Source organism: Scyliorhinus canicula, chromosome 14 (assembly GCF_902713615.1).
Source record: "Scyliorhinus canicula chromosome 14, sScyCan1.1, whole genome shotgun sequence".
NCBI lineage: Eukaryota > Metazoa > Chordata > Chondrichthyes > Carcharhiniformes > Scyliorhinidae > Scyliorhinus > Scyliorhinus canicula.
In genome coordinates this window covers 51749852-51894030 of record NC_052159.1, presented here as the reverse complement: position 1 = coordinate 51894030, position 144179 = coordinate 51749852, and the positions used below count along the sequence as shown (strand labels likewise).

At 47.6% G+C, this 144179-nt stretch overlaps 1 protein-coding gene across 2 annotated transcripts; it reads left to right on the top strand.

Moving 5' to 3' along the window:
- Positions 1–31145: 31145 nt before the first annotated feature.
- tnfrsf19 (tumor necrosis factor receptor superfamily, member 19) lies at positions 31146–138480 on the top strand. 2 transcript variants are annotated; one of them, XM_038818150.1, is made up of 10 exons: positions 31146–31405; positions 33053–33181; positions 40406–40516; positions 69561–69739; positions 79177–79262; positions 124611–124775; positions 127008–127133; positions 131651–131750; positions 135485–135908; positions 137337–138480. In XM_038818150.1, exons 2-10 carry the CDS (start codon positions 33113–33115, stop codon positions 137346–137348), a joined length of 1272 nt encoding a protein of 423 aa, XP_038674078.1. In that variant the 5' UTR covers positions 31146–31405; positions 33053–33112; the 3' UTR covers positions 137349–138480. The 2 variants fall into 2 exon arrangements, with proteins under 2 accessions (XP_038674078.1, XP_038674079.1); XM_038818151.1 differs by lacking the exon at positions 31146–31405 and adding an exon at positions 31578–31676.
- Positions 138481–144179: the final 5699 nt, after the last annotated feature.

The window sequence follows — 144179 nt, the reverse complement described above, 5'->3', positions numbered from 1 at the left end:
GTAGGCCTTGAAACATCTGAGCCAGTGCAGAAAGATTTATTTAGCCTCTGCAGCCTGGGGGTTGAGTTCTAGTCGATCTGGTTTGAGGGCTGATTCCATAGTAGTTTTCTTCAAGTTTCCTAAGATTATTATATTGATGTGAACATCAATTCACAAGACACGAGATTGGAAGTGAACAGTGGTTTTAATAATCTTACAACAGAGCCTGCCTGCGACGAGATGAACTGGCAGGCAGGCTCACGACTGCAAAGCTTTATACTTCCGGTTAGTGGGAGGAGCCATGAGCGGAGCCAAGGGTGGAGCCCAGTACAAATTCCTCATCTCCCCCTATGGGCAGAGCCGCGCAACGGCTCGTATACCGAGCCCACAAGGACACAATACATATACTGGAACACTGTGAATTAGGAGGTCTATAATTCACCACACACAGGAATTAAGGGGCTGATTTAGCTCACTGGGCTAAATCGCTGGCTTTTAAAGCAGACCAAGCAGGCCAGCAGCACGGTTCGATTCCCGTATCAGCCTCCCCGGACAGGCGCCGGAATGTGGCGACTAGGGGCTTTTCACAGTAACTTCATTGAAGCCTACAATAAGCGATTTTCATTTCATTTTAAAAGGCGAGTTGGGTTCATAGAGCTAGGTCACAGATCAGTCTTAATCTCATTGAATGGTGGAACAGGCATTTGGGAATGAATGGCCTTATCTGTTCCATGGTTCTAGATATTGGTTAACCTGATGAATATTTGCTGCTTTTTCTTTTTATCCAAAACTTATGCTAATTTAGGTATGTTGACTTGTACATGATGTGGTGTAAATTCTGTCATAATTGTAACGCAGAAGCAGAGTAGCCTCTGCAAGGACCGTAGACATCATCAGAGCACTTGGGGAATACAAGATTCTGAAAGAACTTAACAGGGTAAGTGCTGAGAGGTTGTTTTGGCTGGATAGGGATCAGTTTCACGATAAGGGTCTGATTATTTAGGACTAAGATCAGGAGAAATTTCTTCTCTCAAAGGGTTGTGAATCTTTGGAATTCTCTACCGCAGAGGGTTGTAGATACTCCATCATTGAGTATGCTTAAGGCAGGCAGCACGATGGCGCAGTGAGTAGCACTTCTGTCTCACGGCACCGAGGTCTCAGATTCGATCCTGGCTCTGGGTCACTATCCGTGTGGAGTTTGCACATTCTCTGTGTGGGTCCCCCCCCCCCCCCCCCATACCCCAACCCAAAGATGTGCAGGCTAGGTGGATTGACCACACAGAATTGCCCCATAATTGGAAAAATGAATTGGGTACTCAAAATTTATTTTTAAAAGAATATGTTTAAGGCCACGATAGACAGTTTTGTGTTCTTTCAGGAGATCAAAGGATATGAGGAGTGGATGGGAAGATTGAGTTGAAGCAGAAAATGACAATGAATGGAGGCAGGCTTCTCCACACACAACACCACGACAGGGCAATACCTCAATGAAGGCCTTTGAGTTTTTCATGGGAGTGATGCGACCATCAATTCACTCGGAGACTTGAGTCAAAGTAAACAGTGGTTTTAATCAGCTTACAACTTTGCCTGCCTGCGACCGGTACAATACTGAAGGTGGTCCCGCAGGACTGCTGCTCTTATACTTCCTATAAGGGGCGGGGCCATGGGCGGAGCCATGGGCGGAGCCATGGGCGGAGCCCGTACATGCCCCCTGTACATCTCCCCCTGTGGGTGAAGCCACACAGTGGCCCATAGATGGAGCCCACAGGGTTAATAGCATGGTATAATGCAACACAGTATACTGGTGAATTAACAGTATTTATACATTCACCACATTCACCCCCTGTAAAAAAAATTAAGTCCGGCAGGGGTGACGGGTTCACAAATTCAGTCGGTCCTTGGCCCCGGATCGTACGTTGTGACCGACGAAGCACTCGTGTCGCAGCCGTTTCAGGCGGCTGTGGGCGCTGGTCCGGTGCGAGCCCGGGGTTGGACTCTGGGGGCGGTTCTTCCGGAGCTTCGTTCCTGCGGACTGGTGTGCCGGGTGGAAGGGAGCGCGGAAACCAAATAGGTGCGGGGGCGCAGGACACGGGGGGTTGGGCGGGGTATAGTGTGGGGGGTACATTAGTGGTAGTGGTGGAGGAGCCTGTGGGTGCCAGGTCTCGGAGGGAGACGGTATCCTGCCGGCCATCAGGGTGTTCGACGTATGCATAGTTGTGGGTTCGAGTGCAGGAGCTGGACTCTCTCTACCAGGGGGTCAGTCTTATGGGTCCAAACGTGTTTCCGGAGGAGGACAGGACCCGGTGTCATCAGCCAGGATGGAAGCGAGGCCCCTGTGGTAGTTCCCCTGGAGAAGATAAACAAGCGGTCATGAGGAGTCTGGTTTGTGGCCGTGCAAAGGAGGGACCTAATAGCGTGGAGCGCATCGGGGAGGACCTCCTGCCAGTGGGAAACCAGGAGATTCCTGGACCGTAGTGTCAGTAGGACGGTCTTCCAGACCGTCGTGTTCTCCCTCTCCACCTGCCCGTTTCCTCTGGGGTTGTAACTGGTAGTCCTGCTCGAGGCGAGCAGGTACTGACGCAGTTCGTCGCTCATGAAGGACGAGCCCCTGTCACTGTGGACATAATTGGGGAAACCAAGGGCAGCACGGTGGCCTAGTGGTTAGCACAACCGCCTCACGGCGCTGAGGTCCCAGGTTCGATCCCGGCTCTGGGTCACTGTCCGTGTGGAGTTTGCACATTCTCCCCATGTCTGCGTGGGTTTCGCCCCCACAACCCAAAAATGTGCAGAGTAGGTGGACTGGACACGCTAAATTGCCCCTTAATTGGAAAAAATAATTGGGTAATCTAAATTTAATTTAAAAAATAATAATAATTGGGGAAACCAAATAGAGGGAAGACGCTGTGCAGGGCTCTGATACTGGTGGGGGTGGTCATGTTGGGGCATGGGATAGCCACCGGAAACGGGAGAACTCATCTACAATGTTAGGAAATAGGTATTGCGATTATTTGAGGGGAGGGGCACTTTGAAATCAATACTGAGGTGTTCAAAGGGCCGGGAAGCCTTTACCAGGTGGGCCTTATCTGGTCGATAGAAGTGCGGTTTACACTCCGCACAGATTTGGCAATTCTTGGTTACAGCTTTGACCTCCTCGGTGGAGAAGGGCAGGTTGTGGGCCTTGATGTAATGGGCAAGCCAGGTGACCCCCGGGTGGCAGAGGTCATCGTGGATAGCCTGTAGTTGGTCGTCTTGCGACCCGGCGCATGTGCTGCGGGACAGGGCATCTGGGGGCTCGTTGAGCTTCCCAGGACGATATACTATATCGTAATTATAGCCGGAGTGTTTGATCCTCCACCTCAAGATCTTATAATTTTTGATCTTGCCCCGCTGCGAATTATCAAACATGAAGGCAACCGATCTTTGGTCGGTGATGAGGGTAAACCTCCTACCAGCGAGGTAGTGCCTCCAGTGCCGCATGGCTTACACGATGGCTTGAGCTTCTTTTTCGACCGAGGAATGTCGAAGTTCAGAGGTGGAGAGGGTGCGTGAAAAAAAACGCTACCGGCCTGCCTGCTTGGTTAAGGGTGGCGGCGAGAGCGACCTCTGATGAGTCGCTCTCCACCTGGAAGGGGACAGACTCATCCACCGCACTCATGGTGGCTTTGGCGATGTCCGCCTTGATGCAGTTGAAGGCCTGGCGAGCCTTAGCTGACAGTGGGAAAAGGGTGGCCTTAAAAAGTGGACGGGCTTTGTCCGCATACTGGGGGACCCACTGGGCGTAATAGGAAAAAATCCAAAGCACCTCTTGAGGGCCTTGGGACAGTGAGGGAGGGGGATTGTAGGAGGGGGCGCATACGGTCAGGGTCGGGCCCTAGGACCCCGTTTTTCACGACGTAGCCGAGGATGACGTGCCTGGTAGTGCAGAAAATGCATTTCACCTTGTTGTAAGTGAGGTTAAGTTTTTATGTGGTTTGGAGGAATCGATGGAGGTTGGCGTCGAGGTCCTGCTGATCATGGCCGCAGATGGTGACGTTCTCCAAGAACGGAAACGTGGCCCGCAGCCCGTACTGGTCCACCATTCGGTCCATCGCTCGTTGGAACACCGAAACGCTGTTCGTGACGCCAAAGGGGACCCAGAGGAAATGAAAAAGTCGGCCGGACTTCCGGTTGCGGCTATGACCAGCTAAGTCGCACATTTGGCAGCTCCTGCAACAAAGGTGTTTAAGGGCCGATTGGAGGGCCCCGACGGTACTGTAAAGACGAATCCCGGTGGGGGAAGGCTCCCTGAGGAGAGTGAGACCAACTTTATGGTCGGTACTCGGAGTGGGGCGACAAAAAAAGCGGCAGCAGCTCCCCGAAAAAAGCGGGGGAAGAGGACCAAAATGGCGGCCGGTGGCGCACTAGAAGATTGGAGAAAATGGGCGGAGGAGCAGCAGGCCGCTCTCCTCCGGTGTTTTACGGAGCTGAAAGTGGAACTCTTAGAGTCTATGAACGCGACGACCACAAGGCTGATGGGGGCCCAGGCGACCCAAGAGGCGTCGATAAGAGAGCTGCAGCAGGAGATGACTGCAAGGGAGGAGGAGGCCACGGTCCTCGTGGGAAAGGTGGAGGTGCACGAGGCACTCCACCTGAAATGGCAGAACCGCTTTGAGGAGCTGGACACTCGAATGAGGCGGAAGAACTTGAGGATCCTGGGCCTAGCAGAAGGCCTGGAGGGGCCTGATCTCCCGAAATATGTAGCGGAGATGCTGAGCTCCCTGATGGGAGAGGGGGCCGGTCCATCGCCTCTGGAGCTGGAAGAAGCATATCGGGTCATGGCTAGGCGGCCTAGGGCGAACGAGCCCCCGAGGGCGGTGCTGGTGCGATTCCAGCGTTTCTGTGATCGGGAGAAAGTGCTGAGGTGGGCCAAGAGGGAGAAAAGCAGCAAATGGGAGAATTCGACGGTGCGGATATATCAGGACTGGAGTGCGGAGGTGGCAAAGCGGCGGGCCCGGTTTAACCGGACGAAGGCGGTGCTGCACGCAAAGAGGATCAAGTTTGGAATGCTGCAGCCAGCGCGCTTGTGGGTCACCTACAAGGACCAGCACCATTACTTTGAGACCCCAGAGGAGGCATGGACTTTTGTTCGGGAGGAAAAGCTGGACCTGAACTAGAACTTGGGAACGCCGGCGGTCGAGGCCGCCCGAGTACCCTTGACTGATCAAGTGGCCCATGTCTTTCTTAGGCCAGGTCGGAACTTGGTTAAAGTTGATGGATCGTTTGGTTTCTTTGAAACTTGTGTTATGGGGGGTTTCTTTGTTCCTTTTTGTGTGTCTCTTCCCGTTGCCAACTTCCCTTAATTATTGTTATTGTAGGGGGGGCTTTTTTACTGTTTTTTGATCTGTTCTTTAAGGGTTATGGTTACTGTTCTGTTCGATGGAGGGTGATGGTTAAATACGTTATTATTGGGTAGTTATTTAGTTATGCAGGCATAGTTATGTATTTATGTATTTATTTGAGATTTGTTATTTATATTGTTATATTGTTAAGTTGGGGAGGCGGGACGGGGGGGGTGCAAGTTGGTTATGCGTGTTTTCTTTTTCTCTTTTTCTTCCTCTCGTTTTAAGGGGGCTTTTTTATGGGCTTGGATGGGGACGGGGGTGGAATTGAAGATGGCGGGGTAGGGTGTGGCCGGGCGAAAGCGCGGGCTTTCCCCTGTTTCCCGCGCGCGGGACGGAGGAAGGGGGAGGAGAGAAGAGTGGGGTGTGGCCAGCAATGGCGGCTTTTCCCGCGCTGAAGCGGGGTCAGAGAGGGATGGCAAGGGGGGGGGGGAGGCCCCTCCCCCCCCACATCGGGAGGAGTCGGAGTGTGGCAGGGGCAGCCGGGTCAGCGAAAATCAGCTGACTCTCGGGAGTACGATGGTGGATACACCGCGGCTAGGAGGGGTCCTAGCCAGGGGGGGGGGGGAAGGGGGGTTAGGGGGGGATACCGGGTTGCTGCTGGAAAGGCCGAGGACGGGAAGGGAAGAACGGGAGGAGAGAGGGGGGGGGGGCCATCGCCATGGGGAACGGGTCAGAAGGGGAGGGTCGACCCGGGGCGAACAGGGGACAGGACATGGCTAATAGACAGGGGAAAGGGACAGGTCGCTCCGCGACCCGGTTGATTACTTGGAACGTGAGGGGGCTGAATGGGCCGGTCAAGAGAGCAAGGGTTTTTTCACACCTAAAGGGACTGCAGGCGGATGTGGCAATGTTGCAGGAGACTCACTTGAGAGTAGTAGACCAGGTACGCCTGAGAAGGGGGTGGGTGGGACAGGTGTTCCACTCAGGCTTGGACGCAAAGAACCGGGGGGTGGCGATTTTGGTGGGAAAGAGGGTGTCGTTCGTGGCGGCGCAGGTGGTAGCAGATAAGGAGGGTAGGTACGTGATGGTGAAGGGTAGGCTGCAGGGAGAGAATGTGGTGCTGGTGAATGTGTATGCCCCGAATTGGGATGACGCGGGTTTTATGAGGCGCCTGTTGGGCCTCATTCCGGGTCTGGAGGCAGGGGGCCTGATCATGGGGGGGGACTTCAATACAGTGCTCGACCCTGGGCTGGACAGATCGAGTTCCAGGACGAATAGGAGGCCGGCAGCGGCAGAGGTGCTAAGGGGGTTCAGGGAGCAGATGGGGGGGGGTAGACCCTTGGAGATTTGGCAGGCCAAGGGCGAGGGAGTATTCTTTTTTCTCCCACGTCCACAGGGTGTACTCCAGAATAGACTTTTTTGTACTGAGCAGGGGGCTGATTTCGAGAGTGCAGGACACGGAGTACTCGGCCATTGCGATTTCGGACCATGCACCACACTGGGTAGAGGTAGAACTGGGGGAAGCACGGGACCAGCGCCCGTTGTGGCGCCTGGATGTGGGGCTGCTGGCGGACGATGAGGTGTGCGGAAGGGTCCGGAAGGGCATTGAGAGATATCTGGGCACGAACGACACGGGCGAGGTGAAGGTGGGGGTAGTCTGGGAGGCCCTGAAAGCAGTGATCAGAGGAGAGCTGATCTCCATAAGGGCACACAGAGAAAGGAAGGAGAGGCAGGAGAGGGAGAGACTGGTGGGGGAACTTATAGAAGTGGACAGGAGATATGCGGAGACACCAGAGGAGGGGCTGTTGAGGGAGCGGCGCAGTTTACAGGCCCAGTTTGACCTACTGACCACTAGGAAGGCGGAGACGCAATGGAGAAGGGCACAGGGCGCGGTCTATGAGTACGGGGAAAAGGCGAGCAGGATGCTAGCACACCAGCTGCGCAAGCGAGATGCAGCCAGAGAGATTGGGGGAGTGAGAGAGAAGGGAGGGAACGTAGTGCAGAAGGGGCAAGAGGTGAACGGGGTCTTCAGGGATTTCTACAGGGAATTGTACCGGTCTGAGCCGCCCAGGAGGAGGGGGGGAATGGAGAACTTCCTCGATAGATTGAGGTTCCCAAAGGTCCAGGAGGAACGGGTGGAGGGGCTGGGGGCGCCGATAGAGCTGCAGGAGCTAGTTAAAGGGATAGGCCAGATGCAGGCGGGGAAGGCGCCGGGGCCGGATGGGTTCCCGGTGGAATTTTATAAGAAGTATGTGGACTTGGTGGGTCCAGTGCTGGTGCGAGCCTTCAATGAGGCGCGAGAGGGGGGGGTTCTGCCCCCGACAATGTCACAGGCCCTGATCTCCTTGATCCTGAAGCGGGACAAAGACCCTGTACAGTGCGGGTCCTACAGGCCTATCTCCCTCTTGAATGTAGATGCCAAACTGTTGGCAAAGGTCCTGGCAACCAGAATAGAGGATTGTGTGCCAGGGGTAATCCATGAGGACCAGACGGGGTTCGTAAAGGGACGACAACTGAACACAAATGTCCGGAGACTGTTGAATGTGATTATGATGCCAGCAGTGGAGGGGGAGGCTGAGATAGTGGTAGCACTGGATGCGGAGAAGGCATTCGATAGGGTGGAGTGGGAATACCTGTGGGAGACGCTGGAACGGTTTGGGTTTGGGGAGGGATTTATCAAGTGGGTGAAGCTGCTGTATTCGGCCCCGATGGCGAGTGTGGTTACAAACGGGAGGAGGTCAGAGTATTTTGGGCTCCATCGAGGTACCAGGCAGGGATGCCCCCTATCCCCCTTACTATTTGCATTAGCGATCGAACCGTTGGCGATGGCACTGAGGGGTTCAGGGGGGTGGAGAGGACTGACAAGGGGAGGGGAGGAACATCGGGTATCACTCTATGCGGATGATTTGTTGTTATATGTGGCGGACCCGGAAGGGGGAATGCCGGAGGTAATGGAAATATTAGCGGAGTTTGGGGACTTTTCGGGATATAAATTAAATGTGGGTAAAAGTGAGGTCTTTGTGATACACCCGGGAGATCAGGGGGAGGGAATTGGGCGGCTCCCCTTTAAGAGAGCAGTAAAGAGCTTCAGGTACTTGGGGGTGCAGGTGGCAAGGAACTGGGGGACCCTCCACAAGCTGAACTTTTCAAGGCTGGTGGAGCAGATGGAGGAGGAGTTCAAGAGGTGGGACATGGTACCGCTGTCGCTAGCAGGGAGGGTGCAGTCAGTCAAAATGACGGTCCTCCCGAGGTTCTTGTTTCTGTTTCAGTGCTTGCCCATCTTTCTCCCCAGGGCCTTCTTCAAGAAGGTAACTAGCAGCATTATGGGCTATGTGTGGGCACATGGCACCCCTAGAGTGAGAAGGATTTTCTTGGAACGGAGTAGGGACAGGGGAGGATTAGCCCTACCCAATCTTTCCGGATACTACTGGGCGGCGAACGCATCGATGGTGCGCAAGTGGGTGATGGAGGGGGAGGGGGCAGCTTGGAAACGTATGGAGAGGGCGTCCTGCGGCAATACAAGCCTGGGGGCGCTAGTAACGGCACCATGGCCGCTCCCCCCCACAAGGTATACCACGAGTCCGGTAGTGGCGGCCACCCTAAAATTCTGGGGGCAGTGGAGGCGACACAGGGGGGAAGTGGGGGGTCTGATGGCGGCGCCACTGAGAGGGAACCACAGATTTGTCCCGGGGAACACTGGCGGGGGATTCCAGAGCTGGCACAGGGCGGGCATCAGGCAACTGAGGGACATGTTCATAGAGGGGAGGTTTGCGAGCCTGGGAGAGCTGGAGGAGAAATTTGAGCTCCCCCCGGGGAACACGTTTAGATACCTGCAGGTGAAGGCATTTGCCAGACGACAGGTGGAAGGATTTCCCTTGCTTCCCGATAGAGGGGTGAGTGATAGGGTGCTGTCAGGGGTCTGGGTCGGAGAAGGGAAGGTCTCGGACATCTACAAAATAATGCAGGAGGTGGAGGAGGTATCGATAGAGGAGCTGAAAGACAAGTGGGAAGCGGAGCTGGGAGAGCAGATAGAAGATGGGACATGGGCGGATGCCTTAGAGAGGGTCAATTCGTCGTCGTCGTGCGCAAGGTTGGGCCTCATCCAATTTAAGGTGCTGCACAGAGCCCATATGACGGGGACTAGGATGAGTCGGTTCTTCGGGGGTGAGGACAGGTGTGTTAGGTGTTCGGGAAGCCCTGCGAACCATGTACATATGTTCTGGATGTGCCCGGCACTGGAAGAGTTCTGGGAGGGGGTGGCGGGGACGGTATCGAGAGTGGTGGGAACCAGGGTCAAACCAGGGTGGGGGCTAGCGATTTTTGGGGTTGGGGTGGAGCCAGGAGTACAGGAGGCAGGGGAGGCCGGAATATTGGCCTTTGCGTCCTTGGTAGCTCGGAGAAGGATCTTGATTCAGTGGAGGGACACAAGGCCACCAAGTGTTAACACCTGGTTAAACGACATGGCAAGCTTCATCCAATTGGAAAGAATCAAATTCGCCCTGAGAGGGTCGGTACAGGGGTTCTTCCGGCGGTGGCAGCCCTTCCTTGACTTTCTGGATCAGAGATAGGAACTGGAGGCCGAAACAGCAGCAACCCGGGGAGAAGGGGGGGGGGGGGGGGGAAGGGGGGGGGGGGGGGGGATAGCAACGAAGGGAGCACGTCAGCGGGGGGTCGCGGGCAATGACTGCCCGAGGCCATCGGCAGAAAGGGAAAAACGGTTTGGTTGCTAGACTGGTAGCGCGGGGGGGGGGGGGGGGGGGGGGGGGGAGGGTGGGGGGGTGCGCGCGGGGGAGGGCGTGGGGAGGATTTTCCAGGGGGATTTGTTGTGTTATAATTTAAAATGTAGTAGGGGTAAATGTTTGTATCGAAAATTTCAATAAAAATTGTTTTAAAAAAAAAAAAAAAGTCGGCCGTCTGCCTTTAATGCCGTGTCGTGGCGGTCCTCCGGGCAGATTGGAAGCTGGTGGTATGCAGACTTCAGATCCACCGTGGAAAACACGCGGTAGTGCGCGATCTGATTCACCATGTCTGCAATCCGGGGCAGGGGCTACGCATCAAGGTGCGTAAACCGGTTAATGGTCTGGCTGTAATCAACCACCATCCGGAACTTCTCCCCGGTCTTGACGACCACCACCTGAGCTCTCCAGGGCTATTGCTGGCCTCGATGACTCCTTCCCGCAAGAGACGCTGGACCTCGGACCTAATAAACGTCCTGTCCTGCATACTATACCTCCTGCTTCAAGTGGCTACTGGCTTGCAATCAGCGGTGAGGTTAGCGAAGAGGGGAGGGGAGTCAATTTTTAGGGTTGCGGGGCTGCATATAGTGAGCGGGGGCAGGGGTCCACCAAAACTAAGTTAGGCTCCTGAGATTGCACTGAAAATCGAGTCCTAAGAGGAGAGAGGTGCAGAGGTCTGGGAGCATGTACAATTGAGAATTACTATACTCGGCACCCTGTATCGTTAAGGTTGCAGTAGTGCGCCCTTGGATTTGTACTGAGTGCGACTCAGAGGCGAGGGAGATTGTTTGTTGCATCGGGAATATCGGGAGCGAACAACGTCTTGCCAGATCCGGGTGGACAAAGCTCTCGATGCTCCCGGAGTCGAACAGGCAAGGTGTCTCGTATCCGTTAACCCGGACGTCCATCATGGAGCTCTTGAGGTGCTTGGGCCTTGACTGGTCCAAGGTGACTGCACTGAGTTGAAGGTAGTCGGCGGCGGCGGTGCTGGGGCGGCCCCGCGATGACTCTCCGTGCAGGTCGTATGCGTTGAGTGGCGTGGCGGTTGATGGCCAAGATGGCGGCCCCCGTTGATCACATGTGGCGGGCGATGAGGGAGATGGCACCCAAGATGGCAGTCCCCATGGGTCGCACGTGGCGGGCGGCGTGGGGGAGGATGGCTAAAATGGCGGCCCCCATGAGTCGTACGTGTTGTGCGGAGTCGGGATCGGCAGACACGCTGCCACATTACGGGGTCTGCGGGCCTGAGAGTCGGTGGATTGAGTTTGTGTGTTCGAGTTCGAGTGTTTAGGCTTGGCCAGGCAGACCTTTGCGAAGTGTCCTTTTCGCCCGCAGCTGCTGCAGTTCTCATTGCGGGCCGGGCATTATTGCCGAGGGTGTTGAGGCTGGCCGCAAAAATGGCAAGATATCCCCCCGTGGTGGGCGGGCGGCTGCGCGGCGCAGGCCTGGGGTAGTCTCTGGTCGGGGGCCCACGAGGGAGTTGCGTGGTCGGCCGCGAACGCAGTGAGACTCTGAAAAGCAACCTCCAGCGAGGTCGCCAGTTTTACCGTGTCCTCCAGGTCCTGGGCCCCTTTTTCGAGCAGGCGCTGCCTCACCTAGTTCGATCTGACCCCCGCAACGTAAACGTCTCGGACGGCGATCTCCATGTGCTGAGTGGCCGTAACGGCCTGATAGTTACAGTCACGCGCGAGGGCTTTGAGGTCGCGCAGATAGTCATCTAGCAACTCCCGGGGCGTTGGCGGCGAGTGGTGAAGATATGTCACGCGTAGACCTCGTTCACAGGCCGCACGTAGATGCGTTCGAGTATTGCGAGGGCCTCAGTATAGGAGGTAGCTTCGTCAAGTTGGTCAGAAATGCGATGGCTCACCCGTGCGTGGAGAAGACTCAATTTCTGTTCGTCCGTGATGGATGATGTCAATAACGCGGCCAGGTAGGCCTTGAAACACCAAAGCCAATGTGATTTTTAAAAAATTGCCTCTGCGACCTGTGAATCGAGTTTCAGTCTGTCAGGTTTGAGGGCTGACTCCATAGTAGTTCTCTCAGCTGATTAAATTGATGCGACCATCAATTCACTCGGAGACTCGAGTTGAAGTCAACAGTGGTTTTAATCAGCTTACAACTTTGCCTGCCTGCGACAGGTACAATACTGAAGGCAGTCCCGCAGATCTGCTGCTCTGATACTTCCTATAAGGGGCGGAGCCATGGACGGAGCCCGTAAGTGCTCCACATCTCTCCCTGTGGGTGAAGCCACACAATGGCCCATAGATGGAGCCCACAAGGTTAATAGCATGGTATAATACAACACAGTATACTGGTGAATTAACAGTATTTATACATTCACCACAGGGAGTCATGCTGAAAGAGGTGAAAAAACAAAAGGGACAGACTCCTTTGTTGGAGTGGTCAATGGCACATGTGAGTCACCACTCCAAGGAATCAAACAATGTGGGAAAACTGTACAGCCCCCTCCCTCTCTAACTGCATATGACACTAAACTCTGCTGACCTGTTGAAGAACATACCCATGGCCTGTTAAGTGGCTGCCTCGGTTGATTCCCCACAGCACCTTGAAAATATATCAGGGCCTGAATAATACTCCCACAGATCAGGAACATTCCCAGCATCACCAAACATAATATCGGGCATGATGATGTTTGCTGAAGGGCGGCATGTTGGTGCAGTGTTTAGCACTGCTGCCTCACAGCGCTGAGAACCCGGGTTTCATCCCGGCCCAGGGTAAATGTCCGTGTGGAGTTTGCACATTCTCCCCATGTCTGCGTGGGTCTCGCCCCCACAACACAATGATGTGCTAAATTGTTCCTTAATTGGAAAAAAACAGAACAGGGTACTCTAAATTTATTTTTTAAAAACAAGAACGTTTGGCAATGTTTCCGGTGTCATCATGTTGGTTTGCAATAATATGCTATGAGGGAAGGGCTAACATCAGAAACCCACCTGTGCTATTTAAATTTCAATTCAAAAGATCATTGAGGACCCAACTAAGACCAATAATATTTTCTGAAGGAAATAATATGTTTTCAGGGTGAGAATCATGCATGTGGGCAATCTGTTTTTTAATGGCCAAGCTTTTTTGGGTGGGTTTAGATGCTTCAGCAGAGACCAGAGTCTCAACTTTGAGGTTGACACATGTGTGACTGCATTCGAATGAGTGGACTATCCATTTCCAGATTATTTGAGTTGGAGACCTTTCCGCTGATGTGGACAACTCTTGAGAATCACAGAATCCCTACAGAGCAGAAGGAGGCCATTCAGCCCATTGAATCTGCACCAACCCTCTGAAAGAGATTTTCACCCAAGCTCACTTCCCCACCCTATCCCATTAACCACTTAATATAACCTACTGTTCTTTTAGGACACTAAGGGCAATTTAGCATGGCCAATCCACCTAACCTGCACATCTTTGGACTGTGGGAGGAAACTGGAGCACCTGGAGGAAATCTACTTCTTCTGAGTGCTTGATTTTTTTCCCATCTCCTAGGGCTCTAAAGTCTCAGAAAAATGGGCATTGTGTCTCCAAGACACAACCTCTAGTGAGGAGAAAAGAGAGGATAAGGAGGAGGAGAGGAAGAATGGTACAGTGAGAGGCTCAGGAAGTGTGGTGTTGCATGACAGAGACAGAGCAGTGCCAGAACCCCAAACGTCAAGAAGAATTCGGACTCTCAGCAACAGTGCAGATGGTCTTATGGAGCCCCTAGATTCTACAAGCAGAGGTTCCGCGATCTGCAATTTATCGAGACACAATGCATGAGAAGGCTCAGGCTTTCAGAAGCCAAAGGAACATCACTCTGTGACATCGTCACAGGGGACATCTCATCCAATGGGGGCCACCCAATGCCTGCCACATTGAAAATCACTATGGCGCCTAACTGTTTCACAACAGGCTCCTTCCAGGAGCCTATGGATAATTTAGTGGCATCACACAGTCTGTTGCACACCACTGGATAAAGGTCTTTACAGATCCAATGTTCCAAAGGGCAGGGAATTACATCTCCGTCACACAGGATGTCCAGAGTCAACTGGGTAGAACTTAAGGATTTGCAGTGATTGCAGGTATTCCAGCGGTTCAGGAACACATTGACTTCACGCACATCACCAGAAAGGCTCCTGCTTGACAGACCTGCACCTTCACCAACAGAAAGGGTTTCCACTCCCTGAGCATTCAGCTGGTGTGCGGATATCATTGATGGATCATGTAGGTGTGCACCCGATACTCGGGCAGAAGTCCCAACTCTTTTGGGCGCCACGCTGGTAAAGTGGTTAGCACTACTGCCTCACGGCACCGAGGACCAGGCTTCGATCCCAGCCCCGGGTCACTGTCCATGTGGAGTTTCCACATTCTCCCCGTGTCTGCGTGGGTCTCACCCCCACAACCCAAAGATGTGCTGGGTAGGCGGATTGGCCACACTAAATTGCCCCTTAAATGGGAAAAAAAGAATTGGGTACTTTAAATTTAAAAAAAAGAAGTCATAACTATCCTATCCTTCAGAATTCACAGGTTCCAGATCTTTTCACCCTGATTCCTCAGAGCCGATAGCTACTAGGTGAAAAGGTGGCTTAAGATGCATGTGAGGCTGCCCAGAAGTGAGGGTGAAGGAGGTCCAATGAATGCCATGGCAGGCCCTGAGCCATAGTGAAGGACACCACAGCTGTCTTAAAGACAAGATTCCGATGTCTGGACAAATCTGGAGTGGCATTGCAGTATTTCCCCCTCACATGTGTCCCTGTTGGTTGTGGTTTGTTGTGCACTCCATCATCTCGCAATCCAAAGAGGAGATGCAGTGGAGGATAAGGACGAGGGCGATAAACAATTGAAGGATCATGGTGATTCTCCTGTTGATTGAATTGGCCGTCATCTCATGGGTCACCTTGATATCAGGGCTGCCTTAATGCACCAGAGGTTTCAATAATCTGTGTATCCACTGTGACAGAAGAGGTTGGGGGCCAAATCAAAGGTTTGAGTGTTGCTTTGCCAAATCAAATCAAAATGTGTTATGAGAGAGATGTGTCACCCTCATATCCACACACTGTCCATCTCTCCACACAAGCACACGATTCCTCCTGGCCCACCTCAGCCTCTTCCAGCTTCCCTCAACCGCTAGACACAGCACTTGATCACAACATCAACATGAGGGCATGAGAGATGTGTATTGATCAACAAATGGCAGAGGATATTTAGTTACACATTTCCGACTCTGACTGAGTGCTCCTCCCACACTTGCAGCTGCACTGGAGAGAGACAGCTGATCTGCCATCAATGACCACAGCGGATGTCCTCTGTGCAGCTATGATCACTCCAAGCGAGTCTTGCTGACATGCATCTGAGCATTCAGTCACCTCAGCAATGTACAACGTCTGTGTCAATGGCGGAGGAACGGACGAGATGTTGCCCTGTTCAGAAGTGCCCAGAGTGGTGATTCCAGGTGGTGACAGCTGCTGCTCATCCTCCATCATTAGGTCCATTTGGTCCTCTCTGCCATCCAGTGAGGTCCCAGAAGCTGGTTCAGTGTCCATGCTCCCAGTTTCGCTGGTGCCTGGCTCTGGGCCCCTGAGCTCAGAACCAGGGCAATGGTGTGCATCCCACAATTGCATCTGTAATGCGCATAGTTTGTCTCTCTATAACAGTCCCCAGTCTGTCCATGGTAGGCGCTTGATGCTCTGAAGAGTGAGTCATCATAGAGCACGCAGCCTGGGGTGAACTTCTCCACAGTCCGAGTCAAAGCACACAACCTCTCTGGCATACCCGCCAAATCTCCACGGACCTCGTGCTGAACATTCACCACCTGTCATCTCAGGGGTGGCTCCAGAGGCTCGTCATCCAACTTGGATCAGTCTCCGGATCACCATGGACACTCCTCTGACATCCCGGGTCCTGCTCCACCATACGTTCCTGCAGCAGCATGTGCGAATGTGACCTGCCCTCGCCAGTTGTACATTACCCCTGTTTGATGTGATATTCCCTGCCAAGGTGCCAGGAATGGTGCTGGGTGCTGAGGGAGGGTTTGACACTGCATCCGCCAAGGGTTCTTCCTCTTTTCCGGAGGGAGGTGACAGCACGGCTTCTGGCAAGGGATCAGTGGAAAACATTTTTCCTGCAAGATGTCCATCAGTAATGGGATTATTGGTGATCAAAGACCCAGTCTCGTGGGGGGGTCACCCCAGCCTGTTCCCCATCACCCCTGGCCCTGGCAGGACCCCCCCAGCCCAGCCAGCCTGGTCAGTGTCTGGCCCGGCGGTCCACTCTGTTTCCCAACTCCTCTCTCTTCCTCATCAGCGACGACGCCAATTTCACAATTTTTAAAAGCACAAGTGAGTCTCGCCGTCAGGAACTCGACCCATCGGAGGTGGAGAATCGCGGAGACCCCGGAGAATACTGGGTAGGCCTGCTAATGATATTCAAATGGTGTTTACTGTACGTATGTTCCGAAATGCATTGACGCCGCTGTCGAGGTGATGGATAATTGTGATTTGGCATCAAATCGGCGCCACTGCGATTTTGGCTTTGGATCCTATTCTCTGCCCAATCGCGTTTTGCGATTCCGGCGTTGGCAAACGGATAATCCCGCTCAAGATATTTCTTCTGTTGAAGTGAGGGAAGAAACCAACCCTGAAGACATTGGCTTATGCAAAAATCTGTTCCACTGGGTATGAGTGAATATTTCATACAAAATAAACCAGAAAACATAGGCCCTGTGGAAGATTTGAGAACGGCGTTTGAGGTCGGAGGTTGAAAGCAGGTTAGAAGTCTTCATCAGTCCATTTTCTGAGGATGAAGATAAATGGGATGGTGGAAATTAGAAATTAGTTGATTTTTTCAGAAATCTCTAAGGCAGTCTACTGTTATGTTTGCAAATTATTCCCTGACCCTAGTAAAGGGAAACAATTATTTGGCAACGAGTACTGTAACTGGATAAATGTTGGAAGACCGGCTCTGGGTCACTGTCTGTGTGGAGTTTGCACTATCTCCCCGTGTTTGCATGGGTTTTGCCCCCACAACCCAAAGATGTGCAGGGTAGGTGGATTGGCCATGCAAAATTGCCCCTTAATTGGAAAAAATGAATTGTTTTAAAAAGGGAAAAAAAAGAAATGTTGGAAGAGATATTGCCGATCATGAACCTTCCAAAATTTATATTAGGGCTATGAGTGCGTTCGTTCAAATATGTAAATAGATTATCTGGAAGAATTGATTATGTGTTATCGGCTCAGTTTCAAAAAGGAGTGTTCTTACTGGAGGAAAGTGCTGAGACATGTTGTTGCCACAGTCAAACCGCTGTCTTCTTTGGGACAACCTCTGGCCTTGACGTCTTGGCTCTCCTTGACCTGGTCCAGGTTGATATACATGTGGGCTCTGGCAATAAAGGGCATCTGCCACCTCCCTAATGCATCTGTGTGCAGCTGACAGAGATCCCACTGGTGCTGCTCTGAAACAAGCTGCTCGCACAGAAGTTCAGAGAGGCAATGATTTTTAAAAAAAATGTTTTTGATTTTTTTCTTTTTATAAATTTAGAGTACCCAATTCATTTTTTTTCCAATTATGGGGCAATTTAGCGTGGCCAATCCACCTACCCTGAACATCGTTTTGGGTTGTGGGGGCGAAACCCATGCAAACACGGGGGGAATGTGCAAACTCCACACGGACAGTGACCCAGAGCCGGGATCGAACCTGGGACCTCGGCGCCGTGTGGCAGCAGTGCTACTCACTGTGCCACCGTGCTGCCCCGAGAGGCAATGATTTTAAGGGCCACGGGAGTGGGTGTCCTCCCATCCCATATGATGCAGTTCTTTCTGGTCAGGGCAAATGTGGTCTACTGTCCCCCAGGACAGGCGCCGTCTTCTCTGGCACTGAGGCTACAACACCGGTAGATATGAAGTCCTACATTGGAATTTCCATTGCTGGTACTGTTTCAAATGGGGCTTTCCCCTCTGTGATGCTGCTCCCTGTACAGCTATGGGCCCAGATTCCCTCTCCTCAGCAGGGCACTGGTCCTGGCCACGTGCAGCGGCACATCTCTGTTGCTGCTCTATCGCAAGTAGTAGAAACACCAATTCGACAGGCTCCATGATTGTCCAGGATCATGCACTGAAAAGAGAAGGAAACCAAAGTGAGCTGTGAGGGTTCCTGAGAAAGCCCTGTCCCTCAGCCCTCTACTCCTCTGATACCTCCACCTATGTGCTTACGCTTAGTGAGTGCCGCTCCATTAAGCCTCACCCTCGCCTCTCACACTGGCATATCCTCACTCCTGTTCCTCTCAACTGCATCAGGTTTACACGCTCTGACACTCGACAGTCTCACTGGCACATTTCTCATGGCCATTCTGCAACAACACCCCTTGCGTTAGGTGACAAGGCTATTGAGTGTATGTGCGGGACCCATCTGCATCCTCAGGGGCACCTCACAGGAGCCCCCCATTATGACCCATAACAGGGTGAGTGATGATAGATTTCATCATGAAATCTGCATTGGGGTTCAATGCTTGGAACTTCAACCATTTTGATTGAACCAAATAAACAAAACTAAACAAACTTAGGAACAAAGTAAAAAGAGCAACTCCTTAAAGGGATACTTCCTTAAACAAAAACAAAGAGCAAAAGAAACTTGGAACATTAAACCAGAATGTGATTAAAAGATAAAGCACCCCAGATCCTGTTGTGCCCACCATGCACGGAAGGCCTCGATGGTGCCTATGGACACCGTATGCTCCTGCTCCAGGGACACCAGGCCACAAAAGTAGCCATGGTAGAGGGGCAGACAGTCAGGTCAGATTATCCCCTCGGTTGCACATTGCCTGGACCTGTTTAAGGCAATTTGGCCAGGCTCAGATGCAGGTTCATGAGGAGATCTCCCTCCCATCCTTCTCCGCACTGGGTGAGCTTAGGATTTCAATCAATGGCAGGTAACTTTAGCTCTGCATATTTCATTGGCACCTTTGACTTGTCAATGAAGGGTGAAATCACACATCAAGCAATTGAATGCCCCTTGTGACAGACAAGGCACAGCTGATTAGAATGACGCCTGCAATTAGCATGACAAGCACACATCTAGAGGGCACCCTCATTCTCCCATTTCACAGCCCTACACACTGATTGCTGAGAGACAAACTTCCCAGACAAGTGTACTTGATTTTCAATATAGCTTCACCCTTTGACCCTCAGGCTGCTGCTTGAGTGTGGGGTTCTACTCACAGTTCAGTTGTGCTTGCCCAGGTGAGAGGGTCTTCATTGCTCATATGACAGGGATGCAACCATTCGGAAGAGCCCCACTCTGCCCTTGCAGTCTGGCCTTTCTTGGGACCCCCTCCTAGGAAACTCACAGTCATCCCCAGTGCTGGCCCTCAGCATTCACCTCCACCCACTCACTTGCCAGCTCCCACCAACGGCGGGCACACCCTCAGCGGTGAACTTGCCTCAAACCCAGAAAGGAGGACATAGGAAGCGATGTCTGCATGCCAAGCTCCAGACAACCTTAAAGGGGCGCTCCGAAGTGAATGGAAGTAAGGCCTGCCAGCGACCAACCCTCCTGAGATTGAGTGACTGAACCTCAGCCCACATCCCAAGTTGAACTTATCTGTGTTACCCACATCCTCCCCGGTTCAGCTTGGGCAGTGAAGAGCCTGGAGAACTATGGCTGCCTGTGCACTCACCCTTGATATCCCCCTTGGAGGTGAGGCTGCCAGGTTCACGCTTTTGTAGATCTGTTGCAAATGACGTCACTGCAGCGCCTGCTGAATATCCGTGAAGGGGGAAGGTCTGGAGATAGTGCTCGCTAATGACATGCTAATGTATTAAAATGGGGTTCCGGGCTCCCGTGACACGATTCACACTACTCCACCAGGGAGGGGTGAAACCCAATCACGCAAGTGAAAATCGTGTTTTACATTCTCTCTGGATTTTGAGCCTACTGCGAGTTTCTCATGGGTGGAGAGAGTGCAGGTTCAAAATCACTCGGTGTGGCTCAGGGAAGACCGTTTTAAAGCATAAAACTATGATGATTTCATCACTATAATGACATAGCGGCTCAGAAACCAACTCACCAATGAAGTAAAAGATGCCAAATACTATTCCACAGTTGGTGATTCAACACCAGATATGAGTCATGTGAATCAATTAACATTCATTTTAAGGTATGTGACCAGCGATGGTGAAGTTGTAGAGCGATTTCTCTGTTTTGTCCAGCCAGAATCCCACACTTCTGAATGCCTCGGGACAACTGTTTTGAAAATAATTTCAAATTTAGGTTTGGACATCAGAAATTGTCATGGACAGAGCTTTGATAATGCCGCAAATATGGCAAGAAAATATTCAGGTCTACAAGCAAGACTGAACAATGCAATCCCCTGTACATTAATCATCCCATGTTCCTGTCATTCCTTGAATTTAATCTGCAACACTGCAGCTGAATCCTGTGAGGAAGCTGTACATTTTAAAAACTAGACCATTGCTTCAAATGCACAATGGCATGGCCCAGGGCAGCTGTGTCCACTGTAGAGTTAAGCTGCCTTTCAGCAACACTCAAGTTACCTGCTGCATTCGCCAGCGAGACCTGCAGCATACTTTTTAAAAATAAATTTAGAGTACCCAATTATTTTTTCCAATTAAGGGGCAATTTAGCATGGCCAATCCATCTATCCTGCACATCTTTTGGGTTGTGGGGGTGAAACCCACGCAGACACGGGAGAATGTACAAACTCCATACGGACAGTGACCCAGAGCCGGGATTCGAACCCGTTTCCTCAGCACCGTAGGCAGCAATGCTAACCACTGTGCCACGACCTACAGCATACTTGACCATGACAGCTCATACTAAGACCATACTCACTCTGCCCAACCTCATTTGGTCATTGAGCCTGTTCTGGCAGTGGGTACAAGTCCTTCTGACAATGGCCGCACTGCTGACGACCTATCAACCTCTGCCCACTGAGCATGTGCCTGGCTGGGATTCCTCCCGTTGCTAGGGGTTGGCGTAAGCTGCTCATGTTTCTCTGATACTGCAGTCAGGATGACTCTAAGTAAGTCCTCAATGAATCTGGAGGCCCTTCTACTCCGCCTCTCACCTCACTTCAGGCATCTATGTATGGAAACATGTAACAATTGTACAACTTCTCCATGCCAAGAAATGGGAGACTTGCTAATGTTTAAAACAATTGTCACCAAAGAAGAGTGACAAGGTTTGCAGACAATGACTAAAAATGAAATGTTCTTACCTTGCAAGACTGGAAACTGCACAAGTCTTCAATTTCTACAACGATTCCACAAGATTAATCCTCTGCTGGGTCTCCTGACATTGTCCCGTGCTAGTGTGTCCATTAAAGTGCTGGCTGTGACTTTGTTCGGAGTCAGAGTCTATGAATTCCAAGATCAGACATCCCGCCCTCCAGAACTCATTGGATAGGATGATGGCTTATAACCCATCCTTGCTGATAGCTGTCAGCAATTTGTGTATTATTGGGCGCGTTCTGATGGCAGACCCTGAAGTTGGAGTGCTGCTGACTTCTGGATGCAGAACCCACCCTCGGCATGCTTTTCAGCCCCATGGAATTGGTTGCAATCATAGAGACAGACAGAGTTGGCAATAGATCATAGAATTTACAGTGCAGAAGGAGGCCATTCGGCCCATTGAGTCTACACCGGCTCTTGGAAAGAGCAGCCTACCCAAGTTCAACACCTCCACCCTATCCCAATAACCCAGTAACCCCACCCAACACTAAGGGCAATTTTGGACACTAAGGGCAATTTATCATGGCCAATCCACCTAACCTGCACATCTTTGGACTGTGGGAGGAAACCGGAGCACCCGGAGGAAACCCACGCACACACGGGGAGGATGTGCAGACTCCGCACAGACAGTGACCCAAGCCGGAATCGAACCTGGGACCCTGGAGCTGTGAAGCCATTGTGCTATCCACAATGCTACCGTGCTGACCCAATGAAAGGAGTTTGTAGATCTTTGCAAAGAAGGTTGTAGAGAAAGCCAGAGAATCCATATAATACATACAGTGTTGAAGGGGTCCATTGAGTCTGCACTGACACTTTGAAAGAGCACTCCCCCACCCTATCCCCGTAACCCCTTGCATCGATCATGGCCAACCTACCTTAGCTGCACATCTTTGGACTGGAGCACCTGGAGGAAACCCATACACAGACACAAGGAGAGGACGTGGAAACCCCACACAGACTCAAGGTCAGAATCGAACCCGGTTATCTGGCACTGAGACGCAGCAGTGCTAACTACTGCGTCACCGTGTAAAGGCAGGCTTGGATAATTGAATCTTTAAACACAGAGCTCCTCAGACTTATGTTGCTTCTGGATATGCTGTGAAGAATAATATCTAGTGGGCCAGTTCTTCTGCCAAGTTGTCTTATTCTTCTTCTTGCCTTAATACAAGTCTGTTCCTCCTCTTGAATTAGGGTGGTATAGAGAGGTGTAAAGTAAATACAGGTTTATCAGTCATTTATAGAGTTATAACAGTTTCAGTGCTGCAAATAATAAAGAAATCTTTATGAGATCTGAGGCATAATGCACTGATGCACTACCTGCAGTGTAACTGAGATTTTAACCATTTTGGGCGGCAACTCAAAGCTCTACCTGGGGCAGAGGCCTGGGACCATGTTACCTGCCTGTTCTCTAACCTGCGCATGGTGGATGGTGTGAGAGAACTATAAGTGCAGTAAAGTCGCCATAGTCCCAAATGACTATAGGCTGCTTTCGCCTTTGAGGGGGAGAACTAACCTTATTTTTTCTTTTTTTTACATAATTTAGAGTACCCAATTCATTTTTCCAATTAAGGGGCAATTTAGTGGGGCCAATCCACCTACCCTGCACATCGTTGTGTTGTGGGGGCGAAACTCACGCAAACACGGGGAGAATGTGCAGACTCCACACGGACAGTGACCCAGAGCTGGGATCAAACCTGGGACCTCAGTGCCGTGAGGTAGCAGTGCTAACCACTGCGCCACCGTGCTGCCCTTGGGGAGAACTAACCTGAGGATCATCGCACCCAGGCAAGGGCAAGGTTGAGAAGGTGGGGCCTTCATGAATAACCTCAGACGGCACGGGAATTGAACCCCAGCTGTTGGCCTCACTCTGCATCACAAACCAGCTGTCCAGCCAACTGAGCTGGAATAAATGGAGTAAAAGGAACATAAATGATTTGTAAAGTAAGTGCACTTAAGAGAACCAACGTTTTTCACACTTCTGTTATCTGAACAAAAATAAATCGAAAAGCAATTAATTCACTGAGTGGATCAATCATCAATGCTTGCACGTGTCACAGATGTTTGTGTTATAATTGCGCCAACTCATTTACCATTCAGCCAGCAACATCAAGCTGTTAATCAGGCTTTTGCAGTTCACCCTGAGCAATTGAACAAACATCACAGAAAACAACAGGTTCCACTTCAGATGTTTTTGTTTATTTGTTGCTGTATGGATTTGAAAGACTATATGGTTAATTATTCATCTCTTTGAAAGGGAGCATGGGCAAATACATGTCTGAAATTGAGGAAAAAGCACATCTCAGGCATTTGTCACAATTCTTATACAAGAGCTTTTTGCTTCCTAATATGCAAAGCACACGGCAAATGTAATGGACACTACACTTTTACAAGCATTTAGATATACCGTTGAAGGATATGCAGGGCTGTGTGAGAAAGAGCTTGTGGAGGATGTCTAATTGGGTAACACATTCAAAGAGCCAAAACAATCATGACATGCTGAAAAACCTTCTGCGCTCTGTGATTCTTTGATATTTTCTAGTTTATATGAACACAAGTCACAAGATTTGTTCCAGTAAACACCAGGCCTTTTAGCGAATAAATTGTTTGTGTCAAAACAAACAAGTGAAGAATACTCGCCAAGCTACGGCAGTTAAGTCAAAACTGTGCTAAGTATTCTATAGAGTGGCAAAAATCCATCGGCAAATGTTTCTCAAATAATCATATCTGTAAAAGTAAAATGCTGCAGATGCTGGAAGTCGGAAATAAAAGCAGAAAAATGCCGAACTTATTCAGCTAGTCAGGAGTTTATGTGGAGTTTTTGTGATCAACTTGAAAGTTAACTGTTTCTCTGTCTTTGGGTGCTGCCTGACCTAGGACATACCAGGGACGAAATTCTCCACCTTGTGATGCCGCAAACATGATCCGCAACTGAGGCAGAGAATCGGGTGTCTGACCAAAATCGAGGTCTGCACCCAGCGCCGATTCGAACACCGTGTTCCGGTCCCTCGCTGGTGGCAATAACGAGCTTTGCACCTCGCGCTGGCGGGGGCATGCAAAACCGGTATTTGCACTCATTTAAATGTATTTAGCACCTCGCGTGGCACAGTAGCACAGTGGTTAGTACTGTTGCTTCACAGCTCCAGGGTTCCAGGTTCAATTCCCGGCTTGCGTCAAAGTCTGCGCGGAGTCTGCACGTTCTCCCTGTATCTGCGTGGGTTTCCTCCGGGTGCCCGGTTTTGTCCCACAGTCCAAAGATGTGCAGATTAGTTGGATTGGCCATGCTAAATTGCCCTTAGTGTAAAAGGCAGCACGGTGGCACAGTGGTTAGCACTGCTGCCTCACGGTGCTGAGGTCCCAGGTTCGATCCCGGCCCTGGGTCACTGACCGTGTGGAGTTTGAACATTCTCCCTGTGATTGTGTGGGTTTCGCTCCCACAAATCACAGATGTGCAGGTTTGTGGATTGGCCATGTGAAATTGCCCCTTAATGGGAAAAAATTAATTGGGTACTGTAAATTTTTATAAAGAAAAAAAAAAATCAATAAATGTATTTAGCGTGTTTTTTTTGTTCCTTTTAAATTTTAGAGTATCCAATTCATTTTTTCCAATTAAGGCGCAATTTAGTGTGGCCAATCCACTTACTCTGCACATCGTTTTGGGTTGTGGGGGTGAAACCCATGCAGACATGGGAGAATGTTCAAACTCCACACGGACAGTGACCGAGAGCTGGGATTGAACCTGGGACCGTGGCTCCGTGAGGCAACTGTGCTACCCACTTGCGCCACCGTGCTGCCCGTATTTAGCGTGTTTGGCCCACTATGCTCCAGCCTCTGTGATGCTCTATCCCTCGGCGGGCGCGATTTACTACAGGTATTTACAAACGTGGACTGGGCGCTGTGGCTACTGAGGGGGAGAGAGAAGATAAGCCAAGTTTGAAAAACCTTTAAAAATTGTACCACTTGCTGGGAGGTGGCTGCCAGGGCGGGGGTGGGTGGGGAGTAGTGGGGAATGACTTGGTGACTGCTGTGTGGATTCGGGGTTTCCCCTCGGGACCTGGTGGCCTGGCTCAGGCTGCTATTGCTGTAGTCTGTGTTTTAAACACCCCCATTTGGTGCGAGTTACAGCCCCCTGCCCGCTCACTCAGCTGACTGCTCACTGTGTCCTGTAAATGTTCACAGAGCCACTGGTCATTTGGGCGCCCATTCAGGCCACCCCTCTGGAAACCCTCAGACCCCAGCAGTATCATCAATGGGATGGGCATGGCCAATCTCCATCAGTGGCCCACGTGGTGCTGCCACTCCTCAGCACACTCTTCAGAAGCGCAACCCCACTGCAGGGGAATAGCAGAGTTCGCCCCAACCAAAGGACCCGCACCGAGGCCATTGGCACATTCCTCTCTCAGGGCAGAGGCCTTACCAATGGCACTATCAGCTAGCCCATTCCACACGACCACCAGTTGTCTCCAGGCCCTGTCTGCCCACTGTGCCCCTGCTCCCATCCTGCCCCTGGACAGATTGTTACACCCAGGACCCACGTCACACAGCAGCTAAGCTCCCAGCAGTTGCACATTTCCCTGCCTCATCCCCATCTGTAGGACTTGCCCACACACAAGCCTCTAAGCTTGGAGGCGCTCCTTCCCCCCACCCAAGAATGAATTTCAGAGTAGTCATGAATGCTTGCTCTCTACCTAGCTGCAGATGCCGTTGCGGATGCTTGGAGGCTGGAGACACAGGGCCTGCTCGGGGAGGACCCTGCACAAGAGGTGAGGCTCAAGTGCCGGCTGCCCAACTGGTCGAGGACGATGTGTGAAGGAGGCTCCGCATAAGGCCACGTGTGTACCGTCAGCGCCTGTCCTTCAAGGCCAGACTGTGTGTGTTGCTAAAGACTTTGGCTCACCACAGAGACCATGCCCCACCTATGCCAGGTGATGGCACACCTGGCACCGTGGGGGTATTGGGGCAGATGCCCGTTCCTGGTGGAGATCTAGGTGTTGGTCACCCTGAACATTTATGCCTCAGGGTCTTTCCAGGCGCTGAGCAGGGACCAGTCTGGGATCTCTCAGACATCCGCACACAGGTGCATTCACACTGTGATGGATGCTCTTTGCACCAGGGCAGCAGTCTATATAAATTTCAATATGGACCAGGCACACCAGGATGTCCAGGCTGCAGGATTTGCCGCCATCTCAGGCATGCCCCAAGTCCGGTGTGATTGATGGCACACATGTCCCCCTATGAGAACCAGGTTCATCAGAGGGTGCCCTTCAACAAGTGGATGGGCTTCCACTCCCTGAATGTGCAGTTAGTGTGTGACCACAGCTGCATATCATGCACGACTGCGCCCGATACCCAGGCAGCGTGCACGACGCATAAGTCCTGGCGCACTCTTCGGTTCCCTGCACCCTCAGGGCGCTCCCTCAGATGAGGAGTTGGCTCTTGGGCGACAAGGACACTGATGTTTTGGCAAATGATGCCTGTCTGGAGGCCCAGACCAAAGCGGAGAACTGCTATAATGAAGCCCATGCAGCAGCCAGTAGTGTCACTGAGCGGTGCATCAACATCCTCAAGATGCGCTTCTGATTCCTGGACCAGTGGGGCGCTCCAATATATCCTCAAAAGGGTCTCGAACATCGTGCTGGCCTGTTGCGTCCTGCACAACATTGCGCAGCAGAGAGGGGGGACATGCTGAAGGGGAAAGAAGAACACCAGGCCTCATCTGGGGGGACAGTTATGGAGATGGTGAACTGTGATGGGTAACGCACTAGGTAAGGTGTCCCACAAAGCACCCTCTCATTTCTGGACCCGTTCCCTGCCACCTCTGAGGGTGACCACAGGTGGAACTTTCAATTGTCCTGGGGGTCATGCCCCGTACCATTCTCCAAAACCCACACCACCAACCTCCCCCACATCCCTACATGGTGCACCCTCTACATCCAGCCATACCCAACCCTCAATCCTTCAGAGAATTATGGCACAAAGGTATTTAATTGTGCATTATTGTGCCCTAACCCCTACCTCTAACCTATTTACTGTGCCTGTGCCAACTTAACTGGTGTCTAACTTCCTTATTCTATGTGGCCTGCTGCTCCTTCCAGGTGTGATCCCAGACAGCAATCAGACATGGAGGTGGCCTGCTGCGTATCTTGCCCTCTGACCTGAGATTCCTCTGACGGCCATGGCCAACTTTTGGGTGTCACAGGTGACGATGTGCCACCCTGTTCTACCTGCTGCCCATGAGATGTGCCAATGCCAGGTGGGAGGGATTCATAAGTGCTGAGGTGCTCCAGCACCTCCCTTGTGGGAGGCCCTGGCATGGGCTCCAGCACATCCATCTCCCTCGGGTGCTCAATGGCCCCTGGGATACTCCATGGGGCAGAGGTGAGTCCAAAGTGATGTCTGGAGGCTCGACCATCACCTGGCGCTGCCAGTCCTGGAGGGTTGCTCTCTTCTTAACCAGGGTCTCGATGCCCTCAACCACGAAGCACTGAGACTCTGTCATGTCCTCAACGAGTGAGTCATATCCCCCTCATTGCCTCGGTCATGTCCCTCTGTGACTGGCCCAGGTCAGTCAGCACTGGGCCAATGTTCCTGACGCCCTTGGCGCTTTGTGACTGGACCAAGCTCTGGAGAGCCGCAGCAATGTCCATGTGGGCCGGGTATATGGCTGCCTGTGACTGGATTTCCCTGTCCTGAGCCTCAGCCATCAACCGCACAGTGTGCCCCAAGCCTTGGATGTCCTTGATCCATGACTCTGAGTTTTTAATCCAAGGCTTCCACCGCGGATGCCACCAGTTCAGTGTTGGCCTGGGTACCGCGCATTGTTGGCATGATCTCCTGTATCTGATGGCAGTTAGACTTCTCCAGCTGCACTTGCAGGTGCTGGCAGCTGCTGACACCCCCTCCTGTACATCCTGACTCTGATTCTGCATCTCCACCAGTGATGGAACCATACATTCCAGAAGCGCGACACCTATCCAGACTACAGCTTTTTCCTGTGATCGGGCAGCCCTCTGACTGTCTGCTGCCTCAAGAGTCCCTACCTCCAGCTGATGTGCTGCAGCATGTGTAATGTGTGCACCAGAAGGTGACCCAGGAGCCTCCTCACTAAAATGCCCCACAGAGGTGATAGTTTCTGTGATGTTGGAGGGTGCAGGTGAAGAAAGTGCCGAAAAATCCGTTTCGACTCCGGACTGGTCCTCCGGGGTGTGCTGGGATTGTGGTTGGGGGTGAGATAACTCACACGAGCATGCATGGTTTGATTCGGCAAGCCAAAAGACAAGAAACCTGGTGAGATCTTGGGAAGGAGTGGTCTGGGGGACAGGGGTGCCTCACTTGCTATAGAAAGATCATTTTGCATTAGGGGCTCACTTGCTTGTCACATGCCGACCTCCACCTTGGATGTATCCCTCTCCTGCACCTCCCCAGATAATTCTATCGCACTCTGATCGGCGGGGGTGAGAGGCCCGAGATCTGGGTCGCCCCCTCCGATCTTCGCCCGCTCTTTTCTGTTATTCATAGAATCCCTACAGTGCAGAAGGAGGCCATTTGGCCCATCGGGTCTGTACCGACCTTCTGAAAGAGCACCACAAAGAGGCAATTTATTATAGCCAATCTACCTACCTGCACATCTTTGGTCTGTGGGAGGAAACGGAGCATCAGGAGGAAACCCAGACATGGGGAGAATGTGCAAACTCCAGACAGTCACCCAAGGCCGGAATCGAACCTGGGTCACTGGCACTGTGAGGCAGCAGTGGTAACCACTGTGAATCGTGCCTTATGGGCAACCTTTTCCTAGGGGACACATAAAGAACACGATGAGGTGCATGGAAAGAAGTTGCATGCGGGGTCCGTAGCTGGTGGTAGGTGTGTGGAAGGTACCTGGCCAAAGGTTGTATACAGGTTTGGGGATTTTGTGCAGGGTGGGATGTGAGGGAGATGTAGGCACGTGGGTTTTGATTGGCGTCTCTGGGAGTGGGGGTGTGATGTGAGGAGTGGAGGACAGTGGACAGAGGTAGTGGCTCACTTGAGCTGCCCAAAGGAGATTGTTCATCTGAAATGAAAATCGCTTATTGTCACAAGTAGGCTTCAAATGAAGTTACTGTGAAAACCCCCTAGTCGCCACATTCCGACGCCTGTTTGGGGAGGCTGGTACGGGAGACACCGCGTGCCAGTCTGCATGGTGAGGTTCACAGCACTGACCACCCCGGTTACCTCTGCCCAGGCCCGGTTCATGATTGTGGGCGGGTGCCTCCTGCGCACCCTGGGGAAGAGGATGTTCCGCCTCTCCTCCACCATGTCAAACATTGTATTGAGCTCTGCGTCCGTGAAGCATGGTGCTGGACTTTACTGGGCCATCTTCTTGGCTGGAATGAGAGTGTGTGCTGAGTGGAGTGCTTATAAGCAGCTCCAGCTTGTCAAGCTCTCCAGTGTCAATTCCGGCCCCAGTGAATCCGACACTGGCAGATATGATAATTACTCTCGATTCATGTGGACAGAGTGCTGGCCCATTAGCATGGCCTGAAGCGCTCCACAAATAGCACCTCAAGGGAAACACGAACCGCATACAATTCAGTCCAGGCGTTAACACTTTGGGCGGGATTTACTGACCAACCCGTCGAGTGTTTTAAGCGTGGAGGCAGCCTTCCATTGGGATTTTATCGTCCCGCCATTGTCAACTGAATTGCACCCCTCGTTGGAAAACCGCGCGCCATTGATGGGACCGGAATATCCCGCTGGCATGAACAGCAGGTAGATTCTGCCCGTAGTCTTCCAAACGGAGAAATTCGGCACAGGTCTAGTTGCTCGGAATGTCTGCAAGCCACTCATATTGTGTGTTAGTTAATTCATATCTTTAAAAGAGAGCAGAACAAATGCATGGTCAGAAATCAGAGAAAGTGCAGGGAAGCTAAAAAGTAGAAAATATGATGGTTCCAAACTACAAAGTTCCATGACATACCTAGTGAATAGTTCAATTACACAGCTATATAAAAGCAAATTACTGTGGAATCTGAAACAAAAGAGAAAATACTGGAAAATCTCAGCAGGTCTGACAGCATCCGCAGGGAAGCTTTGACAAAGAGTCATCGGACTCGAAACGTTAGCTCTTTTCTCTCCCTACAGATGCCGTCAGATCTGCTGAGATTTTCCAGCATTTTCTCTTTCGTTTCAACTACCCAGCTCCCAGGTTCTTTAGCAGTCGGTTCGGACCCAAGCCAGTGTGTCAGTATCCCTGCGTTCAAGAGATGAATACGGCCACAATTCCCACTGTGAATCACCATCGAACGATTCCCTTCTGGAAATCTGCATGTTTGAACACTGGATCAGCCAAAATTCAGCTTTGAAACTCCTTGTGGTCAAATAGGCTGCCCCGTATTCACTGTCACGTTTAAACATGAACAATGGACAGGAGTGCGATTGGACCAACACTTCAGCTGGGAAGGAGTCAGCACTTACCGAACAGAGTGGAAAGGGTGGGGGGGGGGGGGGGGGGGGGGAGAAGGTGGCAGAGAGAAAAATACAACAAAAACGTAGCGAAGTCAAATTTCCTGAAATTCCTGCCAACGCCACGATGCCTGAAAATAGTACCATATATTATGTAGAGGAGCATATGTTATTTATCCTCAGTTGTGTGAGGTTGTACATTACAGAGGGTAATATTTCATGCAATCCACTTTCGACAATAAGAATCCAGCAGTCGTTTATTGCTACAAATAAGTGAGTTCACGCACTCATATAAATGTGTGTCTTTGTCCCGTGCTGGTCAGGATTACCTTCTCAATTTGAGCAGGCATGTGTGCAAACCCAGTCTGAAGGAGGATTAAAGTTTTGTTCTCCACTATTACCAACTTTCCCCAGGATGCCTCATTCCTAACCAATCCCCTCTGCAGTCTGGAGTTTAGATGATGTCATGGGATCTGAAGATCGAGATGAAAGGGATAGACTGTAACCCCTGGCGCTGAGAAGTACTTCACAGAGAGAGAGAGAGTCTTCAAACTCCCCAAACACCGCAGAGCCGCTGCGATTACACAGATCAAACATCGCAGGAAGGCTGCCGCCGTTCGCTTAGTTTTTTCTTTAAATTTCTCGGGACAAGAAAGGGGATCTGCATCCGAAGAGAAAGAAAGTGGAGTCGACTTTCGAGGTACGACATGAAGTGTGTGTGTGTGTGTGGTTGGGGGGGGGGGGGGGGGGGGTGCTCGGTGCTGTACCTGGTGATTGAAGGCTGCTTGGTCCGCAGCAGCCTTTGATCGCTCAGTGATCTCTGATCGGATTACCAGAGGCTGCTTGGCCCCGACGGCTGCAACCTTTGATGTGGCTGCACCAGCCTTGAAAATGTTGCTGGGGCGATCAGAGGAGAGTTGTGCGGCGTGCTGGGCGGGGGGGAGCAGTGTGTGGGCAGGATCCGATCAGGAGTAAGTCAAGACCGCGAGTTGGGGGCAGGTAAAAAAAAAAGGTGATTGCGGGCTTGGAGGGAATGGGCGGCAGATTGACTTGCAGCCCCGCTTTCCAAACTTTCCATCGAACTGGTTGGTGGCCCGGGAACCGATCAGCAGGCTGGCACCGGGTGGATTTTAACATTTCGCCTCTTCCCACGCGCGGGGAGAACGTGTTTTGGGGACTTATTTGTTTTGAGGAGTGAATGAACAGGGCGAGTTTGAACCCATGCTGAAGGGGAGGGGAGGGGGGGGGGGGTTGATGATAATGTTCAGCCGCTAGAATCGGCGCCTAATGTTAAACATTTACCTCAAATTAGGGGCTAGAATTGGAGACTGTGCGCGGATTGAATGTCGTGGGCGGGGGGTAAACAATTGGTGGAGATCTTAAAAACCTCCATGTAGCTCAGGCTGAGGGGATTTTCACTGAAAGTAAACAAGGGCTAAAATAACCATGAACGCCCTGGGCGCATCGAGGGATTATTATCTAAAATGGGAGAGAACTCCTTCCCTCGGAACGAGTCGCGCCGTCACTCGATGTTTTTGTTTTTCAAACGCACTCACCCTGTCGCCACAGAAAACATTCTCGGGCCTGAAGGTGTGACTGAGACAAACTGGAGTCACTGGAGCGACTGACCCCCCTGACCTCCTGCCAATCCAACCGCAATTCGGGCGGAGTTGCAAAGGGAGTTGTGCCAATTCTGGCCACGTTTTTTTTTCTTTCAAAAAAATTGTCTTTTTGGGGGGCATCTCTCAAACACGACCTCTTGTTTCTATAAACAACAGATAAATCCAGCAGGCTCATTTGTCTGTGCTGAGATATTCCCCCCCCCCCCCCCCACACACACACAGACACAGCTCCCTGCCTCCGTCCATGGAGTGGGAAATGTGGCCTTTGAATTTGATAATCCTGCACTTGAGAATTCTTAAAATAATTTAGTGATCGACCGTGCGAACTGGTGGTTTTCTTTTTTTTTAACCGGGCACTCACCGAATACACAGCATCTGCTGAGAAAAGGCACGTTAATGTTTGGATGGAGCATTGGGAAATATTTACAATTTTTTAAAAAACAGAACAAGTTTTGTTGCAGTTTAACTTTAGAAAGAGGGGGGTCACGGTTCCATACACTTATGACCAATGCGGCTATTCTATTTATTTAAAGTGAACAGCATTCTGCTGGCATTGCACATCCATGTGTTATGGAACAGTGTCACACATGACCAGGAGTTCTTTTAAGCACTCCACTGGGGCATCTTACGTTACCGGTGGAAGGGCCGACTGTTGTGTGATGCAGTTTTGACTTGAAGAGAATTACAGTGATTCGAGAATTACTAGAAAGCATTCTACTTTCCAGCCTTGTTTATTCATGAGAAAGCCGAGGTAGATCTGCGCGGAGACACTTTGCACCGCAGGAATGAGAGTCGGGATGTCCCACAAACAAAGAGACATATTGCAACACCTGCTGATCGCTCTGATGTGCCTGGTAAGGAGTTTGTATTTGATGTCTTTGTACCAGTCCTTGAAATAGTTTTTACTTTCCAGCAAATTGCAATGCACCATGGCAGGAACTAATGCAAATATTAGAAGACTCCAAAATGGTGTTTTGTGTTGAAATGTATTTTGCCCCCAAATACAGAATGCTTTCACAAAAAGGGAGGGGGTGGGGAACAAGGTGGAATTAAGTTCTCTTCTGCAGCTTGTGGTGCCCACTGAGAGGCCCTTCCGAGGAGGGGCAGTCACCAGCCGGTTGCAACTCCGCTCATGATTTTTTACACTGCGCCAGACTTCCGAACCGGACACCTTCTGCAGGACGTAGCTGTTCTCGGAGTCCTTAGTGCAGGATAGTAGGGCGACAGCCAAGCCATGCCCCATCCCCTTTTGGGCACTAGCTACCATACTTTAGTAAGTTCTCGTTTACTAACAGTGAGAAGCTTAGGTACATTTCAATAGCTTTTCAGCGTGTTAGAAAATGAGTGTGAGGTAAGTGGAAAGGCTGGTGGGAGGTAGGGTGCAAACTGGGTGATAGGTGGCAGGGTGAGTAGGATAGTAAATGGTAAAGTGAGTAGGGTAGCAGGCTGGGTTAGGGTGCCAGCTGGGTGGGGTGGAGTCCAGGAAGTGTTGGAGGGTTGTCGCACAGCAAATGGTTTAGGGACTCCCAAGGGAAGTTGAAGGGCCTGGGTGGAGTTAGTGTTGGGGGAGAGACAGTTGGGGAGTATTATTACTCAGGGGTTTGATATGGGTTTTGTCACATCTGATATTTCCTCAGTAACTATTCTGGTCAAGTGAGTCTCACAGAAACTTTTCTGGAGGGTTCCAAATGCTAGGGAATTGTCCATTGGAAGTTGAAATCCCCTGGGAAATTTCCAGGGTAATTTCCACAGAGTCCTTGCATTGGGACGTCTGAGGTGTCCTGAGCACATCTCCCGGGGTACCTCCACGGTACTTCTATTTGGAGACTGGAAGATCTGGACCAATGTTGGCTGAATATAGATTGTCTGTGATGTTGACACAACTAAAGTAGAAGCGGAATATGAGAAGTATAGGATATTACTATCAGCTCTCTAATTCTCCAAAAGCATGTTACACAAAGGATTCTTGTTATATTTTTACACAGGATTGGCATTATAGCCATTCCAAATATAATTCTGCACTCCTTTTGCCAAATACCATTATGGCAGATAATCTAATAAAATATTCTTTCCAAATTAATGTGTTACTGTTAACGCTTTAATGTGCTTCATAGTTGTGCACATTTTTTTTAGACTTTTTGTTTATTCAGAAGGGGCAGCAAAAAGGCTAGTTTCTGTGTATATATTTCAGAAACAACTGAATGCAGTGAATCTTTGTTATAACCAACTTATGGGGACTAACAAAGCAGTTCTTTTAATCAGGAATTTTGCCTTTGAGGTTTGAACCGTTATACTCAACATTATAGCCTTTGCCTGACCTGAGAGCAAATATTTTCTCAAAAACTGTTTGTAATTCTGCTTTTAATGAATCGGAATAATTTTTGCCTTTGCTTTAAATCACCAGCCAAATGCATCCTTTCAGTGAAACATTTTAGGTTCCGTTTTACCCTTTGTTCATGAAAAGAGATCAAACCAAATATGCAAATCTTTGTAAAACTGCTACTCTCTAGAAAATAGATTTTCTTTTTACTTTCTAAAATTATCAGAAGAATTATGGCGTCCCACCAAATATTTCACATCTGTGCTGCATTGACTTGCATTGGCTCACTTTTGAGCAATGCCTCAATTTTAATATTGTTATCTTTGTTTTCAAGTCTCTCCATGAACTTGCCTCTTTGTATCTGTGTAACCTCCTCCAGCACTACAATCCTTTGAGATATTGCCAGTCCTCGAATTTTGATCCCTTGGCATCCCCAATTTTAATTGCTCCACTATTAGCAGCCATGCTTTTAGTGTCCAACTCTCTGTTTCTTTTCCCCCTTCAAGATTCTTAATAAAACTTGGGGCGAGGTGGTGGCACAGTGGTTAGCACTGTGACCCGGGTTCGATCCCGGCCCTGGGTCATTGTCTGTGGTGTTTGCACATTCTCCCCATGTCTGCATGGGTTCCCCCCCCACAACCCAAATATCTGCAGGTTAGGCGGATTGGCCACACTAAATTTTAAAATAATTGGGTACTCAAAATGTATTTTAAAAAAGAAACAAAACTTATCTCTTTGAGCTTTCAGTTTTATTTGTTTGGCTCTTTTCTGCACCTAGTTGTGCTGAGGCAGATTTTTAGCTGTTTTTGTGGCAATTTTTTTCCTGGAACAGATCACTAGCCTGTCACCAGAGGCTTAACTGCATCAAGCCCGGCTGACCAGGGATTTCTCTCTTTTGCCGCCTGCCATTGGTATGTGTTGGAAAGGTTTTGCAGGTTGACACTCAACCTGTTTGGCGGCATTATGAATGGACAGTTCTTGGCCATCAGTCAAGCTCAAATCAGGAGCTTAGGGCCACTACCCACTGCACCACAAGGCCACTTGAGCTTTCAGTCACCGACACTAATATCTCCTTATGTGGCTCTGTGTCAGATTTTGTTTGATATGCTCCCTTTGAAGCACCTTAGGGTGTTTTACTATGTTTTGTTTTTAATTTAGAGTGCCCAATTGTTTTTTCCAATGAAGGGGCAATTTAGTGTGGTCAATCCACCTAGCCTGCACATCTTTTTGGGTTGTGGGGGTGAAACCCACGCAGACACGGGGACATTGTGCAAACTCCACACAGACAGTGACCCGGGGCCGGGATCGAACCCGGGTCCTCAGCGCCATAGGCAGCCGTGCTAACCATTGTGCCACCATGCCTCCCTCGGGTGTTTTGCTATGTTAAAGATGCTATATAAATGCAAGTTGTTATTGTCTTGTTCTGTCATTACACCAGGTTCTGCTCGCCCGTCCTTCCTGAGCTTGGTGATCTACGCTAGCTCCTAATCCCACAATATCTCCAGTTTAAATTATCGTCCTCATCTTCAAATCCTTTTCCTATCTCTGAAACCTCCTTCAGCCCCACAACTGTTTGAAAACTTGCATCCTATGAACTCTTTCCCACTTGTACAAAGCTCCATCCCCTTCAATCCACCATTGGCAGCTTTGCCATCAGCCATTTAGGCCCTAAAATCTGGAATTCTCTTCTTTAAACCTCTGCCTTTCCACCTCCCTAATCTCCTTTAAGACCCTCCTTAAATGTACTTCTTTCAGTCACCATTTTTAAAGCCTTTCTTTGGCTTGATGTTTGTTTTTGTTTGATAGCAGTTCTGTGAGGCACATTGGGACATGTTTATATTTTAGAGCTGCAGGTATCAATGCAGGTATGACATTGTTATCCCAGTAAAGGATCTCTCAAATATGTAAATCAAGCAATTGCTCGACTTTTCCACAAGGTGACTTGGATGTAATGCTCCATCAGTAAATCAGCTATTCTAATAAAATATAAGAACCCTTCAAAACTATAATTTGAGCAAAGATAATTCAACTGCGTAACGAACCGGGCCAAGTGTTAGATTTGTTTGTGGGAGAGCACTTTGGAGATAGTGACCACAATTCGGTGTCTTTCACTATTGCAATGGAGAGGGCTAGGGCCATATGGCAGGGCAAGGTTTATAATTGGAGAGGGGTAATTATGATGCGATTAGGCAAGAATTAGGGAGCATAAGATGGGAACAGAAACTGTCTGGGAAAGGCACAAATGAAAAGTGGGGCTTGTTCAAGGAACAAATACTGCATGTCCTTGATAGGTATGTCCCTGTCAGGCAGGGAGGAAATGGCCGTGTGAGGGAACCATGGTTCACAAAAGAGGTTGAATGTCTTGTCAAGAGGAAAAAGGAAGAGTATGTAAGGATGAGAAAACAAGGTTCAGTTAGGTCACTTGAGGGTTACAAGGTAGCAAGGAATGAGCTAAAAAAAAAGAGCTTAGGAGAGCTAGGAGAGCGGGCATGAAATGAAAAAAAAAATGAAAATCGCTTATTGTCACGAGTAGGCTTCAATGAAGTTACTGTGAAAAGCCCCTAGTCGCCACATTCCGGCGCCTGTCCGGGGAGGCTGGTACGGCAATCGAACTGTGCTGCTGGCCTGCTTGGTCTGCTTTAAAAGCCAGCGATTTAGCTTAGTGAGCTAAACCAGCCCCTTGGCGGTTTGAGAAGTCCTTGGCGGGTCGGATCAAGGAAAACCACAAGGCTTTTTACTCTTATGTGAGAAAAAGAATGACCAGGGTGAGGGTAGGGCCGTTCAAGGACAGTAGTGGGAACTTGTGCATGGTGTCAGAAAAAATAGGAGAGGTGTTGAATGAATACTTTTCTTCAGTGTTCACCAAGGAGAGGGGCCATGTTTTTGAGGATGAGAGTGTGATACATGCGGGTAGGCTGGAGGAGGTAGATGTTCTGAGGAAGGATGTATTAGCAATTTTGAAAAACCTGAGGCAAGTCCCCTGGGCCAGATGGGAGATATCCAAGGATTCTTTGGGAGGCAAGGGATGAGATTGCTGATGACACCAAGAATTGGTGGAGTAGTGGATGAGGTGGAGGGCTTTTGTAGGCTGCAAAGAGACAGTGATAGGATGCAGAGCTGGGCTGAAAAATGGCAGATGGAGTTTAACCCTGATAAGTGGGAGGTGATTCATTTTGGTAGAAAACATTTGAATGCGGATTACAGGGTCAACGGCAGGATTCTGAGGAATGTGGAGGAACAGAGAGACCTTGGGGTTCATGTTCACAGATCTCTGAAGGTTGCCACTCAAGTGGATAGAGCCGTGAAGAAGGCTTATAGTGTGTTAGCGTTTATTAACAGGGGGCTTGAGTTTAAGAGCCGCGGGGTTATGTTGCAACTATACATGACCCTGGTGAGACCACTTTTGGAGTATTATGTGCAGTTCTGGTCACCTCACTATAGGAAGGATGTGGAAGCATTGGAAAGGGTGCAAAGGAGATTTACCAGGATGCTGCCTGGTTTGCAGGATAGGTCTTATGAGGAAAGGTTGAGGGAGCTAGGGCTTTTCTCTTTGGAGGATGAGAGGCGACTTAATAGAGGTTTATAAGATGATGAGGGGGATAGATAGAGTGGACGTTCAGAGACTATTTCCTCGGGTGGATGTAACTGTTGCAAGGGGGCATAACCATAAGATTCAGGGTGGGAGATATAGGAGGGATATCCGAGGTAGGTTCTTTACTCAGAGAGTGGTTAGGGTGTGGAATGGACTGCCTGCTGTGATAGTGGAGTCGGACACTTTAGGAACTTTCAAGCAGTTATTGGATAGGCACATGGAGCACACCAGAATGACAGGGAGTGGGATAGGTTGATCTTGGTTTCGGACAATGCTCGGCACAACATCGAGGGCCGAAGGGCCTCTTCTGTGCTGTACTGTTCTATGTTATATGTAACCACCACATTTGGTTCTATTTATGTTTCAATATTAAGGTGAAAAGAGCGAAGCAAAGTAAAAATATGCTTGTTCATTTAAGTTATCTTATCGTACTCATGCTGGGGTACTTTCATTTGTCTTAATGTCAAACATTTTACCCTACTCCTTGCTGAATTCTCTCCAATTCTTTTTGGATATTATTTGTTGACTTGTAGTTAACTGCACTGGGTGACAGGCTAGCTCAGAAGTGAATAAAACCTTTTGGGGCTGCAAGTTACTTCTCAAATTACACTCAACTCATAGTTCACCAAGCTGATTACATATAATTTACAAAATTTACAGTGCAGAAACCGGCTGTTCGGTCCAACATGCGGTTTATGCTTCACACAAACCTTCTCCCACCTTCAACTCATAAGTAATTAACTTATCTTTCTAGTGCCTTTTCCTCGTATATTTATTTAGCTTCCTCTTAAATGCATCTAAAAATGACCTACCAGTCTGAAGATATGCCTGCATTGTCATTTTTAACGAGTTATATTTCGTACTGTTATCTCCTTGCAAGTCCAGTTGGGGTCATGGAAAATTAGCAGCCTTTAGTTATGCAAAATGAAGAGTTACTTAGAGTAGTGATTGCAAAAATATAAATCGGAGTGAATGCCTATGCAGTGGAAGGAGCATCTCAGAAAACTGCTGTAATGGACTCCCAAGTAGATTCTTTATAATCCTTGCAGTGTTGGTGCAGCTAATCTCTCTTTATATATCACAATGCAGCAACTGCACTAAAATTACATTGCACTTCACAGACGTTTGTTTCTGTGAAGCCCACTTAATGAGGCCTTGTTTATCCTTTATTTTTAAATGAACGTCAAGGACTTTTCAAGCTTGCTGTTCCTTAACCCCTTATATCTTTATTCAGATTTCAGCAGTTATGCTTTAACCACATATTCTTATACCTGTTTTAACATTTCTGAATTAAACAAAACCAGAGGCAACCGGTTGAGGAATTACCAGAATAATATTCAAGAGAAAAATTATGCAGTGAATAATAATAAATTTGGAACTTAAGTTGGTATCATGCTGAGGCCATTGCATGACCCAAATGCTGGGAGTTCCAGAAATAAATGTGCCCTTTGTCAGAGAAGGTTTTGATGTTGGAGACCACACTGTCTATGTGGTGTTACCTCCCAGAGCAAAGTTATGCAGGTATGGTTCATTCAGGAACCTGCTGAGATGTTCGATACCCCCAACATTTATACCACTACAGGCGTCAGACCATGGATTTAAGCCCTGCATGCAGATAGAGTAGATTGTAAAACAGCAAAATCACACTGCCAGCCACCTATTGTCCTGAAGACAAATGACACAGATCAAACATTCTTGCTAGAGGCTTTGTTTGCAGTGGCAGTGCCACTCTTGAGCTTGCAGTAGCAACTGATGTAAAATCCACTCAGGCATGTAATGCCACATCAGACTTCTTCCAGCAACAAAAATCAGAACACTGCGGGTGCTGGAAACCTGAAAACCCAAAGTAGGAATACTCAACAGCATCTGTGAAAGAATAAAAGTCAGTGAACTGACGTTTTGAGATTTAAAGACCTTTCCTCAGGCTTTATCTGGTCTGATTCCTCCTTGATTTAGGGAAGCCAGAAACGTATACATTTGCTATATATGTTTCATTTGTCAATACTAGCTTTTTAAATATTACCCTGTATACAAACAGAGAGGGATATTCTTTTTGAATTACCCGGTTACTACTTACAAACGTTTTTATCCTCTTCCAACTTCAATGAAAAACAAAAGACTTTTATGGAACTGAGTTCGTTCAGTAAATCTGCCTGTTTTCATTAGGTTCGCGGAGCTGTGGGAGAGACAGGAGACTGCCGGGAGCAGGAGTACAGAGACCAAGCTGGAAACTGTGTGGCCTGCAAACAGTGTGGTCCAGGGCAGGAACTCTCAAAGGTACGAAGAGCTGAATAATTTATTTCTCCAGTTTCATCCTTTGCTTCCTATAGTCATAGAATGCATCAATGAATCGGATTCAATATATTCTGAGCAAGTTCATTCTGAAATTTGAATCTCCATTGCATACACTTGCCAGCACAAGTTCTCAGTGAATGAAACTACAGACTAGTACTGGCAAAGTACAAAACACATGCCGAGAGTCATCGCTAAAAGCTGTGAGTTAATGCTGCTTCCCCTGGGTACATTTGAAACAATTAATTTGAATCAGTTGCTGTCTCAGACTTGAAAATTGAGTGAGTTCATGTCATTTGGATTTGTTTATGGGTCCTGGCACACAAAGGGGCACTGGTTCAGAGATCACAAGGAAATACAAAAAGGTCAGGCCCGGAGCCCTGCTGTGCTCTGCATTGTCTTTTTGTGCATACGTAGTAAAATCAACTCTCTACACACTGAGGCTTAGACTCATTCACAATAAACGCTGGAAAAGTCCATTTACATAGGGGAGGGGGCACACACTCAATAAAGAACAAAGTAACATTTGCACTGACATGAGATGTGTTTTAAATGTATTTTGGAACATTTTAGAATACATTTAGAATTGTTGCCAAAAAATAAATACATTTTGCTGTTCTGAACTAAAACCCAGATTGCTTTTACTCTGATGTGCTGCTTTGTGTTGCTAGGCAATCTGATAAAATGGTGGTAGGTGGTGTTTTCAAAACGTGTGCACCAGAAGTTTTGCCGATGATGTGAATGCATAACCCACGATATGGGTCTGGCATCCCAATGCTGGAATTTGAGGGTTAGCCTGATTTAGATCTTCTGGGGGCTCTGCCAATTCTCTGCTGCAAATTCAGACTATAAGTTAACAGAATTAACTCCAGATTCACTGTGAAAATGAAGCTTAAGGCCAGAACTGATTAAGAGGCTCCTTTTTTAAAACAAAGAATATTAGAAACATACACTGTTCTTTTAAAAAAAAATGTAGTTTGTTAACTCATTATGTTCAGAATGGACAACCCTTTGCTATTACCGTCAAAAAAATGTTATCCTAAAGGCTGCATGTTTGAGATGAAAATGAAGATAATATAGGAGTAACATTTTGCTATCAGTTAATTGAATCTCTGCAGAAATCAAAAATCTAATGTTGAAATATAAGTCTAAAATGCTCTCATAATTCTCGAGTGGTTAATAAACTTGCTATCAAAAGATCAAAAGTAACTTGCAGCAGTTACAGTCCTAATTTAAAATGCAACTTGATTAAAATTGATTAATGATTAGCATGAAAATGGGAGGGGAAGAGAGAGAAAAGTGATTTAGAAGTCCTATTGTTGGGAAAACTAGATTAAGTTGTTGTTTACTTTGTCAGACATTGATGACTGTTTTGGCTTCAAGTTATCTTTAGTTCTATCATCTTGTTCCTATCCACATTAGAACTGCTTTACATGGTCATGCTAAGAAGTCAGGGACAATGGTGACTTTTTGTTTGTGAGAATGCCATGTCATCCATTGAAATTCAAGTGTTTGTTCTTGAGCACATTGTGCCTTTGTGTTCAACTAACCCTTTGTTGTTCATGGACCATTACGAATTTTGATCGTTGGCCCGAGAACTAAGGAACAAAATTACACACAAGTTTGAACGAGTAGTCGAATTAATGATTCCTATTTACAGTCTCGTGGTCTTCCTCTGATATTCCTGCACCCGCAGCACAAATCCTGCTTTCCTTTTACACCCTTTAGTTTTGGAAAGAATATTTCTGTTACAATTATTGCATTGTGTGCCGAGTTAGCTAATCTCAGCTGGGGAGCAGCAGGAGCACTGCAATTGGACTGAGTGCCCCTGGGCTAGGGAGTGGAAATATCAGCCACATTTTCAACTCTGGATCAGTATTTGATTGCTGCTGGAAAGTGCATATGTGTGTGTTAAATGAAGACAGCTGTGATGCCTTCTGTAACTTTATGGCCCTTTTGGGAGCACTCTTCAAACTGGATCAGAAGGATATGGCTTTAAGCCCCATAACAAGGATTGAATTTATAATCTAGGTTGACACTTGAAGCACAGCAGTATGGCATCACTGTAGATACTGACTTTAGGATTATTGCAAACTGAAGATCTTTGCTTGTTCCAGTCCCATCTGCATGCTCTGGTAGTTCCAGTGGAGGTTGAAGATCACAAGGCAGAGAGAGAATTGTATCTTTTGGGTATAGTCAACAACATCAAAAAGCAAAGTAAGCTGATGTACGTATAATCCCCTGTTTGTAAATGTTGTTAATGCGAGTGGCTGTCCTACTTGGTCACCAAGCAACAGTCACGGCACTCAAAAAGTAATTTATTTTATGAACCATTTTGAAAAAGTTCCATTTGATTAAACGTATGGCTTACTGTTAGTTATTAGGATGATTGAATCTGTCTTGTTTAAACGCAACAATTTGCATTCATATAACAACTATAATACAGTCAAACATCCCAAAATGCAAGGGTGGCATGGCGGCGCAGTGGTTAGCACTGCTGTCTCACGGCGCTGAGGTCCCATGTCCGATCCCGATCCCTGGGCCACTGTCCATGTGGAGTTTGAACATTCTCCCCATGTCTGCGTGAGTCTTGCCCCCATAACCCAAAGATGTGCAGGGTAGGTGGATTGGTCATGGTAAATTGCCCTTTAATTAGAAAAAAAAATTGGATACTCTAAATTTATAAAAATAAAAATCCCAAAAATTCCAAATCAGGCGCTGATCACATTTCTGTGTCAATACTAAGATCTTCCACTTCTGTGGCATCTTCTGACTATGCCTCAGCGTCAGATCATTTGCTGCTGAAACCTTCATCTGTGCTTTTATTACCTCTCGATGGAACTTCTCGTACACGTTCCTGGCCAGTCTCTCCTTTTCCGATCCTCCAAAAATGTAGGCTCATCCAAAATGCTGCTGCCCATATCCTAACATGTACCAAATTCCATTTGCTCAACACCCCCCTGTGCGTTGACCTCCATTGACTTCTGATTGATCAAGTTTAACATTCTCATTCTTGTTTTCAACGTTCCAACCTCTGTAATGCCTCTGAGATATCTGCCCTCCCCCAATTCTGGGGCGGGATTCTCCGACCCCCCGCCGGGAGAATCGGCGGGGGGGGGGGTGGGGTGAATCCCGCCCCCGCCAGCTGCCGGATTCTCCGGCACCAGGGGTTTGGCGGAGGCAGGAATCACACCGGTCGGTGGCCGCTCGCAGCGCCCCCACCCCGGCGATTCTCCGGCCCATGATGGGCCGAGTGGCTGCCCGTTTTCGACCAGTCTTGCCGGCGTATGTTACACCAGGTATTTGCCGGCGGGACCTGGTTGCGCAGGTGGCTTCCGGGGGTATCGGGGCCCACTGATCCGTGGGCGGGGCTGTGCCGTGGGGACACTCTATTCTCCGCGTCGGCCGCTGTGTTCCTCTGCGATGGCTGACGCGGAGATGAATCCCCCCTGCGCATGCGCTGGGGTGATGCCAGCACACGCTGGCGCTCCTGTGCATGCGCCAACTTGTGATGGCCGGCAGAAGCCCTTTGGCGCCGGTTGGCGTGGCGCCAAGCCCCTTCCCCGCCGGCCGGCGTGGCGCAAACCACTCCGGCGCTAGCCTAGCCCCATAAGGTGCGGAGGGTTCTGCATCTTTGGGGCGGCCCGACACCGGAGTGGTTTACGCCACTCCTTCGCGCCGGAGTTGCCCGCCCCGCCAATTCCCGCAGAATTCCGCCCCTGATTTCTTGCACATTCTAGATTTTAATTTCCCTTCCACTGGCTGCTCTGTCTTCTATTGCCAAGGCTGAAACACTCTCTTGAAGAATAACCCATTTGGCTTAACATTCAGAGCCAACTATAAAGCAGCATGGGTCTAGAGGGAGGAGAGTACATTACTTTGGCTTTGCAAAAATCACTTGCTCTGTCACTTTAACTCAGCTGGTAGCATTTGTTACTGAGTCAGACTGAGTCCCAGTAAAGTACATTATCTAGGCTAGCATTTTAATGCAGTACTGAAAGGGTACTGATTATCTTTTAATTGAGATGTTAAGTCAAGACCTGGGTTTGCCTGCTCGGGTGAATGTAGTTGAAGAAGAACAATGATTTCACCGTATCCTTAACTAACACACCGGAAACAGTTTGTCAGGTCATTCATTCATCATATTTGTAGTATTTTACAACATGCAAAGTGCCTGTGTCACATGGCGTACGTAACAACAATGACTACATTTTAAAAGTAATTAATCCAGGATGTGATAAGAAATGAGATAAATACAAGTTCATACTTCATAATTATCTGCATAATTATCCATTTATTACCCATTGCCAAAATTACCGCGTTGTATGATAGGAGTCATAGACGTTTACAACAAAGAGGTCCTTTGGTCCATTGTGTCCATGCCGGCCATCAAGCATCGATCTATTCTAATTCCATTTTCCAGCACTTGGTCCGTATGTTATGGCGTTACAAGTGTTCAGCCAAATGCTTCTTAAATGTTCTGAGGGTTCCCGCCCCTACCACCCTTTTAGGTTTTTCTCAGATCCCCTCTAAATCTCCTGCCCCTTATCTTGAATATATTCCCCCTTTTTGAACCCTCTACTAAGGGGAAAGTTTTCTCTCTATCTACCCAATCTATGTTGCTCATAATTTTGTACACCTACTAAGCCTTCTCTGCCCTAAGAAATCAACCTCAGTATTTTGTAAAGATCAAAAAAAAGTGTTGACTGTCTGACCGCACGCACCTTGAGTAAACACCCATTTGTTCTGAGCTCCTTTAAAATACATCTTAGAGATTGGATATCATGATGTAAATCAGAGATAAGGAAAATATTATTATGTGATTCTCAGCTTTTTCCAGCACTGTTTGAATTGTTTTCAGCTTACACTATTTGGTTTTGAAAGGATGGAACCTTCAATCAACAAAATTCATATACAACGGTGTAACACACTTGTACACTACTCTTTTGTGAGCTATTTTTACGCACATCATAGCCGGTCTATATTTTAAAAGGTGAGCACATAGGATGTAGTAGAATCATTTTATATACACAGACAAATCATAGAATTGCTACAGTGCAGAAAGAGGCCATTTGGCCCATCACCGACCTGCACCGACCTTCTGAAAGAGCACTCCAACCAAGCCCATTCAAAGAACAGTACAATAGAGGAACAGGCCCTATGGCCCTCCAAGCCTTCGCCGATCACGTGTCCTATCTAGACCAACTGCCTGTATCCTGCTATACCCAGTCTGTTCACTTGCCTATCCAGATAAGTCTTAAAGGTTGCTAACGTATCCGTCTCAACCATCTCACTTGGCAGTGCATTCCAGGCCACCACCACCCCCTGTGTAAAAAACGTCCCCCGCACATCTCCACTGAATCTTTCCCCCCCTCACTTTGAACTTATGCCCCCTTGTAATTGTCATTTCAACCCTGGGAAAAAGCCTCCAACTGTTCACCCTATCTACACCCCTAATAATTTTATAAACTTCTATCAGGCCGTCCCTCAGCCTCCATCTTTCTGGGAAGAACAATCCCAGTTTAATCAATCTCTCCTCATAGCTAATACCCTCCAAACCGGGCAGCAACCTCTGTTCTCCCCCTCCGTATCCCAATAACTCCTTAACCTAACCTGCACATCTTTGGACAGTGGGAGGAAATCGGAGCACCCGGAAGAAGCCCATGCATGGGAAGAATGCATAAACTCCACACAGTCACCCAAGGCCAGAATTGAACCCGGGTCCCTGGTGCTGTGACTGAGGCAGCAATACTGTGCTACCTACATGTATGTGAACTGTTCGGAAATTTTATACTCAAATGTTTAATAAATGGCCCGCATGCTTGGTAACAAAATTCCAGGAGCCAAATATTTTTAGTGGCCAACAATAGGGACTGTATTTGGGTATTTTTGGCAATTAGCACTTTACTGACTTTGTTAAAACAGCAGCTGAGCCTCATTTTCTGTGGCACCCATTCTAATTAGAAACAATGACAGAAAGTGAAACAAAAGCAATACATCTGTAATAATAGTAGTCACATTTCTAAGTATAACTAGCTGTTACCATAACTAATTAAAAGCTTGGCATTCCTGCTCTGGTATGCATAATAATAATATATAATTACACCATAAAAATAGAGAAGATGCCAGTTTAGCAACACAAACCCATACAAAATACAAATTTCAATACTTCTCACTGATGTGTTTCTCTGGTCCATTCCTGCTTGTGCACATAGAGATGCACATTTTACAGGCCTTAAAACATAATTTATACATAAATACGATGGATTCCAGCTACTTCACACAGCCTACCCTTTCTGTTTACCTATAAACTGCATGCACACCATTAGCATGTGAACAAATGTCACCTTGCAAATTGAATACATTATACAATCTACTAATTCAATAAATACATGATGTGGAGATGCCGGCGTTAGACTGGGGTGAGCATGGTAAGAAGTCTTACAACACCGGTTTAAAGTCCCAACAGGTTTGTTTCGAATCACTAGCTTTTAGAGCACTGCTCCTTCCTCAGGTGAATGAAGAGGTGGGTTCCAGAAACATAGATATAGACAGAGTCAAAGATACAATATGATACTTTGAATGTGAGTCTTTGCAGGTAATTAAGACTACAGGTCCAGGCGGGGCGACTGGAGAGAGGGATAATCACAGGTTAAAGAAGTGTGAATTGTCTCAAGTCAGGACAGTTGGTAGGATTTCGCGAGTCCAGGCCAGATGGTAATGCGACATGAATCCAAAGTCCCGGTTGAGGCTGTACTCATGTGTGCGGAACTTGGCTCTAAGTTTCTGCTCGGAGATTCTGCGTTGCTGCGCGTCCTGAATGCCGCCTTGCAGAACGCTTAACCGAAGATCAGAGGCTGAATGCCCTTGACTGCTGAAGTGTTCCCCGAATGAAAGGAAACATTCCTGCCTGCCGATTGTCGCGCGATATCCGTTCATCCGTTGTCGCAGCGCCTGCATGGTCTCGTCGATAAATACATGAAGAGATGACAGAAGGACTAATTTGTACAAATCTTAACGAGTTGCCTCATCAGATGAGGACTTATTTTTGTGTCGGCCAACTAGTAATGTATCGCAATTTAAAAGAGATCCAAATGCATAGAATGATTACAGAACAAAGAAGGAAATCATTTGACCCGTAATGTCAGGACAGACAAATCTTTTTAAAAGTTCATTGTGACATCTTTACTTTTGTACTCTTTGCCTCTATTTATAAAGCACATATGATTTTTTAACTATTTCCTCAACCAGCCAATGATTTGAGAGCCCCAGCTCTCTCAGAGCTCTCACCGAACGCTGACCTTTGTTCTGCTATTAATACATTCTGTTATCATACTTTTATGTCACTATCAGCACCTCCTTTGGTCTTTAACACTATCATTAACACTCCCCTTTTTCTTGTGCCCATAACATCTTTGTCAAATCTCCTAGTTCCCATCTATCACTGACCTTCCACTCTGCTCCAGCTAGTCCATACTCTTTTAAACAGTATCAAATCCATGACATTTCTCCCTCCCGTTAGCTCCGAGGAGCATTCATACGGACTCAAAACGTTAACTCTGTTCCTCTCAGGGCAGCACGGTGACGCTGAGGACCCGGGTTCGAATCCCAGCCCTGGGTCACTGTCCGTATGGAGTTTGCACATTCTCCCCGTGTCTGCGTGGGTTTCACCCCCACAACCCAAAGATGTGCAGGAGAGGTGGATTGGCTACGCTAAATTGCACCTTAATTGGAAAAAAAAATAATTGGGTACTCTAAGTTTATTTTTTTTAAACTCTGTTCCTCGCTCCACAGATGCTGCCACACCTGCTGAGTTTTTCCAGCATTTTCTGTTTTATTTCAGATTTACAGCATCCACAGCATTTTGCTTTTATTATATTATCCTCAGCTCTCTCTGTCCCTGCACCCCCTTTAGAATTGCACCCTTTATTTATTTTGCCTCTCCTCGTTCTTTCCATCAAACAAATCACTTCAATCTTTATTGCATTGAATTTCGTCTGCCACATGCTTGCCTATTCCACAAGAAGTCCATTGAAATCTATAACTATCATCCTGAAAGTACACAATACTTCCAAGTTTTTGTCATTTGTAAATTTGTATCCTGTATACCCAAGTCTAGGTCATTAATATATGTCAAGAAAAGCAATGTTCCAGCACCTGAGAAATATTGTTGTACACTGTGCTCCATTAAAAAAAACAATCACCATTACTCTCTGTTTCCTTTCTAACTCAGCCAACTTCATATCCACATTTGCTTTATATGGGTTTCAACTTTGCAGACAAGTCTACTATGAGGCACATTGTCAAATGCTTTTTGAAATCTACATGCACCATATCAACTATGTTATCCTCATCAGTCCTCCCTATGAACACATCAGAAAGTTCAATCAAGGGTGGCATGGTGGCGCAGTGATTAGCATTGCTTTTGCCTTGTGGCGCCGAGGACCCGGGTTCGGTCCTGGTCCCGGGTCATTGGCCGTCTGGAGTTTGCACATTCTCCCCATGTTTGCGTGGGTCTCAGCCCCGTAACCCAAAAGATGTGCAAACTAGGTGCATTGGCCAGACTAAATTGCCGCTTAATTGGATAAAAAAAAATTGGATAGTCTAAAAAAAAATTAAAAGAGAAAGCGCAGTAAAGTTGATTAAACACAATTTATATTTAAAAAATCTGTGCTGATGGTCCATAATTAATTAATTATTGTCCAAATAATGTCATTTTGTCCTGGATTATTGGGCGGAATTCTCCGCAAGGCCCGACGCCGTCGTGAAACCTGGAGAGGTTCACAACAGCGTTGGAAGCCGCTCCTCGTCCCCTATCCCGCCCCCCCCCCCACCCCCCTGGGGGCTAGGAGGGACATGCCGTAAATCACGGCTGCGGGGCCTTGTCGCTGGCGTCAAGAATGACGCAGCTGGCGCGCCTAATGACGTCAGCCGTGCATGCGCGGTTGCCGTCTTCCCCTCCGCTGCCCCACAAGACGTGGCGGCTTGATCTTGCGGGGCGGCGGAGGGGGAAGAATGCGTCCCTTTGAGACGCCGGCCCGACAATCGGTGGGCACCGATCGCGGGCCAGTCCCCTCCCGAGCACGGTTGTGGTGCTCACTCCCCTCTCCGCCCCCCACAAACCACAAACCAGCTTCTGGCGTCATGTTCATGCCGGCAGTGACCAGGTGTGGTTGCCGCCGGCGTGAACCGGTTGGGAATGGCAGGCCGCTCGGCCCATCCGGGTCAGAGAATCGCGGGTCGCCGTGAAAAACGGCGGCCCGCGATTCTCCGAGCGGCGTGGGAGCGGAGAATCGCGCCCATTGTTTCTAAATGATGTCCTATCATCGAGGTTAGACTAACTGATCTACAGTTGCTAGGTTTCTCCTGGCATCCTTTGTTGGCATTTGGAATTCTCTAGTCCTCTAGCATGGGATGGTCTGGCAAGTATCTGTGCAATTTCCACTCTTACACCTTCAGACTCTTCTGATGCATCTCACTCAGTCCTGGAGACGTATCAACTTTTAGTAGAGCTAACCTTTCTAATACCTCCATCTAATTTTAGTCCATCATGTAACTTTCATGATGACTTTGGCAGCAACTTCTTCCTTGGTAATGAACATGCAAAATATTAAATTCACATCTCAGCCAAGTCCTTTGCCTCCCGATGTAGACCCTATTTGTGGTTCCTCAACAGCCCCAATTCTCCTTTTGCTGCCTTTTCACTATTTATTTGCCTATCGAAAAAAATCTTTATGTTAGCTGCCAGTCTCTTATACTCTCTTATTTCCTTTTTCATTTCCACCTTGAACTTTCTGTATTCTGTCTGGTTTTCACTTGCATGACATCTGTCATATGCCTCCTTTTTCTGCTTCATCTTAGTCTCTATCTCTTTCATTATTCAGGGAGCCCTGGCTTTGATTGCCCTACATTTCCCCTCATGGCTATGTACCCTGAATGTATCCAAATTATCTTGTGTTAAAAGACAGCCCATTGTACGATTACAGTTTTGCCAGCCATTTTTTAATTCAATTTTACATGGGACTGCTCTGTTATCATCACACTGAAATCGGCCCTCCTCCAGTTAAGTATTTTTTACTTTAGATTGTCCCTTATCTTTTTCCATAGGTAACCTAAACCTTATGATACTATGATCTCTGTTCCATAAATGTCCCATCCTGTTACTTCATCCACCAATTCCAAAAAGATTCTGATCAAGATAATTCTTCTGTGGGCAGCAGGGTGGCACAGTGGGTTAGCCCTGTTGCCTCACGGCGCCGAGGTCCCAGGTTCGATCCCGGCTCAGGGTCACTGTCTGTGTGGAGTTTGCACATTCTCCCCGTGTTTGCGTGGGTTTCGCCCCCACAACCCAAAAGATGTGCAGAGTAGGTAAATTGGCCACGCTAAATTGCCCCTCAATTTAAAAAAAAAATGAATTGGGTACTCTAAATTTAAAAAAAAAGATAAATCTTCTGTACACACTTTAGAGACTTCCCCCCTCTCTGACAGCTACATTATCACTGTTCAAGTTCATACTAAGATAATTAGTCTCCCATTATCATTCTTTATAGCTTTTGCATCTCTCAGTAATTTCACTAGAAATTTGTTCCTCTTTTATGTTTCCTACTAGTCGTAGTTCAATGGCGACTCGTTTGTTTCTTAAGTCTAATCAAATGGATTCTATTCTTTACCCCAGCAGAGTGAAAGTTAGCACTTGCAGCACCGTTATTCAAGAAATGAGGGAGAGAGAAAGCTAGAACTGTGGGTCAGTTAGTCTGACCCAGTCAGGAAAATGCTGAAATCTATTATCAAATAAGTCTTAACAATGTATTTTTAGACATTTCTATTGTAATTAAATAAAGGTTCAGAAATAATACATTTTTATAATGACGAAATCAACAGAAGGATTGTTGAGCTGAATTTTATGCTTCCCCAGGGATGGGTTGGCAGATGGGATTAAATTGTGCACAGTGCCCTGGGTGTTGTTCCTGACACATAGCCGCCCACCTTCACCATAGGTTTACATGGCTGTCAATGGGCCAATTGAGTCCCATAATTCTACAATTAATGATCACAGAAAGACTGCTTACTGCCCCACGACAATCTTTTCCCTGTGGGGGAAGGCCAGCGCCAGGTGTGAGGCCCAGCAGCTTTCACTGCTTGGGCTGGTGGCAAGGGCCTGCTTTACGGCCTCTCTTCAAGGTCTAATGCCCCCTACATTTCCTTCACCCCATCCCGTGGAATGACTATCCTCAGCCCCCATCCCACTCTCCAGGGCATGCTATTCTGGCCTCGGTGATCCTCCCTGCCACTTAGCTTGGTGTTCGGTACCACAAACGATCTCCGCTGGGGACTGGATGCAATTCCAGCAGTGGCTGCTGTTCCAGTTGACGCTTGGGACCAGAGGACTGCCAGCTGTTTGGTTAGCTGCCAGCTCTCTGAGGTGGGGCTTCTTGAGGGCCTTTACATTGTTGCAGGGCAGGTAGACAAAGCAGGAACATGTTTGTCCCCTGATACCCACATTAGGGGAGTGGGTGAACCTGGCACAGCATAGAATTCCACCCATTTACTCTGACCTCAATTGCATGCTGTGGCGATGTTTGGCATCCTTTCTGTTCAAAGTTGGCTATTGCCAGTTTGAAGTTTGTTAAACTATTTTCATTTTCATCCACAATGTCCGTGTACTGTGCTGAGCAATTTTTACTTTATTTGCATTACCAAAGTTTTAACAGCACTTAATAAAAATTATTATTTGCGGTACTTTTTCAAACATTTTATGGTGGAAGCAAGGCTCAGAGGCTCGGTAATAAACAAAAGCATGAGTGCTGCTCTCCATCCTCCTTGCCCACCTTCTGGCTCATTTTCCAAGAAGTACCTGTGAATTTTTTTTTTGCATGTGCATTGTTACCATTTATATTGCTGTTAAACCTGACTAGCATATGCTGCCTGGTATTGCTTACAGAATATCTGGGGCTATTAATGTACTGCTAACAGCAGGGTTTTTCAAACTGGGGGTTGCGGCCCACAGGTGGTTGTCGGGAGGGTTGCGGAGCGATCGTTCGTGGCGTTCCCAATCCTGGGAGAAGTGCTCAACGGCTACAATTGGCTTTTAAGAACGCCGATCGCGACCAGCTTTTAAGTTGAGAATGCTGGCCGCGTCTGGCCTTAACATGCAGACACTGGAGTCTTCCTGTCAGATGCGGCGGCAGGGGGCAGGTCACATGCTCGGCACATACATTGCCATCACACGCCCTGCACGTCCGTGCTTTGGGTGTGAAATCACAGAGAAGGGATTCCTCCAATTTTGTAGCTGCCAGGAAAGCAAGCAACAGGACTGTGAAGAGCTGAAGATCGATCATTTTGTAATAAGAAAGAGAGGGCCAGAAACACAACAGGCCAGGATCTCACAGCTGAATCTGCTGGAGAGGGTGCACAGGAGAGTCTACGGCTAATAGGAATGGGAGGCGGAAATGAGTGATCCCAGTCCAAATGGTAACGTGGAACATGCGGGGTTTGGGTGGACTGGTGATGAGGGCAAGAGTCTTCTTGTATTTGAAGAGCTTGAGAGCCGGCGTATTGCTGCAGGAGACCCATCTGAAGGTGAAGGACCAGATTAGACTTCGGAAGGGTGGGTGAATCAGATGTTCCACTTGGGCATTGATATCAGTGCCCGGGAGGTATCGGTACTAATGGGGAAGAAAGTTTGGTTTCAGATGGAGAAGATGGTGGCAGATCAGGAGGCCAGATAAGTTATAGTAATGGATGCTTTGGAAGGTACATTGGTGGTGTAGGTTAGCGTGTACGCCCTGAATTGGGATGATGTAGGGCTTATGGAGAGGATGTTGGTGGCCATACAAAGTTAGGTGGGGATTTGAATACAGTGTTGCATCCAAAGATGGATCAATCCAAGCCACGCTGGTTGACCCCTTCAGGTGGTGGGGGGAGGTGAGGATGTTGGCAGCATTTATGAAAGAGGTGAGCGGAGAGGACCCATGGAGGTTGTTAGAGAATTCCATTTTTTTTCGCCAGTGCATAAAGTATACTCGAGGATTGCCTTCTTTATTATGGGGCGGTCGTTGTTGTCGGGTTGTTGTGAGGAAAGTGGAATACTCGCCGATTGTCATTTCAGATCATGCTCCACACTTGGTGGATGTGGTTCTGGAGAAGGGGCCTGTACAGAGGCCGGCATTAAGATTGGATGTGAGGCTGCTTGCCAATCTGAGTCTTTGTGTGAGGATGGTAAAGGTGATTGACGATTATGTGGGGTTTAATAAGAATGGGAAGGTCTGCCGTCATTGGTTTGGGAGGCACTGTAGGCGAGACCATCTCATATAATGAGCAGGTGGATAGGGAGGAAAGAGAGGAGTGGCAGCCACTGGTAAATGAAATCTTTGACGTTGACGGGAAGTATGCGGAAGATCCCACTCTGGAGCTTTTGATCAGTAGAAAGGAACTACTCATGCAATTTGACCTTTTGTCGACCGGGAAAGCGGTATGCCAGTTGAGGCAGGCGAAGGCTGTGGTGTACGAGCACGGGAAGAGGGACAGTCACTTGCTGCCAGACCAGCTCCAGTGGGCAGGCAGCCTTGCAAGGGACTGTTTAGGTGCAGGATGGGCGAGGGGGCTGGTTGTGGTGCCAGAGCAGGGGAACAGGGGGGTCACTCGGATATCAAGGAGTTCTTGGAGGGGCTGGAGTGTCCTAAAGTAGGAGAGGAGGAGGAGAGGGCAGGGTTGGACGAGCCAATGGGGATTGAGGAGGTTCAGACAGTAATAGGGAAGATGGAAATGGTTAAGGCCACAGGGCCAGATGGATTCCCGGTGGAATTCTATAAGAGGTTTTTGGATAGACTGCCGCAGTTGTTGGTGGAGATGTTTGAGGACACGGTGGCTAAGGGGGCACTCCTGGAGATGATGGGACAGGCATCTATTTCACTGTTAAAAATGGATAAGGACCTGGTGGACTGTTGAACATATCGGCCAGTATCCCTGTTAAATCTGGATACCACGATTCTTGTCAAAGTGTTGGTGCTTAGGTTGGCCTTCCACATGTGATTGGGGAGGATCAGACGGGGTTTGTAAAGGGTAGGCAGTGCCCTTGAATGTGCTGCGCTTGTTAAACGTGGTGCTCTGCCCCTCAGAAGAGGGTTAGCTGGAGATGGTGGTGGTGATGGATGCGGAGAAGGCATTTGATGGAGTTATTTGTTTGCGGTGTTGGAGCGGTTTGGGATTGGGGCCTAGGTTTGTGGCATGGGTCAAATTGTTTTATAAGGAACCAAAGGCCAGTGTTCGTTCAAATGAGGTGAACTCTGGATATTTCCAGCTGCACAGGGGACTGAGACAGGGTTCCATCTCTCCACTTTTGTCTGTGCTGGAGATGCAGCCCGTAACCATTGCCAAGGTGCTTGGATAAGTGGAGAGGGATAGTAAGGGGGTGTGGAGCATAAGGTGTTGCTGTATGCCGATGACATTTTGTTGCATATTTCTAACCCGGGTCCCACGGTGAGGGATATAATGGAGCTGCACAGACGATTTGGGGCTTTTCGGGATATAAATTGAATTGAGGGAAGAGCGAGTGCTTTTTAATTTCCTCTGAGGGTGGGAGCTGGCTTGGGCGGGGGATTGCCATTTTGTGTGGAGAATACTCACTTTAGGCACCTGGGTACAGGTGGCTCGGGACTGGGCCTGGCTATGGAAATTGAATTTTACGAGCCTGATGGGTAGGGTCAAGGCAGATTTGTGGAGGTGGGGCAGCATTCCCCTATCATTGGCAGGCCGGGAGAAAACGGTAAAGATGAATATCTTGACGTGATTTTAATTTTTATGTCAGTGCTTCCCGGTCTTTTTACCGAAGGCATTTTTTGTGGGGGTTGATTTTGTCATTTGGTAAGGTGGCGAGGATTCGGAAGTCGGTGCTTCAGAGAGGGCGACAGTCGGTGGGTTTGGCTCTTCCGAACCTGATGTATTTGGAGAAGTTTACCTTGAAGGGGGCGACTGAGAGGCTCCACAGGAGACAGAGTCTGTTTATTCCTCACTTCAAAGAGTTGGTTACTGTCAGCTGCTAGGGGGGGAGGTGGGGTAGGGATAGGCGGGCTATTCTTTGATTTATTGGGGCATCGTTTGATAGAGTGGGGCTCTGTTGTTCTTTCTGTTTTGCATTGTTTTGTTTTATGTATAAAATGTTGAGAACCAAATTGAAATAAGGTGAACCTTCACATGGACAAGGGGAAAATCCACCTTCCAAACGCAGAAGGGCACCAGCGCCATGGACATGGAAGTCCTCTCCACGGAGATGGATCTACTCCCACCCCACCACAGCTAATGGGGCAGTGCCAGGGTACTTCCTAGCCACCTTAACTGGCCTCCGAGCACCCCACCCCGCGGTGTGGTACGTGCCTGGTGCAGTGATCTGCACCATTCTCATGGGCCAGTACTCTCACCTCTGAGTCACAAGGTTATGGATTCAGCTCAACTTGAGCACTAAATCTAGGATGACATTCCAATGCAGTACTGAGGGAATGCTGCACTGTTGGAAATATCATCTTTCTAATGAAATGTTAAGTTGGGGCCCTATATGCTCACTCAGGTACACATCAAAAGTTCCTATCCACACCAGCCTGCCTTTCTACCATACCTCGCTGTGGGTGGGCTTAACAAGGTCTCTGTGGAACTTCCACCCCTCATGGAAAGGAAGCCCTGTTGGCCGGCAGATCCCTCAGTCCCGTCAGGGCCAAGTGCACATTAGTGTCCACTGCCAGGACTGCAGGAAGAAAATGAGGAAGGCCCAGTGATGCATGAAATCAGTAAGTACAGGGTATTGAGCAGGTTTTGGATGGTCAGGGGGAAGGCCCTATATGTTGGGGGTTGGTTTTAACAAATTAGGGATTAGAAAGAAGGGGAGTTTGTAACAAGGGAGTTGGTAACAAGCCTAATTGATGGGTGGACTGTTAATTTCACCACCTGCCCCCCTCCCCTGTATTGTGGGTGAGAGCTCATGGATGGATGGGAAGTGGTAGGGTGGCTACCAGCTGAAGAGAAAGGGAGTCCTTCGCAGTGTCCTGGGAAATATTTATCCCTCACCATTTCCTTATATTACAACAGTGGCGGAAAAAAAGTATTTAATTAGGTGCAAAGTCCTGAAGTGCTATATTAATGAAGCCGATTTATTTTATGTTGAAAAGTCAACCAACCCAACCTTTAGCATTCATTGATGGACTACTGTGTTTCTAAAACATTTCGTTATATTGTTTGCACTGGAGATACTAAACTCATTCTATCATCTGTCACCTGTACACCGATGATTGCTTTCACTAAGTGGGTCCTTTCAAATTGAGGACACATTCCAAAAACACTGGATAATTAATTCCAACCCACAGGACAATGCAGCAAACAATTAACTTTATTAAATTAATACTGCACTAGTTTTGCAGCTCTTTTGACAGAAAGCCAGAAGATTCTGTGTACTGTAGCCAAAAAGGGATATGATGCAGAATGTGCAGTTTCCACTATAAACCTGACTGAATGTATAATCTGTAGTTTACCAGCGTTCAACAGGGAATATAACATGTGCAGAGGTGTTTGGAGATGTTTGAATTGTTGCTTATTTAACAGGTCACATTTATATAACGGAATATATCATGTCCACGGTCCAGTGTGGGAGGATTTTCTTTTAAAGAATGGGCTCATATCTAAATGTTACTCTGCATTCTTTTCAATAGATTGTCAGGAAATAAGATTTTCACAAAGCCATTTCTATGTTTTACTTATGCTTGGCGTACACTTCAAAGTCATTCAAACTTGTTAATATTACAGCAGTTTATGTCTGAATAATTTGGCTCTGACAGGGCCCCTTTTTCCATGTAGTCAGATATAAACTCATGTTTGAGATCTTATTTGCAGCCCGATTCTGACAGGCCCCTTCATCATTTTCTTTGGCTGGGGATGTTCTAATTAAAGTTTGTTTTGGTTCTGTTTCATATATTTTGGGCAGATAGCTTTGAAAACAGACTCAGCTCAGCAAGGGAGTATACTGCAGAAGATAAGGACTTTCTCCTTGTTAAAGGAAATAATAGGACAACATTATTTGTTTTAAATATCAATAAAAGCACTACAAATTAAGGAAGGGAGCTCTGCAGGCAGAAAGTAAGTTCAGCTATCCTGCCCACAATTAGCTGATCTAATTTGGACAGTGGTAGGCACTTCAGGTTTCCATTGGTTCCCTCAATCAGCAGGAGGACAGTCAGCCTGGCTTCTCATTCTGGTAGAGTGATTGTTGCTGGAAATTTAATGCTAACATTGGATGAGGACAGGATTGAGCATACTTTTGGTGCCCTGCCAACGCGCACCACCTGATCTCACCCATTCTAAGGTGGGATATTAGAGTTCTGACATGGCAGTGGCGCCAAATGCCGGTCGGAATCATAACACTCTGCAATCATCAGCGAACATCCCCAATTCTGACCGTATGATGCTGGGATGCAACTGAGGATTTCTGGCAGCAACTGAAATAATTAGCTTCCAACAATCAAGATTTTCCTTTGTGCTAGGTATGACTCCAACCAGTGGAAAGTTTCCCCCTTGATTCCCATTGACTTCGGTTTTGCCAGGGCTCGATTTTACTGGTCTGCATTTGATTTGTCCTGGACAGGACACACCTGAGGTATTTTCCATCGGGTAGATGCCAGAGTTGTAGTTGTTCTGGACCAGCTTGGCTAGGATCACAAGTCTTCAGCTATACCTCTGGATATTATCAGGATCCATTGCCTTTGCTGTATCCAGTGCTTTCAACAGTTCCTTGATATCACGTGGAATTAATGAAACTGATCTGAGGACTGGCATCTGTGATGTTGGGGGCTTCAAAAGATGATGAGATGAATCATCTATTCAGCACTTCTGGCTGAAGGTGGTTGCAAATGCGTCAGCCTTATGCACTGACACTGGGCTCCCCCATCATAGAAGATACGGATGCTTGTCGCGCCTCCGCCTGTGCTTCGTTGTTTCATTGTCCCACCCATTCATGACAAGATGTGTCAGGACTGTTGCGCTTTGATCTGTTTTGTTGGTTGTTGGATCGCTCAGCTCTCAATCACAGCTGCTTCTGCTGTTTGGCATGCATGAAGTCCTGTGTTGCAGCTTCACCAGGTGGCAATCTTGTTTTGATACCTGGTGCTGCCCCTAGTATGCCCTTCTACCCTCCTCAGTGTAGAACCAGTGTTGATCCCCTTGTTTGATGGCAATGGCAACGTGAGGAATATGCAATGCTATTGGATTGCAGATTCTGGCTGAATACAATTCTGCTGATAGCCCTCAGCACCTCATAAATGCTCAGTCTTGAGGTGCTAGATCGGTTCTGAATCTACTCCATTTAGCACAGTCGTAGAGCCACACAGCACGATGGATGATATCCTCAGTGTGAAGACAGGTCTCCATAAAGACCGTGCAGTGTTCACTCCTTTTTAAAAACATTTAGTGTACACATTTTCCTTCCAATTAAAGGGCGACTTAGCATGACTATATCGCCTACCTTGCACATCTTTTTGGGTTGTGGGGGTGAGACCCACGCAGATACGGGGAGAATGTGCAAACTCCACATGGACAATCGCCCAGGGCCGGGATCAAGCCCGGGTCCTCAGTGCTGTGAGGCAGCAGTGCTAACCACTGCACCACCACGCCACCCATCCATGTGCAGTGTTCACTCCTACCAATACTGTCATGGATGGATGCATTTGTGACAGGTAATTTAGTGGGGACAAGGTTAGGTAGGTTTTTCCCTCTTGTTAATTGTCCACCATTCTATCTATCAAAGAACAACAAAGAACAAAGAAAATTACAGCACAGGAACAGGCCCTTCGGCCCTCCCAGCCTGCGCCGATCCAGATCCTTTATCTAAACCTGTCTCCTATTTTCCAAGGTCTACTTCCCTCTGTTCCCGCCCGTTCATATACCTGTCTAGATGCATCTTAAATGATGCTATCGTGCCCGCCTCTACCACCTCCGCTGGTAAAGCGTTCCAGGCACCCACCACCCTCTGCGTAAAAAACTTTCCACGCACATCTCCCTTAAATTTTCCCCCTCCTTGAAATCATGACCCCTTGTAACTGACATCCCCACTCTTGGGAAAAGCTTGTTGCTATCCATCCTGTCCATACCTCTCATAATTTTGCAGACCTCAATAAGGTCCCCCCTCAACCTCCGTCTTTCCAACGAAAACAATCCTAATCTACTCAACCTTTCTTCATAGCTAGCACCCTCCATACCAGGCAACATCCTGGTGAACCTCCTCTGCACCCTCTCCAAAGCATCCACATCCTTCTGGTAATGTGGCAACCAGAACTACATGCAGTATTCCAAATGTGGCCGAACCAAAGTCCTATACAACTGTAACATGACCTGCCAACTCTTGTACTCAATACCCCTTCCGATGAAGGCAAGCATGCTGTATGCCTTCTTGACCACTCTATCCACCTGCGTTGCCACCTTCAGGTACAATGGACCTGAACTCCCAGATCTCTCTGTACATCAATTTTCCCCAAGACCCTTCTATTGGCCATATAGTCCGCTCTTGAATTTGATCTTCCAAAATGCAACACCTCGCATTTGCCTGGATTGAACTCCATCTGCCATTTATCTGCCCAACTCTCCAATCTATCTATATTTTGTTGTATTCTCCGACAGTCCTCCTCACTATCTGCAACTCCACCAATCTTAGTATCATCTGCAAACTTGGTAATCAAACCACCTATACCTTCCTCCAGGTCATTTATGTCGATCACAAACAACAATGGTCCGAGCACGGATCCCTGTGGAACACCAATAGTCACCCTTCTCCATTTTGAGACACTCCCTTCCACCACTACTCTCTGTCTCCTGTTGCCCAGCCAGTTCTTTATCCATCTAGCTAGTACACCCTGAACCCCATACAACTTCACTTTTTCCATCAGGTTTTCCTGCCATGGGAAACTTTATCAAACGTCTTACTAAAGTCCATGTATATGACATCTACAGCCCTTCCCTCATCTATTAACTTTGTCATTTCCTCAAAGAATTCTATTAGGTTTGTAAGACATGACCTTCCCTGCACAAAACCATGCTGCCTATCACTGATAAGTCTATTTTCTTCCAGATGTGAATAGATCCTATCCCTCAATATCTTCTCCAACAGTTTGCCTACCACTGACATCAAGCTCACAGGTCTATAATTCCCTGGATTATCCCTGCTACCCTTCTTAAACAAAGGGACAACATTAGCAATTCTCCAGTCCTCCGGGACCTCACCCGTGCTCAAGGATGCTGCAAAGATATCTGTTAAAGCCCCAGCTATTTCGACCCTCGCTTCCCTCAGTAACCTGGGATAGATCCCATCCGGTCCTGGGGACTTGTCCACCTTAATGTCTTTTAGAATACCCAAAACTTCCCCCTTCCGTATGACAACTTGACCTAGAGTATTTAAACATCCATCCCTAGCCTCAACATCCATCTTGTCCCTCTCCTTTGTGAATACCGCTGCAAAGTACTCATTAAGAATCTCACCCATTGCCTCTGAGTCCACGCATAAATTCCCTCTTTTGTCTTTGAGTGGGCCAATCCTTTCTCTAGTTACCCTCTTGCTCCTTACATACGAATAAAATGCTTTGGGATTTTCCTTAACCATGTTAGCCAAAGATATTTCATGACCCCTTTTAGCCCTCTTTATTGCGCGTTTGAGATTCGTCCTACTTTCCCGATATTCCTCCAAAGCTTCATCAGTTTTGAGTTGCCTCGATCCTATGTCCTAAGATAAAGATAGATAGTTTTTTGAAGAATAAAGGAATAAAGGGTTATGGTGTTCAGGCGGGAAAGTGGAGCTGCATCCACAAAAGATCAGCCATGATCTCATTGAATGGTGGAGCAGGCTCAAAGGGCCAAATGGCCTACTCCTGCACCGAGTTCTTATGGTCTTGGTTGTCTCACCAACTGCTGCATATCCAGTCTTGCAATTATGTCCTTCTGGACACGGTCAGTAGTGGTGCAACATAGCCCATGGTTGGTTTGATGCCACGAGAATTAATGGGGCCTGTATTCAATGTTGAGGATTCCCTGGGCCACTTGAGTACCACCACCTCTGGTGTATCAGGACATACCCAAGAATGGCTATGGAAGAATCTAGTGCATTGGCTAAAAGATATGATTGTGTGAGAATGGCCATGCCAGATTGTTGCGTGACTAGTCTGTGGGACAGCTCTCTAAATTTTAGCACAAGTTTCTAGATGCCAGTGAGGATTGATTGATTTGATTTATTGTCACATGTACCGAGGTACAGTGAAAAGTATTGTTCTGCATACAGTCCACACAGATCGTATCATACATGAAAAAACATAGCCGTACATAAATACACAATGTAAATATATAGACACAAGCGTCGGGTGAGCATACTGAGTGTAATACTACTCAGCAGAGAAGATGTGTGAAGAGATCAGCTCAGTCCATAAGAGGGTCATTCAGGAGTCTGGTAACAGCGGGAAAATTGGACCTGTTGCTGACTCTGAAGCAGGCATCACAACCTTAATAACGAGAAGAGCCTTTTGTATATTTCGTTAAAAAGACACTGAGCTAGGGCAGCACGGTGGCCTAGTGGTTAGCACAACCGCCTCACGGCGCTGAGGTCCCAGGTTCGATCCCGGCTCTGGGTCACTGACTGTGTGGAGTTTGCACATTCTCCCCGTGTCTGCGTGGGTTTCGCCCCCACAACCCAAAAATGTGCAGAGTAGGTGGATTGGCCAGGCTAAATTGCCCCTTAATTGGAAAAAATAATTGGGTAATCTAAATTTAAAAAAAAAGACACTGAGCTGCTAGCTCAATTGCCAATAGGACTGGACAGACATATTTCAACAACATTTCAAAGATATTTAAAAGAAAGTTATGAACTGAGTGAAACTTGTGCACAAGTACAATGTTAATCAAAAATGAAAAAAAAATGAAATAAGCCATTTAATTAGCATCAGGATGGATTCCATCAATCTAGGCCAGGAACCACGTACGCCTTCAGAGCTGCAGACCCTTCCTTGCCTTAAATGGAGATTCCAAAACAAATTACTTAAAAAAATTGTTGACTTGCCAAATTGCCATTTTAAAAATCCCAGATAATGACTTAAAAAACTGTTTAAGTGTAAAAGTTGAGATTCAGTATAAATGCTGATTTATTTAAAAATATTGCTCCAAGTGTATTTTAGTATTTATGTCCCCTTGACATCAATTTGCTCCTTAAGCGTTGATATTTAACTGTTCGATTACAACAGTTAGCCTTCCTTACCTTGCTCAAGAGATCATTCCTGATGTGCGCATGTACACACATCGCTGAACATAAAAGTGTAAGTGCATAAGAATTGGGAACAGGAATAGACCATTTGGCCCTTCATTCCTGTTCATGACTGATCTTCTCCCTGAACTGTCCACCACCCTCCCTCCCTCACTGACCCGATATTGCTTAATTCCCTTGGTACCTAAAAATATATCAACTTCTGTTTTAAATATACTCAAAAACTGGGCCTCTACCGCTCGCTGGGACAGAGAATTCCAAACAATCACACCCCTTTGAATGAAGACATTTCTCCTTATCTCAACCCTGAATGATTGAGGCCCGAGCCCTAGATACACCAGGCAGGAGAAACATTTTTTCAGCATGTACCCTGTCAAGCCAGGGGCGGCAGGGCACCACAGTGGTTAGCACTGTTACTTCACAGCTCCAGCATCCCAGGTTCAGTTCCCGGCTTGGGTCACTGTCTGTGCGGAGTCTGCAGTTTTCTCCGTCTCTGCGGTTTCCTCTCACAGTCCAAAGATGTGCAGGTTAGGCGGATTGGCCGTGCTAAATTGTCTTTAGTGTCCAAAAAAGTGGGGTTATTGGATTACAGGGATGGGGTGGAGGTGAGAGCTTAAGTAGGGTGTTCTTTCGAAGGGCCTGTGCAGACTCGATGGGCCGAATGGCCTCCTTCTGCACTGTAAATTCTATGATTCTATGAAGTCCTTTAATTAAGAATTTTATACGTTTCAATTAAATTCCTTCTTCTAAACTCAAGGCAAATTTCTACAGTTCATCTCTCCTCATAGAACAACCCCTCACCCCAAGAAACAGTTTAACGAACATTTGCTGTACTTCCTCTAGGACAAAGAACAAAGAAAAGTACAGCACAGGAACAGGCCCTTCGGCCCTCCAAGTCTGCGCCGGCCATACTGCCCATCTAACCTAAAACCTACACTTCCGCAGTCCATATCCCTCTATTCCGTCCTATTCATGTATTTGTCAAGAAGCCCCTTAAACGCCACTATCGTCCCTGCTTCCATCACCTCCTCTGGCAGCAAGTTCCAGGCACCCAGGACTTTGTGTAAAAACCTTCCCTCGCAATCTCCTCTAGACTTTGCCCCTCGCACCTATTAACCTATGTAATTCTTCCAACCTGGGAAAAAACTTCTGAGTGTCCACTCTGTCCATGCCCCTCATAATTTTGTAGACGTCTATCAGGTCGGCCCCTCAACCTTGGTTGAGCACCGGGAAACACACGGCTAAACGCACTCGTTATGGGACTTTGCTCCCGCTTAGTTGAATCGCATCCTATGTTTTTCTTATTTATCTACAGAAGTGGATAACCTCACACTTGGTCACATTGTATTCCATGTTCTTGCCCACTCCCTTAACCCAACCACATCCCTCTTCAGCTTCTTTGCGTCCTATGACTTACTTTCCCACCTAACCCTGTATCACCAGAAAACTTGTAATACCTTGCATTCATTCCCCTCATCTAAGTCATTCATATCAATTGTAAATAGTTGAGGCCCAAGTACAGATCTTTGTAGTGCTTCGCTGGCTACTAACCTGAAAACGTCCTGATATTCCTACTCTTTCTTTCCGTCCATTAACCAACCCACATCCCCAATTGCATGAGATTTAATTTTGTGCTGTAACCACTCATGTGGCACCTTATCAAATGCATTTTTGAAAATGGACAACCAGGAAGCCTCGAGATTTGTCCTTCTTAGTCCAGGGATGCTGAAGACAATTCAGTACCCCAAATACTGCCCTGGCTGTTATTTCCCAAATCAGCACAGACTGTGTATTGAGCATGCAACCTTTGGGTCTGCGTGGCTTAGTGCTGCATTTGACACTGCCAATAGTTATTTAAGGAGCTGCTCTATTCTGTTTTTGAAAGTAATTTTCAAACGATGTGTGCAGGCATTGAGGAGGAATGTCTTCTCTCAGAGGGTAGTGAATCTGTGGAATTCTTTACCGCAGAGGGCTATAAAGGCTGAGCCGTTAGGTATGTTCAAGGCTGAGATGGGCCTATTTTTAATCAGTATGGGACTCAAGGGTTATAGGGATAAGTGGAGTTGAGAATTATTTTGTCAGATAAGTCACAATCTTATTGAATGGCGGAGCAGACTCCATTGGCCGAATGGCCTACCTCTGCTCCTATGTCTTATGTGTGGTCTTTCAGTCTTCAACTTCAGTATTTTTATCAAGAGTAACCTTCACCAGAGGAGAGACATTAGTTTCAGTGGTTGATTTGGATGTCTGCGGAATTAGAATTTGGTCTTTATCTGCGAAAATGATGTTTTCTTTCATCATGATACTTGAATTGTGTGCAAAATGCATTAGTATGTTTCTAATGGGTCATGCCATGTATAGCCTTATGTTCCATGTGTGTGGAAGACTGGGAGCTGGTAACATCTCTTTCAACATTGTTTATCTGATTCCCCTTGTATAGGACTGTGAGATAATGCACCAAAAAGACAATCTGTTCTATTAAATCAATAATGAGGTGGAGCTTTAAAAGGCAATGACTCACTATGATGGTTCAATAAAACCTAATGGACTCTGACTTCAGAGGGCTTTCCTTTTACAAATAATGAACTAATTAAACATAATAAAGTAACTATAGGATGAATAATGTATCATCAAAAACTAGAAAGAATTTACAAGTAGATCACTTTAAGTAGAATGCGGCCATTTAGTTCACGCAGCAAGTTGTCATAATTGCTTTAATGAGCTCCTGAGGGTAAAGTTTTCATTTAAATTATTTTATTATCTGAACATCTGGAAAATCATTTCATTCCTCAGGCCAGCACTTCAACCTACATTTAAATCTAATGCATATTGGTTCTGAACCACATTTTAATGATACCCAGGCTGTCTCTGAGCTTCATTTTGAGCACAAGGCTGAAGTTTATGGCATTTGCACTGATTCAACAACTTAAAGATGGCATTGTGCCTTGAAGTCCACTGCTGCCTGTAAATAAACCAGGAGAGCTTGCTGCAGGCAGGCTACATAATAGTAAGCTTAAACAAGAACGGGAAAATGGATCCCAAACATTGACAGATGATCAGGAAACCCATCTTCTCACCTGCAACCATTGGTTGGGAGGTAGTCAATCCCATTTAAATGTTCTATCAGAGTTCCAATCAAAGAAGTTAAAAGCCACAGAATCCATACAGTGCAGAAGGAGGCCATGCGGCCCATTGCATCTGGACCGACCCTCCAAAAGAACATTCTACACAGGCCCTACCCTAACTCCGTAACCTAACCTGCACATCTTTGGACTGTTGGAGGAAACTGGAGCATCCAGAGGAAACCGGAGGAGAATATGCAAATCCACACAGACAGTCACCCAAGACTGGAATCGAACCCAGTGCTGTGAGGCAGCAGTGCTAACCACCGTGCCACCTGATGAATTAGCTTTTGCAGCTGCCGTGAGACACCGGCTTCGTGGAACTGCCAGAGTTACATTCAGCATCCATCGCTTGCAATGCAAGGAAGAAAAACAAAACTACACAAAAATGCAGTTTTTTAGGAGGAGATTGAAAATTTTAAAGTGTTATGTGAGGACTGAGGGTTTAAAATTTGTTTCAGAGGGTGGGGCGCAGTGCAAAGGCAAAACAAAGAGGTTGCAACGAGAAAATTCTCTTGGGACTTGGGAGGACAGTAAATTATGAGATCTTAATAAAAGAAACTAGCAGAATTCTATATTTTTGAAAAGAGACAATAAGAAGCCTCACAACACCAGGTTAAAGTCCAACAGGTTTATTTGAAATCATAAGCTTTTGGAGCGCCCAAACCAGCATTTCCACCAAGCCAACCCAAACCACCAAGCCAGCATTTCCACATCATGGCTACCTTTGTAAAGAGAGACATAGAATCATAGAATTTAGACTACAAAAGGAGGCCATTCAGCCCATCGAGTCTGCACCGGCCCTTGGAAAGAGCACCCTACTTAAGCCCACACCTCCACTCTATCCCCGTAACCCAGCAACCCCACCTAACCTTTTTGGACACTAAAGGCAGTTTAGCATGGCCAATCCACCTAACGTGCACATCTTTGGACTGTGGGAAGAAACTGGAGCACCCGAAGGAAACCCATGCAGACACAGGGAGAACGTGTAGAATCCGCACAGACAGTAACCCAAGCTGGGAATTGAATCTGGGACCCTGGAGCTGTGAAGCAACAATGCTAACCACTGTGCTACTGTGCCGCCCCAAAGAGTTTTGGCTTGCACTTAACAGGACAATTGCAAGAATGCCAAATTTCAAACGATCGCGACAACTCAAACTACAGGCAGACAAGCTGCTGATTGGTTGGCAAGTTGATTCTTGATTGGCCAAGTTATTGCCATGGTGAAAGCAGCAGGGAACTGTTGGCTGATCAGCTCCTGGGTAATTCAGCAAACTCGCACAGCTTGAACTTATGAGCTGAACAACAAAAGGAATATGTTCAAGCCTTACATTTTTTTTGAATTATCCAAGAGCTTGGGAAACAATATTTCTCCATTGTTTGCTCATTGGCAATGGCTCAGCCAATCAGAGTCAACTTGCTAACCAATCAGCACCCTTTTCTCCTGTTGCGATTGTTTGAAATTTGGCATTCTTGCATTTGTCCTGATGAGTGCAAGATGAAAAGATTTAGCAACTTGTCTCTCTTTTCAGCAATATTCAAGTTCTTTGTTAAGAATTGTGGAAGGTTGTGTGGGGAGGTGGTGGCATAGTGGTATTGTCACTGAACTAATAAACCAGAGACCCAGAGTAATGTTCTGGAGACCCACGGTTCAAATCCGGCCACCGCAGATGGTGAAATTTGAATGCAATTAAAAGTCTAATGATGACCATGAAACCATTGACGATTGTTGTAAAAACCCATCTGGATCACTAATGTCTTTTAGGGAAGGAAATCTGCCATCCTCACCTGGTCTGGCCTACATGTGATTCCAGATCCACAGCAATGTGGTTGACTCTTAACTGCCCTCTCAAGGGCAATTAGGGATAGGCAACAAATGCTGGCCCAGCCTGTGATGCTGACGTCCCATGAACGAATAAAAAAAATTGGAAGTACCACAGGAGTAGGGGTTGATATAAAAGCAGTCGAGGTTTTGGAATGGGGGAATATGCGATAAACCTTGCACTGGCGGCTGTAAGGGAGGAGGAATTTCCACAGCTTGATAAATTTTGGTTAGCCTCACAGTGTTAATAGACTCATCCTGCACAAGATTATGGAGAGTAAGGGCGGCATGTGGCGCAGTGGTTAGCACTGGGACTGCAGCGCTGAGGACCCGGGTTCGAATCCCAGCCCTGGGTCACTGTCTGTGTGGAGTTTGCATATTCACCCCATGTCTGCGAGGGTTTCACCCCCACAACCCACATATGTGCAGGTCAGGTGGATTGGCCGTGCTAAATTGCCCCTTAATTGGAAAAAATAATTGGGTAATCTAAATTTATAAAAAAAAGATTATGGAAAGTGAGTGGATACTAATATGCCCACAAAAGTAAAGTGGTCAGAGAGGTTACAGGGGATCAAATATTAAGTTATAATTTTCTTTTTAATAAGTTATAGAATTTTGCTAGCAGTGGAGCAGGTGACTAGGATTTGTGCCATCAGGGAGAATTGAAATGAAGTAGGTTGTTTCTTTAAACAGCAGCAGGCATGCCAACGGGCTACATAAGAGGGAAACAACCTTGAGCAGTGGCTGGGAGGATCAACAGAGCAGCAGCAGCAAATTAGTTGGACAACCGAAAGGGTGATATGGATGTATTATTAATAAAGCCAAGTAGGAAATTGGACAAGAGGAGGAGTGTGCTGCGCAGTCAGACCAATGATGAGAAAGAAGACGGCAGCACAAATCCAGAGCAACAATGAAGGGGTGGTAGAACTTACAACTAGCAGGGCATCCTCGGTGAGGAAGAAGTGAGTTCCAAACAACCTATACAAGTCGATACAGGTTTGGGAAATTTGGGTATAAAAGTGTATTCAGGCTTGAATAGTTGGTTGGCATTCAATATCTGCGATTTGGATAGCAATGGGAGTCTGAGGTAGTGGACTTTGGCCTGGCTGGCAGGAAAGGCCTGGGGCCTAGCTGTCTGGCGGACGAACACAGAGCCTGGTGGACACAAATTATTTTTTGTGTCAACAATGAAACATATGGATGTATAATAATGGAGTAGTTGGACTATGGGAATTCTTAATTTACACTCAGGGTTCCAGAGCTTTAATGCAGTTTTTTCATTGGTTTGGGGAATGTAAATGACATTTCTGAGCACACAAATTAAATTGAGTACCATAATTTACAAATAGATATTCAGCCTTAAACAGAGTCCTTGGAGGTACATAAATAATCTATTCCACAGAAGCAAATTAATCTAACTGCACTGTTCAGATTTTAGAACAACACAATGAATGAATGCAGAAGCATTTCATTTACCCTCTACTACTGGGTATTCACATGACTGACTTAATTTTAAAAAAATAACTCCACCATAGCTATTAATAATGTAGCTGTAGGAGACCTCAAGCCTTATTGTCATTCAAATTATCTGTGTATTGTGAAATAACTGAATGATTAAGTGTTGATTAAAGCAGTAAGGGAGATTATTAGTAGTGAAAGGAACATTTGAATCCACTGAAAGGTTGCCATTGTCTCCTAACTGAGGCCTGTCTGCAGTAATCATTACACATGCCTCTTGTTTTTATCGTAGTAATTTCTCCTTATTCACGCTCCTTTTTCTCTCTAACAGTGGGTATTTCTTGTTAATCCTTCCAGGAATGTGGATTTGGATATGGGGATGATGGACAGTGCGTGACCTGCAGGCCAAGCAGGTTCAAGGAAGACTGGGGATTTCAAAAGTGTAAGCCATGCTTGGACTGCACTCTCGTAAACCGCATCCAAAAGGCCAACTGCACAGCCACCAGTAATGCTGTGTGTGGAGACTGTTTGTCGGGGTAAGTTCAAGGAGCATCAGATTTGAGCTGCGTACTTCCCAAGTATCTACGGTGACCCAATTTAATTTTCCCTCAACTCAAAAGTGTTGGCAAAGCCGCACTTATCAGTTCCCATGGGACGCTTGTTTACAAAATGAAACCGCTCATTTTCAATACACTTTTGTAAAATAATCCACCATTCCAAAAGCTTCCCCACTCATCCCAATGTCATTTATTCCACTTTCTGTTGTAACAGCATTTTCTTGATGGTGAGAAATTTGAAGCGACTGTGTATACAAATAAAATATCGTCTGGTTTAGGAGAATTTAACAAGATAGCCGGTGTAGAATCTACTCTCTCTCATTGGATGTAAACCCTTTTCTGAATTTCTGAATATCTTTTGTGAATCATGCAAGAATTTTGATTGTGCCTAAAGGTCTACAGACAAGTAAGAGGGATATTTCCCCGTGAAGTTCACGATGTTCTGAAAGCAGCCATTGGGAGGTGGGCAAGTTTCTCAGACGATGATGTTTTCCCTCTCTCTCTCATTTTCATTTAATTTCATTTTCTCTTTCTCCATTGCATGCACTCAACGCTTCCCCACAGCAATACAACTAAAAGATCAGGAGCTTAGTGGTGTGTGTTTGTGTTTCGCAGTGAGGATTAAGGGAAAGGTTTATTGTGATACGACATAGAATGGTTACAGAACAGAAGGAGGCCATTCAGCCCATCGTGTTCACAGCAGCTCTCTGCAACAGCAACTCAGTCCCACTCCTCTGCCCTTTCCCAGCAGCAGTGCAAATGTTCTTGGTCTTGGTGACATATGTTTGAATTTCATCAAACTTCACTGCCTAGGTCTTGTATTAATCAAAATATGTCAGGCGTCAGTACTTCTGTCAGTGAGGTGAGGGATTGTGAATTCTCTTTTTCAACTTGGTGGTACTGGTCCTCCACCAAGCATCCTCAACATAAACATTGCCCTGTAAATTGCACTAAAGAAAGCAGAATCCTAACCAACTTGGTCTCCCCTCATCTGACAGTCCCGCCATGCCAGGAATCAGCCTGGGAAACCTTTGCTGCAGTTCTGTACTGCACTGTGCTGCACTTCACTAAAACTAGTTATCTGCACTTAACAGGGACAGAGAAAGTACGAGCTTAGCTGAAGATCCCCCTTCACTGCTCCAGAATATTTTCTCTCTCTCACTCCCTCAACTGCTCCGTTCCCAATCTCTTCCCTCCATCCCAAACTCATTCCCTTATTCCCTCTTGGAAATCGCCCCTCCCCTAACCTTTTCCTTCTTTTCACCTCACCCCCTCCCATCAACTCTCCAGCCTCGGTCCTTCCACCCCTTCCCACCCCTTCACTGACCTCTTAACGGCACCTGACCTGAATACTGCACCTGGTCTTAATTTACTGTGGGCAACCTCACAGGAGATTGATTTGTTATTTATACACAGAAACATACATAGAAAATAGGAGCAAGAGGAGGCCATTTGGCCATTTGAGCCTGCTCCGTCATTCACTGTGATCATGGCTGATCATCAAAATCACACAACATTTTGGCCTGAACTACTTTCTGTGTAATGAATTCCACAGATTCACCACTCTCTGGGTGAAGAAATGTCTCCTCATCTCAGTACTTAAAGGTTTACCCCTTATCCTCAAACTATGACCCCTAGTTCTGGATGTCCCCACCATTAGGAACATTCTTTCTGAATCTACCGTTCTAATCCTGTTAGAATTTTCTAAGTTTCTATGAGATATCCTCTCACTCTTCTAAACGCCAATGAATATCATTATAGCGAACTTAATCTCTCCTCCACGACAATCCCGCATCCTGGGAATCAGCCTGGTAAACCTTCGCTGCAGTCCCTCCATAGCAAGAACATCCTTCCTCAGATAAGGACACCAAAAACTGCACACAGTACACCAGGGGTTGCCTCACCAACGCCCTATACAATTGCAGTAAGACATCTCTGTTCCTGAACTCAAATTCTCTCATTATGAAGGCCTATATACCTTCTTTACTGCCTGCCGTACCTGCGCGCTTACTTTCAGCGTCAGATGCACAAGGACACCAAGGTCTCACGTACTAATACTAATTCCCTTCAGCTCCTCACTGAAACTTATGTCTCTCAGAACTTCCAGTACATTATTCATGTCTTCCTTTGTGAATACAGAAGCAAAGTACGAATTAGCCCCTCAGCTATTTCTTTCTTTTTGATTGAACCTATTGAGGCCTAACTAGATGTTACTTTAATATCCCATGATGAAAATCATAAGTAACACTGATATTGTACTGTGGCCATTGCATTGCAAAGTTATTTCTACGTGTTCTCGTATTTTTCGTCCTCTTCTCCTGTGTTTGCCCCTTTGTGTCAGGTAGCTTTGTATGATTATGTTAACAGGCCCCTGCATGTACTTCATAGCCAGCTGTACAAAAGCTATCTCCCCAACATTCCCTTATTGCATGTAAAAAAAAAGCCATCAGTCATCACCTTTCTTTAACATCTTAAAATGAGCAAGTTATGAGAAACCAGGACCATGATCTTGCAGCCCCAATAGCCATGGGCTAAAATCCCCAGCCCTTTGAAATTGCAGAGAGAGCTGTTAAATCAAGTGGCAAAATTCCTGGAGATCATAATCTCGCTTGATGCGGAGAAGGCATTCGACTGGTAGAATGGGACTATCTGGGGTATTTAAAAAATTTGAATTTAGGCCAGGCTTTGTAGCAGTTGTTACATATGGTCCCATTTGCCAGTGTTTGCAATAACAAAGTGACCTCCGCCCCCTTTTGTCTCTGCCAGGGTACCAGTCAGGGATGTCCGATGTCCCCTTTAATAATAATAATAATAATAATCTTTATTCGTGTCACAAGTAGGCTTACATTAATACTGCAACAAAGTTACTGTTAAAATCCCCTTTGCTGTTTGCACTAGCAGTAGAGCCACTAGCCATGGCCCTGAATACATGGGGAGGAATCGTTAAGAGATGGGGTGGAACAAAGGGGCTCGCTTTACACCGCCGACTTACTGTTATAGGTGAGGAATCTGGAGGCATCAATAGATAACATTTTAGGAGTCTTGCAGCGTTTTGGGGCCTCCATAGGAAAGAGTGAATACTTTGTGGTTGGGGTGCAGAGGCAGAGAAGGTCTCCAGGGGAGTGCCGTTCCGGCTAGCTGGAAATCATTTTCGGTATTTGGGTGGCCAGATAGCAAGGGACTGGGGGAAACTCCAGAGATTGAATTATACAAATCTGCTGACAAAGGTCAAAGCGAACTTGCAAAGGTGGACCGTCTCCCATTATTCCTGGTAGGCCGAGTGCAATCGGTTAAGATGAACACCTTGCTGAGATTTAATTTTTATTCCAGTACCGTCCGATATTCTTGCCCAAGACTTTTTTCAGAGAGATTCACCGTCTGTAACTGGATTTACTTGGGTGGGTAAGAGCCCAAGGATCAGGAGGACATTGCTGCTGAGGGAGAGACAATTAGAGGGTCTTGCCAAACTTTCAATACTATTATTGGACAGTTCATGTTGAAAAGGTGTTGAGAGTGATTCGGATGGGTTCAGGTGGAAGCAGAGTCCGAGAGGGGAGCAAGCCTTGCGGCGCTAGTATTAGCTCTGTTTCCGGTGATACCAAAGAAAAACTCGTCTAGCTCGGTAGTAGTAGCCACGTTAAAAATTTGGAGGCAACGCCACCATCATTTTAATTTGAGAGCTGCCTCGAAGCTGACCCCCATCTGTGCCAACCAGTTATTCGAACCTGATAGGTCGGAGGTGAAATTTAGGGAATGGAAGGATAAAAGTTGAGAGAAAGTGGGAGACTTATTTTTAGAAGGTCGGTTCGCTACCTTAAGGAAACTGAAAGAAAAATTTGGGGTTGCAGATGCTGATGGGTCAAAAAGTATGATTCAGCCTTTCCGATGAAGCAGCCTTCTACCTTGCTTGAGATGGTCTTATCCTGCTCTAGTTCGGAGGTGGCCAGCACGTCAGGTATATACCAGCGGATGATAAGGGAGGAGACGGGACCTGTTGAGGCCATAAAGGCAAAGTAGAAGGAGCTGCTGGGCACCTATTTTGGAGGAGGAGGTTTGGAGTGAGGCGCTGAGGAGGGTGGACTCGATCTTGTCCTGCACAAGGCTGAGTCTCATCATGCTAAAAGTGGTGTTCCGGGCTCATCTCACAAAGGCTAGAATGAGTTGATTTTTTGAAGGGGCGGATGATGATTGTGCCTGTTTCTTGGGGGCCCGGCGTATCATGCACACATGTTCTGGTCATGCTCAAAGCTGGAGGACCTCTGGAGGTCCTTTCTTGAGACTCTGTCGGCAATCATTGGTGGTGATTTTTGGGGTTTTGGTTGTGTCGGAAGTCCAGGCGGGGGCAGACATCCTGGCCTTTGCATCACTGGTAGCAAGGAGGCAGATGTTCATGGGCTGGAGGTCGACTACACCGCCCAGCGCCTCGAAGTGGCTTGGTGACTTGATGGAGTTTTTACACTTCAAGAAGCTTAAGTTTACCATGAGAGGGTCAGTGGAAGGGTTTTACCTCAGATGGCGGCCGTTTAAGGGGCTGGTCACTGTTAGCTGTTAGGTGGGGGAGATAGGGTGAGTGGGGAGGATTTGGTAACTAGGTTTTACTGTTGTAAGGGAAGGGGGGTGAGTTATTTGTAGGTTTTATATTAAAATTGTTAAAAAATTTAATTAAAATATTTCCAGAAAAAAATCAGGCGAGAATAGGTCAGGGGGTTTAACACAGCTTTTTCTGCCTAATCCAATTTTGGGGAAATTGTACCTCATGAATGTAAATTTAAAATTTACAATCTGCTGCATAAAGCAATGAAATGCACTATGGTCTACATCAGCCTGATGTTCATCAGAGTTCACCGTGATCTGTGCAACCTTCAATTTATTTATTATAATATTGTAATATGTTAGCAGAAACATTGTTATATTAATCATGAAATTAAATTTGGACACAGATTGTTTAAAGTTTTTCAAAATCACATGTGCCACTACTTCTTTATTTGTTTATGTGTGTGATGCCTTGATCCTTTGGCTAACACTGACAACTGTGACAATTAGGGAAGGTTTTTACAAACCATTAGCATGTCTCAGTTTTATTGCCTGCCATTCTGTTTATTGCTCACTCTTGAGTTGAACAGCCTGATGCAGGCCCTTTAACCACCCCTTTGTTCACTAACTATGCTTTTAAAAGAAATAATGGAAGGTCAGTTTGTAAAACGAGTGTCTACCATTTTATTTAAATGCTTGAATTTAATACTTTGTCAATTTACTTTTGTGAGGAATTAACTCAGGAAATGAGAACTGTAAACAAGGGTGGATCCTAAGAATGTTCAAACACCAATGCCCCTGGCCCTGACATGTAAAGTAAAAGGTAAAGTCGCCATAGTCCCAGATGACCATAGGTTGCTCTCCCCTTTGAGATAGAGAGCTGACTGGTGGTGATTTATCCTGAGGATCACCACACCTCAGGCGAGGGGCAAGGTTAAGAAGGCGGGGCCTTCATGACTAACCTGACAAATATGAGTGACTTTTACACTATTTCAGCACAAAACAAGCAAACTCTCCCAGCTTATCAAAACAAAAAACCTTTCCTTTGGTATTTATGATTAGAATTTATTTGGGGGTAGGGAATCTCAATTGAAGGGCCTGCAACCACATCACGAAGATTGAAAAGAGTTGGTGGAAAGGGGTAGTGGTTAACTGACACCTAGTTTGGGCTTTCAGAAGTAGGTTGTTGGAGAAGCCCTCCAAAAACAAAAGATGACGGGTAAAATTCTCAGTTTGGGAGACTGGGTGGTATTCTCTGTCAGTCAACGCCGAAATAATGAAAGGCGATTGGGCGGGAAATCGTTTTGACGCCGAAACTGTGGCACGCACCGGGTTCACGCCAAATTGCAATTCTCCGGTGCCTCAATAGCAGTGTCAATATGTTCCACTACATACAGTAAACGCCGTTTGCCTATCCTTACTGTGCCTGACTCGGTATTATCCAGGGCCTCCGCCTCCACCAAGGGGAATTCCTGACGGCGAGGTTCACTTGTGCTTTTAAAAATTGAGAAGCAGCCGCCGTGGCTGATGAGGGTCAGAGAGGAGGTAGGACATGCAGAGGCGCGACTGTGGGCTGCTGCTCCTGACACTGGCTGGGGGTGGGGGCTGCCAGGGTGATGGGTTGGGGTGACCCCCCAAGGGACTGGGGTAGTGTCCAGGCATGGATTACCATTGCCACAGCTTGCAAGGCAGCCATCTTGCTGTGCGCCCCACTGACCACCCACCATGGTCCATGGTTCTGCAGAGTGCCACCTGCACCCCAGCCCCCGCACCCCACCCGCCGTCATTCTAACCCCCCCCGACACAAACTGGCCATCACACATCGCCAGGGAAGCACGTGGTCCGCCCAAGGGCAACGGCCACAGTAGCCCCTACAGGGGGGAGCTGGTTGGGGGTCACGGACCATACCGTTGGCAAGGGCCCCACCAGCCAATGGTACCCCAGCAGCAGGGATGAGCACCAGGGCCAGAGGTGTGAGGGTGGGTGACATACGGGGCAGGGTCCGCAGTGCTAACCGGTTCCACCATGTAGCCCATTGGGCATGGTTGGGCGCAGGGGCTTGCACCATGCTAACATGACGGCCTTTCACTCCCTGCAGACAATGAATATTGGCATACAACCAGCAATCGTGGCCTTCCTCTTTTTAAAATTAGTTTTACTGAGGCATTTATATATATACATTAAACACAACCAAAACCAAAAAGAGAAAAAACAGGAAGTCTTATAATAGATAAATAACACCCCACCGCCCCACCTTCCTTGCCGCTTCCCTCCATCCTGCTCTCCCCATGTTTACCCCTATAACTCGTTGGTGTCGGAATCTCACACAGTGACGTGCAGAGGTGCATCCGTGTCATCACGAAGGCCATGTATGTCCAGTCGGAACAATACATCCATTTCAATGTGGACCGAGCCCACCAGCATGTCAGGGCAGCAGGGTTCGTTGCCATGGCTGAGATGCCCCGGGTCCAGGGAATGGTCAACAGGATGCATATTGCACTACGAACACCTGCAGATAACAGGTCGATCTTCACAAACCAAAAGGGGTTCCACTCGATGGAACATGCAGCTGGTGTGTGACCAGCAGTTGCGCATCATGCAGGTCTGCGCCCGATATCATGGCACACTCGGCAGTTCCTGGCCTCTTCGAGATGCAGTCCCGGCTGGTGGGTTGGCTCCTGGGCGACAGGGGTTACCCACTGCGGACGTGGCTGATGACGCCTATCCAAGGCCACCGACTGACACGGAGACCAGCTACTGCGATGCCCGTGCAGTGATCAAACAATTCTTCAGCATCCTGAAGATGCAGTTCAGGTGCCTGGACTACTCTGGAGGGGGGCCCTCCAGTATAGTGTTGGGAGAGTCGTCTGCACCATGGTGAGGGGCGACGTTCAGGAGAAGAAGGATGAACACCAGGCGTCGTATGACGAAGAAGATGAGGGGGAGGGTAAGGCTGGACAGGGCATGGGGGATCTGGACAGGAGCACGGATACTGCATCCTGCCACCTCTCCCCAGTCTGTCTGCAACCCCCTCCGTGATACATACCTGCCGCACTATGGAGTACATGCCCTACCTTGGCAGCCACAACGGGTATGGTCCATGGGATGGTGGATGATGATAACCTGCTCTGGGATGAGCTCTGGTGCTCCACATCATTTGACAACATCTGACTCCTGCCCACGGTAGCACTTCCCACCACCCATCTGGGTGATCCCTGCATGCAGCTGACCATTCCATCACGGTCCCATCAATTCCCTGGGGTGGCTGAGGTGGGGATGGTGGGACACCAGAGCAGTGAGCTCTGGCTGAACTGCAGTCCCTAGGCCAGGCCCACCCTAATGTCCGCCCATTCATCCCCTGCGTCCTGTGAGCCAGCCCAGACCAGCCCACCCCTCACACCCTTCTGACAGAGCACCAAGGCAGGTTGTTGTAACATTGTGTACAGATGTTTAATGTGAAAACATATTTACAGATTTATGCCCCAGCCCCTCCCACTAAATTGTGCCCTGCACCTGTGCCAACTTAACTGGCGTCTACTTTTCTGGTCTTACGGGCCCTAACATGGTGCTTAGGTGGATCCCCAGACAGTACATCAGGAGTGGAGGCGGCCTACAGTGATTCCCGCCCTGGGTGACCTGAGGCCCCTTTGGTGGCCGTCTTCTGGGGCAACCAGGCCTGGATTTGCACCTGTAGGTACTGGATACTCACCGACAACCCCTCAAGTAGCCTCTGGCACTTTTGACTCTTTCTCCACAGTTGTTAGGACCTTCTCTTCCAGAAGCCCAAAACCGTCTGAACGGCAGTTAGTCCCTGGGGACAGCCGTCCTACGACCATCCGCCCCCTAGAAATTCCTACCTCCACCTGCTGTACCGTGCGCATGTGTGCGGTGCGCATCAGATAGTGTCCCAGGAGCCTCTTCACTTACATGCCCAAACGAGATGAGTGTCTCTGGGATGGTGGAGGGTGTTTGAGACAGCTGTGACGGGAAATCAGTATCATCCCTGATACAGGCCATGTTAAGATTTTTCTCCTTTATTTCATTTTACATAGAAGCATACATAGAAAATATCAGCAGGAGGAGGCTATTCAGCTCTGTGTCTGCTCCTCCATTCATTCTGATCATGGCTGATCATCATGCTCAATACCCTGATCCCGCCTCTCCCCCCCACTCCACACACACACACATATCCCTTGATCCCTTTAGCCCCAAGAGCTATATCTAATCCCTTCTTGAAATTACTCCAAGGTTTGGCCGTAACTAGGTTCTGTGGTAGCGAATACCACAGATTCACCATTCTCTGGGTGAAGAAATTTCTCCTCACCTCAGTCCTAAAAGGTTTGCCCCTTATCCTCACACTACGACCCCTAGTTCTGACCTTCCCCACCAACGGGAACATTCTTTCTGAATCCTGTGGGAATTTTGTAAGTCTCTATGAGATCCCCTCTCACTCTTCTAAACTCCAAAGAATATAATCCTAACCAATTTAAGTCTCTCCTCATATATGACAGTCCCGCCATCCCAGGAATCAGCCTGGTAAACCTTTGCTGCAGTCCCTCCATAGCAAGAACACCCTTCCTCAGATAAGGACACAAATTTTGACGTAAATTATTCAATGGATTTTACATGATGAAATATTCTGCTTCCTTATGGTGGGCATTGTTTTCCCCCTCACCAGACTCAAAACCTTCGGTTTTACAGCTGCTACTGCTATAAAGAGTGAGCCAGCTGCAGGCTCTCTGAATACTGGAACTATAGTGGTTCCCAGGTGCTTGGATCTATGTTACAAAATGTGGAGAAAGGCAAATATTGAGTGCATTACTGGATCCTATAAAATTATATGTTCAATAAAACTGACATGGTATTCTCTCCTCTCCTCCCAGATTTTATAGGAAGACCAAATTGGGTGGTTTTCAGGAAATGGAGTGCATTCCATGTGGGAACCCTCCTCCTCCTTATGAGCCTCACTGTAAGTAAACAGATTGATTTAAATATCTTTCAAACCAAGGGCTGATGTTGCAATTCATTTAGAGCTGGAGCTGGACCATTTGCTTTTGAAAGTGTAACAGAATCACTGCACCACGGGGGACTTCCGGTGACGGCGGGAGGCAGCCGCGCGTTGGAGGGCTCCCGTTCGGGAACGGCATTTTTGGGGGGTAACGCCTGGTCCTAAGGGCAGCGGAGGCAGCAAAAGTCGGGAGACAGCATAGGGAGGGGAAATGTCAAAGGTCAGCAAAAGAACAGCAGTGAAAAAAGCGGCTGAAAGTCCGTCAGGGAGTGGAGGTTTTGAAAGTGCTGGTGGAGAAGGCGATCACCCCGGTGAGGACGGCAGTGGCGAGCGCAGTGGCAGAGGTGCGGGAGCAAGGCGAGGCGCTGAAGGAAGTGGAAGAGACATTACTGCAGCATAGTGATCAACTTACCTCGATGGGGAAGGAGATACGGAAGGTGATAGAGATCAACAGGGATCTGCAAGGCAAAATGGAAGACCTGGAAAACAGATCCAGGCGACAGAATTTGAGGATTGTGGGGCTGCCCGAAGGAGTGGAAGGACTGAGGCCGACTGAGTATTTTGCCACAATGTTGGCGGAACTACTGTGGGAGGGAGAGGATCCCTCCCGATATGAGCTAGATCGGGCTCATTGGTCGTGGAAGCCTGTACCAAAGGCGAGTGAGCCGCCAAGAGTAGTGACTCTGTGCTTCCGTAGGTACAGTGGAAAGGAGAAGGTCCTGTGCTGGGCTAAGCAGAAGCGGGTGGTGCAGTGGGCTGGAGCTGGTATAAACGTGTACCAGGACTTTACGATGGAGCTGACGAGGCGGGCTGCCTTCAACCGGGTGAAGAGGGCACTGTACATTAGCAAGGTGCAGTGCGGCATTGTTTATCCAGCGAAGCTGAGGGTGACCTACAAGTTCAAGGACTTTTATTTTGGGACGGCGGAAGCAGCGGAGGAGTTTGCGAAGGCAGAAGGACTGTGGCAGAATTGAGAAATGGTCATGTACCGATGTAGCTTCATGACTGTATTTTTCTTTTTTTTGTTTCACTGCGTACTGGTGTATGGGCTTTAAGAGCCAACGTTGTATATATTTGGACAAGGGAAGAACTGGGACTTTCAGTCGTAATGCGGGTTCTTTGGGGTGTGGGTGTGTATGTGGGGTTTGTGTGCTAAAGGGGACTTCTGGGTTTTTCCTTGGGGGGGGGGGGGGAGGGGCTGCAGCCATCGGAGCCTGGCAGAACAGGGTCCGAGGGGTCTAGCCGGGGTGGAAAGTTGGGGGGAATGAACCTAGGTTGGGGGGGAGGATTTTTACAACGGGAAGTGGAGGGGAGAAGTTGGGGAGGGGAGGGGGTGTTTACAACTCTTGGGTGTCATTTACGGTACTCTTTTGGAGGTGGATGGCATTGAGTGTCGGTGTGTGTGTGTGTGTGTGTGTGTGGGGGGGGGGGGGGGGGGGGGACCATGGACGATTCCGGACTCCTTTCTCTTTTTCGCCTTTGTTTTTTTTTCCACTGTGGGAGAGTTTGTTTTATTTGATGCATATATTGACAGGTGGGCTATTGGTTGGGGTGGTGGGAGGATGGGATCGTTGTTGATGTTGAGGGCATTGACTTTGTATCTGTTACCGTTTACTGCTTGTTGGTGGGGTGTACATTTTGAAGGAAAACGTGAAAATGGAGAATAAAAACATTTTTTTTAAAAATCACTCCACAACAGGCAACCGTCATCCCATTCAATCACCCCTGCATTACAACAGTGCATTTCAAAAGAATCGTATGATCATGAGAAATAGGAGCAAAGAAGGCCATTCGGGACATCGAGCCTGCTCTGCCACTCAATAAGATCATGGCTAATCTGAATGGGGCCTCACTGCTTGCCCCCTTTCCTGCCTTGCACCCTTATTTGGCTGCAAAGCATTTTGAGAGGTCCAGTGGCCATGAAAAGTGCGATATAAATGCGGGTTTTTCTTAATTTTATTCCAAACTTTTTTTTAAACAATAGAGCAAATGTAACAGCCGTGGGCATATAGAATGCAAAAATAAAAGAAGTCAAATTAACTCCACACTGAAAAGTATATAAAGAGTTCAGAATACAGATGCAGAGTAAATACTTTAGAATAATTTTGAGCACATTTCTACCAATTGTCCCTTGTTTTGAGCTCCATTAAGAAAATAGTGATCAGAAAGTATCTGAAAGAATGTCAAGATGCGTATTTATATCTAGTCTGATGCACGAAATAAAATAATGCAGCTCTAATCTGGCCAAAAAGTGAGTCCGTGAAGATGCATATCTAAAGGCCTTGGGTATTATTGTATAATTGCAGAATCTCCACATAATTCATTCAAACTAAACTATTGCCACACAGACATTGGAAAAATTAACAAGCATACGTCCCAAGACATCCTTGAAGAAAGTAGTTCAAGTGTGACTTTGAATAGACTACTCAATTTAGTCTTGTGGGTGACAAGAATTGGTATGTTTACTGGTATGTTTTCCTTCATTAAATGATTATGCTGGGCAGGGGAGGCTGCAGCCTTACTTGTAAGGTCCGGAACACCTCAGGAGCAATTCTCCGGCCTCATTGCACCCAGTCCTAGTCCCACTATGTCGGGAGAATTGCGGGAGAGCCACAAAATGGGATAAATGGCTGCCACCTCCGGGCGAACCCTAGCATCGATCCTCTCAAGGCGAACTTGATCTTCTCAAGCCTGAGAAACTCGGCCATGTCACTAACCCATACCCCCGATTTTGGGGGTTCTGAGTCCCTCCACGCCAGTAAGATCTGTCTCCGGCCTACCAGGGAAGCAAAGGCCAAAACATCATCCTCTCTCACCCCCTGGACTCACGGGTCTTCCAACACACCAAACATCACCACCTCTGGACTTGGAAGCACCTGTACCTTCAAAACCGCGGACATGGTATCGGCAAATCCTTGCCAGAATCCCCTAAGCTTCGAATATTTTCGCGGGATCTCCCGCACACCACCCACACCTTCAAAGAACCTGCTCATCCAGGTCACAGTTGATCAGCATATTTAAAGGCGGCTTTTGGCAGGCAGCCTACCTGTCTAAAATCTTCAGTAAGATTCACAGTCGGTGGGATCCAGGAAATCTTTTGGGAGGAGATTTTAACTGCCATGTGCTCAGTTTGGTTGAGTAGGGTTAACACCAACCCTTCTTCTTCAACGTACTTGTGTTTGATTTTGATTTCTCCTGAAATCCTAATCATTTTCAATTCAATCTTATATTTGACTAAACGCAATAAAGTAGAAGGGTGAGAATGTTTTGGAACAATGTGTGGGTAAGCAGCATTATATTTGAATTGTCAGTTATCTTACAGGACTCAGCAGAGAGAGAAATTGCAGAAGGTTGAACACTGAGGTGGGGCAATTTAACAATTTTTAAAAAAAGGATACCTCGGTTTTAGTTTATTCAGTGAAGCATTGGGTGTGCATGTGGTATTTATCAGGTCTGAGATATCCCCTTGATGGATGGAATCACCCAGTAAATGGAGAGAATCGCCCATCTGGTGTCAGAGTGTGATTTCCTGAATGCAGCTCAGTGTGGAAGGGCCAGTGGAGTCAGTGATCACACTGAGGTTAGACTAGAACAGGTGTGCCAAGTCAAGCATGCTTATGTAACATTAGCCCCTTTAATATCTGCGCGAAGAAGACAGTGATTAATGAGTGTTACCACAAGCTACAGTGACTGCACTTTCAAATCAGTCAGTGTAACGCAAGCACTTACCTTCCTAAAAAAAAATCCTACTCGAACGACAGCAAGTAGCACATTTGCTATTCGCTAATTCAAAATGTCACTGGTATCTTCACGCATTGTCTCCCGTGGTGTCTTTTAGAGCAAAGAATGACAACTTGTTATCTAGGCTGACAAATGATATCCCTCCATTGATAATTGTTTTTAATGTATATGCATAAGCCAATGATCAGAGAGAACAAAACCCCCTCGAGCTTGCTGCAGTGTAAAACTTGTGTGTGCATGGGTTGGAGATGCTCCAGACCAAAAGGACAGTAAAGTGGAGTCAAGAGGCTTCCTCCATAATGGTGACAGTTTTATGTTTAGATAATGAATTGTCTGCTCACATTCCTTCACTGTTCTCCAGCATTGCTTGTTGAAATTCCTCCTCTGAAATGGTAAGTGGTTGAACCCACATCAACAGTAAGGCCTCTTTGTGAGCATGTTGGGTGATTTTTTTTTAACCGTTAAAAAGCTTTCAACTGAATAATTAAGTAAAGTCAAGACTCGAACTGCCAAGCTACAAATTTGTTTCATTGTGGTTTTACCTTTTTCAGTTATTTGTAAATAGGTTTGATGACAGATCTGTCAGTTTTGTCCAGTTAGAATGGATAGAATTTAATAAGAAGGGGAGTGGAGGGAAAATCCCATTGAATGTTAATTCATCTTTATCCCATTAGGCAATCCTTAACAGACAGCTATTTGCTTGTGGTCAGGCCAGTGTGCTCCTGACTGAGCAAGTACACATTCAGGTGTAAAAATAAATAGAAGTGGGCTGATGAATGGCTCCACCCACTGACAATATTACAATGAGGTACTTCCCAGCCGGAGTAATTCTTTGAAAAATATTTGATGCAAGAACTTTACTCAAGTTCTGTCGCTGAATTTTTATTCCCTTGCAAAAGGAGACTTAATTTAGCTTTCCTTTTCTGCTCATTTTAATACATCAAAAATGTTCAGCCGTTTTCATCCTGATCAGTTAAGATTGCATCATTCCCCCTTTTGCTGTATACACGTGAGATCATTGATTTTTTGTTATAACCTGAACGAGACCTACGAGGTTGGAGTAATCAGTCTCCCCATGAGTCTCGCCAAATACGAGCTCCCCCGCAGAAGGGGCGGGGAGTCCGAGGACATTCCATGATTGAGAGCTGTATAAAGTGAGGCTAGGTATGGAATCGACAGAGCAGACCCGGCTGGATCTGGGCCAGGATTCTCCCCTACCCGGCGTGGCAGGGGGTCCCGGCGGGATGGAGTGGCGTGAACCACTCCGGCGTGGGGCCGCCCAAACGATGCGGATTTCGCAGCAGCTTCAGGGGCCAAGCCCTAACCTTGAGGGGCTACACCCGCGCCAGAGTGGTTGGTGCCCCGCCAGCCGGCGGGAAAGGCCTTTGGCGCCACGCCAGCCAGGGCCGAAGGGACTTCGCCAGCCGGCGGATGTCCGCGCATGCGCCGGAGCATCAGTGGCTGCTGACATCATCCCCGCGCATGCGCAGGGGAGGGGGGGTCACTTCTGTATCCGCCATCGTGAAGACTATGGTGAATGCGGAAGGAAAAGAGTGCCCCCACGGCACAGGCCCGTCCGCCGATCGGTGGGCCCCGATCATGGGCCAGACCACCGTGGGGGCACCCCCCGGGGCCAGATCGCCTCGCGCGCCCCCCCCCCCCCCCCCCCCCCCCCCCCCCCCAGGATCCCGGAGCCCACCCGCACCGCCTAGTCACGCCGGTAAGGTAGGTGGTTTGATTCCCGCCAGCGGGACCGGCATGACAGCAGCGGGACTTCGGCCCATCGCGGGCAGGAGAATCGCGGGGGGGGTGGGGCGCCGACAGGCGCAGCGCGATTCCCGCCCCCGCCGAATCTCTGGTGCCGGAGACTTTGGGAGACGGCAGCGTCGGGATCACGCTGGCCCCCAGCGATTCTCTGACCCGGCGGGGGGGTCGGAGAATCCCACCCCCGATGTCTATTGTAAATAATTGCTTTGCAGTAAAGTTTTATTTTGACCAACTTGGTTTGGACTCGTTTGTGGCCTAATAAAATGGTGATGAGGATAAAACTGGATTACAGTTGATGCTGCTACACTGTGTAACAAACAGCCATCTCCTTTCTACTGCTGGACTATTTTCTATTGCAAATATACCTTTGATTGGAAGATTGGACATGTTCGACGCAAGTATGCAGAATGCATGCATTACGTTTTCCGGACGAACAGTTAGCACAGTTGTTGAATGACAGACAGTGGCATTGTTGCCTGCTTGTGAAGCTCATACCAATAGAGTGATAAAAAGCCTTACATATCCTGCAGCAAATCCAATACCAGTAGAGGCTAGAGCATTACCCCAAGCAGGTCAAGACGCCGAAATGAGAGAGGTCGTAGATATGGATTCTGAAGTAGATACCCAAGTGTTGGAAGTCTCCGATGGGGAGCAAGCAGTGCAGCAGCCGCAGACAGCGCATCCACCAAGGTGTTCTGAACAGAAGCGGCATTCACTGCCCAGACAAACACCGCCTGATCCAGCTCCACTAGTGCAGGAAATGCAGCCAAGGGCGAAGAGAGTCCGGCTTTGTCCGAGTCCGCAGTCGTCAGAAGACATTGGGGGGAAGCATTTAATAACCCGCACGGGACCTATGGGGTTGGAACGGTCAATCTCCCCATGAGTCTCGCCAAATATGAGCTCCCCCGCTAAGGGGGAGGGGAGCCCGAGGACATTCCATGATTGAGATCTGTATTGGGGCGGCAGGGTGGCACACTGGTTAGCACTGCTGCCTACGACACTGAGGACTCGGTTTCGATCCCGGCCCCGGGTCACTGCTCGTGTGGAGTTTTCACGTTCTGCCCATTTCTGCGTGGGTCTCACCCCCACGAGCCAAGGATATGCAGGGTAGGTGGATTGGTCACGCTAAATTGCCCCCCAGTTAGAAAAAAATAATTGGGCACTCTAAATTTTTTTTAAAAAATGATTGAGATCTGTATAAAGTCGGCCAGGTATGGAATCGACAAAGCAGACCCAGCTGGGATCTGATGTACATTGTAAATAAAATTGCTTTGTAATAAACCAAGTTTTCTTTTGACCAGCTCGGTTCATGCTCATTACTAAATTTTTATGTAATGTTTCCTCTAAATGTTCTTTCCCTTTCTCCACTCCTTTCATTCTTGTAAGGTTTCCATAGCCCTCCAGTGGTATTCCTTATGTATGAATCTAGACAGCAAGAATTGATGGGGTCCATTAATTTATTGAGGGCATCGCAGCCAACTCTGGTTTTGCCCAAGGTTCTTGAGCCGCCGAGACTATACTTTTCCACATAAAAGACCTAGTGATGCTTCCTTATTGATTACATTCCCCACTGTGGTGAGTCACACAGCTTAGAAAGATCCCAGTTTTTATCCCGGCTTGCCTTGATACTTTTGTTATTGTGACCTGGATGATGCTGGGAAGACCACAGGAATTGTCAATCCCTAGTTATTTTGAAAGCCTGGTAGGTGGCCTTCCTTTCTGGCATTGTTTCCTTATGGTAATGCAACTGCAACCCAGCATCAGCATTATTTTTAAACTTCTTTCGCAGGATGCGGGCATCGCTGGCTGGCTAGGCCAGCATTTATTGCCATCCCTAATTGCCCTTGAGATAGTGATGGTGAGTGGCCTTGTTGAATTACTGCAGTCCCTATCGTGCAGGTACACCCACAGTGCTATTAGGACAAGAGTTCTAAGATTTTGACCCAGTGAATGAGCTTATATGTCCCAAATCAATAAATAATATAAGTTGATGGGGAACTTGGAGGAGATGGCGTTCCAATATATTGCTGCCTTTGGCCTTCTCTGTGGTAGCCATCATGAACCTAGAAGCTGCTTTAATGTAACCTTAGTTGCATTTATTTTAATGTAACCTCACTGTCTGCACAGAGTCTGCACATTTTCCCCATGTCTGCGTGGGTTTCCTCCAGGTGCACCGGTTTCCTCCCACAAGTCCCGAAAGACGTGCTGTTAGGTAATTTGGACATTCTGAATTCTCCCTCTGTGTAACCGAACAGGCGCCGGAATGTGGCGACTGTGAAAAGCAACTTCATTGCAGTGTTAATGTAAGCCTACTTGTGACAATAAAGATTATTATTATAAATTGCTGCAATGCATTCTGTAGGTTGTATATTCAACAGAAACAATGCAGAAGGAGGCCATTCAGCCCATCGAGTCTGCACCGGCTCCTTTGTTTGAAAGAGCACCACACCTCCACCCTATCCCTGTAACCCAACCTCACCTTTTGGCCACTAAGGGACAATTTAGCATGGCTAATCCACCTAACCTGCACATCTTTCGACTGGGAGGAAACCGGAGCACCCGGAGGAAACTCACGCAGTCACAAAAAGAAAGTGCAAACTCCACACAGTCAGCCGAGGCCGGAATTGAACCCGGGACCTTGGAGCTGTGAGGCAGCAGTGCTAATCACTGTGCCATCATGCCGCCCTAGCGAATATTGAGACTAGCGGCAGGATAGCTGTATGTTGCACCTCCACAATGGTGGTCTCTCAGCTATGGCCATTTTCTAGTTCAAATGCTCTAAATCTGCTGATGGGGCACTTCAAGCCTGCAACAACTGGCTGCAGCTCCTTTCTTGCTGGAGAACCCCCAGCTTCAAGAGCCTGCCCACCATCCTTCGTTGGATGGTGAGTGCAGCCTCTAGGCCATATTTGGTTAATCCAGGCAAAATCAATGTTGGCTTGCCCCTCCTGACACAGTTGCAGGGTTGGGGCCTAAACTCGAAGCCAACTTCAGTCTTCTGCTCCAAAATGGAAAATTCTGCTCCGTGTTGTGGTGCAGCATTTCATTCCCCAGTAATCGTAACCTTCTCATTTATTTTAAATCTATTCCCTTAAACTACTCATGTACAATATGTATTTAAATCTGAACTTAAAGCTACGTGGAGATTTTGATCGTGATAACATTGGAATTTGCTTTCCAAATGAAAACAAAAGAAATATTGTTTGTTTGAGTGTTTACCACTGTTCCGTGAAGAGGCACCAATCTTAATAGTTTTCAAGTCTGTACAGAGGGATTGATTTTGATCAGACGGAAAGGTACAATTTTTGTTCACCATGCAATTTTATATTAAACTGGTTCACCTGAGATCTTGGCAAGCAAGAGAATGATTACACAATTGTTGAGTGTACATTGAAAGAGTTCACAATATAGTGAAAAGTTACAGCATAGCAACTCTCCTCATATTGATGAAACTCTGTTTTATCATTAACCATTCCTATTGATTAGGTGTCCTGCACCATCAATTTTCTGTTGATGTTCTCAAACACTTTGGCCACGAGCCTTTATATTATAGATTGTATTTAATTTGTATCTGGGAGATCAGACCTAATAAGGGCACCAGATTTCCCCAGGAATCCAGCATATCCCATTGGAAGTTTCTGGGATTTTTCGTTCAGTCTTGTGAGGCGTGTAATCTCCACACATCCTTTACAAGGCTAATAACATTAAAGGGTAGATTTGGTAGGGTTAAGACTCCCGGCAATGGGAACTGCCTCTTCCCTAATTTATTAGGTCCTGATGTGGACCTGACAGAGTTGCAAGCTGATATGCAGGACAGAAATTTAGCCTTTGAACGCAGGAGAGGCTGCAGGGTTCCCTGTTCATCCAGGGTTTCCGGTTGGGAAACACATGGATTTGTTTCTTTGGCACACAGTCTTCTGCACACTAATGAAGTCAGTTACTGTCGTGTCATACTCATTCAGGCTGGTTGCAGAGTTTTTAAATACTGACCAGTCCACTCACTCTAAGCAATCTCATAGGATATCATCCAATTCCTTAGACCAACAATGCACAACTTTCTTTGACAGATTCTCCCGCTTCAGTTTTTGCTTATAATGAGCAAGGCCTCGAGATGTTCCATTGCAAGGCTATTTGTGGCGGTGAATATTTCATCCAGTGCGATTTTCACGTTTGCATTGGTTGGGATCAGGATAACTGCCACCAGGATAACGGAGCTGAACTCACGCGGGAGGTAGTAGGGGCGGCATTTTAGCGTCAGGTATTCTAGGTCTGGGGAGCAAAAATACGCCAATGTTGCTACATCTAGGCACCAGGAGGTGTTGATTAGGAGGCAGACCCCACCTCCCCTAGCCTTGCCTGAGGCCGCCGTACGGTCCATTCGGTGGACTGAGAAGCCCTCTGGTTGCAGGAGGGGTTGTTCAGGGCCAAGCCGGTGTGGGAGGTGGTGGATATGGGTCTGGATTTCCTGCAGTTGGAGGAGGGGAAGAGGCAGTGCTGGAGGAGCCATTGGGGTTAAAGGAGGTGATGGAGTGTATAGTTGGATGCAGGCAGCGAAGGCGGCGAGGCCTGATGGCTTCCCGGCGGAATTTTCTAAGCAGTTCGCAACACAGCTGGCCACCCACCTGTTGGGCATGTTTGGTGAGGCGGTGGAAAACGGGAAGCTACTGGCTATTTTGTTGACGCAAGCGCAATTTTACTGATCCCAAAAAGGGCAAGGACCCACTGTAATGTGCCCATTTCACTGCTGAATATGGACATGAAAGCCCTGGCAATGTTGTTGACGTGTAGGCTGGAGGGGTGTGTGCCGGAGGTGGTCTCAGAGCACCAAACAGGGTTTGTAAAGGGGAGGAGGCTCTCTAGTAATTTTCAGAGAGTGGTGAATGTAACTCTGACTCCGTAAGAGGGGCAACTTTCGGAGGTGATAATGTCAATGGAGAAGGCACTAGACTGGGTAGAGTGGAGGTATTTGTTCGAGATTTTGGGTAGGTTTGGGTTTGGACCGGTTTTATGACGTGGGTCTGTTGCCGTGTGCCTCCTCCATGGCAAGTGTGCAAACAGAAGAGACAAGCTCGGGAGTATTTTGGGTTGTATAGGGGGACGAGGCAGGAGTGCCGCTGTCGCCGTTGTTATTCGCATTGACAGGGTTGGTGGAGGAGGGTGCAGCATGGTGAAGATGAACGTGCTGGCAAGATTTCTGTTTGTGTTTCAGTCTTTCTAGATTTTTATCCTCAAGCCTTTTTCTGGGAACTGGATGAACTAACTTTGGAATTTGTGTGGGTGGGGAAGGTGCCGAGGGTAAAGAGAGCTCTGTTGCAAAGGCAGAGATGAGGAGGTGGGTTGGCGCTCCTGAACCTGATGCATTACTATTGGGCAGCGAATGTGGAGAAGGTAAGGCGATGGTGGTGGTTGGGGGGAGGAGGCAGAGTGGATCAGGCTGAAGGAGGAGTCCTGTAAGAGCTTGGGTTTAAGGGCTCTGGTGACGCTCCATTGTTGCTGGCTCCGAGGAAGTATATGGTGAGTCCAGTGGTGGAGTCGGCTAGAAGAGAAGATCTAACCATTGCCCCATGACATTCAATGGTATTACCATAGCTGAATCCCACCACAATCAACATCCTGGGGGGTTACCATTGATCAGAAGCTGAACTGGACTAGCCACATTAATGCTGTGGCTACCAGGGCAGGTCAAAGGCTAGGAATCCTACAACATGTAACTCACCTCCTGACCCCCGAAGCCTGTCAACCATCTATAAGGCACAAGTCAGGAGTGTAATGGAACACTCACCACTTGCCTGGATGAGTGCAGCACCAACAACACTCAAGAGGTTCGACACTATCCAGGACAAAGCAGCCCGCTTGATTGCTCCTCCTTCCACAAACATTCAAACCATCCATCACCGACCAACACGGGCAGCCTTGTGCACCATCTACAAGATGCACTGCAGTAACTCAGCAAGGTTCCCTGGTCAGCACCTTCCAAACCCACGGCCACTATCATCTAAAAGGACAGGAGCAGCAGATACCCGGGAACCCCACCACCTGTAGATTTCCCTCCAGGTCACTCACCACCCTGACTTGGAAATGTATCACCGTTCCTTCACTGTCGCTGGGACAAAATCCTGGAACTCCCACCCTAACAACACAATAGATGTACCTACACCTGAAGGACTGCAGTGGTCCAAGAAAGCAATTCACCACCACCACCTGCCCCTAGGGATGGGCAATAAATGCAGGCTAACCAGTGATGGCCACATCCCGTAAATGAATTTAAAAAAAGGTCAGGGATATGTTCTCGGACGGGGAGTTTGCGGGGCTGGAGGAACTGTGGGAGAAGTTTGAGGTAACATGGGGGAGTGAGTTCAGGTACTGACAGGTGCAAATTCCCCCAATTACCAGAGTACACACTACTGGAGAAAATGTTCCCAGATGACGTGGAGCAGGGCAGGATAGGGGATATATGTGGGTGGTTGTAGAGCAGGGCAAGGCATTAGTGAAAATATTCAAACAGAAGTGGGAGGAGGAGCTGGGTTGGGAGATAGGATGGGGAGTCTGGTGTGAGGTAATGCGGCGAGTGAACTCAACCTCCCCCTGTGCAAGAATGAGTTTGACACAATTTAAAATGGTGCATAGGGGCCACATGACTCGGGCTCGGATGAGTGGGTATTTTCCGGGAGTAGCAGATGTGTGGGCGGAAGCCAGTGAATTATGCCCACATGTTTTGGGGGTGTGAGGCATTGGAGAGCTATTGGGAGGCGGTATTCGGGAGCCTATCAAGGGTAGTAGGGTTTGAGGTGAAGCTGGACCATATGGTGGCAATCTTGGGGTGTTGGAGGTGCCGGTGTTGCTGGAAGGGAAGGGGCCAATATCGTGACCGTCGCCTCTCTGATTGCCCGACGACAGATTATTTTGAATTGGAGGTCGGTTACGCCAATGGGGTTGCAGCTTGGCTGGGGATTTATATGCGTTTTTCCAGTTGGAGAAGATCAAATTCTCCTTAAGAGGGTCGGAAGAAGGAGGCACAGTGGAGCCCAGTCATGGCAATATTTGAGGAGCTGTTTGTCAGGGAGGGGATGGGAGGGGGCTAAAAAAGGGAACATGTACAAACTGTATACTTTGTTTTGATTGGATGTAGAATTGATGTTTTGATTGTGTTTGGAACAAATTGGCGGGTTTCTCCGACCAGATGTCTGGTTCAGCACGCTGTCGGGATTCTCCGTTTCGCCTGCTGGTCAATGGCGTTTGCCATTGTCGGGAAACCCCCAAGCTGCCGGCAAAACGGAAAATCCCAACGGCGGAGAATTCAGCCCCAAAGGAGAAAACAAAGGAGAGGATGTAGAGGGGTCAGCAACCCTAAATATCATGGATGGGCGTTTTCTAAACTGAACCACGGCATAGCCATCCAGCCAGGGCTTCTCAACTGGGTGGGCATGATCATGGCTCACAACTGGTTGTTCAAGCCTCATTACTTAGACCAGTGGTATCCAAATAGTTGACCGTGATTGACAGTTCGACTGCCTGCCGAACAATCGATTGCCTGCCGAACTAAGCCAAATTGCGCGAGACTCGGGATACTCGTAATGCCGAGCGAATCCGCTCATTGCCTGCCGAACCCCACCAAATTACATGAGAGTTGAGATTGATTGTAATATCTATTGCCTGCCGGGAAACCAAACATCTGCGGGAATCGGGCAACGAGATTCTCACAGGGGCCAAAACTTGGAATAACCTGGCTGAAGATAAAATGATCAGCGAGGAGCCAGGGACCTCTAAGAGGGCAACAACCTACCATTTCCCACCAGGAATGGGAAAACTTATTTATTTTTACAAATTTCAACGGCAAGACCATTTGTTTCCAGAGTGTAGCCCTGAGTAAAAGAAGTAATTTGGATTGGCAACATAAGACAATGCATGCAAAATGGAAAGAAAATGTCCCTTTAAACAGTGCGATTCGGATGAAGAAAGTTGGAGAGTTAAAGTGAATTTTGAAAGCTCAACAGTCACCTTTTTCAAAACCTGTGGCTAAAGGCAAGGCTAGCAAAGAGGCATCTTTTTGCATTTGCCATCTGCTGGTGAAACATAAGAAACCGTTCATCGATGACGAAGTTGTCAAGCAGGCTATGGTGGTTGTTGCCGACACCAGGTTCAAAGATTTGAAAAACAGATGAAATTATGACAGCCATCAATAGCACACCACTTGGCACTTTACCAGTAGCCAGCAGGGTGGAATTGTTGTCCGAAGACTTGTCTCAGCAAATACACCAAGACATTTCAGTCTGTGAATGTTTCTCACTGCAGTTTAATGAATCAGTAGACGTGACGGATACGGCCCAGCTGATTGCTTTCGTTCGTATGGCAGTCAAAGATTCAACAAAAAAGGAGGACTTTCTCGCTATTTTGCCATCCAAAAAGAGGACAAGAGGCGAGGATGTATACAATGAATTTAAAAAGAATGTGACAGAAAAATATTCCGATCAAGAAACTGGTTTTAATCACAACTGATAATGCACCGTCAATGCTGGGTGTCAATGCAGGCATTGTTGCACCGTGTAGAAGTGACCCTGAATTCCCTTCCTTTGTCAATTACCATTATTCATCAACAAGTGCTAGCAAGTAAGATTATTAACTTTTCTCATGTAGTGACAGTTTTCAAGATCGTCAACTCAAGTTGTGCCAGAATTCTGCAACATCGCTTGCTCAAATCGTTACTCAATGAGCTTGGTGCCACTTATGGTGATCCAATCCTGCATGTGAGATGGTTACGGCGAGGAAAAGTCCTCCAGATATTTTTAGATCTTCTCCCTGAAATTGTCACCTTAAATCAAGAAATGAGTGGCTGGATTCTCCGTTTCAGGGACTATGCCCCACGCCGTCATGAAAACTGTGGTCTTCTACGCCAGAAAAACTGGTGTTAAAAGGCCACAGATTCACAGCCCTGCAGGGGGCTAGTAGGGAGCCGTTGTGGGACTCGTAGCTCCAGCTGCAGATAAGGCCCTCCACATTTCCGGGTCCGAGGCTGCGCATGCGCAAGGCTGCGGCCTCCAGCGGCTGCACCGTGCTCCATGGTGGACTCAAGACTGCGGACCTGGACCACGGATATAGTGCCCCAATTGGCCCGTGCCCGTCCCAGACCGCCCACTCAAAAATACCTCTGACCCGTATGAGGCCCCCCCCCCCCAATGCCCTCCAATCGACCCTTTAGGTCCTGGTCATCTGTTTCCCGCCGGGAATCTCCCCAAAAAGTTCCAACAAAATGATCAAGTGTGGGTGGATTGTGATGGGAATCACGACATAAAATTCAGTGGGTTCCTCACTGGTATTTCCGCCCGAAATGACACTTAAGGTGGAATTATCCCTCCGTTCACGGCAGTGGGATTCTTTGATCCCGCTGCCGTGAATGTGAGGTTTGGCTGAGTGCCAAATTCTCCATCCTCGCTAGCAGCAGCAGTGAGGTGGACTTACAATGGAGAATCCCGGCCGTGGGAGAATTCCACCCACCATTATACCTTCATTTATATCTTGCATGTGTTGCATAATTAAGCATGTTTCTGAACCTTTGTGATCCTTTTCATAGAAGCAACTTGTGAACTCCAGCCCTCTCCACCAGTCCTTCCAAACTGCTGCCTCATTTTCAAAGTACTTGAATGTGTCGCCATCTCCAAAATCTGCCCATTCTTCCTGAAAGTCTATATAGGGCTAGATTCTCCGATTCTGAGACTATGTCCGGAGGATGCGTGTGGTCGTCCGACCAAAAAGTCGGTGCCTTATCCACACCGATGCTCCATCCGGTGGAGGGCTAACAGCCATGCCGCGCTTTACCTGTCGATATGGACGCAGAATGGCCGGGTCCAGGGCCGCACGCGCCATACAGCATGGCGGCGTCAACGCGCGGGCCTGGCGTCAGCAATTGGAGAATCCCGCCCTATATTTGAATCCCGTCAATCAGGTTCTTGCCTGTGCCACAGTACAAAACGGAGTTTACTAAAGTACAAGATTTACTTTAAAATTTACAGGGGCTGGTTTAGCACATGGCTAAATCGCTGGCTTTGAAAGCAGACCCAGGCAGGCCAGCAGCACGGTTCAATTCCCGTACCGGCCTCCCCGAACAGGTGCCGGAATGTGACGGCTAGGGGCTTTTCACAGTAACTTAATTTGAAGCCTACTTGTGACAATAAGCGATTTTCATTTAATTTTTCATTTCAAAATTACATCCTATGGGATAGTGAATATGATAAACTATCCTTCCTCATCCTTCTCCGTCTATCTATAATTTTTGACATGGTTGAACCATCGTACTCTGACATCTCTCCACTGTCATCCAGCTGGGTGGGACTGCACTCACGTGTTTCCATTCTTATCTGTCTCATCGTAGTCAGAGTATTTCCTGCAATGGCTTCCCTCCTACTTCCATACAATTACTTTTGGAATCCACCAAGGATCTATTCTTGGCCCTGTCTTATTTCCCAACTATGTGCTGTCCTCAGCAATATCACCTGACAGTGCCAGTTTCTACAGGAATGCTGATGACAACCTGCTCTACCACATCACCGCCTTTTTTGACCCCCTCCGTTGTCTGTAAATTGCGAACCTTTTGTCCAGAATCTGGTACTGGATGAGCAGAAATTCCCTCCCACTAAACATTGAGGTGACCAGAGTCCTTGTGCTCATTTCCCGCAACAGACTCCACAACCTGGTCACTGACTCCATCCCTATCCCCAACAATTGCCTGATGCTGAACCAGACTCTTTGCCACCTTGTTTTCATATTTTAGCCCGAAATGAACCTCCCACTACATATCCATGTAATCACTAACAGCGTCTATTTCCACCTCCATCACATTGCAAACTTTGCACCTGCCTCAGCTCACCTTTTGCTGAAACTTAACGATGGCTTTGTTATATCGAAACTTCATTATTCCAATACTTTCCTGGCCAATCTCGTACATTCCACCACCCTCTGCAAACTTGAGGGCACCCAAAGCTCTGCAATCCCTATCCTAATTTGCACCAAACCCTGTTCACCCATCACCACCATGCTCTCTGACCAACATTGGCCCTGGGTTAAGCAATGCCTGGATTCAAAAATTCACATCCTTGTGTGTGACCTCACCCTTCCCTATCTCTAATCTCCTCCAGCCCCACAAATCTCCGAGATACCTGCATCCCTGAATTAATTGCTCCACCTTTGGAGGTCAGACCCTCTGCTGCCTGGGGCCGAAGTTCTGGAATTCACTCCTTACCTTTCCACCTCGAAGACTATCTCTTGGAACACCTGCCCTAATATCTCCTTATATTTATGGTATTCCTCTGATGTACCTTGGAGCATTTTCAACACTATACAAATACAATTTGTTACAATTATATATTTGCAGAACTTTAAGAAGGATTTTTCCAAACTGGGGAATCAAATGTTGAATGATTACCCTGTCCATTCTCTCCCACTGGCAGAGCTGAAAAGATTTTCATTGTAATCGTAGACTACACTTTGTAATCAATGTTTTGACTAGAAAATGAATATGGTATTTGTACATGTACTATTCTTGGCTAGAAATATTGTTATCATGATATTACACATGCTAAATTCCAATTCTTGACAGCTTTAAAGAGCCCAAGAGCAAATGTTACACTTGCTAATTTGATAACATATCCTAAGGGTAGTGTTATTAAAACATTCCTGTGAGTCAGAACCACAAAATTAGCATTTTGTCATGAAGTTAAAGAGATTGTAAAACCCAGTGTGAGCATTATAGGAACAGTGAGAACCAGCAAAGGTCAAGACTTGGTAGAGGCGGTCAGGTCCAATAATCAACGAAATTCAGGAACATTCCTGCAATTTTTCTTTTAATTATACACTGTTAAGAATGTATTCGTGAAAGTGAAGGGTTACTTGTGAACCACATTAAAACTAACATTTTATTGTTTAAAAAAGATTACTGCATGGGTCTTACTAGGTACATTGCCTGCCTGTAGTTGAATGAAAATCATTGAGAAGCTAAAGAAACTCACGCTGGAAATCTGAGTGAGTTATCTCCGGGTGCTCCAGTTTCTGCCCACAAGCCCCGAAAGACATGCTTGTTAGGTGAATTGGACATTCTGAATTCTCCCTCAGTGTACCCGAACAGGCGCCGGAGTGTGGTGATGAGGAGATTTTCACAGTAACATCATTGAAGTGTTAATGCAAGCAATAATAAAGATTATAAAAAAAGTAAAGGTGGAATTGTTCCGCAGCCCAGTCAACATTTGAGGGAGAGAAGAAGAAGAATTTAGGGCTCGATTCAACCAAAAAGGGAACAAAGTCCCATAGCGAGCATATTTAGCCGTGTGTTTCCCATGCTCGCAGCACCGATAAACACATATCTATTTAACACAACTCACGTTGTATAAGGACCTCAGCAGCCAAAGCTGCACATAGCCATGTTTTGTAGACTGGGGAGCTCTGCTCACTGGAATTCCCCAGTGTAGCGAGAGATCTGGACGCCTTTTTAAAATGGCGTCCCGAACTCCGAGGCCCCCAAAGCAATTCCCAGCCCTCCCCCCGAGCCCAAACGTATAATGAGAGGGTGGGAGGGTCCAGTCCCCCAACACCGGTGCAGGGCACCCTGGCCCGATCATGCATGTGCAAAAATTGCCAGCATGCCACCTTAGCAGTGCCAACCTGGCAGTGTCTATTCTAGCCAGTAGTGCCACCTGGTCACCTTGGCACTGCCAGGCTGCACCCAGGTGGCATTGCTAGCCTAGTTCCAAGGCACAACCCTGTCCAAAGGGCATGGAACTGAGGGCCTCCGATCCCCTGGGAGACACAAAGCTCGAGCTCACAGAACCTCTGGACACAATGGAGGAGGGGCAGATGACCCTGTAGCCTGGCCCGGCAAGGAGGCTGCCAGCCACCACCATTTGCCGTGCCTGGGCGCAAGTGGCAGAGGCAGTCAGCACAGTGGGCAACACTAGCCAGCAGTGCCGAAAAAAAACTGCACGACTGCCTCAGATTGACCAGGGTGAGTAGGCACTATCGTGCTCCTGGCACCAACACCCGAACCACACACCCGTAAGCAGACATCCCCCATGCATCCGGAGGGCGGAGAACTCCCACCCTACAACATATGTCGCCACCCATACTGCCCTGGCCACTGAGGCTACCAGCTACTCACCCCCTGTGCTGCATGCGTCAAGACTGTCTAACACTGTCATTTTATGTTTTCCCCCTCCAGGAGAAGGCCACCCATAACCACCAGAAGCGGGAGAAGACAGGAAGGGGACTTCTAGACATGAAGCCCCTAACCATGGCAGAACAGAGGGCCCTGGATGTGGTCAGCGGCCTGGAGAAAAGGGAGGTTGCCGGGGTGGAGTTCGGCTGCGGGCAAGGAAGTGAGACCCTGCTTAATTGCGGTTTCGGACTTCTGGAGCAGACAGTCCCACCAATTGTGGAGATGCAGTCTTAGACGGGTTGTTGGTGAGCATCCAGTACTTGGAGGAGTTCTGCAGGAGCAGAAGGTGGTAACGACCATGTGTGCCACCCAGGCCAAATCTGCATGGGTTGCGTCTACAATAGAGGCATTGGGGGCGACGGTTTTGGCTATGAATCCGCAGGTCCAAGGCCTGGGGCATTCTGTGCAGGATCTGGCCGTGACCCAGGACAGAGTTGCCAACTCACAGGTGACCATGTGCCAGAGCCACCTAGAAATCACAGCGGTGCTCCTGTGTGTGGCCCAGTCATAGCAAGCCATGGCTGGGAGTATTGGTGGCATTGCCCAGGTGGTGGCCGACATGGCACAGATGTAGAGGGAGATGGTCCAGTCCCAGACGGAAATCTGCATCAATGACTCTGAAGTGGAGATGGTCGATAGCTTTAAGTTCTTTGGGGTCACCATCACCAACAGTCTGTCCTGGTCCACTCACGTTGATGCAACCGTCAAGAAAGCCCAACAACTTCTCTACTTCCTACGGAAGCTAAAGAAATTTGGCATGTCTGCATCGACTCTCACAAACCTCGACAGATGTGCGATAGAGAGCATCCTATCCAGCTGCATCACAGCTTGGTATGGCAACTGCTCAGTCCAAGATCGCAAGAAACTGCAGATTGTGGTGAACTCAGCCCAACGCATCACACAAACCTGCCACCCCCACATTGATTCTGTATACACCTCTCGCTGCCTCAGGATGGCAGACAGCATTATCAGAGACCCCTCCCACCCAGGCATTGCCTTCTTCCGACCCTTCCATCAGGCAGAAGGTACAGATGTCTGAAAACTCGCACATTCACACATAGGAACAGCTTCTTCCCCACAGCTACAAGACTCCTCAACGACTCCCCCTCGGACTGATCTGTTCCCTGTAAGAACACTATTCACGACGCCCTATGTTGCTCTTGCTCATCTATTTGCTTCGTTTGGCCCCTTGTTCCATACTGTAACCAATCACTGTTTTGTCAATGTACCCTTTGTCAATGCTGATTATTCTTGTGTCTACTATGTACGTACTTTGTACTTTCTTCGACCGCAGAAAAATACTTTTCACTGTACTTTGATACATGTGACAACAAATCAAATCAAATCAAAGATATGCTCCATGGCTGCCAGCATACAGACCCTGGTCGAGTCCAGTCCTACAGGACTAGCAGTGCCTGGTGGCGGGGGAGCTTCAGGGGTTAGCTCCGCTCGCACCCCCGTACCATGGAATAGCTTGGGGGTCATCTGGCACCCTGAGGGAGGAGGAGGTGATGGGACCCGTGCTGGTAGCTCCCGCAGGGACTACCCTCCTCCGCCAGTCCCCTCCAGTTGGTGAACCTGAAGGTGATCAGAGCGTCTGGTGCACATTGGCACTGGCGCACACGTCGTGCGGGCTCCAGGGCCCCCAGATTCGATTCCCGGCTTGGGTCATTGTCTGTGCAGAGTCTGTACGTTCTCCCTGTGTCTGCGTGGGTTTCCTCTGGGTGCACTGTTTCCTCCCACAGTCCAAAGATGTGCAGATTAGGTGGATTGGCCATGCTAAATTGTCCTTAGTGTTCAAAAAGGTTAAGTGGAGTTACTGGTTTACAGGGATACGGTGGAGGTGTGGACTTAAGTAGGGTGCTCTTTACAAGGGCCTGAGCAGACCCGATAGGCTGAATGGCCTCCTTCTGCACTGTAAATTCTATGATTCGATGTCCTGCCCATCCTCCCCCTCTCCCGCATCCTCCTCGTTCGACGTTCCTCCTCCTCCAGCACGTCGTCCCTCTGCTGCGCGATGTTGATGCGGGCGACCCTCCCAGCGGCATACTGGAGGGCCTCTCCACAGTGGTCCAGGCACCTGAACCGCATCTGCAGGAGGCCGGAGCACCGCTCGATCATATTTCTGGTTGCAGCATGGGTGTCATTGTAGCAGGTCTCAGCATCGGTCTGTGGCATCCAGATAGGTGTCACCAGCCACGACCGCAGCGGATAATCCCTGTCATCCAGGAGCTAACCATCCAGCCGGGTGGGGTGTCTCGAACATGTCAGGAATTGTTGAGTGTGCCAGAATGAAGCCGTCGTGCACACTGCCCGGGGATCCGATGCAGACGTGTATGATGTGCAGCTGATTATCATAGAATTTACAGTGCAGAAGGAGGCTATTTGGCCCATCGAGTCTGCACCGGCTCTTGGAAAGAGCACCCTACTCAAGGTCAACACTTTCACCCTATCCCTTTAACCCAGTAACCCCACCCAACACTAATGGGCAATTTTGGAAACTAAGGGCAATTTAGCATGGCCAATCCACCTAACCTGCACATGTTTGGACTGTGGGAGGAAACCGGAGCACCCGGAGGAAACCCATGCACACACGGGGAGGATGTGCAGACTCCGCACAGACAGTGACCCAAGCCGGAATCGAACCTGGGGCCCTGGAGCTGTGAAGCAATTGTGCTGTCCACAATGCTACCGAGTTGCCCGTGATGATGGTCACATAGCAGCTGCACGTTCATTGAGTGGAACCCCTTTTGATTTGTATAGAGCGGCCTGTCACCTGCAGGTGCTCGTAGAGAGATATGTATCCCATCAATCACCCCCTGGACCTGGGATATCCCATCGGTGGCGGCGAACCCTGCCGCCTGGGCATCCTGGTGGGCTCGGTCCTCATTGAAATGGATGCATTGAGCCACCTGTGCATATAATGCCTCGGTGACGGCTTGGTGAGGTCTGTGAGATCCCGGCAGGCCCCCCACTCAGCGCCTGGAAGTAAACGTTCAGGGCGACCATCACCTTGACTGCCACTGGGAGCAGGTGTCCTCCCCCATTCTTCGCGGTGCCAGGTATGCCAGAATCTGGCAGATTTGTCAGACTGTCTCCCTGCTCAGCCCGGAGTCTTTCACGGTATGCCCGGTTCGGCAGGTTCTCAAATGGCGGTGCTGCCAGTACACACTAGGCCTCATGCGTTGTCTCCTTGGCACCTCCTCCTCCTTGGCCTGTTGGGCAGCCAACTCTCCATCCTGGGCAACTTCCACCTGTCTCTCTGTGGCATTTTCCGCTGCTGCCCGCTCCGCTGCTGCAGCTTCCTCCTCCTTGAGCAGCTCCAGCTCGTACAGACGCAAGGCATCCCCCAGGAATGCGGCAAATTGCAGGTGGGCCACCATTTCCTGCAGGGGGTGAAAGGCCAACATGTTAGCATGGTCTGTACCCCCGTGCCCAACTAGGTCCAGTGTGCTACATGGTGATCCCAGTTGGCACTGCTGGCTCTTCCCCCTCATGTCCCCACCCCCGCTCACATCCCCGTCCATACCCAGCACCGTGGTGGCCTCTGGCCCTGGTGCCCAACTCTGATGCCAAAGATATTGTCGGCTGGCGCTGCCCTTGCCAGCAGTATGCTCCACGGTCCCGTCCGGCACCCCCATAAGGGCTACAGTGGGTGTTGCCCTTACGTTGGCCGCCTGATTCCCCGCCGGTGGGTGGTGGCGGTGTGGGGAGGGGGCGTATCACGGAGGGTGAGGTGCGGGGGAATGCACCCATATGATTGGTGTCACTAGGGGCCAGGGTGGGTGATCAGTGGGGTGTGCAGCAAGATGGCGTGTATGTGCGTTCCAGACTGGATTGATGGTGACTGAGAATTGCAATTTGGCGTCAAATCAGAGCCCACCATGATTTTGCAGTCAGAACCGATTCTCCGCCCAATCATGTTTTGCGATTTTGGCATCAGCAAATGGAGAATCCCGCCCGTTTTATAATTTCATACTGGAACATTGGCCTCAAAATGCCACCCACTAATGCTGCCTCGCATTGACCCCCATTTTAACATGTAACCTCACTCATTTGCATACTAGTTGATGTTTCAATGTAATTTCCATCTGATACAGTAAAGGAGTATTGAGATTTGTGGTGGTAGGTGCTTGAAAGACAAAGTGAGGCTTTAGAAGGCAGTGGAATCCTGCCAATAGCTGTAGCAGGTAAGTGATCAAGTGTTTGACACGGTTATTTACTGTCGTCACATGTATAATGCATAACGCAGGTGGCAGTCTATGGTAGATATAGCACTTGGGGCAAAGAGGATCAAAGGATATGGCCGGGGGGGGGGGGGGGGGGGGGGGGGGGGGGGAGGGGGGGGGTGAGATGGGATCAGCCATGATCATAATGAATGGGGGAGCAGGCTCAAAGGGCTGAATGGCCTCCTCCTGCTCCTATTTTCTATATTTCTATGTACTGTGAGAGATATGGGGGGATTCCTATTTCCTAATGGATTGGGAAAAGGGGTTGACAGCACACAGGAAACCTGGAAGTCTAGATTTCCTCACATGCTGTGGAGTTTGAGTCCTCATTGATATGCATGATAAAGGAAGATCTCCAGAAGGCTGTGGAATCTGGATCACAGCTGTTAGTGGACAGAAAGCAGACAAAATGGCACCCACCCAACATTGCCGGCAGCATCAAAGAATAATTGGAAATGGTGTTAAATTTCAAGCTATTATGTGGCTCGTCGGCTGCTCATTGCTTCTTCCTCTTTGGGACTGATCAGGATATTTGAATTATAAATATAAATGATACATTGAGATAGAGGAGCATAGTGGTTACCATTACTGGGCAAGTACCAGAGGCCCAGAGTAACATGCCAAAAATATGAGTTCCAATTCCATCAAGGCATAAGGGGGAATTTAAAATCAGTTAATTAAATAAATTGGAAAAATATAATTAAATAAATTGGAAAAATATACTAGTATTAGTAATGTGACCATGCAATGGCTAGATTGCCGTAAAAACCCATTATGCTTAACTTTGTGTCCTTTTTCTTGTCATGTCGCCACACCTTCCCTCGATACTATTCCACGCAGGCTCTGGAAATCTGGGTGGCAGAGTGTAATGTTGTAGAATGATTTGCAGGCTGCACAGAGGCTGACGGGGGCTGTGATGTGAACACTCCTTCTGTGCCCCCACACAAAATGTTCCCTCGGGAAGGGAACCTGCCATCTCAAACCCCAGGCCTATATGTGACTCCAGACACGCAGCTACTTGTTCGATTCTTAATTGTCCTTTGAAATGGCCTAGCAAGCCAATCAGAGGCGCAAGATGGGCTGGACCTGTCAGCAACGCCCATACCCTGTGAATGAATAATTTAAAAAAGCATCATCCAACAAAGCTAATTCCTTTGGTATTCTAAGTGCGTAAATAGATATTTTAAAAATTAATATTCATCATAAACATTTACAGGTCTTATTGTTTTTCTCCTCTTATCTCAATTAAAAGAGTGAACATTTCAACACATCGGTATGATTCGGAATGCTAAAATTACTTAATTGAAGGTAAAGAAAGCTATTCAGCCTGAGGAAGAAAGTCAAATTTACATGATATTTACGATCAAATCCTTTAAATTGCAGAAGACTGTAGTTCCAAATTTCATCGTGCAAATCCTGTGTAAACAGATATGTGATGGGAGAGGCCAGGTTCTGCTCCATCGTTACGCCACTCATGATTCATCTCCATTAAAAGCGGTAATTACAGTAAAGAATCAGTCTTTACTGTAGCCAAGCAACTCTTTCAGCTTATACCAGAACAGGAGCTGTAAAAAATAAAACAAGTCAATGATTGCAGCACAATAATTGTAGTACTGGTTAACGGTTATTTACCTATCCCTTTCAAAATACAGATTGAGAACCAGACTGTCAATAACCATATGATAATGCGTTATTATATTCTAGAACTGAGGGTCACTGTTTAAAAATAAGGATTGCTCATTCAAGACAAAGATAAAGAAATATTTTTCTCTCAGAGGATTATAAGTCTTTGGAACATTTTAAATTCATTTTTGGGATGTGGCCACCGCCTCATCCCATGAATTAATTATTTTAAAGATCACAATGAGTCCCAGTCAATCTCTGTCATTGATGCCGTTCAGTTTATAGCTCCAGTTTGAACCGGCCTACTAATCTCTCCTGCTAGGGATATCATCTGCTTGAATTAAAGGCATGGGCCACTTGCCTTAAAGGCACATGTCCATTAAACAGCAATGCAATGGCAAAACTAAAAGAAAGGAGAAATAAAGGAACAAACAGGAAGGACCCTTACACAGTCCACTGACACCGCTGTCATGTCGCCACACCTTCCCTCAATACTATTCTATGCAGGCTCTGGAAATCTGGGTGGCAGAGTGTAATGTTGTAGAATGATTTGCAGGCTGCACAAATTCACAGGGTGTGGGCGTTGCTGACAGGTCCAGTACATCTTGCACCTCTGATTGGCTTGCTAGGCCATTTCAAAGGACAATTAAGAATCAACCAAGTAGCTCGTTGCCTGGAGTCACATTTAGGCGTGGAGCAGGTTCCCTTCCGAGGGAATATTTTGTGTGGGGGCACAGAAGGAGTGTTACGCCACTGCCTCCTTGATAGATCCCCCTTCTACTCCGGCCAAATATTCCTCCCAATTCTCATGCTCCATATCTTAAAAATGCCTGCAATTCCTCTGCATGCTCTTTTATGTCTCAGTTCCATTTTTTTTCCCCTTTACTGCACATTAGGTCGTGCACGTTAGTATTTCCTTTGTGATTAGAAAGTCGGTAAAATACATGATTATACTTTTTATACTTCCTATTAACACTATATTGAGCCAAGATTAAAAGATTCAAACTTATTATGAGAAAATCACTGATTAAGGAAAGCATTGGGAGGAAGAAATATGTCTTGACTCCTAAAATGATCAAAATCTTATGATAAACTGTAGCCTAGGGATGAACGTAATTCCTCCATTTAGAAGTGAGTCTCCTATTTAGGCCACCATATATTCTGCAATAAGTTTTCAGTGATGCTGAATTTAATCATCTGGCTGAGATCTATATTTGAAAACTAGTAGTTTGAATAGTAAATAAACATATGTTGCCTTGCACTATCTTTTATGGTGAAAATTAAATAAAAACATTCCTCCATCTAAAAAGACCAGGGCCGGGATTCTCCCCTACCCGGCGGGGCGGGTTGTCCCGGTGTGTTGGAGTGGCGTGAACCACTCCGGCGTCGGGCCGCCCCAAAGGTGCGGAAGTCTCTGCAAATTTAGGGGCCAAGCCCTCACATTGAGGGGCTAGGCCCGCGCCGGAGTGGTTCCCGCTCCGCCGGCTGGCATGAACGGCCTTTGGCGCCACGCCAGCCGGGGCCGAAAGGATTTAGCCGGCCGGCGTAAATCTGCGCATGCGCCGGAGCGTCAGCAGCTGCTGACATCATCCCGGCGCATGCGCAGGGGAGGGCGTCTCTTCCGCCATGGTGAAGCCCGCCATGGTGGGCCCCGATCGCGGGCCAGGCCACCGTGGGGGCACCCCCTGGGGTCAGATCGCCCCGCGTCCCCAGGACCCCGGCGCCCGCCCGCGCCGCCAATCCCGCCAGTCAGGTAGATGTTTTGATTCCTGCCGGCGGGAGAGGCTTGTCAGCGGCGGGACTTCGGCCCATCGCGGGCCAGAGAACCCCCGCCAAATCTCGGGTGGCGGAGAATTCGGGACACGGCGGGGGCGGGATTGACGCCGGTCCCGTGCTATTCTCCAACCCGGCGCAGGGGGGGGTCAGAGAATCCCACTCCAGAATAGGATTGTTCAGTTAAAGTCAGACAGGAAGTACAATTGTTTTTTTTTTTGTAAACATTTTATTGTGGTATTTATGGTTTTATAACAGTAACAAGAAACAGTGTACATACAAATATGAACATAGTGCAAAAGCCGTCTTCCTCTCTCACAGGTCCCACCTTTTCTAGCCTCCTACTCTACACTAAACTACCCCCCCCCCCCCCCCCCCCCCCCCCTTCTACTGACGGTTAATTCTCCCTAGAAATGTCAACGAATGGCTGCCACCTCCGGGTGAACCCTAACATTGACCCTCTCAGGGCGAACTTGATTTTCTCCAAACAGATTTTCTCCATGTCAGACAGCCAGGTCTCTGACTTTGGGGGCTTTGAGTCCCTCCAAGCTAATAATATCCGTCTCCGGGCTACCAGGGAAGCAAAGGCCAGAACGTCTGCCTCTTTCTCCTCCTGGATGAAAGTACAATTGCTGTACTTACCGAAACAACACAATAGCGCCAAGAGTTACTACCTGTGCTGTTAGAAAGCACAACTAGTTAAAATTGAGGGTCTAATCAACAGTTACATCAACGTATCTTTTTTATGTTCTCAACATTTTTTTCAAGCAGATTTTTTGTTGCAATTCCAAGGATTTTCATTTGCGAGATTAAATGGCTCCAAGGCCAGTTGAGATTATTGCAAAATTGATATGCAGCTAGACCTGCTAATTCTGAGAATATGTTCATATAGGGTTTAACATTCCTAAACTGGGACATTTTTTGACAGTAAACATATTGCCTTGCAGCACCTCAATCATGTAAACTTTTGGTGGCTGAAATAGAATTTGTTCAGCACTACTGCTGCCCCATTCCCTGCATTAAGAGTTATGTGTTCTTCTAAGACTTCTTTAAATTTGCAACAAAATCACCTTTACATGTGTTCTGTGAAAGGAAATTTGCCTGATGACATGGTATGTCAGAGCACCAAAGGACAGAAGCACAAGATATTTAATCATTTAAACTGGGGATCAGTGCCAAACCCATTTCAACATATACACTTGACATCCTCCCACCAACTAGTGGATAGCCCACTTAAAAATTCAATGTGAACCAAGATGAACCAGGACAACTTAATTAATCATCTTTTTCTTTTTACTGCTTGTTTTGAACAATTTCAAAGGAGTTTGCAAGAACTTACATGAGTCAACTCCGTCCGGCCTCAGTCATTACCCATCCTAATTCAAGATTCTACCTGTCATCGTTCAGTATGTACATAGACAGGACTCATTTTGGGTGTAACTTCAAGTAAAGCACACACTTCAGAAAATACTGTTTAAACTTGCATGTTCACTTTCCAACCTGAAAATATTAAAGTTGTCCAATGTACATTAGTCAGATGCTTGCTTTCACAGAAACAGGCCGTTCAACCCTTTGAACCTGTTTGGCCATCCAATTAGATCATATATTGTAACTCCAGTCCCCCACCTTATTTCCATGAACCTTAATAACATTCCCAACAAAACAAATTATTAATAAAAAATTTTGTTCTGGAGCAAAGTGCGAACCCTCATCCCAGAATCTGTTAGCGGACACAGTGAACAAGCTGCAGCCGACACAGAAGTGGAAATGCTGGGAGGTAATGACCAGCGCCTCAGCCCAGTCCCAGCAGCACCGACTGACAGGTTGCCAAGCTGGGGAAGAAAGTCGGGGTCCATGATACCAGGTGTCAGCAGCACTGGTTCATCCCTTCCTGGGCAGTGACCAAAAGTGAGTCTTGCTGTTCAATGGCCAGAAACCACTTTGCCATCGCTGCCAAGCTGCAGCTAATAATCCCGGGCAAGGAAGGCATGCTGGTGTCCATGTCTGGAACCTTCCGGCTGCAGCTCAGAAAGTGGCACTGAATCACCAGGTAATTAAAGTGCTGGAACATCATTCTGAGCTTCCTCTCACCTCCGAGGGGGTCTGTGCACAGATGTTTCTGATTCTGACACTTCCCCCTGCACTCTAGTGCGGTGACTTTCACCCTGTGTCACCCACTCTACACAAGTGCGACATCCCTACAATTTGCATGTATCTGAGGGGGCAGAGTGTGGGCGATTCGGATGTGATGCTGCCTCCTCAGACTTCTTTTCCTCCTCTTGATGTCTGAGGGTTGATGCAGCCTGAGGGATTCAGAGAGCAAAGCTGGGACCTGTGATGGACACAAAAGGAGTTATTTAACTCTGGTCATTGTGAATGTACACTCTGACGTACAACATTGCCGTATCCCATTGTTGTACTCCCTCTCTTGCCAACATTCCCCAGTGCTCAGTGAAGTGAGTTTGACCTCCACCATTACCATCAGGTGCCATGGTGATTTCGCCACCTCCTTTATCACTTACTACCACGATTCACCATCACCAGCAGACAGCTGTTTTGGCACGCTGGCAATCCACTTTGCACTGCAAAAACATGAATTTATGATAGCCTGATATAAAGTGCATGAAGGGATATTTCTCACTGTGTGCATCACAGTCTTAATTCATATGTGTTCTGTGCGCACTTACATGAACTACATACACATGCAAGCTACAGTGCTGAAACAGAGGTAAGTGCCATGTCTCGTATCTCAGCTGCAGTGTGCAGATATGACCCTTCCCTTGGATCTCTGTGCGAATGAGCCAAGCTACTTATCTTGCTGGAATGCAGCAGGTCATTGAATCATTTCCTGCACTGAATCTTTGAGTGCTGAAGATCTCATGCTGCGCTCACCACAGCCGTTATTTGAATCCAGGCTTTCTTGGTTGTAGCAGATGGATTGCAATAGGCAGCAGGGTAAAGGACTGAATTCTTCCTCAGTATCTCTTCCGTTAACTCCTGAAGGCCCTAATCAGAGAACTGTGGGGCAGATGGACCCATCCCTTCGCCTTGCAGCTCCTCTGTGTGACATTCTATCAATAAAACTATATGTCAAAAAGGGTCATGAGCCATTCAGATTCCAATGCTGTGATTCACTTTTGCGCTCACATGCACTGTTTTCACCATAGAATCAATGATTACTGTTAACCGTGTGTGGAAAGAATGGCTCTGCACCTGTGCTTGTGTCTTGTCTGCTGCAGCTGTGAATCCAAAGTAGCATGCTGAGCCCCATGACCACTGACAACCCTGCTGGCTTGCACCCTCTTAGTCACACTGATATGCTGTGACATTGTGCAATTATGAGGAATCTGGTCAAGGATCAACAGTGTGGCGTATGGGTGGCAACAGGGCAAGTGGATGAGATAATGAACAGGGCACTGTCCATCATTCATCCACCCACTGAGCCTTGGCAGATAACTACATGACTGCTTACTATTTCTATCAAGTAATGGTGGCCAAACGATGCCATCCCCGTGGCTGTGGCTTGAGAATCTTCTCCATGCTTTCAGTGTTTCTGTAGAGTCACTTTGATTCGACAGAAACAATGACAATTCCTCCATTGGGAAAGCCCACGATGGGCCATCCATTCCACGATCAGATAACAGTTTGACAACATTTACATTGCTCATGCTCACCTGACAAGGCAATGATGTCTGCTCCAGGCTCAGGATGTTTCCATTGATGATTGGTCTCTCCAATGGGCCTTGCAGGAGGTCTGCTTTTCATATGTGCCCAAGACACCCAACCCACACTGGCCCTGCCTCTAACCCCTCACTACCTGCGGAGCTGCCTGCCCGAGTTCTAATCTAATCCACCCCTTGAGCTGAAACGTTCAGGCAGCCATCTTTAAAGGTTGGGTTCATGGAGCCTGGGGTTATGCTGACTCTGTGCAACTGACCGGTGGATGAAAATCCAGGCCTTAAGTTTTGATTTGATTGAGATTTCTATGATCTTGAAAGGAATTGATAGAGTAGATAGAGAGAAGGTTTCTCCACAGGTTGTGGTTTATATGCTTTTAAAATGTTTGCATTCCCAGAACTTACAACCTTTTGCTTTCAGTTTAGCTTTTGTTTTTCTGTTACTCCCAGGTTTGACTAACAGCACACAGAACAGAATAATCAAACAGCAAACATAGATAGAAGCAGGAGGAGGCCATTCGGCCCATCAAGCCTTCATTATGGTCATGGCTGATCATCAAATTTATTACCCTGGTCCCGCCTCTCCCCCCCCCCCCCCCCCCCAACATATCCCTTGATCCCTTTAACCCCAAGAGCTATATCTAATTATTTCTTGAAGCAATTGAATACTGCATCCTTTCCACTTTGTTAAACAAAATAACTTTATTTTGAAAAAAACTATCCCAAACAGCAAACACATGTACATCGAGCCATTTCTTTGAAGTCAGCATGTCCATTTTTTCTAAGTACAGGAATCGTCTTTGAGATGCGAAGATTGTTGATCAAGGCGCTCAAATCTATGGCCATGAGGTTATGGATTTGCGTGATGAGGCAGATAATCAACATCGCGATCACACATTGGAAAACTAAATGTATTCTCCTAATCACTGTTCTTGAAATATCCTGATCTTCTCACTATCAAGTGATTTGCCTTTCACTTTTATGTTGTTATCCAATTGGTACCGAGCAACCACTTGATCTGCTTTGGTCCTGTTAGAGATGATACGAGCTTGTGGTTACAATTTGGCCGTTTGATGTGAACCTAATCTCCAACTTTAAACTGTAGTTCACTTGTGTGTGTTCGCTTGTCGAAGGCTGCTTTTGCTTTACCTTGCCACTCTGCGATTTTATCTGCTTTCACTGACCGTCTCATTGGATAGCAGAAGTGGCATAAGAATGTTTACTAATATGTGAAAATTATGACCTATCGTAGGTTTGGCCAATGTCTTTCTGGTCAGATGGATCTATTTGTACAAATAGGTTGAATCATTTGCGCTGTCATTCGATTGCTGGATATATTGCAGTGCAAGTTGATGATGAATTCAATAGCTTGCAAGGAACTCTGACTTGACTGGAAACAAAGTGCAGTCCATGGTCTGTCGTGATAGTGTCCAGCAAACCCCATTTTTTAAACAACTCGCCTAGAATGTCATTGACCAAAGTGATGGTAATGGAATTTGTTGCAGCCTTTTCCAGCCGGTTTGCAATGTAGGTCATGAACAATAAGTAAAAAATGTCAATTGCTAGGGGCTGCTTGCACCGCTCCAAAAATAACTACTTGGGAGTTGTTGCTGTTGTTTTGTTGGCCACGAAGTCGGTTGTGGGACATGGTTTAACAGATTTTTCATTGAGTGCACAGGTTATTCAGTTTCTGATTAATTCTTCTACACAGCGATCTATTGCTGGCCACTAGACTACTTTGCAGGGTGTTGTTTCATCTCAACAACAACCGGATAACATTCATGGGCAAGATGCAATAAGTGAAGCTGTAACGCTTTCGGGATAACTGCATGCAATACAGTTGTTACCAAACAATTCACTATCATTGAATATTCCATAGTACAGGATCAGTTCTTCCTTTATTTCACAAGACCACTTGGTTTTTAGGAACTGACTTTTTTTTTGTTCACGGAATGTGGGCATCGCAGGCTGTACCGGCATTTATTGCCCATTCCTAATTGCCCTTGAGAGGGCAGTTAAGAGTCAACCACATTGCTGTGGATCTGGAATCACATGTAGGCCAGACCAGGTAAGGATGGCAGATTTCCTTCCCTAAAAGACATTAGTGATCCAGATGGGTTTTTACAACAATCGACAATGGTTTCATGGTCATCATTAGATTTTTAATTCTAGATTTTTATTGAATTAAAATTTCACCATCTGCAGTGGAAGGATTTGAACCTGGGCCCCCAGAGCATTATTCTGGTTTACTAGTCTGGTGACAATACCACTATTCCAACTGTCTTCACTGTCTTCTGCATTATGCTGCCTATTGTCGATTCTGTCTTCAACTCCTCTCTTGTAACAGGATTTGTGGTTGCATGTGAAATCACCATGATCACATTGTCTTCAGTGTCACAAATCACTTCCCTGTCATTGTTTTTTTAAGCTTTTTTATTCACCGGCCCGGATGGGCCAAAGTCCCGTGGCCACGTCGGCGAAAATCAAAGTAGGTTTATAACGGCGTCAACCATTGATGATGGTTGACACCGTTCAGTTACCTACATCGAGTGGGGGGGGGGGAGTAGGGGGGTGGGTGGGGGGTAGGGGTGGGGGGGTTGGGGTAGAGGTAGGGGGGTAGGGGTGGGGGGTCCAGAAGCAGTAAGTGGAACTGGTGCTTTCCATTTGCCAGTAGAATATTTACATTCAGGTTCCGACAATGTGCATGATGCATGATTGATCAGTCGTTTGCTTCCTTCCATGTATTGTGAAAGTACAGCACCACTCGCAGTTCCTGACTCGTCTGCTTCCACATACATTTTTACATGTGTGAGGAAATGTGATTCTGCATGTGGTTTGAAATGTATGAAGACTGGTATCTTAACCGAACGTATCAAGCACCGTTTGCTGTGAGGCTATATGATCTCTCCATACTTTGAAGCGAACTTGTAATTAAATTTGGTAGCGCCAAGGAACAGTGTCAATTCTTCCACATTAGACCAGGTCAGCAGCGCCCAATGGCTTTGATGTTATTGTGTGTAGACTTTACTCCAGCTGCTGTCACTTTGTATCCTCAAAAGTTAAACTCGGATGCAGCAAATTTGCATTTGCCCTTGTTGAATGTCAAACTGTGTTGTACGATTCGAGTGAGCACCACTGATTGTGTTCTGCCCTGTCCTTTCCATGAACAACAACATTGTCAAGTAAGCTGAGCGTCCCCTCAATGGCTGACAAAACTGAAGAAATAGATCTGGAATGTGCTAGATGCTGAACTTTGTCCACAGGACATTCTGTGGTACTGAAACCTTTGTTAGTAACAAAAGCTGTAGGATATCAGGGCTTTGCTCTAATGGTGGGATCTGAAGATAGCTCCACTGCATGTTGAGTTTTGTGATGGCTGGAGTCATGAAATGATGCTACAGTTCTTGGATCATAGGAAGTGAATACCTGAATGATTACTTTGTCGACCAACCTAACATTGACACAAAGTCTTGCTTCCCCATGATAGGCTTACTCGTATCACTGGCAACCGTATACTGTTTACAGATCACACTTTCCTGTGTCCCAAAGTACTATTTGCGAGCACTTACCACCATATCAAATGGAGACATGTCTCTGTGAGTTGCTCAAATTACTAGATTAGACACCCACGGCGATGAATAGATTCACTCTATGATACCATCTGCTTCTAGTCATGTAAGCTCCTGTGACATGTCAGCATGAATTGCAAACAGCAACCATCTCAAATTTTATGAAAGATAGCAGCATATACAGTCTCTCATCCGTCCTATGAATGTGTGCTCCGGGGGGCCTTCAAGTTTGAAGACAAGCTTATCAAACCAGTTTACCTCAGTAAGGTTTCTGCCTTTGGCTATGTAGAACGTGATCCTCACGAGAGTGACTTATTCCACTGAAATTGTGATTGGTTCCAAAACTGGAATAATAAAGAGTCATCATGAGCTTGAAGAGTGGCTGTTGCAGGATTGAAAGGAAGTTGTGAAAAATAACCACGGGAGAGTTTTGTCACTCAAGATAGCCACTTTCGCACCAGCATCAATGAGGGAAGACACTGAAATGCTGTCTCAACTGAGCATTCCTTAAAATAACCTTGTTCTTTACCATCTAAACATGCCTCACGCATGATATAAAATGCCATAGCTACCTCTCAGGAAGAAACTCCCCTATGTGGTGAATTCTTCTTTAACAACATGTGCAGCTTTGTAAAATGATTTCACTTTAAGCATGAGTTAGACTTTTCCTTTGAGCTGGACATGATATTGTGGATCACTGAGAACCTCTACAATTTGGGCACATTTCTGAGGGTAGCTGGCCATGATAGGCTTACTCGTATCACTGGCGACCGTATACTGTTTGGTCATCGACTTTTCTGTGACCCAAAAGTATTATTTGTGAGCACTTACCACCATATCAAATGGAGATGTGTCTCTGTGGGTTGCTCAAATATTTGGTGGCCTTCCCCTCTGAGACAACGTATAGATATCACCTCCTTGTGGGTTGCTGCTACATTCGAACTATCCATCCATTTAGCGTGCATGTAGGCGTTGAACCCTGAAATCCATCCATCCCATGAGTGGATCTCATGGCAAAAAAACAAAAGGAGCTAGAGCCCATAAATTTAACCGTTGCTCCGTCTCAACACCAAATATTAAACTTTTATCCCTTGTAGATATGCAGAGATGACACGGTTACTTTACCATGTGCGCACAGAAGCTTTTTTCAATGCTTTAAAAATATCTGCACTCTCATGCCTACAGCAAACATCGAAGAGGGTGAAAATGTGTGCAGTTTGACTAACACCATCCTGCGCTCGGGCCCTTTTCTGGAAGGGAGTTGGGGCTAGCAGAACTAACTGCCTCCATGCATGGGGTAACCAATTGAGCTAGTTAAAACCCTATTAAGTTCAAGTAACAAAGGGTGACCTGGATCTTCCAAACAGGCTGCAGGCCCTGTCCCCTACCCTGAGCGACTGGAGACCAGCCTCCTGCCCCGCGGGAGGTGACTTCCCAGCAGCAGACTGAGTGCCAGAGCTCTAGGCAAGCTTTGAGGCTCTCCCCGACTTCTCGACACGGGTGTGGCCGCAGACATCCAGTAGAGGAATCCATTCTTCATGATGGTGGCTCAGTTGCTGAGAGCAATTTTTAATTTAGTAGCAAAGGAAGCTAGAGAATAACACTTCAAAATGAAGGCAGCCTCTCCCTCTCTTTTTACCTGATCTGCAACCTTTTATCTCCTTCCAAACCCTCTGGGCCCTAATTGACCATTTTAAGAAAACTTTCTGCTAGGTGACGGTTCTCCAAATAGGGCAGGTTTTTGACCCCCTCCCCATTTGACCCCTAACCAAAGACAAAATTCTGCCCACGATGTTAAAATCAGTGTCAGGTCACAAAGATAGGATAGTAAGTGGTGAACAGGACATTTGGAGTCTGCAGAGAGATATAGATAGGTTAAATGAATGTCCAAAATTCTGACAAATGGAGTATAATGTGGGAAAATGTGAAATTGTCCATTTTGACAGGAAGAATATATATTTTTTAAATGTTCTAATGCATGAATCACAAAAGGTTTGTATGCAAGTACAGCAAGTAATTAAGAAAGCTAATTGAATGTTATCATTTACTGTGAGGGAAATTGAATACAAATGTAGGGAGGTTATACTGAAGTTATACAGGGCATTGATGAGACCACATCTGGAGTACTGTTTACTGCATTGATCTCTTTATCTAAGGGAGGCTGCAAACGACTTGGAAGCAGTTCAGAGAAGGTTTACTAAATTAATAGCAGGAATGTCTGATGGGGGAAGGTTGGACTGACTAGGCTTGCAACCACTGGAGTTTAGAAGATTTAGACGTGACTTGATTGAAACATACAGGGCTGGATTCTCCGTTGCGCCGGGAGCACACCCACACCCGGGGATTTCCCAACAGCATGGGCTTCCCACAATGGGAAACCCCATTGGCCGGCTAGTGGGATGGAGAATCTGGCCCATTAGATCCTGAGGGGTCTTAATACGGTGGATATGGAAAGGATGTTTCTCCATGTGGAAGAGTAGAGAAATTGGGCTCAGTGTCTAAAAATAAGGGGGTCACCTAATTCAGACAAAGATTAAGAGAAATGTTTTCTCTCAGAGGGTCATGAGTTTTTGGAACTTTCTTCCTCAAAAGACAGTGGAAGCAGAGTCTCTGAAAGCATTTAAGGCTGAGGTAGATATATTAATAAGCATGGGGTTGAAAAGCTACTGCGGGGAAGGGGGAATGTGGAGTTGAGGTTACAATCAGATTGGCCATGATCTTATTGAGTGGTGGAGCAAGCTTGAAGGGCCAAATGGCCTACTCCTGCTCCTAAGATACAGATCAGCCATAATCTCCTTGAATAGCAGGCTCGAGGGTTTAAATAGTCTCCTGTCATCCCTATTTTTCTTTACAAGAGTTATGCAAAGGAAAGTAATATTAGTTAAAAGGCTCCACTGAATTTACTTAGCAACAAAACTAAACACTGATTAAATTTTTTTTTCTATTAAATGTCCATTCCCATTATTACAAATAGAATGAGGTGGATAGCCGGATTCTCCCGTCCCCCAACCACGTGCCTGTTGATAGTGCACCGTTTGCTGGCAGCGGGATTCTCTCTTCCTGCCGCTTGTCAATGGGATTTCCCATTGAAGCCGCCCCACGCCTCCTGGAAACCCATGGGCCAGGGTGCGCTGCCCACGGGAAAAGAGAATTCCGGTCCATGTTGCAATCTGCATTTGTAAGGCAGATGTAATGACAGATTTCTGAGTTGAGATCACGCTGTAACTATCCATCAAAGTCAACATCTGTTAGTATTAGCACCTTTCTCCTAAACTATGTCACAGTGACTTTAACTGGTAATCATAGCATAGTATTACAAATCATCTGTTGCTGTGCATTCTTTAGTAACTTCTTCCTCTTTATTGATAAATTAGTGAATTGAGACAAGTTATTAGTTGATTAGTTGTGACCTCGGTGGTGGTGAGGGTGCATGTCCCAACAATGAACCATGGGCCAAACCCATTCGCTCCACATAAGAGGACCAGGATCTTGTGTTTAAAAGTTCCTTTCACCATTGCCTGTGTATGTGCAAAATCAATTTCTCCGTTGGCTCACTTTCAGTCCTTCATATCGGCACTACTAGAGGAATCAAAAAAACTGCTCCCTGATTGGCAAATTTAGACCAATTACGGATCAGCCGTTGGCACTAATAAAGAAATCAGCCGTTGCCAGTCCGTCAGTCTCTGTAATACAAAATTCTGAGGGTGGATTTTATTTTATTTTATTTTATTTATTGTCACATGTACCGAAGTACAGTGAAAATAAATTTTCTGCGACCAAGTACACAGTACGTACATAGTCGGCAAAAAAAGGAATAATCGACAGAGTACATTGACAAATGGTGCATCGACAAACAGTGATTGGTTACAGTGCGGAACAAGGGGCCAAACAAAGCAAATACATGAGCAAGAGCAGCATAGAACATTGTAAATAGTGTTCTTACAGGTAACAGATAAGTCTGAGGGAGAGTCGTTGAGTCTAGTAGCTAGATAGGATGCTCTCTATGGCACATCAGTCGACGTTTGTGAAAGTTGATGCAGACATGCCAAATTTCTTTAGCTTCCGTAGGAAGTAGAGACATTGACCGTTGCATCAACGTGAGTGGACCAGGACAGACTGTTGATGATGGTGACCCCCGGGAACTTAAAGCTAACGACCATCTTCACTTCGGAGCCATTGATGCAGACGGAGGGGGCGGGTGGTGTCGTGCTACGCTTCCTGAAGTCGATGATCAGTTCCTTGGGTCTTTCCGACATTTAGAGAGAGGTTGTTTTCGGTATACCATGCAACAAAGTGATTTATCTCCCTTCTGTTGTCTGATTAGTCACTGTTTGAGATACGGCTCACCACAGTCTTATCATCCGCAAATTTAGATATTGAGTTGGAGTTAAATCTTGTCACACAGTCCTGTGTACAGGGAATACAGTAGGGAGTACTAGAGCATTCTAGTTTTTAATGCTCACTGGAGTTAAAGAAAATAGTCTCCAAGCAAAGAGGGTGTTGGCTTAAATTTTTGTGTAAGATCAATCTTAATGTTGTGGATGAGAAACTTTTTTTTTGTAAGTCTGGAAGTCACTTGGGGCGCGATTCTCCGCTCCCCAGGCCGGGTGGGGGGGCCACTCTGGCACCCCCCGCGATTTCCCCACCCCCCCCCCCCCCCCCCCCCCCCCCCCCCCCAATTGGCGTGTCATGTTTTGCGACATGGCGCTTGGAGAATTGCGGGTCGACGTTTTTCACGGTGACCCGCGATTCTCCGGCCCGAATGGGCCGAGCGGCCTGCCGTTCCCGACCTGTTCACGCCGGCAGCAACCACACCTGGTCGCTGCCGGCGTGAACATAGTGCGAAAGGTAAGTGTGGGGCCTGTGGGGGGGCGGAGAGAGGATCGAGCACCACGGCCGTGCTCGGGAGAGGACTGGCCCGCGATCGGTGCCCACCGATCGTCGGGCCAGCGTCTCTGAGAGACGCACTCTTTCCCCTCCGCTGCCCCGCAAGATCCTCTAAGAGACGCACTCTTTCCCCTCCGCCGCCCCGCAAGACCAAGCCGCCACGTCTTGCGGGGCAGCAGAGCGGAAGACGGCAACCGCGCATGCGTGGCTGACGTCACTAAGGCGCCGCCGGCCGCGTCATTATCGGCGCGCCGCCTTGACGCCAGCGTCAAGGCCCAGCGGCCGGGTTTCACAAAACGCCGCTCGCGAGGAGCGGCCTCCGACGCCGTTGTGAAATACTCCAGGTTTCACGACGGCGTCGGCCGTTGCGGAGAATTCCGCCCTTGGTTTTTTGTATGTGCGATTTTTAGTTTTGTACATAATCGTAGTTTTATTTCAATGTACAGGAATTTGTGTTTCAGTACAATCATACTGGCTTTGACACTCATTGGTGTTTACATATGTTTTTGGCATGTATCTGAAACCTAGCTCAATATGAATTTGCATCCTTGCCCTCAGAAAAACAATTGAGTTTGGCCCTGTTTCTCTTGCCTACAACCTGATTATCAAATTAGCAAGAAAATGTACACCAGATCAGAATAAACAAAAACAGAAAATGCTGAACGTAATCAGCAGAATGGTTTCTAGACAGAATCTGAAGTTCCCAGCTGCAACCCTCCAGTGTAGTAGTGAAGCATTATGCTATGTTTTCCCAAATTCAGCTTTCTTTCAGTAATAAATGAGATAATGAGGTGGATTTTACCGAGTGCTGCGATTTCTTGCCGCTCCCGTCTGAAAAGGTCATCGACTGAGGGACTCCGGCGGCTGTCCCACAGTAATTTAACCCTGGGACATTTAAGGTGAGAGCTCTGCCCTTTTTCTCAAGAAGAGAAGCTCTCTCGAAGAGAGTTGCCGGCCTATCAGTTGGATGGCCAGCAGCTCTGTAGCCCCCACAGTGCCAGCTAGGAGTGGCAGCCACCACGCCAAGCAGTTCGGGTAAATCCATGGTCGAGATTCTCAATGAGGGAGGTGAGGGCATTGGGGGTTGGAGGGTCCGGGTTCAATCCGCGTCCTTTTGTAATAATGCAGGTAGCCTGCAAACTGCTTGCTAATTTAAATGATAGTGGCATGCAACTGAGTACAGTGAGCATGCTGCAGAGTGGATGTACACCTCAGCAGGGGGCCCTTGGGTTGCGTCAGGCTAGTACCATCTAATGCTAACCTGTGTGGCACTTTAGAAAGTCTGCAGCAGGAGTTAGAACTTGTTCAAGAAGAGTCTCTCAGCAGAAAGGGGAGTGAAACTGTCCTGATATGAGCAGTGTAAAAACTGAAACCAGCAAACCCTTGTTCAGCCACAGTCAAAGGCGAACATAAGGGAGCCGTTCCTTCAACCTAAACTCTCTGATTTTGTTGGGGCCAGCAACCTTGTATGTAACTTATATCAATTGGATACCACTGAGAGTAATCTCACCTTGTTGTCTGTATATCCATCAGATTGCTAGCAAATCATTGCTTGAAACTTTAATTATTTTATAAACAAGAGGCAAGTATTGTGACCCAAAAAATGGTTACTCATGGGTTGGACACTTCAGGCATAAAGGCAAAGCCGGGTTCCACCTTGAAAGGTTGGATTGGCTTGTGTCCTGGCCAAACATCCCAGATATGCCGATCATTCCTTCCTCAAGGTATGAGATGGGGTCCCTGGCCTGGAGTCACAGTTATGTCAGTGAAGTTGGGGCAGAGACATTACCACATGTGGACCATAAAATCCATTCAACCAAAATAATGAGGTACAAACTGCAAAGTGTTACAAATTTGAAATTGTTGCATCATTCCAATTTATAGATGAGAAAAATACATAAGCATTGTCAGCCCTGAATATTAGAAATGTGTCAATGTGACTTCCGGTGGCGGCGATGCGGAGCTAAGCCGCACGTTCGGCAGCTCCCGCTTTTTTTGGACTTTAGAGCCCGCAACGGCGCTTTTTTTGACTTTTCCCCGGGGGGAAACACAGCCAGTGTGCCCAGCGGCTGGTGGATAAACTGGACTCGCAGTGGAGCGGTCCAAAAGTCAGATTTACAGCAGAGGAAGGCGAGAGGCAGAAAAAGCAAGATGGCGGCGGGCGGGGAAGCAGTGGGCGCGGGAGCAGCAGGAGCTGCTTCAGCGCTCCTTCAAGGAGCTTAAAGCTGAGATCTTGGAGCCGTTTAAGGCCTCGCTGGACAAGCTGGGGGCGACTCAGACGGCCCAGGCCGTGGAGATTCGGGAGCTGCAGCAAAAGGCTTCGGACAACGAGGATGAGCTTTTGGGCCTGGCAGTGAAAGTGGAGTCGCACGAGGCGCTGCACAAGAAATGGCTGGCGAGGATGGAGGAGATGGAGAACCGCTCCCGCCAGAAGAATCTGCGGATTTTGGGCCTCTCAGAGGGGCTGGAAGGCTCGGATCTGGGGGCCTATGTGGTCCTAATGTTGAACTCGCTGATGGGTGCAGGGTCGTTTCGTGGTCCCCTGGAGCTGGAGGGCGCCCATCGAGTGCTGCAGCAGAAGCCGGGGCCGAACGAGCCGCCCAGGGCGGTACTGGTCCGTTTTCACCGCTTGGTCGACCGGGCGTGCATGTTGAGATGGGCGAAGGAGAGGAGCAGCAGGTGGGAGAACACGGACATTAGGATTTATCAGGACTGGAGCGCGGAGGTGGTGAAGAGAAGGGCTGGCTTCAATCGAGCGAAGGGAGTGCTTCAAAGGAAGGGGGTGAAGTTTGGCCTTCTACAGCCGGCTTGCCTCTGGGTCACTTACAAGGACCGCCAGCTCTATTTTGACTCTCCGGAGGAGGCCTGGGCTTTTGTCTAGGCAGAGAACTTGGACTGGGGGGCTGGGGGAAAAATGTACTTTGTTTGGAGGCTTTGCCCTCCTGGGTATCCTGTTGTTTATATTGGCTATGTTTGCTGATTGATGTTGCCTGTTCGTTTTCGCTATTTTGGTTTTTTCGGGGTTGTTTTCTGGGCTGTTGTTTATTTACTGTGGTTTTTTTGTTTTGTCCACCGGTGGGTTGGGGAGTAGTTTGGGGTCCCGATGGGTCAGGTGTCTGTCTTTTTCCCGCGTTTTGGGTTGAGGGGCGGAGCTCGGGTTGGAAACGCGGGCTTTCTTCCCGTGCCGGAGGAATTGGGGGCGGGGCAGGCGCTGGTAGGGAGGGATTGGTGGCTGTGTTGCGTCGGGGGGGGGGGGCGGGGTCGTGCTTATGGCGGCAGTAGCTAGGGTCAGCAGAAGTCAGCTGACTCACGGAAGCACAATGTTAGGGGTAACGCAGCTAGCGGGGGGGCCCTAGCTTGGGGGGAGGGGGTGGGGGGGTTTGGGGGGGAGGAAGAAGGGGGGGGGGTACCGGGTTGTTGCTGCAGGGACTGTGAGGGAATGGATGGTGAAGGGGGGGTTGGGAGGGGGGTCTGCCGCCGTGGGGAGCGGGCGTGCGGGGTTTCCTGGGCGCATGGCGGGTTGAGGAAGAGCTATGGCTGATCGATGTAGGGGGAGGGCGATGGCCTCCCGGGTTCAGCTGGTCACATGGAACGTGAGGGTGCTGAATGGTCCGGTGAAGCGATCCCGGGTCTTGGCTCACTTGAGGGGGTTGGGAGCGGATGTGGCTATGCTCCAGGAGACGCACCTCAGGGTTACGGATCAGGTGAGGCTAAGAAAAAGTTGGGTGGGACAGGTGTTTCACTCGGGGCTTGATGCGAAGAACCGTGGGGTGGCAATTTTGGTCGGTAAGAGCCTGTCGTTCGTTGCGTCCAAAGTGGTGGCGGATAGTGTAGGTAGATATGTGATGGTGAGTGAGAGACTTCAGGGGAAGCGGGTGGTCTTGGTTAATGTTTATGCTCCCAACTGGGACGATGCGGGCTTCATGCGGCGAATGCTGGGCCTGATCCCGGACCTGGAGACAGGGGGATTGATCCTGGGTGGGGATCCGGCTCTGCATCGCTCGAAGTCCAGAACGGGCAGGAGGCCGGCAGCGGCCTCGGTGCTGAGGGGGTTCATGGATCAGATGGTTGGGGGGGTGGACCCTTGGAGGTTTTTGGAGCCGGGGGGTAGGGAGTCCTCCTTTTTCTCCCATGTTCATAAGGCGTATTCCCTGATTGATTTTTTTGTACTTAGCAGAGCGCTAATCCCGAGAGTAGTGGGAGCGGAGTATTCGGCGATAGCCATTTCTGATCATGCCCCACATTTAGTGGATCTGGAGCTGGGGGAGGGGAAGGATCAGCGCCCGCTGTGGAGGTTGGATGTGGGGCTTTTGGCAGAGGAGGAAGTGTGCGGGCGGATCCGTAGGGGCATAGAGGGGTATCTAGAAACCAATGATAACGGGGAGGTGCAAGTTGGGGTGGTTTGGGAAGCGCTAAAGGCAGTAGTCAGAGGGGAGATGATATCTATTCGGGTGCACAGGAAGAGGGGGGAGAGGGCTGAGAGGGAGAGGCTGGTGGAGGAAATGGTAAGGGTGGATAGGAGGTATGCAGGCACCCCGGAGGAGGGGCTTTTGAGGAAGCGGCGCAATCTCCCAGCGGAATTTGACATTTTAATCACCCGGAAGGCGGAGGCGCAGTGGAGGAGGGCGCAGGGGGCGGTGTATGTACGGGGAGAAGGCAAGTCGGATGTTGGCTCACCAGCTCCGGAAGCGGGAGGCAGCTAGAGAAATTGGGGGAGCCACGGATGCAGGAGGGATGGTGCAGGGTGGCAAGGACATCAATGGGGTGTTCAGATCCTTTTACGAGGGGCTGTACCGGACGGTACCCCCCAGGGAAGCAGGTGGGATGGACCGCTTTTTGGATAGGCTGGAGTTCCCAAGAGTAGGGGATGAGCGGGTGGAGGGTTTGGGGGCCCCAATCGAGGTGGAGGCGTTGGGAAGTATGCAGACAGGGAAAGCGCCGGGGCCTGACGGGTTCCCGGTGGAATTGTACAAGAAATTTTCAGATTTGCTGGGCCCTCTGCTTGTGAGGACCCTGAATGAGGCTAGGGAGGGGGGGTTCTGCCCCCAACAATGTCCAGGGCAATTATCTCTTTGCTCCTGAAGCGGGCCAAGGACCCCCTTCAGTGTGGGTCTTACAGGCCGATCTCGCTCCTTAATGTAGATGTCAAATTGTTGGCAAAGGTGCTGTCCAGGAGGGTGGAGGATGTGGTCCCGACGGTGATTCATGAGGATCAAACGGGGTTTGTAAAGGGGAGACAACTGAATGCCAATGTGCAGAGGCTCCTTAATGTCATGATGGCGCCGGCGGCTGGGGATTCAGAAATAGTGGCGTCCATGGATGCGGAGAAAGCTTTTGATAGGGTGGAGTGGAGTTACCTGTGGGAGGTGTTGCGGAGGTTTGGGTTTGGTGAGGGGTCATCAGCTGAGTGAGGTTGCTGTACAGATCCCCGGTGGCGAGTGTGGTGACGAATGGGAGGAGGTTGGCGGACTTTCGGTTTCCCGGGGGACGAGGCAGGGGTGCCCCTTGTCTCCCCTGCTCTTCGCGTTAGCGATTGAGCCCCTGGCCATGGTGCTGAGGGACTCGAAGAGTTGGAGGGGGATTGTGCGGGGGGGGGGGGGGGGGGGAAGGAACACAGGTTTTCACTGTACGCAGATGATCTGCTGTTGTATGTCGCGGATCCGGCTGAGGGGATGCCAAGGGTGCTGAAGATACTTGAGGAGTTTGGGGACTTTTTGGGCTATAAGCTCAATGTGGGGAAAAGTGAGCTGTTTGTCCTGCACCCGGGGGATCAGGAGAGGGAGATAGGTGAACTCCCATTGAAGAGGGCTGAGAGGAGTTTTAGGTATCTTGGGGTCCAGGTGGCTAGGACCTGGGGGGCCATGCATAGGCTTAACTTTTCAAGGCTGGTGGGGCAGATGGAGGAGGAGTTTAGGAGGTGGGACGCGCCACCGCTTTCGTTGGCGGGCAGGGTCCAGTCGATTAAGATGACGGTGCTCCCGAGGTTTTTGTTTATTTTCCAGTGCCTCCCCATATTGATCCCAAAGGCTTTTTTCAGACGGGTGAATAAGTCGATTCTGGGTTTCGTGTGGGCGCGGAAGGCCCCGAGAATAAGGAGGGTACTTTTGGAGCAAAGAAGGGAGGTAGGGGGCCTGGCGCTGCCCAACCTGTGTGGCTATTATTGGGCGGCGAACGTGGCGATGATTCGCAGGTGGGTGATGGGGAAGGGGAGGGTGACGCATGGAAGAGATTGGAGGTGGCGCCTGTGCGGGTATGAGTCTGGAGGCTTTGGTGACGGCCCCAGGATTCTGTTACAGTGGAGGGATACGCAGCCCCCGAGTTCGGAGGCTTGGATCAATGACATGGCTGGGTTCATCAAGTTGGAGAGGATGAAGTTTGCCCTGAGGGGGTCGGTACAGGGGTTCTTTCGGTGGTGGCAGCCCTTTCTCGACTTCCTGGCGAAGGGGTAGAGAGTGGTCTGTCTCAGCAGCAACTTGGCGGGAGGGGGTGGGTTTGGGGATGTTTAGGGGGTTTGTTTTATGCGGCGGTGGGTTTGCTATGTTGTTATTTTCTTCTTTCTTGTATTGCTGTTGGTTTTTTGTTATTATTTATTTTGGGGGGGTGAGTTATTTTCTTGTGTTGGTGTGGAAACACACCTTGTTTGTTTTAAATTGTGGGGAGAAAATTTGTTATTGAAAAACCTGAATAAAAATTATTTTTTTTAAAAGATGTGGAATGTGGACATTGCAAAGATCAGAAATTGGTATAGTTCTAACTTCTGGCTGAAGTGTGGGATTCAAGGTATTGGGATCTTGTGGTAATTTTTATTTTTCCTAACATGCCTTTTCACTTGTTCCTGTTTTTAGGCAGCACTAGAGTAAACCTGGTGAAGATCCCATCGACTGCCTCCAGCCCACGTGACACTGCATTAGCGGCGGTGATATGCAGTGCTTTGGCCATGGTTTTGCTGGCTCTCCTTATCCTGTGCGTCATCTATTGCAAGAAGCAATTTATGGAGAAAAAACCCAGTTGTAAGTTTATTTTATAACAATATTTCTGACTTTCTGACTTCCCAAAGTGGCTGAATAGATTAATGCATTTGCGAGCATGAGGAAAAGCTGTAAAGGCCAAGAAAGTCACGTGTTTAATTTCTAGTTGGTGATGAACTATCCCTGATACGGTTAGGAACACGCTAAAATTAGTATTAAAAAACACATTTGTAAAATCATCCTGGGATTTGTTTGGGCGGGGGAAGTCCCCGCGGGTAAAGGGGGGGATGCTGGAACGGAACAGTAGTGGGGGGGGGGCTGGCTTTGCCGAACCTCAGCAACTACTACTGGGCGGCTAACATAGCCATGATAAGGAAATGGATGGTGGGTACGGGGTCGGTTTGGGAGCGGGTGGAGGCTGCTTCGTGCAGGGGCACCAGCTTGGCAGCCCTGGTCACGGCTCCCCTGCCGCTCCCGCCGGCCAGGTACTCCACCAGCCCTATAGTGGTGGCGGATTTGGGGCCAATGGAGGAAGCATGCGGGGGAAGTGGGAGCGTCGGTCTGGTCCCCAATATGTGACAACCACCGATTTGTCCCGGGGAACATGGATGGTGGGTTTCGAGCGTGGCGGAAGGCGGGGGTGGGAAGGATGGGCAACTTGTTCCTGGCAGGGAGCTTCGCGAACATGAGGGCGCTGGAGGTGAAGTTCAGGCTGGCGAGGGGGAATGACTTTCGGTGCTTGCAGGTGCGGGATTTTGTATGTAGACCGGTCCTGTCCTTTCCACGCCTTCCACCAAGGGGGATCCAGGACAGGGTAATTGCCAGGGGTGAGGTAGGAGAGGGGAGAGTCTCAGATATTTATAAGGAGCTTATGGGAGCGGAGGATACAGGAACCGAGGAACTGAAACTTAAGTGGGAGGAGGAGCTTGGTGGGGAGTTGGAGGGAGGCGTATGGGTAGATACTCTGAGGAGGGTAAATGCAACCGCTACATGTGCCAGGCTCGGCCTGATTCAGTTCAAGGTGTTTCACCGGGCCCACATGACGGTGGCCCGGAAACAGCTCACCACCTTCTAAATAGACGTTACATTTTCTCAGGAAATGTGAAACCTTCCGATCTATACATATAGTTGGAGATATAAGGCAATGGCAAGTGCTCTCCAAAGGTTCAACATGCTACAACTACAGCTGGCTTGCTGTGTTCAAATGTGTTAGGATAGAAATCTCCTTTTTCTCTCAGTCTCTCATTTCAGCAAACAAGTTAACAATGCTGCGACCACCCGTAGACAGCAGTTTTATTGTACCTAGACAAATGTTGTGTATTTTAAAGATTGATTGATCTGGGAGGCAGATGACTGTCTAACACATTGATTGGATCCTGGCATGGCTAAGACTCCTAAACATAAAAAAAAGTGAAGAAGGAATGTTTTCAATTATATTACGTTAAAATCGCCTTCACGGCCGAACAAAAATCTTCATGAAGTGACCAACCCTATCAGATCAACGATGTGCAATAGTCTGGTGCAAGACATCATTGGTGTGCAGGAAGGACTGCAATAATTCATTAACTCCTTTCATTTAAAATGAGGATTGACTTTTAAATTCATTAAAAGGTGCAGGTTGGTTGTGGAATTGGGTGTGTTCATTTAACTTTTTAACCATCTACATGAAAAAATGCTTATGGTTTGATTTGGAGCAACTGGTTTGAGAAGAACGAAGTTATGGTTCACGCTGCCTTCTTCGATGATCCAAATATGAAGGAAACTGAACAAAACGATTCAGAACCCTGGCTGCATAGTGTCCTAGTTCAAAATGCACAACTGGTTTGGATGAGCGCAACTGTCTAGAATGTTCTTTGTCATGTCTGTTACAAAATGTCCTGATTTTTCAGTGATATGAATATTTATTATAGCACTACAGTGCGTTTTGGAAACATATAAAACCCAACAAGTCTCATTTTCTTCTGGTGTCCTTTAATGTTTAGGCTTTCTGGAAAAATTGGTAACAACTGGCATGCTACATGCTACTGCTACATTGTTTTAAATGAAAGGCTAAAACGACCTTTGTGTTTGTGGTTCTGTAGCCAGGATAACTTTTTCTCATAAAGACTGCCTCTGTTGCTCTGACCTGAGAAAAGTTGAGTATTTGAAAAAATATAGTGGTCACAGTCAAGAAATCAAAGACCACACAATGTACAAAACAGTTTGTGGGAATTATTAAAGTCTGTCATACTCACCATGCATCTTTTATTGTTCCTCTCTTTTCCCTCTTCAAAGGGTCAATGAGACTACAGGATACTCAGTTAAATGGGGCGGAACTGTCATCTTTTGACAGGCAGAGGATTAATCTGAGTCCACACAGGACCTGCACACACTGTCAACAAGGTCCAGCACAGACTTGCGGTAGGTATAAAGAAAGAATCCTCAGAGGACTGCTTTATTAGAGAAGACTTGTCGACACTCCCATTGTAGTTGGATGATGTGGTTTCTCCTGAGTACATCCCTTAAGTGTTTAAGACAATACACAATCACTTTTTATGTGCAACACGAGATGATTGTGTAGATAGTGGCACTGGAAAAATTGCAATTTTCATTGTGTTTGAGTGCATTGCTAACAGGAGCATAAAACATTTCCAGTCGATGAAAGAAATACAGCAGTTGTTTATTTTTCCATGATATATAAGCAAATTTAAAATAATTCTACAATCCACTGACTTGATGCCCTTGACAAGATCCTTGCTGTTCATCCACAATTAAATGCATGCCGTTTTTAGCAGTAATCGGATAAACAGTTTATCTTATTTGTAACTTGAACCAGGCCGTCTCAATTTTGTGTCCTTGTTGGTCTGATCAAGTTACTGCAGGGAGTCTGCTAATGTTTCTTCTTGGAATTGGAGGTGGAACCTATCGCTGCCTGCCTTCTCTCCTTCTTTACGGTAGCTGTTCACAGAGTAGCATTTGCAGCAGTTAAAATGATTTCTCTGCAGACGTCTCTGTGTATTTTATTGTTCTGCCCAGACAAGTATTGACAGCAGTGAGTAATCTTCGGGAGATTCTGGGTATCTTTGGATAGTTCCCCAGTAGGAAGTTCCTGACCTCAGCCGCGATGTTGGGAAGATGCCAACCAAGGGACTTGAAACTGCTTTCTCAGGGCAGGAGGAAAAATTGGAAACTGAATCATCCAGACAGGCTCTTGTGCCTCCAAGGAAATAATTACAAAGCGGCTTTCACAGGGTCCTGGGAGTAGGCCATCTGCTTGGCCCTTTTGATCATAATACAAAAGAACTGAAGGAGAGCGAGAAAACAACAAAGAGGGATTCAATAGGAACACAATGCTTGAATATCAATTCATCTGGATCAGTTGTTTAAAGATGATCAGATCTTAATATGGTACAGTTTATTAATTAATAATTTAATTAACAGGCTGATATTTTAACCGAGTATGTATATTTCTCCTGAGGCGATCTTGAAACTTCCCGCTGTCAAAAGAGTTACTGGTCTCTCAGCATGAGACTAAAACTAATAATAACTGTCCTTAAAACAACTGTGCGTTGTTACTGAGATCAAACAAAGATCTTTTTATAACGGAAGAAATTGTTGGAATATTAACCATAGGATTTGCCAAGATTTTTTATTTATCTTATAAAAATATAGCTCACTACAATGTTGACCCAAATGTGACAACATATAGAACATAGAACATAGAACAGTACAGCACAGAACAGGCCCTTCGGCCCTCGATGTTGTGCCGAGCAATGATCACCCTACTTAAACCCACGTAACCCGTATACCCGTAACCCAACAATCCCCCCATTAACCTTACACTACGGGCAATTTAGCATGGCCAATCCACCTAACCCGCACATCTTTGGACTGTGGGAGGAAACCGGAGCACCCGGAGGAAACCCACGCACACACGGGGAGGACGTGCAGACTCCACACAGACAGTGACCCAGCCGGGAATTGAACCTGGGACCCCTTTAGAAATTCCCAGGGTCTGAAATTATAATCCCTTTCGGGGACTGGCAGCATAGGACAAATGGACACAGAGGGAGCAGAATAAAGGCCCAGATCTTGGATACAAGTCAAGATGTGCGCCGGGACCTGAGGAAGTGATGACATATTTACTTCCATAGGAACTACCTGGGGAGGTTGAACTCTTTGACTGTCTCTGTCACTGATTTGGAGTGGAGGTCTTTGGAGCGATCCGATGTACTGAACTAAATAATTACCCAGGAAATATTAAACCGGAAAAGCCTAGTTTATAGATACTGGGTACTTCCAGAACTGAGCCCCCAACTCCTCCCTTAAACCTCTGACTACTCCTCAAACCTCTGACTCCTCCTCTAACCTCTGACTCCTCTCCTAACCTCTGAATCCTCCCCTAACCTCTGACTCCTCTCCTAACCTCTGACTCCTCCTCTAACCTCTGACTACTCCTCAAACCTCTGACTCCTCCCTTAACCTCCGACTCCCCCTTAACCTCCGACTCCCCCTAACCTCTGACTCCTCTCCTAACCTCTGACTCCTCCCCTAACCTTTGACTCCTCCCCTTAACTCCAACTACTTCCCTAACCTCCGACTCCTCCCCAAACCTCCGAGTACGCCCCTAACCTCCGTCTATTTTGTAAACTGTGGACTACTCCCCTCAGTTCCAACTCTTGCCTCAAACCTCCGACTACTTCTCTGACCACTGACTCCTTCCCTAACTAAAGACTACTCCTCCGGTCAGTCCCCAGACAAGCCTCCCAACCATGTGACTACCCCATTGACCCACAGCCCACACATCCTGACCACCCGACTACACTTGAAACTCCCCCCCCCCCCGCCCCGACGACCCCACTGACAGCTCGACCACCATATTACACATGACACCCTGACTTCATCTTTGGCCCAGTGACTCCTCCCAACCAGGCTACATTCCCGGCCACCTGACTACCAGCCCCAACCAAATCCGACTACCCCTCGACCCACGTGCCACCCAACCCATCTGCTACCTCACCCACCTGTAGTTCTACACACTTGCCACCCGACCCACCTGCCACTCTATCCACCTGCCACTTCACCCATCTATCAGCCCACCCAGCTGCCAATCCACCCACCAACAACTCTATCCACCTACCGCCCCACCCTCCTAACATTTCAATCACCCCACCCACCTACCACCCTGTCACCCAACCACCTCCCACACTACCCACTTATTTCACCCACCCTACCAACCTCCTCATTCACTCATCCACGAACATTCACCTGGAGCTTTAAACTTACCATACAACAGCTAGTGCTGCAAAAATGGGCATGTCCTATCTACCCGCGACTCTGCTGCAATCTAGTGCAGTTCTCCGAGTGACACTGCACTCACCGTTTCTAGGAAAGCTTGACTCGGAGGACCTGGCAAGAGATGAGTCGCGTCGAGGTGTTGAAAAGTTTGAGCCGAGCAACAATCCGACAATATTGCCGCCCCGCAGAAGATCTGGGCCATTGATATCTTGATCCCTGCACTAGAACCATATTTTGGACAAGCATTGAACAAAAGTGCTGTGCTTCTCCATGATGTAGTATCCATGTGTAGGGTGATCTCAACATCCTGGGGATCACCATTGAGCGGAAACTGAACTGGGCCAGCCATATAAATATTGTTTTAGAGGCCGCAAATTCTGCAGGAAGTAACTCATCTCCTGATTCCCCAAAGCCTGTCCACCATTTCCAAGGTACAAGTCAGGAGTGAAATGGAATACTCTCCACTTGCCAGCTGGCATGGTTAAGTGTGCTTGTCCTTTTTGATTAAGATGGAATGTGAATCTTGCTACCAAGGCCATCACATGTTGTTGATTCCTAATTGCCTTTCAGAAGGTGATGGTGAGCCGCCTTCTTGACCTGTGGCAGTCCCATCTGGTGTAGGTACGCCCACAATTCTTTCGGAAAGAACAGTGATACAGTGCCAGGTCAGGATGATGTGTGGCTCGGAGGGGATTTTCAGATGATGGTGTTGAGCTTCTTGACTGTTGTGGGAGCTGCACTCATCCAAGTTCATATGATAAATAGGATCATTGTTTGATCCAGTTAAAATCAAAAGTAGTATACATTTAATTTTGGACAAATACCCGGCGCGGGATTCACCGTTCCCGGCGATCGGGAAGAAATTCCCTTTTTACGCTGGAATCGGGGGCGGCACCTGTTTTTGCGTGGTCCGCCCCCTACAAAACAGCATCATCGAGGAGCGCGCCACATGCTGTTGGAACGGCCTCAGGACGTCACCTGAAGGCCCTCCCCCGATGCTCCACCCCCGTTGGGTCAGCGGTCGGGAACCCGGCGTGGCGGCTGCAGACTGTGTCCAATGCCGCCAACAGTCAGGCGGGAGCTGTGCTGCTGGCCGAGGGAGCTTCGGCGAGGGCTGGGGAGACTGGTAGGGAAGGACAGGGAGTGGCAATGGGGTGTCCAGGGGGGCACTATCTGGCAGATCGGGTCCCTGCACGGCCGGCGCCATGTTGTACGGCGCAACCATTGCAAGCCATTGCCGTGTGCATGCACAGCCATGGACCCGGCAATTCTCCGGTCGATTTTCTCGTGGAGGGCGGGCGTTTTACGTGGCGCGGTGCATTCCCTCCCCCCACCCAGCACAAAAGTGGGAGGTGTCAGCGAGTAGCTGGCTTACTGTTAGTAAATCTGACACCCCTAAGAGTGGAACTCAGCTGTGTGTATGAAGTGACAAGTGGCAGCAATTGTGAGAATAAAATAATTAATTTTAGCTCAGACTTCACACCCTTCACACTCAAAACATTTAGGAAAGATTGGAGAGTAAAAATGTTAAATATAGTCTTGGCTTCTTTAATTAAGGATAATTGTTATCTCCATCTATCTAAAACTGTCCATTCCCTCTGTGTTTAATAACTGCAGTGATGGTATTTTCTTTCCCTTAGGGCCTGTTCACCTGGTCCCGTCATGTTGCTTCGATGATACTTGCAGTCTGGAGTACAGTAGTGAGAGCTCCTACCCATCTGGATCTGTGAACAGTAAAAGGTATGAGATGCATGTAAGGACACTGAGGGACGTGAGAATGGAAATTGAGGAGGCACCGGCCATAATTTTCCAGTCTTCCTTAGACATAGGAGTGGTGCCAGAAGAATGGCGAATTGCAAATGTTATATCTTTGTTCAAAAAAGGCTGCAAAGATAAGTCCAGCAACTACAGGCCAGTCAGTTTAGCGGGGTGCATGACTGCCTGGCACGCCGCGGCAATGGTGCTCTCTGCCCGTCCACCCGACCCGACAGCCCACCTCCTGGCCACCCCCCGCTACTACCCTCAGCCCTGGCAGAAACCCCCCCCGGCCATCGGCACAACTGTCAGCAAACTTGGGTGATGTTGGACATTTCCGTACCACCTCTCTCTCCCCCACAGCAGCCACAACACTGGTTTCATGATTTTTAAAAGCACAAGTGAAACTCGTTACCGGGAATTCGGCCCATCGGAGGTAGAGAATCGCAGAGGCTTCGGAGACTAGCGAGTCGGGCCCACTAATGATATGCAAATGGTGTTTACTGTGCGTGCATTCTGTAATGCATTGATGCGCTATTGAGGCGACAGAGAATTGCGATTTCGCGTGAAATCGGCGCCCGTCGCGATTTTCAGCGTCGGAACAATTTTCCGCCCAATCACGTTTCGCTATTCCGCCATTGGCCAATGGAGAATCCCGCCCATGGTCTTTCCCTCCATCAAGGTCAATGGAGAAACCCGCCCAAACGTGGAACATTACCTATACCTGGGAGCCACCTCTCCGCTAAGGCTGACATCGATGCAGAGATCCAACATCGTATCCAATCCACGAGCGCCTTCTTCAGACTCCTAAGGATGAGAGTCTTTGATCAACAGGATATCCGTTCTGACACCAACATCCTCAAGTACAAGGCAGTCATCCACCCAACTCTTCTATACCGCTCAGAAACTTGGAATACATACAGACGCCACCTCAATGGCCCTGGAGAGGTACCATCAATGCTGTCTGGGACAGATTTGCCACATCAGATGGGAGGACGGGTGTATTAACAGAGTCTTTGAAGATGCCAAGAGCACTAGCATTAAGGCCATGAAACCAACTTCGCTGGGCTGGCCATGTACTTAGAATGTCAGAGTCCTGACTGCCAAAGCAAATCTTCTTTGCCCAGCTCAAGGAAGGCTTCTGTACAAGAGAAGGACAAGAGAAGCGCTTCAAGACACCCTGCAGGCTTACCTCAAGAAATGCAACAGAGACATCAACACCTGGGAGATTCTTTCTCAGAAGAGACCTATTTGGAGGAACCTCCTGATTGAAGAGACAGAATTCTTCAAGGGCATCTGGCAGAAAGAGGATGCCTGGATAAGGGGTCTGGGAAAGAAATACCAGCGATCTAGAATCCAAGAGTCAATCCCACCTCCAGGAAACACCTGTCAAGTGTGCGGTCGAAGATGCGGCTCTAGGATCAGGCTCATCAGCCATGAAAGGACACATGGAACCCATGACCAGTAGCGTGGAGTTTCTTAGGTGGACAATCATACTCGTTAGCGAGTGATCGACGAAGAAGATTGAAACACACATTAGTGGATCAAGTTGGATCCCTGGAATTATTGTCTCTGAGACCGAACCCTTATCGTACCAAGTAGACATGGAGGGATGGATCATTCGTAAACACATGGACCTCTTGAGGAGTAGAGAGATGCTCCATAGTTAGGGTTGCCATCAAGAAATGATTTTGATGGGTGGGTTGATTTCATATTATTTGTAAGGGGCGGATGCCCCACTTTGTTTTGTTTTGTTTGTTAATTTTTTTAGTTGGCTAGAGGGTCAAGTTGTTTTTGTTGTTATATTGCTTTGTTCTATTTGCAATATTTTCTCTTTTGTAGTGTTTTGTAAAAATTATTGAAAAATCTGGAATAAAAACATTTAAAAAAAAGAAATGATTTTGAATCCTTAAGCACCAAAATACCTGATCGACCTGTTGTAGAAATTACTTAGGTCTCCATGGAAGCAAATAGTGATGAATCCCCTATGCTGTTCTTGTGGTTCCTGTTAATGTCAATCCTGTGGAATTATCTCAGGCAACAGAATTACGCCGCTCTACAAGAAACAGCAAACCCCTTCAAATGCTCGATTTCTAATTGTACAACTCATGTTAGTTAGTATTTAGGATGGATGAATTGGTTATTGAAGATTGTATAAAAGAGTTAAAGGGGGAGAGATGTGATGATTGTCCCTTTAAGGGTAACACAGTAAAAGTAAAGTTGCCATTGTCCAAGATGACCATAGGCTGCTTTCCCCTTTGAAGGTGGTGATTTAACCTGAGGATCACCACACCTCAGGCAAGGGGCAAGGTTGAAAAGGGAGGCCTTCATGAATAACCTCATGGTATGGGGATTGAACCCACGCGATTGGCCTCGCTCTGCATCACAAATCAGCTATCCCGCCAACTGAGCTAAACCAGGCCCCTAAGCAGAGATGGGTCACCTGGCCTGGGGGACCAATGGAGACGCAGAGTGGGCAATTACTTAAGGGGGTGGAGTCCTCTTGGGCAAAGAGACATTTTGGGTGCTTGCTGCAGCCATGTGACTGCTGAACAATTCTTATTAATGAATACCTTTTGTGTTCACTGATGGAGTTTCTGAAAGTCCATTTTTACACTGCTTGATCCTATATTTTGAAAAGCATGCCATAGAAACTCCTTACGTGGTACTCAACTTGACACATCAGCCATCTTAATAGATAATAAAAACAGAAAATTCTAGAAATATTCAGCAGGTCTGGCAGTATCTATGGAGAGAGAAATAAGGATTAACATTACAAGTCCCTGTGACTTGTCTTCAGAACCATCCCTTTAATAGTCCTCGTTCTATCCTGTTCCTGGATTGAGGCTGGTAAATCTCTTTTAATTTAGATGTCTGAGGAGATGAAATTAATCTTCATCGCTCATGCAAAATGGGGATAATGAATCAGCTTGTCCAATGTGCCTGTTTGTTAATCTAAACAATATCAAGTGGACTATATTGTGGGCTGCTGGATCTCTATCTCCCAGGGGCTGGTTTAGCTCACTGGGCTAAATCGCTGGCTTTTAAAGCAGACCAAGCAGGCCAGCAGCACGGTTCGATTCCCGTACCAGCCTCCCCGGACAGGTGCCGGAATGTGGCGACTAGGGGCTTTTCACAGTAACTTCATTGAAGCCTACTCGTGACAATAAGCGATTTTCATTTCATTTTTTCATTTTCATTTGCACGACACCTGCAGACCAACTTCACTCACCGACAGTATCATCTATCAAACTGGGCTGGATTTGAACTTCTGTCCCATAGCTGAAAGGACAGTTGGCTGGCCGACCAGAGTACCTGATATTGCACTGAGCAAACAGGTAGAATTTTCATAAGAGGTTTTAGACATTGTAACTTTGATTCTATCGTACCTGATGAGTAAACATCCGCCAACAAGATACCCCAAATTCAATATTAACATCTCATGACAATTGATGCAACTCCAAAGTCACTGACAGCATGAGTTCCTTTTATAAATGATGCATGGCTCATGAAATTGACGATTTGTATCCAGTTACATATTTGTGTAATACCTTCATCTCACATACACTTGTGATATTATAGCATGAATATTGGAATACTCTCATATGGTACCATGGAGTCATTGATTGCAACCACACTGTATAACACGAGTTGAACAGCATACCGTTAGCATTTATCATTCTGTATGTTAACTCGAATACACTTTCTGTCACACACAGGAACATGGAATGTGGTGGAGAAATGCTGCCTTCTCTCCGCGATGTCTTTACACCCTCTTTTGGTGGAGATGCCTCAGAAGCCTGGCCTCTAATGGGAGACTCTGCCTGCAGTGATGTTGGCTCTTTTTGTGAATCACTTAACCCATCAAACACTGAGGCTTCACCAGAGGACGATACTGCCTTTAGCTCACAGTCGGAAATCCCAAAAATCCCATTTGCAGATGATACATGCCCAAGGCAGGAGGATCAACCTGAATCTGTTTGTCTACAATCCCTTTCGGTGGAGGTTGTTGGAGCTACAGTAGCACTCGAAAAGCAAGAGGATGCAGTAGACCTAGGACATCTTCCATCATTAAACAATGGAGGCCAAGATCAGCACCAAATGGAGAACAGTGCTGAGCAAATTTCAAATGAAGATGTTGGGGTAAGGCATAACACTCAAACACTCCTTTATCTGTACTATTTCACTGGAATCTTAGACCTCACTCTGTTAACTAATACTGATAGACAGCAAGGGCTTGATTTTCATTGAGGATATAGGAAGGTTAAGGCCAACCCAGTAGACTCATGTCCTTTAAAAAGACTAATGAGTTCTTCGAAGATCTAACAAGCCAAGTGGATAATGGGGATCCTGTAGATGTAATATATTTGGACTTCCAGAAGGCATTTGATAAGGTGCCGCACAAAAGGTAAGATCACATGGGGTTACGGTTAATTTATTAGCTTGGATAGAAGACAGGCTAACCGACAGAAGGCAGGCAGTCGGGATAAATGGATTTTTATCTGTTTGGCAAGAAGTAAATAGTGTGGTGCCACAGGATTTGGTCCTCTGGCCCCAACTATTCACAATATATATTATGACGGACGCAGGGATGGAAGGTACTATAGCCAAATTTGCAATGACATGAAAATAGGTGGGATAGTAAGTTGCAATGAGGAACTAGAAAACTTACAAATGCATAAAGGTAGGCTAGGTGAGTGAGCCAAAATTTGGCAGATGTTTATCGTGGATAAATGTGAGGTTATTCATTTGGTCTGAAAAATAGAAAGGCAACCTATTATCTAAATGGAGAGACACTTCGGAGTGCTTTGGTGCAGAGCGATCTGGGTGGCCTCGTGGAAAACTAGTTATGCAGGTACAGCAGGCAATAAGGAAGGCAAATTGAATTTTGCCACTTATATCTAAAGGAATAGAGTATAAAAGTGGGGAAGTGTTGCTGCAACTATTCAAGATATTGGTGAGACCGCACCTGGAGTACTGTGTACAGCTTTGGTCTCCTTATTTGGGGAGGGATGTAGTTGCATTGGAGGCAGTTTGAAGGAGATTCACCAGATGGCATTGAGTGAATTGCTCCTGCAGAGAACCAGCACAGACACGACGTGTCGAGTGGCCTCTGTGCTGTAACCATTCTATCAATTGGCTCGTGCTTTGCCAATTACAGACAGTTCAAATTCAAAATAACTGAATAGCTTTGTTCAGATTTTCACTAAAGTTCATTCACAATCCTGAGGTTAGCCCACCACACCCTACCTAGAAGGTTGAAGTTTGTAACCACAGATGTGTAAGACCTTAGAGTGGCTTACCAATATAAATGATTATTATAGGGTAGCATTGTTGTGGACGCTTTAAAAGTGATAAATGTGTTCCTTTTTAATTACCAGCATATCAAAAAGGTATTTCTGTCCAATAATGTCAGATTAAATATGCGGGTACTGGTGTTGGAATAAATAAGGACTTTTTTACTGGTTTGATTGTTGTGCTAAAAGAGTTAGTCATTAATTTTCTCCAAAATGTCAGTGAAATCCATTTTCGGTTTGATCCTTTGTATTGACTGTAATTTTCTGTTTCCAGAATTTTGCCTAGAACCTATCTTGATGGTGCCAGAGGAATGTATCTGTTTCTCTGTTGACTCCGACAAGCTAAAGGCACATCCTGCTGAGGCCTGACATTTCAGAATCTTACAGTTTTCCCAGATGAACTATGGCAAATTGTGTGCTACATCAATTGGTCTGCATTCATCGCAGACAGTAACCACATCCAAGTGAATCTATGCTTCATTTTAAGCAGCAGCCTATTTCTACCACTTGTGATTTACTATTTGCTTTTTTTGTATGAAATATTTGGCACCTTGTTTAAAGACCTTGGGAGGAATGTTTACTACTGGAAAGGTGGCAATGAAGAACTCTGTCAAAACGTCATTATGCTCAAACTGCTAAAGGGTTCCTGAAGATAAAGGATGACAGAGATCCATGGTTCAGACAGCAACCAGTGCGATAAAGCTCTCGTTGTGGTTGGCTCTTACATGTGAAATTGAAGCATTAACAACCGTAGCCATAGACACTGCCTGAGGAAGATTGTGGGAGGTGGTATTCCACAGAAATGATTTTAATTCATTAGGTATCCAACTATAAATCTTTGTTATTAAAGCTTTAGAAAATGCAGTTATACACTTTAATGTGTTTTTTTAGAAAATTGCCACTGTATATTGCAGAGAATGATTTTTTTTAAGTATTAATAATTATAAATGAAGACGGTACCCATTTATATTGTGTTCCACCTCTACTATTGTACTATTGTATTACTTCAGTGTGTCAACAAAAAACTGTTACTATTACCGATGTGTTGATCATTCTCTTTGCTGAGGGAAGCTAGATTGGTCTAGCTGGTAGTGCACTAAATATTGGAACAATTTGGAGGTGGAATTGTATGACTTCCGTTTTTACATGTTAGTGCATGCTATGAGTGGCCAGAAGATATGTTTGCTCATCATACAATGTTCCAATTCTCGTCAAAGGGTTTGATAACTTTCAGTTGGATCATTTCATTTGAGAGATTATTACATTGTTTATTGATAATAAAGGTTGAGCTTCGGTGCTCATTTACAATTTATTAAAAAAGTTGGTTAACAGCACATCTGAGTAGAGTAGATTGCAAGGTATCCTTCTTTAACTAATGGTTATAAACACAATAAACTACGGGAAATCACATACTACAATCCTGTCTCTCTTGTCCATCATTAAAGTGACATTGTTCCCTGAATAATGGATCCATACGGCACAGTTATCTCGATATAAGCAGCTTGGATTTATATTTATCCCAAATGACCACTCACTGTCTCGATGCCCGCGTCTGGTGGAACATTCTGTCAGCAGTGGTACCAAATTAATTTGTAGAAAAATGTGGGCTGAGGTAACTGGAGCATTTAGGAGTCTCAAAATGCAATCAGACACTTTGGATATGCAATCTTAAAGTTAGAATTCCACTAGAGATAAACAGTGGGGAAAGAAAGAACTACCATTTTTATATAGTCTTTCACAGTCAAAGGAGATCAGAAAACGCCATATCACTGATGAATATTTTGAATCATAGAATCCCTACAGTGCGCAAGGAAAGGCATCCAGCCCATTGAGTCTGCACCGACCGACTGAAAGAGCACCTACCTAGGCCTGCACTATCCTGCAAGCCCACCTACCTGCAAGCCTACTCTGCACATCTTGGGATTAAGGGTCAATTTATCAAGGAAACTGGAGAAAACCCAACGCAGACGTGGGGAGAATGTGCAAACTCCACACAGAGTCACCCAAGGCTAGAATTGAACCTGGGTCCTTGGCACTGTGATTCAACAGTACTAACCACTGTGCCACCAGTTGCTGTTGCTGAGTAGGCAGCAGCCAGTTTGAACACTGCAAATTTCAGGAAGGAGTTAAATGACTATTTCTATCTGTTTTGGCAGAGGTATAAATATTAAGTCAAAGAATTCTCTTGCTCTTCTTCCCATGGCATCCTGTAGATCAAAAAGTGGCAGATAAAGTCTAGGGTTTCACACCTTGTCAGAGATGGTACTTCAAACAGTGCAGCACTCCCTTGGCACTGCACTGAAAAGTCAGCCGGCATTATGTGCTCAAGTCTTAGAATGCATTTAAATCCATGGGCGGGATTCTCCGACCCCCTCCGCCGGGTCGCTGAATCGCCGGGGGCTGGCGCAAATCCTGCCCCCGCCGTGTCCCGAATTCTCCGGCACCGGAGATTCGGTGGGGACGGGAATCACTCCGCGCCGGTCAGTGTGCCCCCCGGGCGATTCTCCAGCCCGTGGTGGGCAGAAGTCCTGCCACTGTCATGCTTCTCCCGCCAGCGTGGATCAAACCACCTACCTTACCGGCGGCACGGGCGGGTTCCGGTGTCCTGGGGGTTGCAGGGCGATCTGGCCCCGGGGGGTGCCCCCATGGTGGCCTGGCCCCCGATCGGCGGGCGGGCCTGTGCCGTGGGGGCACTCTTTTCCTTCCGCCTTCGCCATAGTCTTCACCATGGTGGAGGCGGAAGTGACCCCCTCCCCTGCGCATGCGTGGGGATGACATCAGCAGCCGCTGACGCTGCGGCGCATGCGCGGACTTCCGCCGGCCGGCGAAGTCCCTTCGGCCCAGGCTGGCATGGTGCCAAAGGCCTTCCATGCCAGCCAGCGGAGTGCCAACCACTCCGGCGCGGGCCTAACCCCTCAATGTTAGGGCTTGGCCCCTAAAGGTGCGGAGACCTCCGCACCTCTGGGGCGGCCCGACGCCGGAGTGGTTCATGCCACTCCATCACGCCGGGACCCCCCCCCCCCGCCCCACCGGGTAGGGGAGATTCCCAGCCCATATCTTTTTGAATTCTAGAGGCAAGAGAACTATCACTGAGACAAATTGACTTAGTAATAAGCAAAATGCTGCGGATGCTGGAATCTGAAACAAGAGCAGAGGATGCTGGAAAAACCTAGCATGTCTGCCGGGATCTATTAGGAGAAAAGCAGAGTTAATGTTTCGAGTCCTAAGACTCTTCATTAGAACTGAAGAGAGAGAGAATGGCCAGGGTCCTCCAGGGCCACCCACTAACTGCGGGATTCACAATAGGGCACTACATTCTGCGTCAGGGCAAAATTGGGATTTGTGCTGGAGGTCAGGCCTATCCTAAGTCTCCCGGCCTGCCCCGCCGGCCAGAACGCCCCGCGCTGGCGGGAACGTGCGATGTGTGGGTATGGAAGCCCAATTGAACTGTGTTGCTCCCCTCCCTCCACCAGACAGGAGTATGATTTGGTGCAAGTATTTAAAAATGGGTTAAGGAAGAACTACCACTCCACCCTGGAGGCAATTGTAGAGAGGGTACTCACACACTTGCCACCCCTCAGACTGCTAACCACTAGGTTGGCCTGAACAGGGGGAAATGAGGTGGTGGACTGAAAGTGGGGGGGGGGGGGGGGGGGGGGGGGGGGCTGCTGAAGGGGGAACTGGCCACTCACTGTCCAGTCTCAGTTATGGTGAATGGCCACACACATAAAACCAACAGTCAATGGTTGTAGTCAATGGGGAGACAATTTAAAGTTAGTTATAGAAAGGGAGTAGCAGAGTCTTTGAAGCAAATACCTGTTCTGTCAGGTGGGAATACCTTGCTGAGGGGAGATAAGGAAAACCTATGTTTTGAATCCTCATGAAGGCTGTAGATTGTTGTGGCACTGTAACTGAGTGTTCCCAGCTGCTGAGTATAGCCTGCAACTCGGCAGATTTGGTAAATATGTACACACTGCTGCTTCAAAGCTTTCCTTTAGATAATTATTGGCAAAGGATCAGTGAACTGCATTTTCTTCCACAGCTAGGAAATTTATCAGTGTTAGAAAAATGTACTGCTCGTCTGAATCACATTTTTCCCAGAATGAATGAGGGGGTGGGGGAGGAGAAAGCATCATCCAGCAGTTCTACAGTTTATGAAATAATGCAACAGAATTAGCTGCAAAGTACAAAATGGTGGACGGTGACCAAATGTACTTCGGATTCCACTATGTGCTGTATCGTGGAATGAACCATCTCACTAGAAAATGTTTCGAAGAATGACAAAAGCTATATAAACCTTTATGTTTTAACTGAGCACTCCTACATGCCAGAAAGTCACTCAGTAACTTGTGCAAATGGTTGCAATATGCACAGTTGTCAAATTATTGAAGAAAAACTCCAAACGAATGCTGATACTATCTACAGTCTGTGTGATCCAGAATGTGAAATCTGAAAGTTCACCAATGCTTAGCATTTGAAACCATTTTCCGTCAGAGTGATAAGTCTGAATTTTAGTGATTATGGGTTGGACTTTCATACTCAAGTTGCGTAGTGGGAGCAGGCAAAATTCCCAGCTTTGCTCACCCACTTCAGAATAAGATGCCCGTGAGGACAGGATTGTCATTGTGGGGGGGGGGGGGGGGGGGGGGGTTGCAATGTGTGTGCTGTAGTCAGGCCGCCTGGCACAGGACTGTTTAAAAGGCACACCTCGTCGTTGTGGGCATCTTCCCAGTTATAAGCAAAACAAAGATCCTTTGGGCCTCACACCCCTCATCCCCCACAGACTCTCCATGCGCCATCCATGTACCTTATTTCCTCATTCTGTCCGTGCCATGGTATTCCCCCACTCGTCCAAATCTATCCCTGCATGACTCCATTCCAATATATGTCTCCCAAAAGGGCAGCAAGATAGCACAGTGGTCAGCACAGTCGCTTCACAGCTCCAGGGCCCCAGCTTTGATTCCCGGCTTGGGTCACTGTGTAGAGTCTGCACGTTCTCCCTGTGTTTGCGTGAGTTTCCTTCAGGTGCTCTGGTTTCCTCCCACAGTCCAAAGATGTGCAGTTTAGGTGGATTGGCCATGCTAAATTGCCCTGAGTGTCCAAAAAAAGGTTAGGTGGGGTTACTGGGTTATGGGATAGGGTGGAGACGTGGGCTTAAGTAGGGTGCTCTTTCTGTCTAAGGGCCGGTGCAGGCTTGATGGGCTGAATGGCCTTCTGCACTGTAAATGTTATGATGATTCTATGGCACTTCTATCCCTATTCACCCACTATACATGATAGAACTAATGAATCCTATAGTGGCATTAGGATGTGTACTTTCCACGTAGAAAAACTACAGCCTAACAAAAATTCTAATCATCCACTCCTTTTAAAGTATCAATAGCAGAAACTACACGTACTTGAAACCTCTACCTTGTGTAAATGAACATTGTGAAAATTGACAACATAGATCAGAGAACCAGAGCTGTCAATTAAGCAATGTTATCCTCCAAACAAGAATAGTGTGCTCCAGAATGAGAAATATTCAATAGTAACTAAGTCACCTCATTGTCATAGTCACCAACTCCACTATTGATACTCCTGCATCAACTGAGGATGACTGGCGAGGGAACCATTTTGTTCAAGAGGTTTGTGTGGGAACACATAACAACAAATGGCAGCATGCAGAGCAGTGAGAAGATGAAGGAAATCAACATGCAACCTCGAGCCACACACACGTAACCCTTTTTAATATAAATTTGGAGTACCCAATTTTTTTTTCCAATTTAGTGTGGCCAATCCACCTAACCTGCACATCTTTGGGTTGTGGGGGTGAAACCCACGCAAATACGGAGAGAATGTGCAAACTCCACACAGTGAATCAGATCCGGGATTCGAACCTGGGTCCTCAGCGCAGTAGTCCCAGTGTGCCACGTGCTGCCCCCCCCCCATACGTAACCCTAACCCCGGAGGGCAGCCAAACCCCCACCCTGCACCGCATGTCGGCACCCATACCGGCCGCCATGGCCGAGTGTGTGGGGGGGTGCTATGTGTGAGGGGTCTGTGGAGGGAGTTCCTTTAGGTAGGGAGTTCCTGTGGGTGTCCCCTCTTACGGGGGTCCCTGTGAGGCATCCCCCTATTACAGAGGTCCTGTGGGGGGTTCCCCCTATTACAGGGTTTCCCCAATTGCACGGGTCTCTGTGGGAAATTTCCCTATTACAGGGGTCCGGGGGGCAGGTCAGGTCACCCCAATACTTGGGGATAGTGGTGGGCACAAAGACAATGCAGGGTTGGGGGCTACTGTATGGTATTGGATGGGTTGGGCCAATTTGCGGGGGGAGGGGGGATGGTGGCCGGCCGCGGGACCTCGCTATCGGGTCGCCTGTTCAAGATGGCAGCCCAAAAGCAAAATTCCTGGGAATCCCTTTTATTCCACGCTATGCATAAATTTGCATGATGTGGAACACTGAATTTCATCCCCCTTTAATTTGTATGTTTGTATGTTTTAAGTTGTATGTTTGTATGCTTATCTTCGAGTTGGGTTTACAGCATCAAGGTGGAAAGCTTGAGATTGGAAATGTCCTGCCTCGGTAGATCCTTTAAAAGGGCCCTGCCTGCCATGTTTTCATTTTTGGGAGGCATTGGGGGGTGGGCGGTTATAGTGAAGGCTGGAATTGGCCCCTCTGCCTCCAGAAGCAATTCTGAGGCATCCACAGAAGCGGGCCAGTGCCAAGGCAGGTTGTTTCAAAGGCCTGCCTTTGTTCTCTGAGGCTTTGGCCTACTTGTATAAGAGGCTACTATGTTCTTGAGCCTCTCTCACATCGCCACTCACCCTATATTCACTATGGACAGACCACAAAGCGCCCTGCAGAAATTAGTGGTTTGGAGCTTATGAAACTCAGCCAAACATTCATAATAGGCTCAGCTGTAATAACAGCTCATGAGAATTGTTATCAGTAAAGACTAATGAAACTGGAGGAACAGATGGCTATTTGTTTTCTAAGTTGCAACAGATAGCCTGTCAATGAATGCACATCAGGGTTTTTAAGCTTCAACCTTTTTATTCATGCCTAAAGTGCTGGAAATTCAGATCATGACACTTAAACACATCTTAAATCCACGCCACCTCCTCCATAAA

Excerpts from the sequence above, each read along its gene's own strand:
- tnfrsf19 (XM_038818150.1), top strand. The coding sequence starts at position 33,113 with ATGAGAGTCGGGATGTCCCACAAACAAAGAGACATATTGCAACACCTG. Across the intron at positions 40,517-69,560 it reads CAGGGCAGGAACTCTCAAAG|GAATGTGGATTTGGATATGG; the intron begins GTACGAAGAGCT and ends TAATCCTTCCAG. Across the intron at positions 131,751-135,484 it reads GGATCTGTGAACAGTAAAAG|GAACATGGAATGTGGTGGAG; the intron begins GTATGAGATGCA and ends TGTCACACACAG.